The following is a 144,179-nucleotide window of genomic DNA, read 5'->3' on the forward strand; positions in this document are numbered from 1 at the left end:
AGAGGAGTAGAGAAAGTATTAGTGCCCCCATTTCAGGAGAGATTGTGCAGTAATCTGAATTCATTAGGATTGAAAACATAATGGAATTTATGGCATGAAGTGAATCCATGAAACCAGGGCTTGAGCCAACACATCTCCTGCAGGCGTGAATAAATGTATATTACAGCCATCAGCCACGCACAGCTTAGAGATATATCATGGCACGGGTGTAATGTTTTTTATGTAGTTTATCGCAATACTATTTGAAGTTAGTTGGTTTGATAAGAAACTGAAAAGTCAGGATAAAGGGAAACTCTGTTGTTATTGTACAGAAATTCACACTTGGCCTCACTGCACATTTAATGTTGTCGATAATAAAAGTGAAGTTTGGCCAGAAAGACTGGACCTGGTCTTGTAGGGACCATATGAGGACATTCAGCAGAACAGAAGGGAGAGAAGGTAGATTCATCCAATAAGATATCAGGGATCTAGGAAGCCAACAGCATCATTACCCTCCGCTTTCTCTTACAGGTCCATTATAAATTTTTCTTCAAGTGATTTTCTAACTTGTCAGCACAAGCAGGCTATCAGAAGGTAATTGTATATTTATGTTTTACCATTCTTTTACGGTCACACTATATAAATCCATGCCGGTTGCATGGATTTATATAGTGTGACCAAGTTGTCAAGCACTTTCCAAGTGATGCTAAAATAGCTTGATAACCCACATGCGGAAATGCATGTGAAGAACGCTTCACATCCGCATGTCCCTGGCAGGAAAAACGCATGTACAATCCGCATGTACAATCCGCATGCGTTTTTTCTGCCAGGGAGATGCAGAAACGCTCAAAAAAAATCCGGAGCATTTCTGCATCGTGGGCACATAGCCTTACATTAATTGTATGTCTCAATATTGAGCACACGTAGCCATCTATACACAGCAGGAGGCCGCACATAGCCATCTATACACGGCGGGAGGCCGCACGTACCCATCTATACACGGCGGGAGGCCACACGTAGCCATCTATACACGGCGGGAGGCCGCACGTAGCCATCTATACACGGCGGGAGGCCGCACGTAGCCATCTATACACGGCGGGAGGCCGCACGTAGCCATCTATACAAGGCGGGAGGCCGCACGTAGCCATCTATACACGGCGGGAGGCCGCACGTAGCCATCTATACACGGCAGGAGGCCGCAAAAAGCCATCTATACACGGCGGGAGGCCGCACGTAGCTATCTATACACGGCAGGAGGCCGCACGGCGCCATCTATACTCAGCAGGAGGCCGCACGCAGTCACGCACACACACACACAAACATATACATACACGCATAAACACATTTGAAACACAAAAATACATATAAACAGACATCACATAATGATATCTGCCTGCACACACACAGAGACAGAGACACACGCACACACAGACACACACAGACAGATACACATACACACACACAGACACACACACAGACAGACACACACACAGATACACATACACACACACAGACACACACACACAGACACACACACTCACAATCCCCCGGCTCGGCTCCAGCCCTCCTGGCTCCTGCTCCTCTCCGGTGGTAAGTAGCAGTGCAGGCCGGGCGCGCACTGCGTGACGTCACAGCTAGGAGACACGGCCGCGCACAGGGCTGTGTCTCCTAGCTGTGACGCGGCCAGGCCAGCACAGGGAAGTTAACTGCTGCAGTGCTGGCCCGGCCGAAGAGCCCGGATTGCCCTCATTATAATCCTCCTATGTATGAGAGCATTATATTGAGAGGTTTAATGACCGCAGTCGCTCCTGCGACCTGGCCCAGCCAACACCAACCCCTGCTTCAGCTGGATGTGTGTTCTCGGACTGACATTCCGCTGAAGTGCCACAATACATGCTGCTGACCTATCAGAGGCCAGCAGCTGACATCGGCATGTACGTCATTAGGGGCTGAAGTCAGCTGGCAGCTCCAAAAAAAAGACACCGTGAGGCGAGGGAGTGGAGAGAAGCTGAGTATAATGTTTTTTTCTGTTTTTTTTTAAATCAGTGAGTACACGGTGCCCTTGGCTATACTACTACATGTAAGAGGATGGGCTGTGCATTATACTACATGGATGACTGTGGGCTGTGCATTATACTACATGTATGACTATGGGCTGTGCATTATACTACATGGATGACTATGGGCTGTGCATTATACTACATGGATGACTATGGGCTGTGCATTATACTAGATGTGTGGACTATGGGCTGTGCATTATACTACATGTATGGGCTGTGCATTATGCTACATGTATGGGTTGTGCATTATACTACATGTATGGACTATGGGCTGTGCATTACACTACATGTATGGACTATGGGCTGTGCATTACACTACATGTACGGACTATGGGCTGTGCATTATACTACATGTACGGACTATGGGTTGTGCATTATACTACATGTACGGACTATGGGCTGTGCATTATACTACATGTATGGACTATGGGCTGTGCATTACACTACATGTATGGACCATGGGCTGTGCATTACACTACATGTACGGACCATGGGCTGTGCATTATACTACATGTACAGACACTGGGCTGTGCATTATACTACATGTATGGACTGTGGGCTGTGCATTATACTACATGTACGGACTATGGGCTGTGCATTATACTACATGGATGACTATGGGCTGTGCATTATACTACATGGATGACTATAGGTTGTGCATTATACTGTATGGAGGATTATGGGGAGTGCATTATACTTCTGTTATGGGGCCCCATCACTTCTATGTTCGCCCCTGGTGAGTGTAATAGTTTATTTTTTTCTGTACACTAAAGAACAGAGGCAGAACGGAGGACATATACCAGGTTGGGGTCAAGGATAAGGGACATACATATACAGAGGGTACGGAAAGTATTCAGACCCCTTTAAATTTTTCACTCTTTGTTTCATTGCAGCCATTTGATAAATTCAAAAAAGTTCTTTTTTTTTTTCTCATTAACACCTTTACAACCCAAAGTGGTTTGCACGTTAATGACCAGGCCAATTTTTACAATTCTGACCACTGTCACTTTATGATGTAATAACTCTGGAATGCTTCAACGGATCCCCCTGATTCTTAGACTGTTTTTTCGTGACATATTGTAATTCATGATTGTGGTAAAATTTCTTCGATATCACTTGCGATTATTTGTGAAACAAACAGAAATTTGGCAAAAATTTTGAAAATTTTTCAATTTTCAAAATTTAAATTTTTATGCCCTTAAATCAGAGATATATGTCACACAAAATAGTTAATAAATAACATTTCCCACATGTCTACTTTACATCAGCACAATTTTGGAACCAAAATTTTTTTTGAATTAGGGAGTTATAAGGGTTAAAAGTTGACCAGCGATTTCTCATTTTTCCAACAAAATTTACAAAACCATTTTTTTAGGGACCACAACACATTTGAAGTCACTTTAAGGGGCCATTAAAACCAATGGCAGGCAAACAAAAAGACATAGAAACACATAGAAAACACCTTCAAAGGTGTCCAAAAGCTGACAAACTGCTCAGAAGACACAACTAACACATGAAAAAGTGACAAGTACATATAGTCATGCGAAAAGAAAAGAGGTGGAGGAGTAAAAGGAGGAGGAGACACAGATATAGGCATGTCATGCCCTTCTAAAATCAAGAAAGGCTGGAGTAAAAATCTAAAATCAGCCAACCAACACCCAAACGTCGTGACAAGAAAATTAAAAAAATAAATATCTTTAGGTAGAATGGCGGCTCCATTCAGAACACTTTCCTTACAAGACGTAGTGGTATCCCCGTTGAGAGTCGTGCCAAAAACGGAACCCAATACATTCGGACTAATCCACCATTTGTCATATCCAAGGGGCAGGTCAGTAAATGACAACATCGACGCAGAACCAAGTACAGTAGTATATACTGTACATCCTTTGACAAGGCAATCAGGTGGGTCAAGAAGTTGGGAAGGGGCACCCTAATGGCCAAAACAGACATTGAGGGGGCGTTCTGGTTACTTACTACCTGTGCCTATGAATAGTGTACGCCTATTGGGCTGCTTCTGGGAAGGAGCATACTATATAGATCGCTGTTTGCCCATGGGGTGCTCCAGATCCTGCTCACTATTTGAGGCGCTTAGTTGCTTCCTCGAATGGGTCGTCATGGACGTTTCTAAGGGGGCATATATTATCCATTAGCTCAACGACTTCTTGTGCCTGGGCCCAAAAGATTTGCCACAGTGTAAATACACGTGGTAGTCCACCTGTGAGATGGAGAGAGCTGGAGGGAAAGCGGACACCACAGAGCCGAGGGGTTAGATGGAGAGCGGAAGAAGGAAAGAGGGCAAAGGATGTAAGGGAGTACGGTAGAAGGCCGACCTGAGCTCCCCCACGTTCCTCCTGCTGTGCGGGGAACAGCCCTGGGAAGAAAAGCCGCTTGCGCATCCCTTTGAGGTTACGGGCACGAGCGGGCAGAGGGACTACGCTGGAGTGCGAAGCCGACACGCCTGCCCGTGCGACCTCCGTGTCGCTGGGTTTGTGCCAGAGCCGCGGTGGACCCTGACGGCCAGTCCCACTCTCCTAATACTGGTGCCTGTCCACTGGTGGGTAGAGACCCCCTGCGGTGGAGGCAGGTCTAAGCTCTGTAATATGAATGAGTACACTTTAAATCCTTTTACAAGGATCTATTGGCGGGCAAGTCTGGTGCCAGCAGCCGCGATAATTCCAGCTCCAGTAGCGTCCACTGAAGCTGCTGCAATTAAAAAGCTTTTATAAGGATCGAGCTTGGCGGTCCGCCGCAAGGCGTGCTACCGCCAGTCCCAGCCCCTTTTCCTTGGGGCGCCTCCCCGATGCACTTCACTGAGGTGTCCCGGGGCCCGAAGTGTTTCCTTTGAGAAAATTAAGTGTCCAAACCACAGGTGGTGTAGCTTGCTTAACAGCTGGGCTACTCCGCTGACTAGCAGACACTGCTACTAGGCCCAAAGTATTGCCTGGGCTAGATGCAGTTAAAAATTGTTATTAGATACAAAGGCGGTGTAGCTTGCTTCAGATGAGCTACTCCGCTGACTACGAGACACTGCTACTATCCCAAAATGATTGGCTGGGTTAGATGCAGTAAAAAATTGTTATTAGATACACAGGCGGTGTAGCTTGCTTCACAGCTAGGCTACTACGCTGACTAGCAGACACTGAAGCTTTGGAGCAGACCTCTGATTCCCAGGCTATAGTATGAGTAAATTGCTCTTCAGACTTCAGACTCAACCATCTGTGTTACCCCAAGCCATAGTGTATGTAGTTTCTTACGGTTAAAAGGTGGGGGAGAGCGACCCGACCCACCTGGAATTGACGATGCCAACGTCATGTAAAACACAGCAAGGGGACTCCAAAAAGAGTCTCCATTTTTTCCAAAAATTGTGGCACAGACACCACTTAAGTGGCATCAATTGCCCCAGAGTTGCTTAAAATGGTTGGTGAGGTGATTTTCCCAAATCCTCAAGCTTTTAGTCTCCACAGGATGACACAGGGGTAGAAAAGTCCTTGCGGATCCATGATTTGTTCATCTTTATGAACGTGAGTCTGTCTACATTGTCAGTGGACAGCCGCGTGCGCTTATCTGTCAGCACACCACCAGCAGCGCTGAACACACGTTCAGAGAGAACGCTGGCTGCGGGGCATGACAAGATCTCCAAGGCGTGAGTGGCGAGTTCAGGCCATTTTTCCAGATTGGAAGCCCAAAATGAGCAAGGGTCCAGTGACACAGTCATGGCTTCGATGTTCACTTGGAGATACTCCTATACCATCCTCTCTAGGCGTTGACTATGTGTCAGACTTCTTGTCTCCTGTGGCCTTGCAAAGAATGGTCTAAAATAATTGGTGAAACGATTCCACAAAATTGCTGTTACCAGCAGATACGGTGTTACTGTTACGGTTTGAGTGATGAAGACTCGACAGTCCCACGGTTGGCAAATTAGAACTGTGAGATTCACTACGTGCACCACTGGTGTTTTGTGGAAAAGGGCATGTAAGATTTTGTAACAGCCTCTGCTGATACTCCTGCATGCGTGAATCCCTCTCTATGGCAGGAATTATTTTGGCAAATTTACTTTTGTACCGTGGATCTAAGAGTGTGGCAACCCAGTAGTCGGGATTACTTCGAATTCTGACAATCCGAGGGTCATGTTGCAGGTACTGCAGCAAGAAAGCACTCATGTGTCTTGCGCATCCAGGAGGACCAAGTCCTTGTGGTGTTGGTGGCGAGGTAAGAATCATGCTTCTCCTCCTCTACTTCCTCCCCCTCCTCTTATCCCACCACCTGACTCCGAATTCTGTTTAATGTGTGCTCCAGCATGTAAATGACCAGAATAGTCATGTTGATAATGGCATCCTCAGCACTAAACATCTTCATCGCCAGTGCTGCCAGAATCGCTGCAACATGTGCAGAGTTGAATTCCACCGTGTCGGCACGTTGCATTTCAGCCGGTGAACTGGCAGGCCCAACGACTTCTGTAGAGATGTAAGTCGTTGAGCTGCGAGATGCGAACGGCGGAAGTGAGCACACAGCGACCGTGCTCTCTGCAGAAGGCCATCTAGTCCGGGATAGTGGGCTAAAAATTGCTGGACAACCAGGTTCAACACATGAGCCATACAAGGCACGTGTGTGACATTGCCCCGGTGAAGGGCCGCACCCAGGTTTGCAGCATTGTCGCACATGGCCTTCCCTGGCTGCAGGTCCAGTGGAGCCAACCATTCATAAAACTCGGTCTCCAGAGCTGACCACAACTCCTCAGCTGTGTGACTCACACTTCCCAGACATTTCAAAGTAAACACCGCCTGATGCCGTTGAGCCCTGCTGCCAGCATAGTAAGGAGGTGTTCAGGATTCCTTCTGCGCAGTTAGGACATGGGCAGCATTACCAGACAGGCTTTGGGTGCAGGTGGAGGACCGAGAGGAGGCTGAGGAGGCAGAAGCAGTGGAGGAACTTCTAGATAAAAAGGATTGACGCACAACTCGTGGGGATGGCAAGACTTGGACAGAAGCCCCTTGTCCTGCTGTCACCATAGTTACCCAGTGCCCAGTCAGCGACATGTAACGCCTCTGTCCATGCCTACTCATCCAAGTGTGTGGTGAAATGCACCCTGTCACACACAGAGTTTCTCAAAGAAGCCGTGATGTTGTGTGCGACATGCTGGTGTAGCGCAGGCACACCTTTCTTTGAGAAGTAGTGGCGACTGGGCATCTGGTACTGGGGCACTGCAACGGACATAAGGTCTCGAAAATCCTCTGTGTCCACCAGGCGGAAAGGCAGTATTTCTGTAGCCAACAGCTTGCAGATGGTAAAATTCAACCTCTTAGCTTTGTCATGGCTAGGAGGAAATGGTCTTTTACTTGTCCACATCTGAGGGACCGAGGGCTGGCTGCTGTGATTAGACGGGGTTGAGTAGGGTGTCCCCGGCAAACTGCCGGTCTGTGAGGAAGATGCAGACGGACATGTTAGGTTGCCTTGATCCAAAGATGGTGCTCTTGATGTCGGAGAGGGCTCAACACCAGCTGGTGTTTCCACTTCCAAATGAACTGATGACCTGCCAATCACACTGGCTGTTGCGGGTAAAGAGGTGGCAGGTCTGCATCCAAACACATGTGTGACTGTTGTCCCCCCAGTCACAGAGGATGAAGAGGCCACGGATGCACCAGATGGGGCAGACGGTGGTTGGCCCGGCCCGCTAGACCGCATTGTAGCACAGTGAGCTTCCCACTGCAACTTATGCTTCATATCCATGTGACGGTTCATGCATGAAGTACTCAAACTATGGATTTTTTGGCCTCTACTTAGCTTTTGGTGACAACTGTTACAGATAACATGAGTTGGGTCATCCTTATCGATCTGAAAAAATGCCCAGGCTATGCAAGGCTTAGAGCCCATGCGACCTGAAGAGCCACCACGACTTGAGGTCAGAGGCAGAGTTGTGGTTGAGGATGCAGTTGTTGACGTGCTTCCAGTACTTCGTCTCTGTCCAGGAAGGTGCAACCTAACCTCGTCGTCAATAGCATCCTCCTCCACCTCCTCTCCTCATCGACTGGCTGACTGTGGGTTGACAGTAAGTGGGATCTCCAACCTCGTCATCATCACCCTGTGTGTTCTCACACCCGTCTTCCTCAGAGCCAACCTCTTCCTGCCCTGACCGAAAAGTCAAGTTGTCGCTCCAATCAGGTATCTGAGTCTCATCATCGTCTTCCTCATTGTCTCCACCAACAGGAGTTACAGTTTGGGAACGAGGGTCTACATTATGCTCAGAACCTTATTCATCTGGGCCTGGATCCGACTCATAAACATTCTGGGCATCAGTGCAGATCATTTCCTCGTCTGGATTCACAGAAGCTCTGAAACAGACCTCTGATTCCCAGGCTATAGTATGAGTAAATAGCTCTGCAGACTCAACCATCTGTGTTACCCCATACTCAGATGGGCAGCTGTAGACTTGGGAGCTGTGAGGAAGCAAGTTCGATTGGGGTGACACCTCTGAGGACTGGAGTATTTGTGATGTTGAAGTTGAGGTGGAGGAGAGCCCACTTGAAGGAGCACTTGATATCCGTTGAAGCACCTGCTGTTTTTGTGCCTCATCTGGAATTTGTAGCGATGGGCGTGTTCGTAAGAAAGGGATCGTATCACATTGTCCACGAAAAGAAGTAGACATCTTAGTTTGGCTGGAAGATGGTCTTTCTTCTGCAGATGTTACTGTTGCTTTAACACCTACCCCACGGACACAAGTTTTTTTTCACTTTCCAACATGCCTATTCCCCTTTCCACCAGCAGCAGGCCTTTTGCCACTCATTTTGGTGGTTAACTAATTGGCAACTCTGTAGTTGTTTGCACAAAAAACGATGGATGGAAACCGAGCAGAGCTGAGTGGCCAAACTGTGGTACTAGCCCAAAAGGATTGGCTGGGTTAGATGCAGTAAAACAATTTCATTAGATACACAGGAGGTGTAGCTTGCTTCACAGGTGGGCTACTCCGCTGACTACGAGACACTGCTACTATGTCCAAAAGGATTTACTGGGCTAGATGCAGTAAAAATTGTTATTTGATACACAGGTTTTGTAGCTTGGTTCAGATGGACTACTCCAATGAATGACAGACACTGCTACAGGTCCAAAAGGATTTACTTGGCAAGATACAGTAAAAAATTGTTATTAGATACACAGGTGGTGTAGCTTGGTTCAGATGGGCTACTCCAATGACTAACAGACACTGCTACAGGCCCAAAAAGATTTACTGGGCTAGATGCAGTAAAAAATTGTTATTTGATACACAGGTTTTGTAGCTTGGTTCAGATGGACTACTCCAATGACTAACAGACACTGCTACAGGTCCAAAAGGATTTACTTGGCAAGATGCAGTAAAAAATTGTTATTAGATACACAGGTGGTGTAGCTTGGTTCAGATGGGCTACTCCCATGACTAATAGACACTGCTACAGGCCCAAAAAGATTTACTGGGCTAGATGCCGTAAAAAATTGTTATTAGATACACAGGTGGTGTAGCTTGGTTCAGATGGGCTACTCCAATGACTAATAGACACTGCTACAGGCCCAAAAGGATTGGCTTAGCTACATTTAGCCAAATGCTGTGAAAAACGCTAGCACAGACCTGCCTGGCAAAAAGTGCTAGGAACTGCTGTAACCTAGCCCTCAAAAGGGCTGCAATTACAACTAGTCCCTACTCCCTAAACCTCTCTCTCTATTTAACAGCAAATTCGCTCCCAATTCACACAGTTATACTGTATAGCTCCCACTGCAGCAGTGGTGCCGTCTAACACTCAGCTGCAACAGTGAGAAAATGGTGGCGACGGGGAAAATGGCTGGGTCTTACAGGGCAAGGACATGTGACATACACAGCCAATGACACATGCCCTTGCTTGTGTGAAAAAAAAGCACTTCGCTGCGTGTGTGCGCTGCTGATAGGCTGACAGACTGCACCGCGCCACTGTAAATGTGGGAAAGAAAAAAAAATGGAGATCGGCTTTATTTCTGCAGAGATCCATCCCCTGCCCCTCCCCCCGCCCACTCTACACTGAAACTGTCTATTAACATTGATTAACAGTATTACTATGAAAAAATCCAGTTACGCTTTTGGTGCACGAACAGTTATCAAACATAACCTTGAACAGCCGAATTTTTTGCAAATCATTCGGGTTCGTCGAACGGCTCGAAGACTGCCCAAAACAGCTCGAATTTGAGATTGGCAAACAGTTCGAGTCGAACACCGCTCATCTCTAGTCTTTATGACAAAAAATACCCAAAAGTGACACCATTCTAAAAACTGCACCCCTCAAGGTGCTCAAAACCACATTCAAGAAGTTTATTAACCCTTCAGGTGCTTCACAGGAATTTTTGGAATGTGGAAAAAAAAAATTAACATTTAACTTTTTTCACAAAAATGTTACTTTCGACCCAATTTTTTTTTTATTTTCGCAGTGATAACAGGAAAAAATGGACCCCAAAATTTGTTGTGCAATTTCCCCTGAGCATCGGGTCGTCATAGCAACATCCTGGAAGCCGCGGCAGACAACGTTGGACGCCGGCAGGAGAGGTGAGTATCGGCGATCACCTCCACTTGCCCCCACAATGCTGCGATCGACTTTGATCGCCGCATTGCGGGGGTTAATGTACCGGGAGCACCCAGCACATAACATCGGGTGTCAGCTGTGACAATCAGCTGACACCCGGCGGCGATCGCGCCTGCACAGCCTGTGTGCGGGCGAAATCCACAGGACGTACTAATACATACCTGGCTCTTAAAGCCCAGGGTGCAGGTACGTATTAGTACGCCCTGGGCTTTTAAAGGGTTAAAGTACACTCTGCACCCCACTTGACTGAAAAAAAACAGAAATGTAGAAATTTTTGCAAATTTCTTAAAAAAGAAAAACTGAAATATCACATGGTCATAAGTATTCAGACCTTTTGCTCAGTATTGAGTAGAAGCCCCTTTTTGAGCTAGTACAGCCATGGGTCTTCTTGGGAATGATGCAACAAGTTTTTCAAACCTGGACTTGGGGATCCTCTGCCATTCTTCCTTGCAGAACCTCTCCAGGTTGGATGGTGAACGTTGGTGGACAGACATTTTCAGGTCTCTCCAGAGATGCTCAATTAGGTTTAGGTCAGGGCTGTGGCTGGGCCAGTCAAGAATGGTCACAGAGTTGTTCTAAAGCCACTCCTTTTTTATTTTAGCTGTGTTCTTAGGGTCATTGTCTTGTTGGAAGGTGAACCTTTTGCCAAGTCTGAGGTCCAGAGCACTCTGGAAGAGGTTTTTATCCAGGATATCTCTGTACTTGGCCGCATTCATGTTTCTTTCAATTGCAACCAGTCGTCCTGTCCCTGCAGTTGATAAACACCCCCATAGCATGATGCTGCCACCACCATGTTTCACTGTTGGGATTGTATTGGGCAGGTGATGAGCAGTGCCTGGTTTTCTGCACACATACCGCTTAGAATTATCACCAAAAAGTTCTATCTTCATCTCATCAGACCAGAGTATCTTATTTCTCATAGTCTGGGAGAACTTCATGTGTTTTGAGCAAACTCTATGCGGGCTTTCATATGTCTTGCACTGAGGAGAGGCTTCCGTTGGGCCACTCTGCCATAAAGGCCCGACTGGTGGAGGGCTGCAGTGATAGTTGACTTTGTGGAACTTTCTCCCATCTCCCTACTGCATCTCTGGAGTTCAGCCACAGTGATCTTGGGGTTCTTCTTTACCTCTCTCACCAAGGCTCTTCTCCCACGATTGCTCAGTTTGGCAGGACGGCCAGGTCTAGGAAGACTTCTGGTGGTCCCAAACTTCTTCCATTTAAGGATTATGGAGGCCACTGTGCTCTTAGGAACCTTGAGTAATGCAGAAATTCTTTTGTAACCTTGGCTAGATCTGTGCCTTGCCACAATTCTGTCTCTGGGCTCCTTGGGCAGTTCCTTTGAGCTCATGATTCTCATTTGGTCTGACATGCACTGTGAGCTGTGAGGTCTTATATAGACAGGTGTGTGCCTTTCCAAATCAAGTCCTATCAGTTTAATTAAACACAGCTGGACCCAATGAAGTAGTAGAACCATGTCAAGGAGGATCACAAGGAAATGGACAGCATGTGACTTAAATATGAGAGTCTGAGCAAAGGGTCTGAATACTTATGACCATGTGATATTTCAGTTTTTCTTTTTTAATAAATTTGCAAAAATTTCTACATTTTTTTCAGTCAAGATGGGGTGCAGAGTGTACATTAATGAGAAAAAAATTAACGTTATAGAATTTACCAAATGGCTGCAATGAGCAAAGAGTGAAAAATGTAAAGGGGTCTGAATACTTTCCGTACCCACTGTATATATCAGGATGGGGGGTGGTCGAAATCTCACAACGTGTCCCATCAGACCTTAGCTGTACCTCTGATTATACTGTGTGGGGGGATGGCGGTACTATGGGAACATTACACTACCTGGGGCAAGAAAGAGGCCCTGTACTATGAGAACAATACGTTTCCTCCCTTCCTGTCTCCATAGTTGGGTCGTATGTATTTATTACAGGAAACAGAACAAAAACCTTATGATTCTTATAAAGGGGCAACACAAGACCCGAAAAGAGGCTCCGTGCTGAAGGGGTTAATGCCCCCTGCGCCCAGTAATGGGGGTCTCCACATACCTCCACCTGCAGAGCCGCCACCACATATATGGCTGCTCTGTGCGCACAGGAGCTGTGATGAGGTCACAGGAGGGGAGGAGTCAGGGGTCACATGATCAGGGGCCTCAGTGGATGCAGGACTCTGCTGTGCTGGTTGTCATGGTGCTGGATGAGCTGAAGTTTATGTGTGGGGTCAGGAGGGGTTTACAGTGTGTACGAAGCGGAGCCGCGTGTGTACAAGGTGTACGGAGCGAAGCCACGTGTGTACGAGGCGTACGGAGCGGAGCCGCGTGTGCACGAGGCGTACGGGGCGGAGCCGCGTGTGCACGAGGCGTACGGGGCGGAGCCGCGTGTGCACGAGGCGTACGGGGCGGAGCCGCGCGTGCACGAGGCGTACGGGGCGGAGCCGCGCGTGCACGAGGCGTACGGGGCGGAGCCGCGCGTGCACGAGGCGTACGGGGCGGAGCCGCGCGTGCACGAGGCGTGCGGGGCGGAGCCGAGCGTGCACGAGGCGTGCGGGGCGGAGCCGAGCGTGCACGAGGCGTGCGGGGCGGAGCCGCGCGTGCTCGAGGCGTGCGGGGCGGAGCCGCGCGTGTACGAGGCGTGCGGGGCGGAGCCGAGCGTGTACGAGGCGTGCGGTGTACGAGGCGTACGGAGCGGAGCCGCGCCTGTACGAGGCGTACGGAGCGGAGCCGCGCCTGTACGAGGCGTACGGAGAGGAGCTGCGCGTGTGTACCAGGTGTACGGAGCGGAGCCGCACGTGTACGAGGTGTACTTAGTGGTTTTATTCGATACTCTCGTCCTCCCATTTGGATTCTCCAATGCACCAACAGGATTTCACAACTCTCTGAATGATATTTCTCTGATTACATTGGGAGATTTCTTGTGATTTACCTTGATGATATAGAATCTTCTCTCCTGATTTGGATTCTCACCAGGAACATGTCCGTGTTGTATTAGAAAGGTTGAGGGAGAATTCTTTGTTTGTTACAATTGAGAAATGTTTTTTTTTCTATTCAGGAAGTTTCATTCCCGGGTCATTTTATTGGCTGATGGGTTTACGATGGATCCTGGGAAGGTGAAAGCCATAATAGATTGGGTCCAACCTAGTGACCTGAAAGTGTTGCAACATTTTGTAGGATTCGCCAACTATTATAGGGAATTCTTTAGGTTTTTTTTTCTCAGATTACTGGCCTCACACGTAAGGGGGCAGATCTCAAGGTTTGGCCACCGGATGCTATGAGGGCTTTTGAAAAATTGAAGGAGTGTTTTATGTCTGCTCCTGTTCTAATCCAACCCCATCTCCAAGAACCATTCATTGTGGAGGTGGATGTTTCGGAGGTCCGGGTAGGGGCCGTTTTATGTCAGTGTTCCAATTTGCGGCCACATGGTTTTTGATCAAGAAAATTTTCATCTGCTGAAAGAAATTCTGCTGTTGGGAATTGTGAGTTACCTGCTGTTAAATTAGCCTTTAAGGTTTGAAAACAAAGGGAGGGAGAAGTTCATGAAATCACTGTGGTCACTGACCAGAAGAATTTAGCGTATATTGAATGAGCTAAATGGCTAACTCCTAGACAGGCCAGAGGGTGCTTTTTTTTCTCTAGATTCAATTTCTCTATCACTTTCCAAGCAGTTTTAGTTCTGTTTCTCCTCCAAAACCTCCATTCTCCAAGGGCATTGTGGTTTCTGTGATAACCTTGGAGGTTGAAGCTGAGATCCGTAAAGTCCAATCGTTTGCTCCTTTCGCCACACCTAGGCCCGAATTATTTGTAGTTGTATACCTAAGATTGCGTCTGTTTCAGGAGTTTCATGATTTAATCATGAGTGGTCATCCGTGGTTCACAGCTATGCAGAAAGCTATTACTAGGCTTTCTTGGTGGCCATCTATGAATAATTATATTAAAGATTTTGTATCTGCTTGTGAAGTTTGCGTACACGCTAAAGTCTGTCATAACAGTCCGGTTGGAGTATTGGCTCCATTGCAATTCCAGAAAGACAGTGAACTCATCTGTCCATGGATTTCATCACGGATTTGCCTCTGTCTGGTGGGAAGACTGTCTTTGGGTGGTCGTTGACTGATTCAGTAAACGGGCTCATTTTGTTCCTTTGTCAGAGATATTCTCCAGGTTTTTTATTTCTCATAAAATAAGGCTACATGGGATTCCCTCTTAACATTGTGTTTGATAGGGGAGTGCAATTTGTCTCCAAATTCTGCAGAGCGTTTTGTAATAAACTGGGAATTCATTTATTTTCCTGTGCCTACCACCCTGAAAACAATGGTCAGACAGAAAGGACTAATCAATCTCAAATTTTAAGGTGTTTTGTTGCAGCTCAGTGTTTTGTTGCGACTTCATTCTTACTTCTTGCTGAGTTTGTCTTTAAGGCCACCGCCCCACTATTAGTATTTGGTCAGTATTTTTTCTCAGGAGTGGGAGCCAAAACCAGAGGTGGGTGATAAATGCAGAATTGGTGACTTGTTTCTATTAGACCGTTTCTCTGATTGTTCCTCACCTGGTTTTGGCTCCCACTCCCGAGGAAAAATACTGACCAAATACTGACAGTGAAGCCATGGCCTAACAGTCGGATCAGTCAGTCTGCTGGAACCTTGCCGTTTTATTGTAATTATGGTGATCATCCCCATTTTTTTTAAATTTTCCTTCCTTTTCCTGTTTGCCCGAATGGCCATTTCTCCACCCATAATAAGTGCTCCCTAGTCCTTAGTATCGTCTTTGGAAGGAATAAGTCAGCTAAAGATAGTCATCATCATGCTCTCCAGAGACCCCCGAGCATCCCCAAGGAATAATCGTAAATCATCGGCAAACAATGCCACCTTCTTTTCCTTGGTCCCATATTTAAATCCATTTATCTCAGACATTTTACTAATTGCTGCCACAAGAGGTTCAGTTGCTATTGAAAACAATAAGAGAGACAGGGGGCACCCTTGTCTTGTACCTCTGTGCAACAAAAATCGATTAGCCTTAGAGCCATTCACTCTTATTTTGGCCTTTGAGTCTGAATAAAGCAATTGCACCCATTATATAAATTTGTCACCAAAGCCAATCTGCTGCAATGTAGCTCACAAATATCGCCATTCTACACTGTCAAAGGCCTTAGCTGCATCCAAAGACAGGATCCCCCTATGACCAATATTATCAGTCCTTGCTTGTATATCAATATAAAGCCTTCTGAGATCGCTGTGGACTTATTTGACATAAACCCAGATTGATCGGGGTGTATTATTGAAATTACTTTTGAAAGTCTGTTAGCAAGAAGTTAAAGGAGAGATGAGTCTATAGGATGCCAGCAAGCTGGGGGCCTTGCCTTCTTTAGGTAACACTTTAATTATGGCTTTGTGCATGGGCGTGGCAATGATCCCCCTTCGAATTGTATACCTCCAATAATATTGGTAGTAATACTTCCTTATATCTCTTATCTACTTCCACTGGAAGACCGTCCATTCCCGGTGCTTTATCGTTGGTCATTGAGCTCAGTGCACATTCTAGCTCTTCTACATCAAAGCGATTCATCTAATAAATTGCGAGAGTCTTAAGGAAAGGACGGGGAGCTGAGCCTTTATCTAGGAAGGTCTGGGTCTGTTCTTCTGAGGGTTGAAACTGAGAAGTATACAGCTTTGCAAAGTATTCCTCCAACACTTTCAATATGTCCACTGTGGACTCTACCACATTACCCTCCCTAGTCTGCAGACTGGATATAAAGGCGGAGTCCCTCTGGGTGACAGCTATCACAGATATAAGTGACCTGCTTTATCCCCCTCTTCACAATATTGCATCTTGTGAAACATCTTCTTCCTTCCTGCAGCTGCAATGTTCCCTGATCCAGCAGGTCCTGAGCTGCTTTCAGCCTGTTTTGCGCAGCCGGCGTTGGATCTGTAATCATCGCACTCTCTGCATCTCCCAATTCCTGAAACACCAATGGATCCTGCTGCTTAGTCCAGGATTCAGCTGCTGAGATTTCTGTTATAAATATTCCTCTAAGGTCGGCCTTCATGGCTTCCCATACATAGAAAATAGAAGTTGTATTTTTAATAACACAAGATTCTCCTTTAGTTCCCTTCAATTTTCCCCTCAAGATCCATAACTTGCAACTAAAAGGGGTTAATTTCCCTGTGGGTCTGTACTGCATTGGGGGATTAAGCTTAGGGAGACACAGAGGAGAATGATGGGATAGCGCTCTGGGCAGGAGCTGATGTCAGATATAAGACCCTGCAACCGTTCATTTACAAGAGCCAAATCCATTCTCCACAAAGAGGAGAATGTGGACGAGAAGGAGGAGTATTGGTATACATTAGGATGACGGGATCTCCAAAGAGCAATTACGGATGTCTCCTTAAAGGGGTGATGCCAACATTGAACATATAGGTAATCCTGTGGACATCATGTAAAGAAAAGCTTTTGTAAATTAAACCTATTATAAATGATGCCACATTCAAAATATATGTCCCTCTGATGGTCAGTATGGCGCCCCCTAGTGATAGCATTACTGGTATCTATATCCGTCCTTATAGCCATCTCTAGAGGCCGAGCATGCATGGTGCCCTTTCCCATGCAGGTTGGATCCCTCCACCCGTCAGCCTGCCGGATCTCATCCAGCTGATTAACAGCCGCTGTGAAGTGTGAAGTCCCTGCGCTGCTGGAAGTCCCTGCGCTGCTGGAAGTCCCTGCGCCTCTGCTGTCCTCACTCAGGTGTTTTCTATCGATGGCAGCAGCTGGAAAACAGCTGAGTGTTGGCGCTGATCCTGATAATACATAGAGGAAGGCACAGACTCTAGAACTAGATGGACTTAGTCTTCCTTCAACCTTAAAAACCATGTTACTATTGTCCTCCCACAGACATACAGGACAGGTCACCAGCAATTCTGGCTCCAGCACAGCGATGTCTCAGACCTTCCCTGCAGTCAATGAGTGACGTGAATATTGATAAGCCACATGTAAAGCCAGGGCCGGGCAAAGTGCAGAATGTGAACACAGGCAGAGGACAGCACCTCTCTCAGGGACACAGATAACAATAGGAAACAACTTTACATCACATCTACGTCCCCTAAACTGTCTCATTCAGTAATAGTGACTGCGGACACGGGATTACAAAGTCTGTGATGGCAATAGAGAGGACCAGTATACGAGGAGTCCTACACTGCCATTTATGAAGACGGAATCCATATCACCTAATCAATCATATAGTGAGTTTCATTCAAATAGCGTTTACTGTCATTTGCCTGTGGATGAAGAAAGCGATAATTCTGAAGACACTTCCTCAGATCCTGATAAGAAAATAAAGGATGAAATCCTTAAATTTGTATCAAAAAGTCCCAGTGAATACACCGATGTCTCATCTTATGCAAAACACGTACTAGATAACCAGACCGCACGTGTACTTATGTATATTTTATTCTTTAGGATTCTTTATTCTCCCTCCCCCCCCTTTCCCCTATTTTCTTTAGGCTTTTAGTATGGTATATACAGGTGCATCTCACTAAATTAAAATAACATCAAAAAGTTTATTTCAGTTCTTCAATACAAAAAGTGGAACTCATATATTATATAGAGTCATTACACACAGAGGGATCTATTATATAGTCATTACACACAGAGTGATCTATTATATAGAGTCATTACACACAGAGGGATCTATTATATAGTCAGTACACACAGAGTGATCTATTATATAGAGTCATTACACACAGAGGGATCTATTATATAGAGTCATTACACACAGAGGGATCTATTATATAGAGTCATTACACACAGAGGGATCTATTATATAGAGTCATTACACACAGAGAGATCTATTTCAAGTGTTTATTTCTGTTAAGGTTGATGATTATGGCTTACAGCCAATGAAAACACTAAAGTCATTATCTCAGTAAATTAGAATACTCTATAACAACAGCCTGAAAAATGTTTTTAAAATCCGAAATGTTGTCCTACTGAAATGTATGTTCAGTAAATGCCCTCAATACTTGGTCAGGGCTCCTTTTGCATCAATTACTGCATCAATGCGGCAATGTGGCATGGAGGCGATCAGCCTGTGGCACTGCTGAGGGGTTATGGAAGCCCAGGTTGCTCTGATAGCAGCCTTGAGCTCGTCTGCATTTTTGGGTCTGGTGTCTCTTATCTTCCTCTTGACAATATCCCATAGATTCTCTATGGGGTTAAGGTCAGGTGAGTTTGCTGGCCCATCAAGCACAGTGATACTGTTGTGTGTAAACCAGGTATTGGTACTTTTGGCCGTGTGGACAGGTGCCAAGTCCTGCTGGAGAATGAAATTTCCATCTCCAAAAAGCTTGTCGGAAGCATAAATTAGGAGCTTTTCTATATAGTATATAAACACCACCATAGGTCACAGGCACCTATATAAACATTGCCATAGGTAACAGGCACCTACACATGTTGTCAAAATTGTTGGTACCCCTCGTTTAATGAAAGAAAAACCCACAATGGTCACAGAAATAACTTGAATCTGACAAAAGTAATAAATACATTAAAAATCTTTGAAAATGAACAAATGAAAGCCAGTCATTGCTTTTCTGCTTCCACAGAATTTAAAAAAAAATTAAACTCATGAAATAGGCCTGGAAAGAAATGATGGTACCCCTGAAAATAATGTGACAAAAGGGACATGTTAAATCAAGTTGTGTCCACTAATTAGCATCACAGGTGTCTACAATCTTGTAATCAGTCAGTGGGGCTGTATATAGGGCTACAGATACTCACTGTGCTGTTTGGTGACATGGTGTGTAACACACTCAACATGGACCAGAGGAAGCAAAGGAAAGAGTTGTCTCAGGAGATTAGAAAGAAAATTATAGACAAGCATGTTAAAAGTTAAAGGTAAAGGTTATCAGACCATCTCCAAGCAGCTTGATGTTTCTGTGACTACAGTTGCACATATTATTCAGAAATTTAAGATCCATGGGACTGTAGCCAACCTCCCTGGATGTGGCCGCAGGAGGAAAATTGATGACAAATCAAAGAGACGGATAATAGGAATGGTAAAAAAAAGCCCAGGATTAATCTCTTTAGAAGTTAAGGTGAACTTCAAGCTCAAGGAACATCAGTGTCAGATCGCCCCATCCGTCGTTATTTTATCCAAAGTGGACTTCATGGGAGACGACCAAGGAGAACACCATTGTTGGAAAAAAATCATAAAAAAGCCAGACTGGAATTTGCCAAACTACATGTAGACAAGTCACAAAGCTTTTGGGAGAATGTCCTATGGACAGATGAGACAAAAATGGAAGTTTTTGGCAAGGCATATCAGCTCTATGTTCACAGACCGAAAGATTAGGCATATCAAGAAAAGAACACTCCCTACTGTGAAACATAGTTGAGGCTCGATTATGTTCTGGGGCTGCTTTGCTACATCTGGCACAGGGTGTCTTGAATCTGTGCAGGGTACAATGAAATCTCAAGACTATCAAGGGATTCTATATAGAAATGTGCTGCCCAGTGTCAGAAAGCTTGGTCTCAGTCGCAGGTCATCGGTCGTGCAACAGGATAATGACCAAAAACACACAGCTAAAAACACCCAAGAATGGCTAAGAGGAAAACATTGGACTATTCTGAAGTGGCCTTCTATGAGCCCTGACCTAAATCCTATTGAGCATCTTTGGAAAGAGCTGAAACATGCCGTCTGGAAAAGGCAACCTTCAAACACGAGACAACTGGAGAGGTTTTCTCATGAGGAGTGGGCCAAAATACCTGTCGAGAGGTGCAGAAGTCTCCTTGACAGTTACAGGAATCGTTTGATTGCAGTGATTGCCTCAAAAGGTTGTTCAACAAAATATTAAGTTAAGAGTACCATCATTTCTGTCCAGGCCTATTTCATAAGTTACATTTTTTTAAAATTGTGTGGAAGCAGGGTTGATAAGCAATGTCTGACTTTCATTTGTTCATTTTCATAGATTTTTAATTTATTACTACTTTTGTCAGATTCAAGTTATTTCTGTGACAATTGTGGGATTTTCTTTCATTAAACAAGGTTTACCAACAATTTTGACCACATGTGTATATAAACACCGCCATAGGTAACAGGCACCTATATAAACACTGCCATAGGTAACAGGCACGGTCAGGGATCACCCACAGGGACGACAACGGGGAGATCACGCAATATCACACCGTGCCGTCACGCTATCAGTGTTTCATCCGGAATCGCGAGCACACGATCCAAACTACTCACTCCTTGGGCATCGGCGAGCACACAGAGAGCGTATGGCGTCACACCTCCGAATTCCAGCTCCAGGATTATGGGTGTACGCCCCGCACGGTTGCTGCTGGCTGCATGATAGACTGATTATTAACATCAAAATCACACAAAAATCATCAATGGAAATCAAATTTATTAATCAATGGAGGCCTGGATTTGGAGTCACCCCCAAAATTAAAGTGGAAAAACACACTACAGGCTGATCCAACTTTGATGTTATGTCCTTAAAACAAGTCAAAATGAGGCTCAGTATTGTGTGTGGCCTCCATGTGCCTGTATGACCTCCCTACAATACCTGGGCATGCTCCTGATGAGGCTGCGGATGGTCTCCTGTGGGATCACCTCCCAGACCTGGACTAAAGCATCCGCTAACTCCTTGACAGTCTGTAGTGCAACGTGACGTTGGTGGATGGAGCGAGACATGATGTCCCAGATGTGCTCAATCGGATTCAGGTCTGGGGAACGGGCGGGCCAGTCCATAGCTTCAATGCCTTCATCTTGCAGGAACTGCTGACACACTCCAGCCACATGAGGTCTGGCATTGTCCTGCATTAAGAGGAACGCAGGGCCAACCGCACCAGTATATGGTCTCACAAGGGGTCTGAGGATCTCATCTCGGTACCAAATGGCAGTCAGGCTACCTCTGGCGAGCACATGGAGGGCTGTGTGGCCCTCCAAAGAAATGCCGCCTCACACCATTACTGACCCACTGCCAAACCGGTCATGCTGAAGGATGTTGCAAGCAGCAGATCGCTCTCCACGGAATCTCCAGACTCTGTCACGTCTGTCACATGTGCTCAGTGTGAACCTGCTTTCACCTGCGAAGAGCACAGGGCACCAGTGGCGACTTTGCCAATCCTGGTGTTCTGTGGCAAATGCCAAGCGTCCTGCACGGTGTTGGGCTGTGAGCACAACCCCCATCTGTGGACGTCAGGCCCTCATACCACCTTCCTGGAGTCGGTTTCTAACCATTTGTGCAGACACATGCACATTTGTGGCCTGCTGGAGGTCATTTTGCAGGGCTCTGGCAGTGCTCCTTCTGTTCCTCCTTGCACAAAGGCGGAGGTAGCGGTCTTGCTGCTGGGTTGTTGCCCTCCTTGGGCCTCCTCCACATCTCCTGGTGTACTGGCCTGTCTCCTGGTAGCGCCTCCAGCCTCTGGACACTACGCTGACAGACACAGCAAACCTTCTAGCCACAGCTCGCATTGATGTGCCATTCTGGATGAGCTGCACTATCTGAGCAACTTCTGGTTGTAGAGTCCATCTCATGCTACCACGAGTGTGAAAGCACAACCAACATTCAAAAGTGACCAAAACATCAGCCAGAAAGCATCGGTACTGAGAGGTGGTCTGTGTTCCCCACCTGCAGTACCACTCCTTTATTGAGGGTGTCTTGATAATTGCTAATAATTTCCATCTATTGTCTATTCCATTTGCACAGCAGCATGTGAAATTGATTGTCAATCAGTGTTGCTTCCTAAGTGGACAGTTTGATTTCACAGAAGTTTGATTTATTTGGAGTTATATTCTGTTGTTTAAGTGTTCCCTTTATTTTTTTGAGCAGTGTATAATGCAGGCCTGGGCGGACGCCTGCGTTTTGGTAGCGTATGTGGCTTTGGGGGAGGGAACGATTACAGGACAAAAGAAACAGAACACTGCGACGATTCAATATAGGTGGAGAAGGGGCTCCTCAGCTTGATTTGAGCATTATCGAACACGACCAGGTGTTTATAATCCTTATACCACCCTGGCAATGAGTGCTCTTGTATTGTCCATGTGTTCTCTTATACCTAAGGGGAGATATGTCCACACGCCCCCTTTGGTGACATCATGTGGGCCGGTCTCCAGCCTGTACATTTTTATTAAAAATGCTAACTTCTGCAATAACTCATCGCTCGTTGATCCCAGAAGCCCAAAAGTGATATCATATTTTCTATTATGATTTTACATTCATTTACAGACTACACATCGCATAGCTGCAGTCTGCTATTCTGGTGTTTTTGCGCTACATCGCCCTGATTTTGCTTACAGCCATGGAAAACTATGGATACATTCCTGGGCTGTTGCTATCAATAAAAATATGGGTCCCGCTAGAATTATGGAACATACAATATTTCATATCGGAGACAAAGTGGCTGGAGGTTTCTTTTTTAAGTTGGGGGAAAGCAAACCTTCCCCATCACACACAAATTACTGTGATCTTGACACTAATTGCATCCTAAGTAGCTTGGTGGCACCTCTTGGCTGCCAGTTGTTTGTATAAGCTATTTTGGCTGTGGGTGATAATTTGCAGGAATACATTGTAGATTGTCATCTCTGGACTGTGTTAATTGGGGCTTTTGTGCTGAGAAAAAGGGGAATAAGGGAGGGGGTGAACATCTATGTCAGGCAAATATGGAAGAAAATTTTCCTGACAATATTTCCCCGACAGGCACCTATATAAACACCGCCATAGGTAACAGGCACCATCTCTGATGAAGGCGGTCGTAACCGCTGCAACGCGTAAGAACTGTACTCACTCCGGAATTCATTGCCTGAGTGATGTCACTTACCTGCAAAGGCGGCAGCGCGATATACGGTGGCCAGACGGCACCGCATTCATATCGCTCAGCTCCTTCTCCACCACGTGGATTGTAGATACATACACCACACGAGTGCACCTAAGATTGGGACACACAATCCAGTACCCGGCATAACGGGATGTACTTTTTCTGGCATTTTGCCAGGATCTTGATTGAGCATAGTGCAACACTCTGCAGAATATTTGCCAGGATCTCTATTGAGCAGAATGTAACGCTCTGCAGGGCAGTTAATTTAGGAGAGAACAAAAGGATCATCATTCGGATATATCCATAATTTTCATATGGCACAGATCATTAGTGTCAGAAGATAACAAAAGGTAGGAAACACTGTTTTTGGAACCTTTACCTATATATTATATTGGTTTATATTCATATGAAATACTGCAATTATTTCTATATTTTTCAGTTTTGCATTTACTTCTTACCGCATCTCTAACTTTTTACATTGAAATCACAGATATATTCCTTTAATAATTTTTATTCCCACTTATCAGTTTTTAATTAATCCTTGGATCAACCCCTCCCCCCTTTTTTATTTATTCCTTTTTTATCTAGATTTATGAACTAATTAATTGAGATTTTAACATGATTAATAATATTCCAGGATCAACAAATGACAGATGATCTCTTTTAATCAATTTTAATCAATTATCTATTTATTTTAAAATAGTTTTTGCAATGAGCAGTTATTCATTTATTTTTGAGATATTCAGCGCGTTTTTCACAATTCATATATACAAAAAGCTCATATTCGATTGGCTGCATATACAACACATTTTTTTGGTATCATTGGATATATTTTAAGTATAGATTAAAGCTTGGCACTTAGCCCTTCACTTAGTATAGTTTATCACAAAGATGTGACAATAATCTATTTATTCCTAACAGCTCAGTACACATGAAATGCTTTCCAATACACATTGTAAGCGTTTGATCCATTCTCCTTAGTTTAATGCATCTTATTATATGATGCCGCTCACCCATTTTACCTTAATTTCTTCTTGTTTTCTCACATCCACCATCCTGTTTTACCTGACAACCTTCTTTGTATTGCTGCTTGCCTCTGACTCGGAACGCTTGTCGACCGGAATCCTCTGGTGCGGCTTGGAAGATCAGCCGACGTTCCTGTGTGTTATACTATTCATCTTATTTAAACCGAAGTGTGTATCGACTTACTTTAGAGTCCACCTTCTCCCCCTCACTCATCTAATCATCAGGCGTATCTGACATTTCCTTTTCTCGAATATGCCATTCAGCTCCCACACTAGAAGCTCTCCTTTGGTAATGATCACAAGCTCTATTTGGAGCACCAGAAAAGCCGCGCTCTAAAACCACTAAGCACACACTCATTATTTCTCCCCACCTACTGGTTAACATTATATTCTCTTTTTTAATAATTATTTTTCTAATGTCATATAGAATAATTGTGCCAAATATTGTTAGAGACTAAGTATAAACCATTGGGATATCATGCCCCCTTTTTCCCCCTTTCATAATGAACCAATTTTGCAGCTCTATTCTGCTCATTGAAACTCTTGGGTGGCCTTCAGCACTGTTAAACCACATTCATACTCCAATAAATCAATCGAGCACCAGTTCGCATCTCATTTATAACATATAACAAATTATTTTTTTTACTCAAATGGTATGAACATTTCTTTTTCAGTTGTTTTTATTAATATACTATATTATGTTTTAATGCAATAAATATATGCAATATTTTTCTGTCTTTAACACTTCAACCGACCTCTTTTTAATGTATTTACATATGAAATTGACACATCATGTGTCCCCCCTGTTTGGTGTTTTTTTTCAAAAAGCATATAAAACTCAAGTTACACATGGTACCTATTAGGTTATGTCCTGAGGTTGTGTATGACTTCGAAACGCGTTAACTTTTAACCTGTACATATACAGTACAGCCCAAAAGTTTGGACACACCTCATTTAAAGAAGACTACCGCTTGAAGCTCATCAAGAAAATGCCAAGAGTGTGCAAAGCAGTCATCAAAGCAAAAGGTGGCTACTTTGAAGAACCTAGAATATAAGACATATTTTCAGTTGTTTCACACTTTTTTGTTAAGTATATAATTCCACATGTGTTAATTCATAGTTTTGATGCCTTCAGTGTGAATGTACAATTTTCATAGTCATGAAAATACAGAAAAATCTTTAAATATGAAGTTGTGTCCAAACTTTTGGTCTGTACTGTACAACTGTTTGCAGTTTGTCAATAACATATATAGTTTCTCTCCCCATCGGAGTTGTTTTTGATGGTCAACAAAATACGATTTTCCAGAAAATCACTTTTCACACTCTAGGTATGATAATGACTAGTCTCTATGTGGGATTTTTGATGTTTAAAGGGGTTGTCCACTACTTTCACAATCCCTTTTCATTCTTAATGTTTGATCCTGTTAAAATAAAAACATTTACACAAACTTCCCAATCCAGCGCTGTCAGCATTCTCATTTCCGAGGCTCAAGTGAGGTTGTTGAGAGTCTGGCGCCCAATCAGTGCTGGCGTAACTGTCCCCACCTTCGAACAAATTGAACATTAAGAGGAAGTCGGAGAGCAGCTGCAGCCCTGGCTTCCTGTTGGTGTTCAACACATCCGAAAGCGGCGACAGTGAAGCCGATTGAATGCAGGGCTTGTGTGATGTAATGACCTCACATGAGCCCCGGGAATGCGAATCTCATCTCAACACTACTAGAACGGTGCTGACACGGAAAGTTATTATGAGTGTTTTTATTTTAACGAGGTCAAACATGAGGAATGACAAGAGACTGTCCTAGTAGTGGACAACTCCTTTAAGAAGGTACAATTTTCAGTTAAAACAATTCCAACATTCTGAACACGAAAGGGGCTTCTGACCTGTGTGACTTCTCTGACGTTTATTAAGAGTTTATTTCTGTGTAAAACATTTCACACATTAAGAACATGAAAAAGGCTTCTCCCCTGTGTGAATTCTTTGGTGACTAAAAAGAGATGATTTCTTCACAAAACATTTTCCACATTCTGAACAGGAAAAAGGCTTCTCCCCTGTGTGGGTTCTCTTGTGAATTACAAAATTTGATTTGTGGCTAAAACATTTCCCACATTCTGAACAGGAAAAAAGCTTCTGCCCTGTGTGAGTTCGCTGGTGCCTAATAAAACATGAATTATCGTTAAAACGTTTCCCACATTCTGAACAGGAAAAAGGCTTCTCCCCTGTGTGAGTTCTCTGGTGCTTAACCAAATCTGATTTACGGCTAAAACATTTTCCACATTCTGAACAGGAAAAAGGCTTCTCCTCTGTGTGAATTCTCTGGTGCTTTACCAAATCTGATTTCTGGCTAAAACATTTTCCACATTCTGAACAGGAAAAAGGCTTCTCTGTGTGAATTCTCTGGTGCTTAACCAAATTTGACTTCTGGCTAAAACATTTTCCACATTCTGAACAGGAAAAAGGCTTCTCCCCTGTGTGAGTTCTTTGGTGCTTAACCAAATCTGTTTTCTGGTTAAAACATTTTCCACATTCTGAACACAAAAAAGGTTTCTCCCCTGTGTGAGTTCTCTGGTGCTTAACAAGATCTGATTTATCTTTAAAACATTTCCCACATTCTGAACATGAAAAAGGCTTCTGCCCTGTGTGAGTTCGCTGGTGCTTAACAAAATATGAATTATCGTTAAAACGTTTCCCACATTCTGAACAGAAAAAAGGCTTCTCTCCTGTGTGGGTTCTCTGGTGAGTTACAAAACTTGATTTCTGGCTAAAACATTTCCCACATTCTGAACATGAATAAGGCTTTTCCCCTGTGTGAGTTAGCTTGTGCTTAACAAAATCTGATTTCTGGCTAAAACATTTTCCACATTCTGAACATAAAAAAGGCTTCTCCCTTGTGTGAATTCTCTCATGTCTAACAAGATTTGATTTCTGGCTAAAACATTTCCCACATTCTGAACAGGAAAAAGGCCGCTGCCCTGTGTGAGTTCTCTGGTGCTTAACAAAATTTGATTTGTGGCTGAAACACTTCGAACATTCTGAACATGAATAAGTCGTCTCACCTGTGTGAATTCTCTCATGCCTAACAAGATATGATATCTGGTTAAAATATTTCCCACATTTGCAGCAAGAAAATCCCTTTTTTGCTTTATGAATTTTTTGAAGTTTAAGAAAACACTTTTCCAGGGGAAAATTATTCCCGTGTTCTGAATGTGAAAATGGCGTCTTTGCTTTAGGAGCAATTAGTTTTTTAATGCTTTTTTTGTGACTTTGATTTTCCTTAGTAGTTGGTAATGAATCAGAAGACAGGACTCGTTTCAAAGGATCAGATGACAGATCTTTGCTGTGAAGGATTGATGGTATATCTGGAGTAATGCCATTCACTTCAATTGTATCCTGTGGGATCTCAAAAACATCTGATTGAAAAATTGAAGATACCAGCTGTCGCTCTGATCTCCTGGTACAGTCATCTGCCAAGAATAAAACCAATTATTTTTGAACAAAATATATCCTTGAATTTTAGATTTTTTTGAACATTTCTACTTAAACTCTCCGTAAAAATAGTAAGTTATGTAAAAATATGGAATGATTCACCAAGACAATGACAGTTCATAGTCTAATAAGAAACTGTGAAGATACTACTCAGTCTGGCAGTCAAAAACTGTGACTATAGACAAAAACACATTTACTGAAATGATCAAACTCAACAGTCTTCATTAGTGATGGGTGAGCACTAAAATGCTCGGGTGCACGATGCTCGGGTCGAGCACTTTGGAATACTCGGGTGCTCGACCCGAGCGACGAGCCCAATGTAAGTCTATGGGAAACTCGAGTATTTTACCGGCGGCATCCCCAGCGGTCAGCAGAGGGCCTAAAAATTGCCCAAATCGATGGGAACAGTGCTCAAATGACATGGGAACAGCATGCGGAAGACCCCTGGAAGCATTTCTGATTTCCAGGCCACTTCTGTCAACAACGTTGTCAGAAATATTACGCCACTTTTACGAACTCGCAATAAAACATACAAAAACGAAACCAAAATGGATTTTTCTGAGAAATATGTTAAGGAACATCCTTTCCAGGGTAATGACTTGCATATAAAGCAAAATAAATAACCAAAAACAAAAATACTCCTCCACACCTTGGGCTATGTTCACACTTAGCGTTTTTAATGCGTTTTTGCACTTTTGCATTGCTTTCAACCGTGACAAATGTATTCACCAGGAAATGTAATTTTAACATTTTACAACCTTATCTGGCCATGTGGTGTGTGAGATATCATCAGACACATCGTGTTTCATTTATGAAGGAGGGACTCTGAAAGTCACAAAGCCTATTTTTATAGGGCCATCAGGCGGTCTTTACTATTCTTAAAGGGCAGCAGTCGGCCCTCACTATTCTTAGAGAGCCATCAGCAGGCTATGTTTTATTGTTCCCATTAATAAAGAGTGGGTCTCCTATACTGTTATGGCGTATGCAGTGAGTGGCAGGGCTGCCCAAAATTTGGACACACCCCAACACCCCTTTGAACAGACTTAGAGGAGGGCCTCCTTAAAACAATATTCCCAATGTTAATAGGAAGTAGGTCTCCCATTGTGTGTGACTATGCACTGAATGCAAGGGTTGCCAAAAATTTGGAGGCATTCCAATGCCCCTTGGAAGAGACGTGGAGGAGGGACTCATAAAAAATGTTATCATTAGAAAGGAGCGGATCTCCTATACTTGTAATGCCCATGCACTAAGTGTATGGGCTGACAAACATTTACCCATGGGGTGTATACATGAACATACTGTATAAAAAAATTTTTTGTGCGTGCATCATAAACAGCCTTTAAAAAAATTATGTGGGTGTTGCATCACGGACCACGGTCACCCTGGTGATATGGTGGTGGAGGATGAGGATGAGGAGAAGGAGGAAGACAAGAGCAAAAAGCCAAAATCAAGAAGTGTATACCCATGTGTGGGTGTGAAGAGGTGCATGGGAATACACCTCCCAAAAAAAGACACTGGATTTGAGTTTATGTTACGCTGCTATCATTCAGTGGTGTTGAGAAGTCTGGCCCAATCCAGCCTGTCACCATTTTCAGTTGACAGGCGGATGCGCTTATCAGTTATGATTCCACCAGAGGCACTAAAAACCCGCTCTGATAAAACTATGCGGCAGGGCAGGCCAGGACCTCCAAGGTGTAGAAAGCCAGTTCATTCCATGTATCCAGCTTGGAAACCTAATAATTATAAGTCACAGAGGAATCACAGAGGACGTTGGTATGGTCAGCAAGGTACTCCCTCAGCATCTTCCCAAACTTTGCACTCCTTGTGAGAGTACCCTGCGCCTCAGGACCTGTGCGATGGGAGGGGCTGAGAAAACTGTCCCAGAACATTGACAAGTGTTCCCCTGACTCTGCTGGATTGAAGTTGTGTCTCTCACGCCTGTACTCCTTGGTTGTCCAACGAACTGTGACCTCTGCCGCCAGTGTTTTCAGATGGGAATTTTTTTAATAGTTCCCCAACAAGGGACTTCAGGTACTGCCCCATTTTTGTAGACCTGCCCGCCTCAGTAATAAGAGATATAAAGTTCTCCTTGTAGCATGGGTCTAGAAGTGTCACCAACGAGTAATGACAATCACCCTAAATTTTGAGAACACAAGGGGCATGGGTAAGGCAGAGTAAAATAAACTCAGCCATGCGTACCAGACTGCTAACAGGCAAGACTTCCGTGTCCTTACCAAGAGGAAGGCTGACCATGCTTTCCTCCTCCTCAGGCCATCCACGCTGAACAGACGGTATGACAGTTGTGCAGGTATTACCATCTATAGCGCGTGAAACTAGCTCGTGTTCTTCCTCCTCCTCCTCATTGTCACCCAATCCACGTTGGGATGAGATGAAGCTGGGCTGTGTGTAATCACCCTGTATGGTTTCTTGCTCCATCTCATCGTGCTCCGCCAGCAATGCATCCTCTTTGATTGTGAGCAGAGAGAGTTTCAGAAGACAGAGAAGCGGGATGGTGACGCTAATTATGGCGTCATTGCCGCTCACCATCTTGGTGGAGTCCTCAAAGTTTTGGAGAATGGTACATATGTCTGACATCCATGTCCATGTTCACTCCTGAGGGCTTATGTGTGGAGTCTGAACGGAATACCGATGGCCTTGTTGATGCTGGTACTCAACAACTGCTCTCTTCTGCTCACAAATCCTTCCCAACATCTGCAGTGTAGAGTTTCAACGAGTGGGGACATCACACACCAATTTGTGAGCCGGAAGCTGCAAACGCTGATGAAGCACGGCAAGGGCAGAGGAAGCTGTAGGCGACTTTTTAAAATGGGCACACAGCCGGCGTACTTTAACAAGCAGTTCCGGGTAGGATTTGAAAAACCGCTGAACCACGAGGTTAAGCATGTGGGCCAGGCTTAGTACGTGCGTGAGCTTGCCTTACTTCAGAGCCGCCACCAGGTTCCGGCCTTTGTCACACAGGACCATGCCTGGCTGTAGATTCAGCGGTGTGAGCCACAGATCTGCCTGTTCTTTCAGATCAGTCCACAACTCTTCAGCATTGTGCGGTTTGTCACCTAAGCATATTAGTTTCAGGACAGCCTGTTGCCGCTTGGCCGAGGCAGTGCTGCAGTGCTTCCAACTTGTGAATGATGTGGTCATTTCGGAGATGGAGGCTGAAGAGAAGGAGGCTGAGGAGGATGAGGTGCAGGAGCTGCAGACTCTGGGGGCAACCCTGATTGACCTATGGCCTGCAATCCTTGGCGTCGGGAGGACGTGTTCCGTCCCAAGGTCCGACTGGGTCCCGGCTTCCACTATGTTAACCCAGTGTGCCGTCAGCGAGATGTACCATCCATGCCCACAAGTACTTGTCCACGTGTCCATGGTTAGGTGGACTTTCCCGGTAACTACATTGTTGAGGGCACGGCTAATGTTTTGGGACACGTGCTTGTGTAATGCGGAGACGGCACACTGGAAGAAATAGTGGCAGCTGGGGACCGAGTACCGAGGACGGCCGCCGCCATCAGGTTGCGGAATGCTTCCGTCTCCACGAGCCTAAAAGGCAACATTTCGAGCGCAAGCAGTCGTGAAATGTGGGAATTTAGTAGTGTGGCCTGTGGGGCGTTGGATGCTTATTTGCACTTGCATTCCAAGGACTGGGGTATGGACAACTGAACGCTGCGCTGGGACAAGGACGTGGACATGCTTCCTGATGCTGCTACTTGAGAGTGTGCAATGACAGGTGTAGGGCAGGAGGCATCTTCGCATGCACCATGGAAAGGGGATTGGCTTGCATGCACAACAGCAGAAGAAGCAGTGATACCAGACACTGTTCCTGGACCCTGGGGTTCAGCCCACAAAGTCGGGTGCTTTGCTGCCATGTGCCTGATCATGCTGGTGGTGGTCAGGATGCTAGTTTTGCCACCCCTGCTGATGCTGGCCTGGCAGATGGTCAAATGGCCTTTTGGGGGTTATCGGCAGTCTTTAAAAAACAACCAGACTCGGGAAGACCTAACAGTTGTACTGGCAACTTCCTTTGTGTTGGTGTTACGGGGAACGGTTGACTGCCTTCTGTCTGCGACCACCAGACTGCTTCTTCCTGCCTGTTGGGGTGCTCTGCCTCCCTCCCCCTGTGTGCTGCTGTCCTTGCTCTGCATGTCCTCCTGCCAGGTTGGGTCAGTTACTATATCATCCACCACCTCGTCTTCCACTTCCGCACTCTGGTCCTCCTTCTGCCTTTCTGGCAATTGTGTCTCATCATCGTCCACCTGTTGTGACACTTTCCCACCATCGCCTTCGCGTGACCGTGGCTGCTCAAATATTTGCGCATTGCTACATGCGATCTTCCCTTGCCCCGCTTCAAGTGGACCGGGCGAGAGGCCCGAATCTATAAATGGAAAAGTGAACAGCTCTTTGAACTGTACAAGTGTGGGATCAGTTGTCTCCGGGCACTCGGCATGGTGGGAGGAAGGAGGATCAGGGTGAGGAATATGCAGTCCAGACTCACGGCTACTGAGACTTGACCGTGTGGAAGACAGGGTGGTAGTGGCAATGTGACTGGAAGCATTATCCGCTATCCAACCAAGAACCTTTTGACACTGCTCTGGGTTCAATAGTGGTGTGCTGCAGTCCCCTAGGAATTGGGACAGGAAGGTCGGGCAAGAAGATGTGGGTGTTTGTTGTGGCACAATTTCAGCTTGCCCACGGCCTCGGCCTCCGCATGCACCCTCACCATCACGTCCAGTTACCCATCCCTTGCCACGCGCCTTGCCCATTTTAAATGGAGGATAGTATCTTCCACGCTCACTACAAATGGCTGAATTTGGAGCGAAGTTATATGTAATCCGTGTGACAGAGAAATCACAGTTTTAAATACCTGGCCTGTAGGTAACTATTTCGAACAGCAAACCGGTGTCAAAAACTTTGCTGACACACGAAAGAAAAATTTGAATGGAGGCCAAAAATGGCAGTATTTTCAGCGCAATTATATGTGATCCGTGTGACGGACAAACCACAGTTTTAAATAGCTGGATTTTTAGCGCTGTAATATGGAAAGGACCTGGCTGTATTCTGCAGTGCCAACAAGCAAATGGCGCAGAAAAATGGTGTTCTCTGGATTGCTTTTTAAGCAAATAATGAGGATTAAGACCCCCAAAAAATTATTCCTGGCCCCTGAGACCTGGGCCTATTTCTAGAAATATCCAACACATCCAGCAGAAGGCAGAACTGGAATGGAGCCTCTTGTGCTATATGCACTGCAGTCTGCTATATACCCTGCCTGCCTGATATCTCTGCAAATGGATTAGTCCTCAGGAGAACTGTTTGTTGAGATGGATATGTGTAATGTACTTGTTTTCTCCCTACACTACCTAATACACAACCAAATCTCTCCCTAGGTCAGCAGCACCTCTCCCTATACTGCCTGATTGCAGAGTAGACTGACGAGCACGGCGGCACCAGGTCTGATATAGCCCTGATGACGCTGTGCGGCCAGTCAATCACTGTAATGCCACAACCAACATGGCTGCGGCATTACAGTGAGTGGCAGGCAATCCCTGCATGTTGACTGGCGCTCTAAAGAGCGCCAAACATGCAGGGAGGGGACCTGAGCATCCGGGCGAGTACCGAATACTTGAGAGTATGCTCGCTCATCACTAGTCTTCATCAGTAAAAAATAAGTAATTAGTGGTGAACCCTCTCTGGGGTAATTAGAGTATGGGGCTCGGTGGCTCTTGGCAATCTAAACTATTGTAAGGGACAATATTCTATCAGATGAGTTTCAAGAAGAATATTAGACATTTAAAGAGAACTTTTTATAATCATGCAAAGCTGAAGTGTCTTAAATTTAGCTTAGAGATATATCATGGCACAGGTGTAATATTTTTTTTATGTAGTTTATAGCAATCCTGTTTGAAGTTAGTTGGTTTTAAAAGAAATTGAAAAGTCAGAATAAAGGGAAACTCTGTTGTTATTGTACAGAAATTCACACTTGGCCCTCACTGCACATTTAATGTTGTCGATCATAAAAGTGAAGTTTGGCCAGAAAGACTGGACCTGGTCTTGTAAGGACCATATGAGAACATTCAGCAGCACAGAAGGGAGAGAAGGAAGATTCATCCTATAAGATAGCAGGATTCTAGAAAGCCAACAGCATCATTACCCTCCGCTTTCTCTAAGAGGCCTATCATCATTTTTCTTCAAGTGATTTTCTAACTTTTGTCAGCACATTCTACGTACGCTGTCATTTGGCTTTGTAGTTTACAGATCTGGGCAGGTAACGGTCAGCGTCTCCTAATCCCAGGGGGTAGGTGGATCCTCCAGGTTGTAAGTTCTATAGAAGAGGGCTTCAATACCAAAAGTCATTTGAAAATTTTTGGGTGGAGGAGAATGTTGTGGTGTAGAGGCAAATTGGTGAACAGACGATTGTGATACAGCAGACCCTACACCAATGATAAAGCAGCCACAGCCGGTGACTGAGAATAATCGGTGACTTCTCTACATTTAGTGGTCAGTACTCACCTGGGTAGTCATATGTAGGAATCTCCTCTTTACACCGCTCATCACCCCTCACATATGTCTCTGTAATATTATGGGTCAGATCTTCACCCTGAAAGAAAAAGTAGTCACAGAGAGAAGGATAAGTCACATCTATGATCAGCTCTAATCCTGCCATGTCCACCGTTCTCATTACACAAGTATAAAACATATAATACTGGTGGATAAAACAAGACTGAGCACAAGACCTTCACAGCTGTCTACACATCATAGGGGAGATCTCATGACACCTTCTCTCCATCTACCTGATGATCCTGAGGAACATTGGGGTCTCCTTGTTTAAAGTCCTGTGGAAGAAGAGGACGGGGACATCTCTCTGGTGTTGTCCTCTTACTGGATAGATCTGGAGGAAACACATACAGGGACTGAATTCATTCTTTACATACAGATAATTATAGGCCGTGTGTATTTAGTCCTGTCTATTACCTGGTGATGTGAGGGGCTGGGGAACCTCCATCATGACGTCCTTGTACACATCTTTGTGTCCTTCTAAATACTCCCACTCCTCCATGGAGAAATAGACAGCGACATCCTGACACCTTATAGGAACCTGACACATACAATGATACAGTCATCCCCCCGATCCCTTCATAGCGTTACTGTATAATGTCCCAGCATTCACAGCAGTGTCACCTCTCCAGTCAGCAGCTCAATCATCTTGTAGGTGAGTTCTACGATCTTCTGGTCATTGATGTCCTCATGTATCAGGGGGTGAGATGGAGGCCCTGTGATTGGGCTCAGGGGTCTTCCCCATCCCTCAGACACAGGGTCCTGACAGCGCTCACTAGAGGTCTTCTTCACTACTGTGTAATCCTAGTTATGGAAAGCCACATTAAAAAATCTCACTACATACATTTCCAGAGTCCTCACCTCTCCAGTTCTGTCCATCTGTTATTCCCATAGATAAGAATGATGTAATGTGACGTCATCAGAATCTCTCACCTCTCCAGTAAGCCGGAAGAGGATCTCTAGGGTGAGGTGTAATATCCTCTCCGCCATCTTGTCTCTGTCCATATCCATCCTTGATAGGTTATTCAGAAAAATTCTCTTAATATAGAAGATCTTCACTGAGAGTATCTGATATTGTAGAGACCTGAATGAGAAGATGAGCCGATGTAACATCATAAAAATCCTGTGTAATAATACAATTACTGGAGATAATAAGGGAAACATATGAGGAGATTTATTATTTTACAATATTTTGTTTTCTTCTTTACATCTACTAATAAAACCTATATATTTTAGGCCACATACAACAAGCAGTTTCTTCCTTGGAGTCTGCAGCTGAATATGTTTCTCATAGACTCATCTTCCTTATTGCTAATTCTCGTCTCATTTACCAACACTGGAATCGGCATTAGTAATACTGCAGGAGATATTCATTACACGTGACATGAGAAATAACTACTTCATCATGAGGACGAAATCTTCATCTTCTACTACGGCTCTAAAAACATATTTGGCCAGAGTCCGTCACTGACTACATCTCCACAGGCCGTCTATATCAGGGGTCCTCAAACGTTTTAAACAGGGGGCCAGTTCACGGTCCCTCAGACCATTGGAGGGCCGGAATATAGTTTTAAAAAAAAAAACTATGAACAAATTCCTATGCACACTGCACATATCTTATTTTGTAGTAAAAAAAAACAATACAGGAACAAATACAATATTTAAAATGAAGAACAAGTAAAGTTAGATAAACCGGTATTTCAATAGGCAGGTAACTGTACCCAATAGGCAGCATCGGTCCTCAATAGGCAGGTAAATGTCCCCAATAGGCAGGTAAATGACCCCAATAGGCAGGTAAATGTACCCAATAGGCAGGTAAATGTACCCAATAGGCAGGTAAATATCCCCAATAGGCAGGTAAATATCCCCAATAGGCAGCATAGGTCCCCAATAGGCAGGTAAATGTCCCCAATAGGCAGGTAAATGACCCCAATAGGCAGGTAAATGTACCCAATAGGCAGGTAAATGTACCCAATAGGCAGGTAAATGTACCCAATAGGCAGGTAAATATCCCCAATAGGCAGGTAAATATCCCCAATAGGCAGGTAAATATCCCCAATAGGCAGCATAGGTCCTCAATAGGCAGGTAAATGTTCCCAATAGGCAGGTTGTTCCACCTCTTATAATGCCCCATGCAGGCTGTTCCCCCCTTATAATGCCCCATGCCGGATGCCACCCCCCATATAATGCCCCATGCAGCATGTCACCCCCCCCATATAATGCCTCATGCAGCATGTCACCCCCCCATATTATGCCCTATGCAGCATTTCACCACCCCCATATTATGCCCCATGCAGCATGTCACCCCCCCATATTATGCCCCATGCAGGATATCACTCCCCTGTCTTTATAATGCCCCATGCAGCATGTCACCCCGCCCCCCATATAATGCCCCATGCAGCATGTCACCCCCCATATAATGCCCCATGCAGCATGTCACCCCCCATATAATGCCCCATGCAGCATGTCACCCTCCCATATAATGCCACATGCAGCATGTCACCCCCCATATAATGCCACATGCAGCATGTCACCCCCCATATGCCACATGCAGCATGTCACCCCCCCCCCCATATAATGCCCCATGCAGGATGTCACCCCCCCATATTATACCCCTTGCAGGATGTCACCCCCCCATATAATGACCTATGCCTCCATACATTAAAAAAAAAAAAAAATCCAATACTCACCTCACTTCTCACTTGCTGCCGCTGCTCTGGTCTGGACTCCAGCGTCGCGGCGGCGTCTTCCCGCTCTGTGCTGCCTGTGACGGCACTCGGGAGGGCGCGGTGTAAAGACGTCACCGCGCCCTCTGACCTGAGACGTCACAGGAAGTGCAGAGCAGGAAGACAGCGGATCTGCGGAGGCACGAGGAGAGGTAAGTATCCGCCTGCCGGGGCCCTGAGCAAGCGGGGGGGAAGGGAGGGCAATGGCACCGCTCTCCTCTCCTCCGCCCATAGCCCGGCGGGCCGGATAAAAGTCCTCCGCGGGCCGCATGTGGCCCGCGGGCCGTAGTTTGAGGACCCCTGGTCTATATGAATGTTTCCCATCTTCCCCAGACTGTCCTCTTCTAACAAGTTAGAGCTCAGGTCTGATTCACACACAGAAGTTTGAGGCTTTTATAAAAGCTTTTTTGTTTGCACAAACACCACAGAAATTATTTGACACCAAAGTCTCCATGTACAGTGTTTTATGGGGTTTATTTATGGCCTTAGAAGAAAAACACCAGAAAAAAAGAAGAAATAAAAAAGTTTCAAAATAAAACTGGCACTAAAATTCTTGCAAAAAGAAAAAAAGCATAAGACACATTTTCTTATTTTTGAAAACATTAAACATTTGTTTAATGAGAAATTGGGCACCGAACACAGATGTGCATCGCAGGGATGGCACAGGTGCAGCTGCAACAACATAAACCCTGCCAGTTTAACCACTTGTTGCCGTCAAAAGCAAACATGGCATCTCAGAAAGTTTGACAGAGTTCGGCTCAATGCCCCTCTTCCCCTAAATACTCGAAAGTATGGGGCTGCCTAGTTATTCCGATACTTAAATGCCTAATAATGGTGTCTGGGCCTGCAATGTACGAAAGTCTATTAGGCCAGGCCAGAGGTAACGTCCAATAAGTTACCTTTTAACATCCCCATACATATTATGGGGATGTTAAAAGACCATTCCCTCTTACTACAGACTCTCTCTTCTCTTGGCATCACAGACTTGGCCCTATTTTGGATCTCTTCATACCTAACAGAATGGACATTCAACGTCTCCCACTCACACACCACCTCCTCATCTCACCCCCTATCTGTCGGTGACCCCCAAGGTTCAGTCCTAGGATCCCTGCTCTTCTCCATCTACACCTTTGGCCTGGGACAGCTCATAGAGTCTCACCGCTTTCAGTATCACCTCTATGCTGATGACATGCAGATCTACCTCTCTGGACCCGATATCTCCTCCTTGCTAACCAAAATCCCACAATGTCTGTCTGCTATTTCATCCTTCTTCTCTGCCAGATTTCTAAAGCTTAACATCGAGAAACTGAATTCATCATCTTTCCCCCACCTCACTCAACCCCCCCATCTGACCTATCCATCAAAGTGAATGACTGCCCACTCGCCCCAGTAACACAATCTCGCTACCTCGGTGTAACCCAGGACTCTGATCTCTCCTTCAAACCACATATCCAAGCCCTCTCGACTTTCTGCCGACTCCAACTCAGAAATATCTCCCGGATCCGCACATTCCACAGCAAAGACTCTACAAAAACAATAGTGCATACCCTCATCATCTCCCACCTCGACTACTGCAACCTCCTGCTCTGTGGCCTCCCTTCCAACACTCTCGCACCCCTCCAATCTATCCTAAACTCTGCTGCTCGACTAATCCACCTGTCCCCCCGCTATTCCCTGCCTCTCCTTTCTGTCAATCTCTTCACTGGCTCCCCATTACTCAGAGACTCAAGTTCAAGACCCTAACCTTGGCATACAAAGCCATCCACAACCTGTCTCCTCCATACATCTGTGACCTAGTCTCCCGGTACTTACCTAGCCGCAACCTCTGATCATCACAAGATCTCCTTCTCTACTCCCCTCTTATCTCCTCCTCCCACAATCATATACAAGATTGCTCCAGTGCATCTCACCTACTCTGGAACTCTCTACCCCAACATATCAGACTGTCGCCTACCGTGGAAACCTTCAAAAGGAACCTGAAGAACCACCTCTTCCGACAAGCGTACAATCTGCAGTAACCACCGCTCCCACCATACCGCTGCACGACCAGCTCTACCCCCACCTACTGTATCCTCACCCATCCCTTGTAGATTGTGAGCCCTCGCAGGCAGGATCCTCTCTCCTCCTGTACCAGTCGCTGATTCGCTTTGTTCAAGATTATTTTAAGTGTATTTGCTATGTATACCCCTTTTCACATGTAAACCGCCATGGAATAAATGGTGCTATAATAATAAATAATAATAATTAGGTTAAAGTTGCATGTAAGCACTGATTTTGGGGGTTTGGTCGACTATATAATGTATTTGGGGTCCTCCTGACAAATCATGTCAGGGCAGAGAAGAATCTGGCATCCTGAATTTCAGAGGCTATTCTGTTTGTTATTCCTGTAGATAATCCTAGAAGAGTCTGGAGTTGACTCTCTCATATAGACCGCAGAAAAATTGGAATAATTGTGTGTATGGGGGAGTCGGGAGAGATAGCCACCTGCCAAATGACCGTTCAGCCAACACTTATCTCATGTGTATGGGACTGTTAGTATTACACGGACAGGCAGTGATAATACACGGCACTACAGTAGTACAGTGCATCACCGGAGCAATCAGAGGCTTGTATGTTGTATGATCGCACTAATGAAAATTGTTTCAAAAAGTTTAAAGAAAGGTTTAACGTGAAAAATAATATCATTGTGTTTGCAACAAGAAATATCCGTCACTATGAGGAAAACAGACTCACTGCACAATGTTAGTTAAGTCACGTCCTTAACCACTTTATTATACTTTATTACCCTATACAGTAAACAATGATGTTGCTGAATAATTGATACAGTCTGTAACATTTCTGGCGGCGTGCTTGCATGGCTTACCACCTCCCATCATGCAGGACCGCAATCTTACCTATCAGTCCAGGCTGCACACTTTGCTCCAGTACATGCTGTTTGTATGTCTCTTGTCTGCTGGCTTAGGGCGGCGGCGCTGTTACTTCCTGATTCTTAAAGCTACAGTGTGGGCAGTCCTAATGTGTTCCCAGCCTATTGCTGCGAGTCACTGGATACTTCTGTTTCCGCCACCCTGGGGGCTGAATACCCAGGGCCGTTACCTGTGACTTCTAGTCTGTTTCCGCCACCCTGGGGGCTGAGTACCCAGGCTCGTTCCTGTATCTTGTTCCTGTATCAGTTCCTGTCTGAACTGTCTCCTAGCCCGTTACCTGTTTGTCTCTATGTCCGATCCTTTCCTTTTCCTGCAGTGTCTGAACCAGTACCTAACTCCTACTCGTTGTCTCTGTACTTCTGTTTGTGAGTTTAGTGTCCACTCGCTACTTCATTGTAAGTACCTTGTGTGTATCTGGTTCTGCTTTTCCCATTTCCCTGCCTCTGTATCTACCTCCTGTGTTCTAACTATCTTCCTGTATTTTCAAGTCTGTTCCATGTGAACAGAGCCCTGTCCTGCCTGCCTGCACCTTCTGCTTTGTTCTGCTCTGCTGCTCACCGCACCTGCGGTTTCGCTCTGCTCTGCTTGCCCACCGCACCTGCGGTTTCTCTCTGCTCTGCTTGCTCACCGCACCTGCGGTTTCGCTCTGCTCTGCTTGCTCACCGCACCTGTGGTTTCGCTCTGCTCTGCTTGCTCACCGCACCTGTGGTTTCGCTCTGCTCTGCTTGCTCACTGCACCTGTGGTTTCGCTCTGCTCTGCTTGCTCACCGCACCTGTGGTTTCGCTCTGCTTGCTCACCGCACCTGTGATTTCGCTCTGCTTGCTCACCGCACCTGTGGTTTTGCTCTGCTTGCTCACCGCACCTGCGGTTTCGCTCTGCTCCGCTTGCTCATTACACCTGCGGTTTTGCTCTGCTCAGCTTGCTCACTGCACCTGCAGTTCTGCTCTGCTTGTCCACCGCACCTGCGGCTCGGTTCCTGTATCCCAGTCTGTACTGGTCCCTATCCAGCCTGCGCTCCTACCTGCTAGTATCTGCCTGTCTGCACACCAGCCGTGCCTGCCAGTACCCCCCTGTCTGCACACCAGCCATGCCTGCCAGTACCCCCCGTCTGCACACCAGCCGTGCTTGCCAGTACCCACCTGTCTGCATACCAGCCATGCCTGCCAATACCCACCTGTCTGCATACCAGCCTAACCTGCCTGTTCTTGCATTCCCCGGTGTGGGTCAACAGCTGTGACCGGGGTCTGACCTGGAGTAGCACCTGGTCCCTCAGCTCGGTTCCTACCTGGTTCACGGAGTCGATTGAGCCGCCGTGCGACTTTGGTCGGACCGGGATGATACTTAGTTACGCCCCTCCAGGCACTCCTCAGTTTATGGTCCAGTGGGATCACTAATCACGCTCACGCCAGTCAGTCCGGGCGTGTGCGTAACACAGTCACTATCGTACTCTATCCCGCACCTAAACAAAGGTGATACTGTCTAGCCGCGGAGGTTAGCACACTAAGGAATGTCAATGGCGTCCCCGCTTACTGGTGGCTGTCCCTGAAAAACCCTAGTTAACCCTGATATATAGATAAAAAATACACTGATACATTAAATAGGACCAGATAATGCCTCATGGTATATACAAGTTCTTTTCACTAAATTAGAATATCATCAAAAAGTTTATTTCAGTTTTTCAATACAAAAAGTGAAACTCATTATATAGAGTCATTACAAACGGAAATGATCTATTTCCAGTGTTTATTTCTGTTAATGTTGATGATTATGGCTTACAGCCAATGACAACACAAAAGTCATTATCTCAGTAAATTAAAATAATTAACAAAAAACATCTGCAAAGGCTTCCTAAGCGTTTAAAAAGGTCCCTTAGTCTATTTCAGTAGGCTCCACAATCATGGGGAGGACTGCTGACTTGACAGATGTCCAGAAGGCAGTCATTGACACACTCCACAAGTAGGGTAAGCCACAAAAGGTCATTGCTAAAGAAGCTGGCTGTTCACAGAGTGCTGTATCCAAGCATATTAATGGAAAGTTGAGTGGAAGGAAAGAGTGTGGTAGAAAAAGGTGCACAAGCAACAGGGATAACCGCAACCATAAAAGTATTGTTAAGAATAGGCCATTCAAAAATTTGGGGGGAGAGTCACAGGGAGTAGACTGCTGCTGGAGTCATTGCTTTAAGAGCCACCACACACAGACGTATCCAGGACATGGGCTACAAGTGTCGCATTGCTTGTGTCAAGCCCCTCATGACCAATAGACAACGCCAGAAGCGTCTTACCTGGGCCAAGGAGTAAAAGACCTGGACTGTTGCTCAGTGGTCCATGCTGTTGAATTTTGCATTTCATTTGGAAATCAAGGTCCCATAGTCTAAGGGAAGAGTGGAGAGGCCAAATACCAGAAAATAACCAACATACGTTGGAGAGAGGGTAAATAAAGATTATCTACCGGAAGAGACAATTACCCATTAAAAATTAACTTTTAATCTAAACACACTAAAATAATGTACTAAATAGTACCGTTGGGACAAACTAACATATAAGAAAAAAGACATAGAGGGATATAAAAGGTGAAAAGGACTAGAGATAGTGTCAATGTAATTGATACGATACAAGGGATAATAAACTAATCCCTTCCTGGCAGTGGAGTGTATCAACCCCCAAAATTCAAATAATGCCCCCGCTGCGCCAAGGCTATCCTTAACCTAGTCCCCAAAGAACCTTAATAATGCAATTCAAAAAGTACACATATAAATTTGACAAACAGCGTCCTAAGTAGCGTGTTCAGCAAATATCCAATAATAACGTCAATGGCATATAGAAAACTAAATGTCCACAGTAGTAGTAACGCCCCAATAAGTCAGCAAAAATTGAGGTGTATGAAAATGTAGTCCACCAGCATGCAGAGTCATATAAGACTCAAAAAGTAGTCCAATTAGATCTTGAAATAAATATAAAGTCCAGAAAATTTTTTTCAAAAAGCCACATCAAATGACCAATATAAAGCAAAATAGTAGTCCAGTGATCAAAAAATGTAGAAAATAAGTAGTAAATAGCAGTGTCCCAGAGAAAAAAATAAATAAAAATCTCCAATTAGAACCACAGAGTATTTCATAGTAATTGTAGTTCACCAAAAACAGTTAAGGGAAATATACACGATATTAGAGGTGCTGATGGATACAAAAATGACAATGTCCCAAATGAAAAAAAAGCTGCTAGTCAGAAAAACATGTATACATGTAATAACAATAAAAAAATCAATGGACTTATCTTGTTGCATCCAAGAAATGTTCGGGCTGGTGTAAAGGCAAGTTCCACTTGTTGATCCAAAGATATTCAGTTTGTAGAGATCAAATTCAGCCATGCGATCACCAACGGAAAGAGTTAACATATATCAATCCAGAGAAAAAAAGACACCAGGTACCCCTGAAGATAGTACTCCATCAGGTGAGTATAAAGTAAGCTAAATGGTATTTCTTCCTGAGTAAAAAAGACATCAGTGCAGCAGGTTTTCCTTCAATATGAAAATACACCAGTGGATCAAATGTCCAAAAAAAATAGTCCCATAATTCCTACGCGTTTCGCCCCCCCCTCCTTGAATGTGGGGCTCATCAGGGGAAAAAAAGAAGAAAGTGGCTGTATTCCAGTGTGGTAGCATCTATTATCGATGCACCCTATCCCTCATTTAAACTTTCTTCTTTGTCTTTTTTCTTATATGTTAGTTTGTCCCAACTGTACTATTGAGTACACTATTTTAGTGTGTTTAGATTAAAAGTTAATTTTTAATGGGTAATTGTCTCTTCTGGAAGAGTGGAGAGGCCACAATCCAAGCTGCTTGAGGTCTAGTGTGAAGTCTCCACGATCCGTGATGGTTTGGGGAGCAATGTCATCTGCTGGTGTAGGTCCACTGTGTTTTATCAAGACCAAAGTCAGCGCAGAAGTCTACCAGGAAATTTTGGAGTACTTCATGCTTCCCTCTGTTGACAAGCTTTTTGGAGATGGAAATTTCATTCTCCAGCAGGACTTGGCACCTGTCCACACGGCCAAAAGTACCAATACCTGGTTTAAAAACAACAGCATCACTGTGCTTGATTGGCTGCAAACTCACCTGACCTTAACACCATAGAGAATTTAATATGAGATAATCACTTTTTGATGGTATCTTAAATTTAGTTAGAAGCACTTGTACAGTGGGGAAAATAAGTATTTGATACACTGCCGATTTTGCAAGTTTTCCCACCTACAAAGAATGGATGGGTCTGTAATTTTCATCTTAGCTACACTTCAACTGTAAGAGACAGAATTTAAAAATAAAAACCAGAAAATCGCATTGTATGATTTTTTAAATTGCATTTTATTGCATGAAATAAGTATTTGATCACCTACCAACCAGCAAGCATTCTGGCTCTCACAGACCTGTTAGTTTTTCTTTAAGAAGCCCTCCTACTCTGCCCTCATTACCTATATTAATTGCACATGTTTAAAGTCATTACCTGTATAAAAGACAAATGTCCACATACTCAATCAATCACACTCCAACCTCTCCAACATGGTCAAGACCAAAGAGCTAAGGGACAAAATTGTAGAACTGCACAACGCTGGGATGGTCTACAGGACAATAGGCAAACAGCCTAGTGAGAAGGCAACAACTACTGGCACAATTATTAGAGAATGGAATAAACACAAGATGACTGTCAATCTTCCTCGGTCTGGGTCTCCATGCAAGATCTCGCCTCGTGGGGTAAGGATGATTTTGAGAAAGGTAAGGAATCATCTTATAACCACATGGGAGGACCTGGTCATTGACCGGAATAGAGCTGGGACCACAGTCTCAAACATTACTGTTAGTAACACACTATGTCGTCATGGATTAAAACCCTGTAGGGCAAGCAAGGTCCTCCTGCTCACACCAGCACATGTCCAGGGCAGTTTGAAGTTTATCAATGACCATCTGCATGATCCAGAGGAGGCCTGGGAGGTCAGGTGGTCAGATGAGACCTAAATAGAATTTTTTGGTATCAACTACACTCGCCGTGTTTGGAGGAAGAAGAAGGATGAATACAACTCCAAGAACACCATCCCAACTATGAAGCAGGGTGAGAGAAACATCATACTTTAAGGGTGCTTTTTCTGCAAAGGGTACAGGACGATGGCACCATATAGAAGTGAGGGTGGACGGGATCACATATCAAGAAATTTTGGCCAACAACTTCCTTCCCTCGGTAAGAGAATTGATGACGGGTCGTGGCTGGGTCTTCCAGCATGACAATGTGTCGAAGCACACAGCCAAGGAAACTAAGGAGTGGCTCTGTAAGCATTTCAAGGTCCTGCAGTGGCCTAGCGAGTCGCCAGACCTGAACCCAATAGAAAATCTTTGGAGGGAACTGAAACTCAACGTTGCCCAGCGACAGCCCTGAAACCTGAAAGATCTGGAGAAAATCTGTATGGAGCAGTAGGCCAAAATCCCTGCTGCAGTGTGTGCAAACTTGGTCAAGAACTACAGGAAACGTCTGACCTCTGTAATTGCACACAAAGGTTTCTGTACCAAATATTAAGATCTGTTTTTCTATTGTATTAAATCAGTATTGCATGCAATAAAATGCAAATTATGTAAAAAGCATAATGTGATTTTCTGGATTTTATGTTTTAGATTCTGTCTCACAGTTGAAATGTACCTACAATAGAAATTGCAGACCTCTCAATTCTTTGTAGGTGGGAAAACTTGAAAAATCGGCAGTATATAAAATATTTATTTTCCCCACTGTATAAAGGAAGGTGTATGGTATTCATCAGAGAATGTTTCAGAAATCTGCCTCAACGCTTTTCCCCAACAGGTTCATCAGGAGGCTTGATACAAGGATGATAATTCATGAAGTTCAGCATAGTTTGCCTAATAGCCAGGTGTCCATGTTTAAATATTCCACTTCATCCTAAACCGCGACCCAGACGAGGAAAATCATTCCAATTCCTAGAGCTGAATTGTCAAAAGATATTTTCCTGGGTTTTATTTCCTAGGTTCCAGCTGGTGTTGGCACTTCTGCCGGCCGCCGTGCAGGCTCTTATCTCATGTCCTGGCACTCATTTCCTCGGAAAACATCTAGACAAAAGACACAGGCGCCTTCTGTCACCATTGCCATTTGGGGACACCGCATGGTTTCACATCTTGCTGGGAACCCCGCAGGCAGCCTCCTGTGGTCATTTCACCTTTTCAGATTGGGGGGGTAGCTCTCCCTTCAGGGAGATCTGGATGGCTCATGTGGACATCAACTCTCTGACCCTGGTATATCTCGGGGTCATAATATGGAATGCCCACTATTGGCCGGGCATATACTTGCGCTCTTTTGTCCTTCATTTATTCAACGAGAAAGGAATTTTATGGTAAATACAGAAGTCAAAATTTTCACAACTAAAGCACTGGGAACTCGGGTCAAAACGTTTTTGCTTTCATTAGCCCTAATGTCCAACGTGGCTTAATTCTATATATTGATTTGTAAAGTTACAATTTGTATGTATAAATATATTTATAGCTTTCTCCTTTTTGTTAGCATTATTTATATACAGTATGTGTTTTAATAAAACTGTGAGAACTATGGGCTGAATTTTCATTTCTATAATTATAAATCTTGGTGTAAAATTAGTGAAGAGTAACTGCAGGTGGATCTGTATCAGTGCGTGTTCACACATTGGGATTTGTGGGAGAAATAATCTGCATCAAAGTCCTCACATGTAGACCTGCAATAAGTCCTTCAGATGTCATCGACAATTTATTTTATGTCTTCAGCAGCAACCTTTAAAAAACACCATGATACTCGCTTACCATGTTGCCCATACAGCCTGATTAGTCGTCCAGGTTATAGTTGGCGAAAACATTTTTTGGACAGATTTCTTTTTGTAAAGAGGCATCATTTGCTTTTCGCTGAGGGTCTGACTGCTGGTGCCGCTGTTCCATTGGACAGAACCTGGCAGAGGTCATATTACATCGGCCACTTTCGGAAGTAGACTGGGGAACCGGGTTTTCTCTGCAGGCTTTATTGTATGGCATTAAACCCTGTAGCTCCAGCAAAATAAACACAGCCTTACTGGCAAAGCTACAAAACAAAAGATAAATGATAGGACAGGTTCGCCCACACAGGTTGTAGCCAAGCCTTTAGCTCCTTCCTGAGCTATGGCATTCCAGTCTGGACACCTTGCCTCTCCAAACTCAACAGAAAAAAAATAGTGACTGAGCATTTAAGCTTGCTCAGCAACACCCTGAGGGGAGGTAGGGTGAATGACTTCCCACCCTCTTTGCCATTCACATAAAACCACACCCTTTAGGTGAGTTAACCCCTAATATATAACATGCTGGAGGAAATAACACCAGTGACTGTCACATATTCCCCCCCTCTGCCCAAAGCTGGGGGTTTGGGCACCTTCAGACACCAGACAGGGAATTCTAGACAGGGCATCAGCATTCCCGTGCAACTTCCCGGGCTTATTCTCCAGATGAAAATTAAAGTCTTGAAGACCTAAGAACCATCTAGTTACCCTAGTATTTTTACTCCTCTTTTTCCTCAACCATCTCAAAGGGGCATGGTTTGAAACCAATTTAAACTTCCGGCCTAGTAGGTAATATCGCAGTGTATCTAAGGCCCATTTTATGGCTAAACACTCTTTTTCTACTATTGCGTAGTTCTTCTCGCAGGACAAGAGCTTCCGGCTCAGATAGAGAATGGGATGTTCTTCCCCATTTATCTCTTGAGAGAGTACGGCTCCTAGGTCAACCTCTGAAGCATCTGTCTGGACCAAAAATTATTTTTTTAAAGTCTGATGCGACCAGGACCGGCTGCTTACACAGTGCTAGCTGCAACTGTTGAAACGCGGTCACTGTTTCCTCCATCCACTTCACCATGGTTGATCTGGTGCCTTTTTAGAGGTCCGTAAGTGGCGCAGCCATCATGGCAAAACTTGGGATAAACCGCCGGTAATATCCCACCATTCCCAGGAACGATCTCACTTGCTTCTTGGAGAGTGGTTGCTGACAGGTCTGGATTGACTCCACTTTATTGACTTGTGGGTTTATTTTGCCTCTCCTGATGACATAGCCCAAGTACTTGGCTTCCTCTTTTCCAATGGCACATTTTCTTGGATTTTAGTAAATCCTGCCTTCCTCAGAGCATCCAGAACGGCCTGTAGTTTAGGTAGATGACTAGCTCAGTCTGAGTTAAAGACTACAGTGTCACCAAGGTAGACTGCGGCATACTCCTTATGTGGGGCTATGATCTGATCCATAGCCCTCTGGAAGGTGGCTGGGGCCCCCTGTAGTCCAAACGGCATCCGTGTGTATTGAAAGCACCCATGAGTTGTCGAGAAAGCTGTCTTCTCCTTGGCCATCTGGGACATAAGGATCTTCCAATAGCCCTTCGTCAGGTTGAGGGTGGTAATATACCTCGCTGGTCCCAGCCTCTTGATGAGCTCGTTGACGTGAGGCATCGGGTATGCGTCACACTTGGACACCTCATTCAGTCGGCGGTAGTCATCACAAAACCTACATTCTCCGTTGGGTTTTGGCACAAGGACGATGGGGCTCAACCATCCACTTGGACTTCTCTATCACGCCGAGGTCTAACATCCTCTTCACCTCGGCCGTGATCACCTCCTGGCGTGTTCAGGAATCCTTTACGGCTTCAGGTTCACCATTACATGTGGCTCATTTAGCACATTATGTTCTACCACCTGGGTATACCCCAGCAGCTCTGAGAACAGGTCCCAATTCTGCTGGAGCAGTTCTCGACACTTTGCTTCTGGGCTGGCAAAAGGGTCTCCGCTATAGTGACATCTTCAATCTGGCCTTTGGGAGTGGCTGCCAGGCAAGGAGTTCTCACGGGTTCCCAATCTCGCCACGACTTGAGCAGGTTTACATGGTACACCTGGTCTGGTTTTCTTCAGCCAGGCTGATGGACTCTGTAGTTCACGTCACTGAGTTTCTCCACCACCTCATACGGGCCTTGCCACTTGGCCAGGAGCTTCGTTTTAACGGTGGGAATGAGAACCAGAACACGATCCCCAGGCTGGAACTGTCCCAGTCTTGCCGACCAGTTAAAGACCCTCGCCTGGGCTTCCTGCTCCTGAAGGAGATGTTCCTTCCTGATGGGCATCACCTTCGCCATTCTCTCCTGTAACTGGGCGATATGTTCAATGATTCTCCGGTGGGGTGTGAACTCGGCCTCCCAGGTTTCCTTGGCAGTATCAAGGAGACCTCCTGGATGAAGTCCATACAGGAGCTCAAATGGAGAGAAGCCAGTGGAGGCTTGAGGAACTTCTCTGATGGAGAAAAGTAGAAATCGGAGCAGGTAGTCCCAGTCTCGCCCCATCCTTTACAACGACCTTCTTGAGCATCGCCTTTAAAGGTCTTGTTGAAGTGTTCCACTAGGCCGTCCGTCTGCGGATGGTAAACTGAGGTCCGAATCTGGGCAATCTGAAGGGCTCTGCATAGCTACTTCATCGCTTTTCTCATGAAGGGGGTTCCTTGGTCTGTCAAAATCTCTTTTGGCAGACCTGTCCGTGCAAAAATATGGACCAGCTCTCGGGCTATTCTTTTACTGGATGAGTTCCTTAGGGGTACCGGGTCGCATAGGCCATGACCACCAGGATATATTGGTGGCCCCAAGCCAGTTTAACTAAGGGACCCACGAGGTCCATGGTAATCCTCTGAAATGGGTCCTCTATCATAGGTAGTGGAACTAAGGGACTACGGAAGTGGGAGGTTGGCACGGTTATCTGGCTGGTGGGGCAGGACCTACAATAGTTTAAGATTTCCCGGTAACATCCTGGCCAATAGAACCTCCTCAATATTCTCTCCTGGGTTTTCTCAACTGTAGCTGTCCCGCTAGAATATGTGAGTGGGCCATTTCTAATACCCTCCGACGGTATGACCCTGGAACTAACAGCTGTTCCACTACCTCTTCACCTTTTAGTTAGTCACCCAGTATAAAAGCTCCCCCTGAACTGGAAAGTGTGGGTACCTGGTTTCCACCCCCGGCACTTAAGCAATACCATTACAAACAGTAACATTGTCTCACGCCCCTTTCAAAGTCACTTCCTGAACTTGAGCTGACTCAAAGTTCTCTCCGGGCACCTCCAATTCCGAGAGGTCGGCCACCTTGGTCACAGTCTGGTCCTCGTTGCCAGAAAGGACACAGTGGGAACTCATCCACTTCCGATGTCGACTGGGATATTTCTCTCGGGTCCTGGCTTTTGTCCACGTAACTCAGTCTCGATCCCTTCCCCCACAAGTCCCAGAACAAGAGAAAATCGCGCCCCAATATGACGGGATGCATCAGGTCCTTGACCACCCTGACCTCATGGGATTGGGCGCCACAGTCTGTTCCAGCTGTCACTCTGGCCACCGGGTAGTTCTTGGCGTCCCCATGTATGCAGCAGACGCCCACAGATTTAGTAGGGGTCCAGACTCCCATAGTCCAACAACCCCAGGACCATCACCCCATTAACAGAAATGGCACACGCCTGCGGCCCCTCGCTGGGTTGACAGTCCACACTGCAGGCTGGGTAAGCATTATAATGCAGCGGCTTGTGGCATTACGGTAGTTGTCCAGGATGTGTTTTGGCTGACCATGTACCTCTCCCTCAGGTGACTGGTCACATGACTGTGACATAGCACAGGTCCTGTGCACAACTAGAGGATGATAAGGCGGATGCAGAGCACATGCGCCAAGTGGTTGAGACCACTCTGCAGGACACCCGTGATGAAAATGGTGACCTCCGCAGAAAGACCCTAGGTCTGGAAGCTCAGGTGAAGGAGTTGCAGACGTTCTGTGATAATCTCCAGAGGGCAGAGACATGCCTTAAGGAAAGAATCAGCAAGGTGGAAGCTGAGCGGAAAAAGATGGAGGAGTCTATCGGAGAAGCCACAGACCAGGGCCAGGAGTTGGCCATTGGAGATGGGAGGTATGAAACAGATACCTACTCGAATAATGCGAGCTCGGATGATTCGGTGGAAGTAGGAGCCGAGATCAAGGAGCTCAAGGAGTCGCTACAAGCCCATTTGAAGCAAGAGAAGCTTGAAAGACTGGCTGTTGAGAGCCGAGTGGGCGCATTGGAGACAGAGAAGTCTGAGAGAACTCTACTGTTAAAAGAGCAGTTGAAGCAGGAAGAGCTTCAGATATGGGCTGCTGAGAGGCGAGTAGCTGAGCTAGAGGAAGAAGTTTTCGAGCTCAAAGGTCGCCTAGCAAAGTATCACTCAGTGAACGAGGCCTCCTTGGAGAAGGAAAAGGGCAAACCAGTTGCACTCACTCCCTTATACCATGAGAAGGTGGACCTGAGGAGAGCCAAGAGAGTGTTAACAGAAGATAAATATGAAATGGAAGTGGTAAAGACGAAAATTTGTGAATTTGTAGCTGTGAGTCAGCTCAGGGGAAGTATACAGGGTGAAGAAGCTGAAAGTCAGTTGCCCCTGAAACCTGAGCTAGATGATCTTTTGGAAACCACTGGTGAGACAGAAACCTCTCGGTACAAGTGCCTCATAGATGTACCCGAGGATTTGAGAGAATGCACCAGTGAGTCTGTGCATGAAGAGTTTAAGAAGGCCGTGGGAGCCTGTGAGGTGTACTCGACCTCAGAAGCTAAACAGCTGGTGGTCCTGTCCACGACTGAAGTCACAGTGAAGAGGGTGGCGATCCTAAGTGACATACACGGCGATATATTCACACGAAGCGGTTTCTCCGGTTGAAGACGGAACAAGCCGTTAGACAACTGGAGCTTATGAGAAAAGCTCACAGTCTGCGGGAAGAGGTCATCCGGGTGCCTCATGTTCTGGTGAGAAAGCTCATTGGGAGAAATGGCCGAGCCATGCAGATGATGGTAAAGAAGTCGGGTGTGATGAGAGTAAGCAGTCCACGTGATCGACAGGACTGGATACCAGATGAAGACGGCATGGTGTCATTCTCCGCTGTAGGAACGGAAGAAAGTCTTGCATATATACGCATGCTGATGGAGTACCGAGTGACCTACCTGCGAGAGGTAGAACATTTGAATCTCGCTAGACTGCGAGTGGAAAGACAGAATCGCCTGAGCGGCAGAAGGTGGCAGCTGTCTAGAAATTGTGAGACCAGACAGAGAAAGGGCCCCCTAAATAACAGAACAGCTACAGCTGAAGTTAGGGACCTATCAAGATGTCCTGAGAGTAGTGGGCATGGGTTTAGAGGTAGTGAGACCTCCAGTAACTCAGGTTTGAGAGGCCCATACAAACGACCCAATAGAGTATGGGACAGTACGGAGTCTAACCGGACCTTAGATACCAGGGCGTGTGAGTCATCCTGCGGTATTGACCGCTGGGAGCGGGGGAGGTCTGACAAGGTTACGACTGACCGCTGGGAGCGGGGGAGGTCTGACAAGGTTACGACCGACCGCTGGGAGAAGGGGAGGTCTGACAAGGTTACGACCCGGAAATGTGACTTGACGAAGTCAGTGACAATGACAGATGGTAGGTCCCTAAAGGAATGGGCTAATGTCGTTGGCTAATGTTCCAGGGGCTGAGCAGCGCAATTGTCAAGTACATGGTCTCTGTGTGAACTGGGGGTTATAATGTGATTGTGTATATTGTGTGTTCAACGCCACAAGTTTGAACAGAGGGGGGATATGTAATGCAGCAGCTTGTGGCATTATGGTAGTGGTCCAGGATGTGTTTTGGCTGACCATGTACCTCCCCCTCAGGTGACTGGTCACATGACTGTGACATAGCACAGGTCCTGTGCACACAGAATGTCTAATCACATGACTGTGACATCAGCACAGGTCCTGTGTGTGTTGGAATATATAAAAACCCTGGTAGTTTTGAGACAGGGGGGGGGGTAAGGCGTGAGGCCTGTTCCCGTGTGGGGCACCATCAGCCTGGAGAGGCTTAGTGAGGCCTAGAGAGGCCTGGTGAAGCCTGAAAGGCAGAGGCTGGATGTTGGCTGTGTAAACATACCAGTAGCCTTGGATGGTACGAGGGCTGGAGACCCCCATCTGGGAAGCCGTAAAGCCACAGCGGTGGCCGAACAAACCTGAAGCAGCTAAAACCCGGCGAAGGTAAAAACACTGATTGATGTGGACATTTATGTTGTTGCCTAGCTGAGGGCTGTATCTGGAGCTAAGTGGACGTGTCTGTCGCTGGAAAGGCTCTTGGACATTATGTGTATGATATGTCGGCGAGCCACTGAGATGGACTCGGTTATGAGCGGTTTATGATAAATAATAAACTGCTGGACTGTGAAATACCGGAAGGTGTTGCCTGGTGTGCCTTAATTTACCCGATGCAGCGAGTATCCCCCAGCATGATGACTAGCGCTGCCTTACAGCATAATGTGTACCTTGTCTGCCTAGGCTGCAGTCCATTGACTCAACAGATGTATGACACTGGGCGGCCACGTGTCCTGGATTGTGACACGGCCAACAGATTACATCCTTAACAACAGTCCTTGCGGCACCTTCAGTGGAAGTGGGACGCCCCCCCAGTTGTGGCTCTGAACCCCTTCCGTAGTAAACCCACCCCCTTTTGGGCACTCCAGTACAGGGAGGGATTTTTCAACCATTTGGTAGCTCTCTACCAGACCCACAAGGTCGTCGGTGTTCCAAGGGTTGCCCTGGGCAACCCTGATCTGCACTGGCCTGGGTAGGGAATGGATGAACCTGTCCATCACCACATGCTCAACCATCTGGGCAGGAGAGGAAGACTGTGGCTGCAACCACATCTGGACTAGATGTAGCAAGTCAAACATCTGTGAGCGTGGAGGTCTGTCGCCAGCATACGCCCAGTGGTGGACCCTTTGCGCTTTGACAGACAGTCACTCCTGAGAGTGCCAATATCTCGGTTTCAATTTGGCGTATTCCTTTGCGTCTTGTAAAGTCAGATCATAATAGGCCTTCTGCGGCTCCACGGGCAAATATGGAACCAAAACCTCCGCCCACTGCCCCAGCGGCAATCTCTCCCATTCCGCCACCCTCTCAAAAACAGTCAGGAACGCCTCAACATCATCCCCCGGGGTCATCTTCTATAATGCTCTCCTTACTCTCTCCAGTAGGTAACTAATTAAAAATAGTTACATACAGGCCAGCTATTTAAAACTGTGGTTGTCCGTCACACGTATCACATATTACTGCGGTTCAAATCCAGCCATTTGTACTGAACGTGGAAAATATATAAAATGGGCAAGGCGCGGGTCAAGAGACGGGGAAGTGGACGTGATGGTGATGATGGTGCATGCAGAGGACAAGGACAAGGCCATGGGCTAGCTGAAATTGTGCCACAACAAACACCCACATCTTCTCGCTCGACCTTCCTGTGGCAATTAATAGGGGACCGCAGAACAGCACTATCGAACAAAGATCAGTGTGAAAAGGTTATTGGTTGGATAGCAGATTCCATGCTTCCAGTCACTTAGCCACCACCACCCTGTCTTCCACACAGTCAAGTCTCAGTAACCGTGAGTCTGGACCGCATATTCCTCACCCTGATCCTCCTTCCTCCCACCATTCCGAGTGCCTGGAGACAACTGATCCCACACTTGGACAGTCTGAAGAGATGTTCACTATTCCATTTATAGAAATCGGGCCTCTCACCCGGTCCACTTGAAGCGGGGCAAGAGGAGATCGCATGTAGCAATGCCCAAATATTTGAGCAGCCACGGTCACACGAAGGCGACGGTGGGAAAGTGTCACAAGAGGTGGACGATGATGAGACACAATTGCCAGAAAGTGAGGAGGAGGACCAGGGTGCGGAATTGGAAGAAGAGGTGGTGGATGATATAGTAACTGACCCAACTTGGCAAGAGAACATACAGAGCGAGGACAGCAGCACACGGGGGGGGGGGGGGGGGGGGAGGCATAGCACCACAAAAGGCAGGAAGAAGCAGTGTGGTGGCCGCAGACAGAAGGCGGGCAACCGTTCCCCGTAACATCAACATGACGGACGTTGCCAGTACAACTGTTAGGTCTTTCCGAGTCTGGTTGTTTTTTAACCCCTTAACAACATGTGACGTACTAATACGCGTCTGTGCCCTGGGCTTTAAGAGCCAGACCCGTATTAGTACGTCATGGCGATCGCGTGCGCACACAGGCTGTGAGAGTGCGATCGCCGCCAGGTGTCAGCTGATTGTCACAGCTGAAACCCGGTACTATGTGCAGGGAGCGGTCAAGCACCGCTCCCAGCACATTAACCCCCGCGATGCTGCGATTGAAGTCGATCGCAGCATTGCGGTGGCAAGGGGAGGTGATCGCAGATACTCACCTCCTCTTCCGGCTTCCAGCGCTGTCTGCCATGGCTTCCAGGATGTTGCCATGACGACCCAATGTCGTCATGACAACATCCGGGTCACCAGACAGCAGGAAGATTTTTTGGACATGCGCAGTGCATCTCCAAACTATCTTCTCCCTGTCCAGCACTGACAGCCTGCATGGCACAGGGATGGTGCTGCATTCCTGTGCCATGCAGGCGATCAGAGAAAAAAAAGTGAAAGTCCCATAGTGGGACAAAGTAATAAAGTATAAAAACTGTCTGAAAGTGAAAAAAAAAAAAAAAAATTGCAAAAATATTTTTTAAAAAATAATCCACCAAAAATAAAAATATAATGTACCCATCAATAAATATTATTATACAAAAAAAAAACAATAAAAGTACACATATTTGGTATCGCCGCGTCCGAAACAACCTGACCTATAAAACTGTCCCACTAGTTAACCCCTTCAGTGAACACTGTAAAAAAAAAAAAAAAAAAACGAAGCAAAAAACAAATGCTTTATCACCATACCGCCAAACAAAAAATGGAATAACACGCGATCAAAAAGGCAACTATAAATAAAAATGGTACCACTGAAAATGTCATCTCGTCCCGCAAAAAACAAGCCACCATACAGCTCCATCAGCCGAAAAATAAAAAAGTTATAGCTCTCAGAATAAAGCGATGCTAAAAAATAATTTTTTCTATAAAATTGCTTTTATTATGTAAAAGTGCAAAACATAGAAAAACGATATAAATGTGGTACCGCTGTACACGTACTGACCCGAAGAATAAAGCTACCATATCAATTTTACCACACGCGGAACAGAATAAAAAAAAAAAAAAAAAAAACAATTCCTGAATTGTTGGTTTTTGTTTATTCTGCCTCCCAAAAATCGGAATAGAAAGCGATCAAAAAATGTCACGTGCCTGAAAATGGCTCCAATAACGTCAACTCATCCCGCAAAAAACGAGCCGTCACATGACAGTCTGCCAAAATCTGGAAAAATTATAGCTCTCAAAATATGGCGATGCAAAAACTAGATTTTACAAAAAATGCGTATTTTAGTGTGTGACAGCTGTCAATCATAAAAACCCCATATGATTCTGGTATCGCTGTAATCACACCGACCCGAAGAATAAAGTCGTCTAATCACTTATACCGCACGAGGAACGGCGTAAAAAATAAACTCTTGGGTTAGGGTTGGGCTAGGGTTAGGGCTGGGTTTGGGGTTAGGTTTGTGATAGGGTTGGGATTTTTTTCAAAAGTAAGAAAAAAAGATGACGATATGGCGACTAGTGTTGAGCGCAAGTGCTCGCTACTTGAGTTTGCATCGGGTGTTCTGGTATGCATGGAGTATCGTGGGTATTTGAGTGACATGCTCGAGTCTCCGCCCCATATGCTTCGCGGCTAAAAAAACTTTGCGGGGATTGCCTGCCATGCACGAGCGATCCCCGCATGTTTTTTTTGGGGTGTCTAATAACCATGAAACATGCAAAGCAGGGACTCGAGCATGTCACTCAAGCACACGCTGTACATGGTGCATACCTGAGTACCCGATGCAAACTCAAGTAGCGAGCACTTGCGCTGAAGACTAATGATAACTTATTCAATATGAAGACCTAATGTTATCAAATTCTGTGTTGTACCTCTGGGTTCAAAATGTTCACTATACACCTTAATAAAATCCTTGAGGGGTATAGTTTCCAAAATGGGGTCACTTGTGGGGGAGCTCCAATGTTTGGGCACACAGGGACTCTCCAAATGCAACATGGTATCCGCTAACAAATTGTCGGCTCAAATTGTTAGCGGACACCATGTTGCGTTTGGAGAGCCCCTGTGTGCCCAAACATTGGAGCTCCCCCACAAGTGACCCCATTTTGGAAACTAGACCCCCCAAGGCACCTATCTAGATGCATAGTGAGCACTTGGAACCCCTAGGTGCTTCACAAATTGATTCATAAAAATGAAAAAGTGTTTTTTTTTTTCACTTTTTCATTTTTACGAATCAATTTGTGAAGCACCTGGGGGTTCCAAGTGCTCACTATGCATCTAGATAGGTGCCTTGGGGGTCTAGTTTCCAAAATGGGGTCACTTGTGGGGGAGCTCCAATATTTGGGCACACAGGGGCTCTCCAAACGCAACATGGCGTCCGCTAATTATTCAAGCAAATTTTACAATCAAAAAGTCAAATGGCGCTCCTTCCCTTCCGAGCCCTGCCGTGCGCCCAAACAGTGTTTTTTCCCCACATATGGGGTATCTGTGTGCCCAGGGGAAATTGCACAACAAATTTTGGGGTCCATTTTTTCTTGTTACCCCTGTGAAAATAAAAAAAATTGGGTATAAAGTAACATTTTTGTGAAAAAAGCTAAATGTTCATTTTTTTCTTCCACATTCCAAAAATTCCTGTGAAGCACCTGAAGGGTTAATAAAGTTCTTGAATGTGATTTTGAGCACCTTGAGGGGTGCAGTTTTTAGAATGGTGTCACTTTTGTGTATTTTCTGTCATAAAGACCTCTCAAAGTGACTTCAAATGTGATGTGGTCCCTAAAAAATGGTTTTGTAAATTTTGTTGGAAAAATGAGAAATCGCTGGTCAACTTTTAACCCTTATAGCTCCCTAACAAAAAAAAAATTTGGTTCCAAAATTGTGCTGATGTAAAGTAAACATGTGGGAAATGTTATTTATTAACTCTTTTGTGTGACATATCTCTCTGATTTAAGGGCATAAAAATTCAAATTTTGAAAATTGCAAAATTTTCAAAATGTTCGCCAAATTTCCGTTTTTTTTCACAAATAAACGCAAGTGATATCGAAGAAATTTTACTACAATCATGAAGTACAATATGTCACGAAAAAACAGTCTCAGAATCAGGGGGATCCGTTGAAGCGTTCCAGAGTAATTACCTCATAAAGTGACAGTGGTCAGAATTGTAAAAATTGGCCTGGTCATTAACGTGCAAACCACCCTCGGGGGTTAAGGGGTTAAAGACTCTGCCGATAACCCCAAAAAGGCCATTTGCACCACCTGCCAGGCCAGCATCAGTAGAGGTAGCAAAACTACCAGTCTGACCACCACAAGCATGATCAGGAAGATGGCAGCAAAGCATCTGACTAAGTGGCCCAAATCCAAGGGTCCAGGAACAGTGTCTGCGGGTGGCATCACTGCTTCTTCCGCTGTTGTGCATGCAAACCAATCCTCTGTCCATGGCGCATGTGAAGATGCCTTACACCGGTCATTGCACACTCAACTAGCACCATCAGCAAGCACGTCCACGTCCTTGTCCCAGCGTAGCGTTCAGTTGTCAATACCCCAGTCCTTGGAACGCAAACGCAAATAAGGAGCCAACGTCTCACAGGCCACACTATTAAATTCACATATTTTGCGACTGCTTGCGCTCAAAATGTTGCCCTTTAGGCTCGTGGAGACGGAAGCTTTCTGCCACCTGATGAAGGCGGCCGTCCCTCGGTACTCGGTCCCCAGCCGCCACTATTTCTCCCCGTGTGTTGTCACCGCATTACACAAGCACGTGTCCATCGTGAGCCATGCCCTCAACAATGTAGTTACGGGGAAAGTCCACCTAACCACGGACAAGTGCTTCTGGGCAGGGACGGTACATCTCGCTGACGGCACACTGGGTTAATATAGTGGAATCCTGGACACAGTCGGACCTTGGGACGGAACACGTCCAAACAATATTTTTGCTTTAGGAGCAGTTTGTTTTTTAATGCTTATTTTGTGACTTTGATTTTCCTTATTAGTCAGTAATGAATGAAAAGACAGGACCTGTTTCAAAGGATCTTTGCTGTGAAGTGATGATGGTATATCTGGAGTAATGGCATTCGCTTCAATTGTATCCTGTGGGATCTCAAGATCATCAGATTTAAAAATTGCAGATGTCAGCTGTCCCTCTGATCTCCTGGTACAGTCATCTGCCGAAAAATAAAACCAATTGTTATTTTTCAATAAAAATATCCTTGAATTTTATATTTTTGAACATTTCTACTTAACGTGATTGTAGAAATGGCAAGTTATTTAAAAATGTTAAATTATTCTCCAAGACAATGACAGTTCACAGTCTAATAGAAAACCTCATAGGATGAACCAGTAGAGCGTGGTGTCCAACTGATTGTTCATTCTGCCTCCCAAATATGGAATAAAAAGCCACCAAACAATGTTATGTAGGTGAAATAATACCAATAAAAACTTCTACTCATCTCACAAAAAACAAGTCCCCACTCAGGTTCATCATCTGTCAGTGGAAAACCAGAGGTTTCCACATTATTAGTGGCTCAAAGGCTTTTGAAAAGCAACATGGCTTGAATAACCCAATCCAGCAATATCCGCTCTCCCAAAGTCAAAACCCCCCCACACTACTGAGCCTTGCAGTGCGCCCAAACCACATTCAGCATCCATGTATTTGGCATTACTATAGTGAGAAGAACCCACTTATTTTATGTTGTGTGTCTCCTGGAGCACAATCTGGACACTATGTGTTGGACAATAAAATGGTCTATTTGCAATTTTCACTCTCCAACATCCCCATATCAAAGTTTAAATCATGCCCCTTTCACCTCATTTAAACTAAATCAATAAAAAAAACCACACACATATTTGGTGTCGCCGTGTTCAGAATCGCCCGACCAATATAAAGAAATAATTAATTCGATCGGTAAACGGCGTAACGAGAAAAAAATGCCAGAATTATGTTTTTTTGGTCGCCGCAACATTGCAATAAAATGCAATAATGGGCGATCAAAACATCGGATCTACCCCTAAAATTGAATCAATAAAAACATCAGCTCGGAGCCCAAAAAAATAATCCCTCACTCGACCCCAGATAACGAAAAATGGAGACGCAACTGTGAAATTGCATTTTATTTTGCAATTTAACCGCACTTGGATTTTTTTCTCCCCACTTTCTAGTACATGATATGGTAAAAGCGAAAAATAAAAAAAGTTATGGCTCTGGGAACAAGGGGAGCAAAAAACGAAAACGCAAAATGCTTTGGTCATGAAGGGGTTAAAGACTACCAGGGAGTTACACACTTATAGTGAGGCCGGCCGATCCCACCACAATCAAACTATCAAATCAGAATGAATGTGTATTTATCGCAATGTAATGCTATCGCAATCCTGTTTGAAGTTAGTTGGTTTTAAAAGAGATTGAAAAGTCAGGATAAAGGGAAACTCTGCTGTTATTGTACAGAAATTCACACTTGGCCTCACTGCACATTTAATGTTGTAGATCATAAAAGTGAAGTTTGGCCAGAAAGACTGGACCTGGTCTTGTAGGGACCATATGAGGACATTCAGCAGCACAGAAGGGAGAGAAGGTAGATTCATCCAATAAGATATCAGGGATCTAGGAAGCCAACACCATCATTACCCTCCACTTTCTCTACAGGCACATCACAATATTTTTCTTCAAGTGATTTTCTAGCTTGTCAGCACATTCTACGTACGCTGTCATTCGGCTTTATAGTTTACAGATCTGGGCAGGTAACGGTCAGCGTCTCCTAATCCCAGGGGGTAGGTGGATCCTCCAGGTTGTAAGTTCTATAGAAAAGGGCTTTCAATGTCCACAGTCATTTGAACAGTTTTGGGTGGAGGAGAATGTTGTGATCTAGAGGCAAAATGGTGATCACACGATTGTGATACGGCCGAACTACACCACTGATAAAGCAGCCACAGCCGGTGACTGAGAAGAATCTGTGACTTCTCATTATTTAGTGGTCACTACTCACCTGGGTAATCATATGTAGGAATCTCCTCTTTACACCGCTCATCACCCCTCACATATGTCTCTGTAGTATTAATATGGGTCAGATCTTCACCCTGAAACAAATATTGTAAAAGTCACAGACAGATGGATAAGTCCCATCTGTGATCAGCTCTAATCCTGCCATCTCCACCGTTCTCATTACAGTATAAAACATATAATACTGGTGGATAAAACAAGACTGAGCACAAGACCTTCACAGCCGTCTACACATCATAGGGGAGATCTCATGACACCTTCTCTCCATCTACCTGATGATCCTGAGGAACATTGGGGTCTCCTTTTTTAAAGTCCTGTGGAAGAAGAGGACGGGGACATCTCTCTGGTGTTGTCCTCTTACTGGATAGATCTGGAGGAAACACATACAGGGACTGAATTCATTCTTTACATACAGATAATTATAGGCCGTGTGTATTTAGTCCTGTCTATTACCTGGTGATGTGAGGGGCTGGGGAACCTCCATCATGATGTCCTTGTACAGATCTTTGTGTCCTTCTAAATACTCCCACTCCTCCATGGACAAATAGACAGTGACATCCTGACACCTTATAGGAACCTGACACATACAATGATACCATCATCCCCCCCGATCCCTCCATAGTGTTAATGTATAAAGTCCCAGCATTCCCAGCAGTGTCACCTCTCCAGTCAGCAGCTCAATCATCTTGTAGGTGAGTTCTACGATCTTCTGGGCATTGATGTCCTCATGTATCAGGGGGTGAGGTGGAGGCCATGTGATTGTGCTCAGGGGTCTTCCCCATCCCTCAGACACAGGGTCCTGACAGCGCTCACTAGAGGTCTTCTTCACTAATGTGTAATCCTGGTTATGGAGAGACACATTAATAAATCTCACTCCAGACATTTCCAGAGTCCTCACCTCTCCAGTTCTGTCCATCTGTTATTCCCATAGATAAGAATGATGTAATGTGAAGTCATCAGAATCTCTCACCTCTCCAGTAAGCCGGAAGAGGATCTCTAGGGTGAGGTGTAAAATCCTCTCTGCCATCTTGTCTCTGTCCATATCCATCTTTGATGGATAAATCAGGAAAATTCTCTTATATAGAAGATCTTCACAGAGAGGATCCAATATTGTAGAGACCTGAATGAGAAGAAGATGAGCCGATGTAACAAGTAGATGTAAAAAAGATTAATAAATACTGTAAATTAAAGAGATATTCATTACATGTGACATGAGAAATGAAATACCTACAATCGCAATCTTAAGGCTTATATTCATCATATCAACCCAAATATAACAAGTAGAACAAAAAATAACATATGATAGTAATAAGACAACACAGGTAGGAAAACGGGGGCACACCCAGTATACATACAGGTGCATCTCACTAAATTAGAACATCAGCAAAAAGTTACTTTATTTCAGTTCTTCAATACAAAAAGTGAAACTCCTATATTATATAGAGTCATTACACACAGAGTGATTTATTATATAGAGTCATTACACACAGAGTGATTTATTATATAGAGTCATTACACACAGAGGGATCTATTATATAGAGTCATTACACACAGAGTGATCTATTTCAAGTGTTTATTTCTGTTAATGTTGATGGTTATGGCTTACAGCCAATGAAAACACAAAAGTCATTATCTCAGTAAATTAGAATACTTTATAACATCAGCTTGAAAAATGCTTTTAAAATCCGAACTGTTGTCCTACTGAAATGTATGTTCAGTAAATGCCCTCAATACTTGGTCAGGCTCCTTTTGCATCAATTACTGCATCAATGCGGCAATGTGGCATGGAGGGATCAGCCTGTGGCTCTGCTGAGGTGTTATGGAAGCCCAGGTGGCTTTGATAGCAGCCTTCAGCTCATCTGCATTGTTGGGTCTGATGTCTCATCTTCCTCTTGACAATATCCCATAGATTCTCTATAATAGATTCTCTATGGGGTTAAGGTCAGGCGAGTTTGCAGCCAATCAAGCACAGTGATACTGTTGTGTGTAAACCAGGTATTGGTACTTTTGGTAGTGTGGACAGGGGCCAAGTCCCGCTGGAGAATGACATTTCCATCTCCATAAAGCTTGTTGGCAGAGGGAAGCATGAAGTGCTCTAAAATTTCCTGGTAGACGGCTGCGCTGACTTTGGTCTTGATAACTCACAGTGGACCTACACCAGCAGATGACATGGCTCCCCAAACCATCACTGATTGTGGAAACTTCACATTAGACCTCAAGCAGCTTGGATTGTGGCCTCTCCACTCTTCCTCCAGACTCTGGGACCTTGATTTCCAAACGAAATGCAAAATTTTCTTTCATCTGAAAACAACACCTTGGACCACTGAGCATCAGTCCAGGTCTTTTTCTCCTTGGCCCAGGTAAGACGCTTCTGGCGGTGTCTATTGGTCATGAGTGGCTTGACACAAGGAATGAGACACTTGTAGCCCATGTCCTGGATACGTCTGTGTGTGGTGGCTCTTGAAGCAATGACTCCAGCAGCAATCCACTCCTTGTGAATCTCTCACAAATTTTTTGACTGGCCTTTTCTTAACAATCCTTTCAAGGCTGTGGTTATCCCGGTTGCTTGTGCACCTTTTCCTACCACACTTTTTCCTTTCAGTCAACTTTCCATTAATATGCTTGGATACAGCACTCTGTGAACAGCCAGCTTCTTCAGCAATTTTGTGGCTTACCCTCATTGTGGAGTGTGTCAATGTCTGCCTTCTGGACATCTGTCATGTCAGCAGTCTTCCCCATGATTGTGGAGCCTACTGAAACAGACTAAGGGACCTTTATAAATGCTTTAGGAAGCCTTTGCAGGTGTTTTTTGTTAATTATTCTAATTTACAGAAATAAAGACTTTTGTGTTTTCATTGGCTGTAAGCCATAATCATCAACATTAACAGAAATAAATCACTCTGTAATGACTCTATATAATATATGAGCTTCACTTTTTGTATTGAAGAACTGAAATAAATTAACTTTTTGATGATATTCTAATTTTGTGAGAAGCACCTGTATATGATAAAGAGCTAAAAAGAAAGAGCCAGTAGGCGCAAATAGATAATCAAATATAGGTGCAGGCCCCTGAACATATACTCTGTATAGACAAGACCCCAAAGGGAGAGAAGGCAAAAGGAGAGAAGACGTTCCAAGGGGTGCACCTACTAGCTGTTTCTATTTTCTTCTATTTAGCTCTGTCATATATCAGGACTGTGTAAGTAGCAGCCCACAGAAAGGGACAGACAGAGACCATAACCTATGGGAGCTAATGCAGGGGCCATTATACAGTGTGGGAGCTAATTTGGGGGCCATTATACAGCGTGAGAACTAATGTGGGGGCCATTATACAGTGTGGGAGCTAATGCGGGGGCCATTATACAGCATGGGAGCTAATGTGGGTGCCATTATACAGCATGAGAACTAATGTGGGGGCCATTATACTGTGTGGGAGCTAATGCAGGGGCCATTATACAGCATGGGAGCTAATGTGGGGGCCATTATACAGCGTGGGCACTAATGCGGGGGCCATTATACAGTGTGATAGCTATTGCGGGTGCTATTATACAGTGTGGGCACTTATGCGGGGGTCATTATACAGCGTGAGAGCTAATGCGGGTGTCATTATACAGCATGGGCACTAATGCTGGGGCCATTATACCGCGTAAGAGCTAATGCAGGGGCCATTATACAGTGTGATAGCTATTGCGGGTGCTATTATACAGTGTGGGCACTTATGCGGGGGTCATTATACCGCGTGAGAGCTAATGCGGGTGCCATCATAAAGTGTGGGAGCCAATGCGGGGGCCATTATACAGCGTGGGAGTCAATGTGGATGCCATTAGACAGCGTGGGAGCTAATGTGGGGGTCATTATATAGCATGGGAGCCAATGCGGGGGCCATTATACAGCGTGAGAGCTAATGTGGGGGCCATTATACAGCATGAGCGCAAATGTGGGGGCCATTGTACAGCATCAGATCTATTGCGGGGACCATAATAGTGTTGGAGCTAATGCGAGGGCCATTATACAGTTTGAAGGCTACTGGGGGACGATCATACAGTATGGGGTCCTATACACAGTGTGGGAGTTACTGTGGGGGGCTTTATGCAATGTGAGAGCTACTGGTGGAACCATTAAAGAGTGTGGAGGCTACTGTGAAGACATTTTACTATGTAAGGAGCACAGCAGTGGCCTTATTATGTGGGGCAGTGAGAGGATCACTGCTTTTATACCACACAGCACGTGCAGTAATAGGGACACATACGGCAGCCGCGGCTCAGCATTGGGGTATCGTCAGGATGAGGGGATTGTTCAGGTTGGGAATAGATGGGAATGGTGGTGAGGAGTCAGATGTGTCTGTGCTGTAAGCTCTTCAGATCAGTCCTGTCTGGAGAAATCGCAATGTCTTTCTGAGAAAGATGGAAAAGTGAACGACTCCATCAGAAAGAACATCAGCTGTGATTATCTGTAACTGTGCTGTACAGTCTATAAGTCCTGCAGGACCGGTATCTACCACTAGATGTCACTGTATGGCGGGAATAGTGTTGGGCTTTGTGGAGATTTTTCTTTTAGTTACACTGCGGTCATCTGCGGAGGTTCTCCTATACCCATTAATAGGCCACGGCCCCACTATCAGTATTCGGTCAGTATTTTTTCTCAGGAGTGGGAGCCAAAACCAGGTGAGGAACAATTGGAGAAAAGGTATAATAGAAACAAGTCACCAATTCTGCATTTATCACCCATTCCTGATTTTGACTCCCACTGCTGAGAAAAAACACTGACTAAATACTGATAGTGGGGCCGGGGCCTTAGTCTGCACCAGCATAGCTGTAATCAGGGTTACCAGTAAGGGCCCACTCAGACACTGCGCCCCCTGGAGCTGAACACCTAGATATGCCTCTGCAAGTGTTACGTAAGAGGCATAATGGGGGCATTACACTGTGTGGGGGCATCATACATACTACATAAGGGACATAATGGGACATAACACTGTGTGGGCATCATACATCCTGCATAAGGGGCATAATGGGGGCATTACACTGTGTGGGGCCATCATACATACTACATAAGGGGCATAATGGGGCATAACACTATGTGGGGGCATCATACGCACTGCATAAGGGTGGCATTACACTGTGTGGGGCCATCATACATACTGCATAAGGGGCATAATGGGGGCATTACACTGTGTGGGGCATCATACATCCTGCATAAGGGGCATTACACTGTGGGGGGGCATCATACATACTGCATAAGCGGCATAAAGGGGGCATTACACTGTGTGGGGGCATCATACATACTGCATAAGGGCATTACACTGTTTGGGGGCATCATATATACTGCATAAGGGGCATAATGGGGGCATTACACTGTGTGGGGGCATCATACATCCTGCATAAGGGGCATAATGGGGGCATTACACTGTGTGGGGGCATCATACATACTGCATAAGGGGCATAATGGGGGCATTACACTGTGAGGAGCATCATACATCCTGCATAAGGGGCATAATGGGGGCATTACACTATGTGGGGGCATCATACATACTGCATAAGGGGCATAATGGGGGCATTACACTGTGAGGGGCATCATACATCCTGCATAAGGGGCATAATAGGGACATTACACTGTGTGGGGGCATCATACATACTGCATAAGAGGCATAATTTTGGCATTACACTGTGGGGGCATCATACATACAGCATAAGGGGCATAATGGGGGCATCATACATAATGCATAAGAGGCATAATGGGGGCATTACACTGTGAGGGCATCATACATACTGCATAAGGGGCATAATGGGGCATTACACTGTGTGGGGGCATCATACATACTGCATAAGGGGCATAATGGGGGCATCATACATACTGCATAAGGGGCATAATGGGGGCATTACACTGTGTGGGGGCATCATACATACTGCATAAGGGGCATAATGGGGGCATTACACTGTGTGGGGGCATCATACATACTGTATAAGGGGCATAATGGGGGCATAACACTGTGTGGGGGCGTCATACATACTGCATAAGGGGCATAATGGGGGCATTACACTGTGGGGCATCATACATACTGTATAAAGGGCATAATGGGGGCATTACACTGTGTGGGGGCATCATACATCCTGCATAAGGGGCATAATGGGGGCATTACACTGTGTGGGGGCATCATACATCCTGCATAAGGGGCATAATGGGGGCATTACACTGTGGGGGCATCATACATACTGCATGAGGGGAATAATAGGGGCATTACACTGTGGGGCATCATACATACTGTATAAGGGGCATAATGCGGGCATCATACATCCTGCATAAGGGGCATAATGGGGGCATTACACTGTGGGGGCATCATACATCCTGCATAAGGGGCATAATGGGGGCATTACACTGTGTGGGGGCATCATACATCCTGCATAAGGGGCATAATGGGGGCATTACACTGTGGGGGGCGTCATACATCCTGCATAAGGGGCATAATGGGGGCATTACATTGTGTGGGGGCATCATACATACTGCATAAGGGGCTTATGGGGGCATTACACTGTGGGGGGCATCATACATCCTGCATAAGGGGTATAATGGGGGCATTACACTGTGGGGGTCATCATACATACTGCATAAGGGGCATAATGGGGGCACTACACTGTGTGGGGGGCATCATACATCCTGCATAAGGGGCATAATGGGGGCATTACACTGTGTGGGGGCATCATACATCCTGCATAAGGGGCATAATGGGGGCATCATACATACTGCATGAGGGGAATAATAGGGGCATTACACTGTGGGGCATCATACATACTGTATAAGGGGCATAATGCGGGCATCATACATCCTGCATAAGGGGCATAATGGGGGCATTACACTGTGGGGGCATCATACATCCTGCATAAGGGGCATAATGGGGGCATTACACTGTGTGGGGGCATCATACATCCTGCATAAGGGGCATAATGGGGGCATTACACTGTGGGGGGCGTCATACATCCTGCATAAGGGGAATAATGGGGACATTACACTGTGGGGGTCATCATACATACTGCATAAGGGGCATAATGGGGGCACTACACTATGTGGGGGGCATCATACATACTGCATAAGGGGCATAATGGGGGCATTACACTGTGTGGGGGCATCATACGCACCGCATAAAGGGGGCATTACACTGTGTGGGGCCATCATACATACTGCATAAGGGGCATAATGGGGGCTTTACACTGTGTGGGGCATCATACATCCTGCATAAGGGGCATAATGGGGGCATTACACTGTGGGGGGGCATCATACATACTGCATAAGGGGCATAAAGGGGGCATTACACTGTGTGGGGGCATCATACATACTGCATAAGGGCATTACACTGTTTGGGGGCATCATATATACTGCATAAGGGGCATAATGGGGGCATTACACTGTGAGGAGCATCATACATCCTGCATAAGGGGCATAATGGGGGCATTACACTATGTGGGGGCATCATACATACTGCATAAGGGGCATAATGGGGGCATTACACTGTGAGGGGCATCATACATCCTGCATAAGGGGCATAATAGGGACATTACACTGTGTGGGGGCATCATACATACTGCATAAGAGGCATAATTTCGGCATTACACTGTGGGGGCATCATACATATTACATAAGGGGCATCATACATACAGCATAAGGGGCATAATGGGGGCATCATACATAATGCATAAGAGGCATAATGGGGGCATTTCACTGTGTGGGGGCATCATACATCCTGCATAAGGGGCATAATGGGGGCATTACACTGTGTGGGGGCATCATAGATCCTGCATAAGGGGCATAATGGGGGCATTACACTGTGTGGGGGCATCATACATACTGCATAAGGGGCATAAAGGGGGCATTACACTGTGGGGGGCATCATACATCCTGCATAAGGGGCATAATGGGGGCATTACACTGTGGGGGGCATCATACATCCTGCATAAGGGGCATAATGGGGGCATTACACTGTGGGGCAGTAAAGGGGTCCTGTACTATGAGAACAATACGTTTCCTCCCTTCCTGTCTCCATAGTTGGGTCGTATGCATCTATTATAGGAAACAGAACAAAAACCTTATGATTCTTATAAAGGGGCAACACAAGACCCCAAAAGAGTCTCGGTGCTGAAGGGGTTAATGCCCCCTGCGCCCAGTAATGGGGTCTCCACATACCTCCACCTGCAGAGCCGCCACCACATATATGGCTGCTCTGTGCGCACAGGAGCTGTGATGAGGTCACAGGAGGGGAGGAGTCAAGGGTCACATGATCAGGGGCCTCAGTGGATGCAGGACTCTGCTGTGCTGGTTGTCATGGTGCTGGATGAGCTGAAGTTTATGTGTGGGGTCAGGAGGGGTTTACAGTGTGGATGTAGCAGAGCCGTGTGTGTACGAGGTGTACGGAGCGGAGCCGTGTGTGTACGAGGTGTACGGAGCGGAGCCGTGTGTACGAGGTGTACGGAGCGGAGCCGCGCGTGTACGAGGTGTATGGTGCAGAGCCGTGTGTGTACGAGGTGTACGGAGCAGAGCCGTGTGTACGAGGTGTATGGAGCGGAGCCACGTGTGTACGAGGTGTACGGAGCGGAGCCGGGTGTGTACGAGGCGCACGGAGCGGAGCCGCGTGTGTACGAGGTGTACGGAGCGGAGCCGCGCGTGTACGAGGTGTACGGAGCGGAGCCGCGTGTGTACGAGGTGTACGGAGCGGAGCCGGGTGTGTACGAGGCGCACGGAGCGGAGCCGCGCGTGTACGAGGTGTACGGAGCGGAGCCGCGCGTGTACGAGGTGTACGGAGCGGAGCCGCGCGTGTACGAGGTGTACGGAGCAGAGCCGCGCGTGTACGGAGCAGAGCCGCGCGTGTACGAGGTGTACGGAGTGGAGCCGTGCTTGTACGAGGTGTACTGAGCGGAGCCATGCGTGTACGAGGTGTACGGAGCAGAGCCGCGCGTGTACGAGGTGTACGGAGTGGAGCCGCGCTTGTACGAGGTGTACTGAACGGAGCCGCGCGTGTACGAGGTGTACGGAGCGGAGCCGCGTGTGTACGAGGTGTATGGAGCGGAGCCGCGTGTGTACGAGGTGTACTGAGCGGAGCCGCGTGTGTACGAGGTGTACGGAGCGGAGCCGCGTGTGTACGAGGTGTACGGAGCGGAGCCGCGTGTGTACGAGGTGTACGGAGCGGAGCCGCGTGTGTACGAGGTGTACGGAGCGGAGCCGCGTGTGTACGAGGTGTACGGAGCGGAGCCGTGTGTGTACGAGGTGTACTCGAGCTGTGTGTGTACGAGGTGTACGGAGCGGAGCCGCGTGTGTACGAGGTGTACGGAGCGGAGCCGTGTGTACGAGGTGTACTCGAGCTTTGTGTGTATGAGGTGGACGGAGAGGAGCCGCGTATGTACAGAGCGGAGCCGTTTGTGTACGACGTGTACGGAGCGGAGCCGCGTGTATACGAGGTGTACGCAGCGGAGCCGTGTGTGTATGAGGGCTACCTCTTGAAGCTCATCAAGAGAATGCCAAGAGTGTACAAAGCAGTCATCAAAGCAAAAGGTGGCTACTTTGAAGAACCTAGAATATAAGACATATTTTCAGTTGTTTCACACTTTTTTGTTAAGTATATAATTCCACATGTGTTAATTCATAGTTTTGATGCCTTCAGTGTGAATGTACAATTTTCATAGTCAAGAAAATGCAGAAAAATCTTTAACCCCTTAAGCCCCGCGGGTGGTTTGCACGTTAATGACCGGGCCAATTTTTACAATTCTGACCACTGTCACTTTATGAGGTAATTACTCTCGAACGCTTCAACGGATCCCCCTGATTCTGAGATTGTTTTTTCGTGACATATTGTACTTCATGATTGTGGAAAAATTTCTTCGATATCACTTGCGTTTATTTGTGAAAAAAACGGAAATTTGGCGAAAATTTTGAAAATTTTGCAATTTTCAAAATTTGAATTTTTAAGCCCTGAAATCAGAGCGATATGTCACACAAAAGAGTTAATAAATAACATTTCCCACATGTCTACTTTACATCAGCACAATTTTGGAACCAAAATTTTTTTTTGTTAGGGAGCTATAAGGGTTAAAAGTTGACCAGCGATTTCTCATTTTTCCAACAAAATTTACAAAACCATTTTTTTAGGGACCACATCACATTTGAAGTCACTTTGAGAGGTCTTTATGACAGAAAATACCCAAAAGTGACACCATTCTAAAAACTGCACCCCTCAAGGTGCTCAAAACCACATTCAAGAACTTTATTAACCCTTCAGGTGCTTCACAGGAATTTTTTGAATGTGGAAGAAAAAAATGAACATTTAACTTTTTTCACAAAAATGTTAATTTAGACCCAATTTTTTTTATTTTCACAGGGGTAACAAGAAAAAATGGACCCCAAAATTTGTTGTGCAATTTCCCCTGGGCACGCAGATACCCAATATTTGGGGAAAAAATACTGTTTGGGCGCACGGCAGGGCTCGGAAGGGAAGGAGCGCTATTTGACTTTTTGATTGTAAAATTTGCTTGAATAATTAGCGGACGCCATGTTGTGTTTGGAGAGCCCATGTGTGCCCAAACTTTGGAGCTCCCCCACAAGTGACCCCATTTTGGAAACTAGACCCCCCAAGGCACCTTTCTAGATGCATAGTGAGCACTTGGAACCCCCAGGTGCTTCACAAATTGATTCGTAACAATGAAAAAGTGAAAAAAAAAAACACTTTTTCATTTTTATGAATCAATTTGTGAAGCACCTGAGTGTTCCAAGTGCTCACAATGCATCTAGATAGGTGCCTTGGGGGGTCTAGTTTCCAAAATGGGGTAACTTGTGGGGGAGCTCCAATGTTTGGGCACACAGCGGCTCTCCAAACGCAACATGGTGTCGCTAACAATTTGAGCCGATTTTCCGTTAAATTTGTTAGAGGACACCATGTTGCATTTAGAGAGTCCCTGTGTGCCCAAACATTGGAGCTCCCCCACAAGTGACCCCATTTTGGAAACTAGACCCCCCAAGGCACCTATCTAGATGCATAGTGAGCACTTGGAACCCCCAGGTGCTTCACAAATTGATTCGTAACAATGAAAAAGTGAAAAAAAAAACACTTTTTCATTTGTATGAATCAATTTGTGAAGCACCTGAGGGTTCCAAGTGCTCAGTATGCATCTAGATAGGTGCCTTGGGTGGTCTAGTTTCCAAAATGGGGTCACTTGTGGGGGAGCTCCAATATTTGGGCACACAGCGGCTCTCTAAATGCAACATGGTGTCCGCTAACAAATTTAACGCAAAATTGGCTCAAATTGTTAGCGACACCATGTTGCGTTTGGAGAGCTGCTGTGTGCCCAAACATTGGAGCTCCCCCACAAGTGACCCCATTTTGGAAACTAGACCCCCCAAGGCACCTATCTAGATGCATAGTGAGCACTTGGAACCCCCAGGTGCTTCACAAATTGATTCGTAACAATGAAAAAGTGAAAAAAAAAACACTTTTTCATTTTTACGAATCAATTTGTGAAGCACCTAGGGGTTCCAAGTGCTCACTATGCATCTAGATAGGTGCCTTGGGGGGTCTAGTTTCCAAAATGGGGTCACTTGTGGGGGAGCTCCAATGTTTGGGCACACAGGGACTCTCTAAATGCAACATGGTATCCGCTAACAAATTGAATGGAAAATCGGCTCAAATTGTTAGCGGACGCCACATTGCGTTTGGAGAGCCCCTCTGTGCCCAAACTTTGGAGCTCCCCCACAAGTGACCCCATTTTGGAAACTAGACCCCCCAAGGCACCTTTCTAGATGCATAGTGAGCACTTGGAACCCCCAGGTGCTTCACAAATTGATTCGTAATAATGAAAAAGTGAAAAAAAAAACACTTTTTCATTTTTACGAATTAATTTGTGAAGCACCTAGGGGTTCCAAGTGCTCACTATGCATCTAGATAGGTGCCTTGGGGGGTCTAGTTTCCAAAATGGGGTCACTTGTGGAGGAGCTCCAATGTTTGGGCACACAGGGACTCTCCAAATGCAACATGATATCCGCTAACAATTTGAGCCGACAATTTGTTAGCGGATATCATGTTGCATTTGGAGAGTCCCTGTGTGCTCAAACATTGGAGCTCCCCCACAAGTGACCCCATTTTGGAAACTAGACCCCCCAAGGCACCTATCTAGATTCATAGTGAGCACTTGGAACCCCAGGTGCTTCACAAATTGATTCATAAAAATGAAAAAGTGTTTTTTTTTTCACTTTTTCATTTTTACGAATCAATTTGTGAAGCACCTGGGGGTTCCAAGTGCTCACTATGCATCTAGAAAGGTGCCTTGGGGGGTCTAGTTTCCAAAATGGGGTCACTTGTGGGGGAGCTCCAAAGTTTGGGCACAGAGGGGCTCTCCAAACGCAATGTGGTGTCCGCTAACAATTTGAGCCGATTTTCCATTCAATTTGTTAGCGGATACCATGTTGCATTTAGAGAGTCCCTGTGTGCCCAAACATTGGAGCTCCCCCACAAGTGACCCCATTTTGGAAACTAGACCCCCCAAGGCACCTATCTAGATTCATAGTGAGCACTTGGAACCCCAGGTGCTTCACAAATTGATTCATAAAAATGAAAAAGTGTTTTATTTTCACTTTTTCATTTTTACGAATCAATTTGTGAAGCACCTGGGGGTTCTAAGTGCTCACTATGCATCTAGATAGGTGCCTTGGGGGGTCTAGTTTCCAAAATGGGGTCACTTGTGGGGGAGCTCCAATGTTTGGACACACAGGGGCTCTCCAAACGCAACATGGCGTCCGCTAACAATTTGAGCCGATTTTCCATTCAATTTGTTAGCGGACACCATGTCGCGTTTGGAGAGCCCGTGATGTGCCTAAACAGTGGAGCTCCCCCACAAGTGTCCCCATTTTGGAAACTATACCCCTCAAAGATTTTATTAAGGTGTATAGTGAACATTTTGAACCCAGAGGTACGGCACATTATTTGTTTACATTAGGTCATCATATTGAATAAGTTTTCATTATTCTTGAGCGCAAGTGCTCGCTACTTGAGTTTGCATCGGGTACTCAGGTATGCACCATGTACAGCGTGTGCTCGAGTGACATGCTCGAGTCCCTGCTCCGCATGTTTCACGGTTATTAGACACCCAAAAAAAAACATGCGGGGATCGCTCGTGCATGGCAGGCAATCCCCGTAAAGTTTTTTGGCCGCGAAGCATATGGGGCAGAGACTCGAGCATGTCACTCAAATACCCACGATACTAAATGCATACCAGAGCACCCGATGCAAACTCAAGTAGCGAGCACTTGCTCTCAACACTAGTCGCCATATCGTCATCTTTTTTTCTTACTTTTGAAAAAAATCCCAACCCCAGCCCTAACCCTAGCACAACCCTAGCCCCAGCACAACCCTAGCCCCAGCACAACCCTAGCCCCAGCACAACCCTAGCCCCAGCACAACCCTAGCCCCAAACCCAGCCCTAACCCTAGCCCAATCCTAACTCAAGAGTTTATTTTTGACGCCGTTCCTTGTGCGGTATAAGTGATTAGACGACTTTATTCTTCGGGTCGGTGTGATTACAGCAATGCCAGAATCATATGGGGTTTTTATGACTGACAGCTGTCACACACTAAAAGACGCATTTTTTGTAAAATCTAGTTTTTGCATCGCCATATTTTGAGAGCTATAATTTTTCCAAATTTTGGCAGACAGTCATGTGACGGCTCGTTTTTTGCGGGATGACTTGACGTTGTTATTGGTGCCATTTTCAGGCACGTGACATTTTTTGATCGCTTTCTATTCCGATTTTTGGGAGGCAGAATAAACAAAAACCAACAATTCAGGAATTGTTTTTTTTTTTTTTTTTTTATTCTGTTCCGCGTGTGGTAAAATTGATGAGGCAGCTTTACTCTTCGGGTCAGTACGTTTACAGCGGTACCACATTTGTATAATTTTTCTATGTTTTGGCGCTTATACACAATAAAAGCTATTTTATAGAAAAAAATATTTTTTAGTATCGCTTTATTCTGAGAGCTATAACTTTTTTATTTTTCGGCTGATGGAGCTATATGGCGGCTTGTTTTTTGCGGGACGAGATGACGTTTTCAGCGGTATCATTTTTATTTATATGCGTCTTTTTGATCGCGTGTTATTCCACTTTTTGTTTGGCGGTATGGTGATAAAGCATTGTTTTTTGCTTGTTTTTTTTTTTTTTTTTTTTACCGTGTTCACTGAAGGGGTTAACTAGTGGGACAGTTTTATAGGTCAGGTTGTTCCGGACGCGGCGATACCAAATATGTGTACTTTTATTGTTTTTTTTTTATTTTTTTTATAATAATATTTATTGATGGGTACATTATATTTTTATTTTTGGTGTATTATTTTTTTTATTTTTTTATAATATTTTTGCACATTTTTTTTTTTTCCACTTTCACACAGTTTATACACTTTATTACTTTGTCCCACTCTGGGACTTTCACTTTTTTTTTTCTGATCGCCTGCATGGCACAGGAATGGAGCACCATCCCTATGCCATGAAGGCTGTCAGAAGTGCACAGTGTGAAGATTGCTTGGAGATGCACTGCGCATGTCCAAGCAATCTTCCTGCTCTCTGGTGACCCGGATGTTGTCATGACGACATCGGGTCGTCATGGCAACACCCGGGAAGCCTTTGCAGACTGCGCTGGAAGCCGGAAGAGGAGGTGAGTATCGGCGATCACCTCCCCTTGCCCCCGCAATGCCGCGATCGACTTCGATCGACTTCGATCGCAGCATCGCGGGGGTTAATGTGCTGGGAGCGGTGCGTGACCGCTCCCTGCACATAGTACCGGGTGTCAGCTGTGACAATCAGCTGACACCCGGCGGCGATCGCGCCCGCACAGCCTGTGTGCGCGCGCGATCGCCATGACGTACTAATACGGGTCTGGCTCTTAAGTCCCAGGGCACAGACGCGTATTAGTACGTCAGATGTTATTAAGGGGTTAAATGAGAAGGTGTGTCCATACTTTTGGTCTGTACTGTATATCACTTATTTTTCATGTAGTTTTACATATACACGTATATCTGAACCCTCTTTAACAACACATGGATAGAAATAAAGGCAGAAGGGATTGTAGGTCTGATCAACAAGCTTAATCTGAATGGATACACAGCAGGACTGGTATCCCATGATATACAATGGATTAGCCTTGTATTTTATGGAGTAGGGTTATCTTGCAGACCTAAGTGGCGGGTAGGGAAAGGAATGAGGGACAGATAGACAAGATGATAAAAGAGGGGAGTTGTTAAAGAAATGGTTAATCTCTTGTGATAAAATGGAGACAATATTCAGTTCTTGTTTTTCTAGAATATTCTAAGAGAATGACGTTTCTACATACTAAAGAATTTGCCTGTAATTATCATCTGTTTCCAAGTCTGTCCAAGTGACAAGAAATCATTCCTTTTCTCAGAAATACCAATTCTAGGAAAATACTCCATAAATGTACTAACAATGGCATTTCCTGGATTCATCCCAAGAGCAAGTGGTTAGCCGAGGTTGACAGTTTCACACAGTTTTTGACTCTGACAAAGGATATCGCCCACACCGTCCATCATAGTAAACTGATAATGGTTTGACAAGTAATTATTTTGACCCAAATGTCTGCCAAGTACCATATGTTGTTTTGCGTAATCTTACCTCTTACAAAAATACAATAAAAAATTAGCATGTCTAGTAATAATCAGAGATTCTTTTGAGACAAACCTGTGAGTTCTGTCTTATTCGAACCTTCACAGCTGAGATCTCTAGCTATCCAGAATCTACCTGAGAGAAGTAAGATCCCAGTCTCTGACAGTGCAGAGTAAAAAAAAAGCATTTTTTTTCAGTTGCTAACGTGATTCACCACGCCATATCTAACCTTGTTATTTTTTACCGCTGAATTGCAGCTGTGTGCTGAGCTGGTGCAGAGTAAAAAAATCGATTTTTTTTATTGCTAATAGCGTGCCACTACCACACTATTTGAGCAACATGAGTTGGAAAAAGTGAGGTCATGGTGGAAGGGGGAATAGGCTTGGTGTTCAAGGTATAAGTGGGGTAGGTGGTAATGTTAGTGAAAGCACTAGTGAACCAACACCATCACGTCTTATCCAAACACAACTGACAACTTCTGTTACTAGACAGGCTACTCCACTCCCTTTCTTTGGCAGCCGAACAGTGGTATGCCTTGTTGATGAGGGCCAAAAAGAGCATGTGCTCCAGTCGATGGCAAGCGCTGCTATAAGTGGCCTCTCCTCTTCTTCCTCTACCTCAACATCACACACAGTACAGTCCACGGAGGTGGCACCCCAATTACCCTTGCTTCCCCCTGCATCACAACTCTCCAGCCACCCAGCTGACTGTAGGGAACCACAGATGGGTGAGTCTGCAGAGCTGTTCACATATGCTATGCCATGGGCATCAGAACTGTACTCCAAAGATTCACAGAGTCAAGAGGAGGAAATCATCAACACCGATGCCCAAATTTTTTTAGGTTGGACCCGGGGCAGGATGAAGTGGGGTCAACAAGCATTCTGACCCTCGTCCCTAGACATTAACCCCTGGGGGGGGTGATCCTGTTGAGACTCAGATACCTGAGGCTCACGCGGACTGTACTGTGCTGTCCAGGGCAGGAAGAGGAAGAGGGTGACTCTCTGGGCGAGGAATGGGATAACACGGAGGATGATGATGAGGTCGTAGTTTCCACTTGGTGTGAACCCAGAGGTATACAGCTGAGTAGGTCATCTGAGGATTTGGAAGACAAGGAGGTTACGTTGCGTCCTACGGCGCAGACATGGAATGATGCAACCACGACGAGCACTGCATCCTTATGGGCCAACTCACGTTATCTGGCAACTTTGCAAAAAAAACTCAGTGGAGGGAAAAAGTGCAATAATTTGACTATTACATGCATGAACCTTCACATGCACAATCAACATGCATTACTCTGGCAATCTCACTGTGATAAAATGCAAACCAGCGGATCTCAACAACTATCAGCAACCCCATCAACCGCATTTGCTGCCTTCTTCCTTGTCCTCTGTTACCGTGCCAAGGATTGTCACGCAGGTCTCCGACCGCAGAACTTCCGGTTCTTTACCCCCTCCATTCAGGCTGAGTGAGAACCCGGCAGCAGTAACGGAAGCCTGCTGTTTTTGACTGATCTCAGAGAACGAGCACACCACAACTTTCTCAATCCACCATAACATCTCCACCTGCACCTCACTCACGGTCCAGTAGTTTGGTTCACCGTATTCCGCCCTCACTCAGCACTGCAGCCAGCTTTTGGTCCCGCAGTTGTGGTCACGCAAAAGATGGTTTCCTCCTACACATGACAAAGCTAAGAAGTTGAACTCCACCATCTCCAATCTGTTGGCCACGGAAATGCTACCTTTCCGCCTCGTAGATACAGATGGTTTCCGAAAGCTCATGGCTGTTGCAGTCCCAAAGAACAAGTTGCGCAGTCGCCATTACTTTTCTAAGAAAGCTGTGCCTGAGCTACACCAGCATGTCGCAGACAACATCACCCGTTCCTTGACTAAATCTATGTCTGACAGGGTGCATTTCACCACAGACACCTGGATGAGTAAGCATGGCCAGGGACGTTACATATTGCTGACTGGGCACTGGGTGTCTCTGGTGGCTGTGGGGGCAAGCAGTGAAGGGGCTACTTGGAATCCTCAAGGCTTGCATGACAAACCTGTGTATTTCACACTTCCTCCACTGCTTCTGCCTCCTCTAGGGCCTCCACCTGCGCACTCAACCTCTGCCTTAATGAGATACGCGTTTCAACTGTGCTGAGCGAATTACCACCAACTCCATAGTGTTCAGCCAGGGCTCATCGCAATTAGGCAGTGTTAAAATTATTATGCCTTAGAGATCGCAGTCACACAGCTGAAGAGTTGTGGACAGCTTTCCAGGCTGAGTTTGAGCAATGGCTGTCTCTGCTGAAGGCCGTGTGCGATAATGGTGCAAACCTGGTGGCGGCCATACGCCGAGGCATGCTCACATATATGCCTTACATCCTCAACCTGGTGGCACACAAATTTCTCAGGCAGTATATCGGCCTGGATGAGCTGCTGCAGAAAGCACGGAAGCTGTGCGCTCACTTCTGCTATTCGCACCTCTCAGGTCATTGACTTGCATCGATACAGAGGTCTTTGTCCATGCCAGTTAACAGGTTGATATGCGATATGCCGACACGGTGGAATTCCACTCTACACATGTTGCAGCGACTGTGGCAGAAGCAACGAGCCCTGACGCAGTATGACCTGGCAGTACGAACTGGGGAATATGACGTTTACGGAGTGGGCACAGATTAAGGATCTCTGCACCCTTCTGCACAGTTTCGAAATGGCTACTAAGATGGTTAGCTCTGACGATGCCATTAGCAGCATCAATATTCCAGTCATCTACATGATGGAGCAGACTTTGAATAGCCTGGGAGGTGGTGGTCCCAGATGAAGAGGAGGATGAGGAAGGGATAAGAATGTCTCAAAGGTCCAGACTGTTGTTACACAGGCGTGTGCTGAGGGAGGTTGGATTACTGCAATTGAGGGGGGCTGGTGATACCCGACAAACTGTTTGTGAAGGTGCAAGAGCCGAGGAACAAATGGAGGAGGAAGAGGTGATGGGTTAGCAACAGTCAGGAAATTAAAAGGATAATCATCCCTTCTCTGTTGTTTGTGGTTGCCAGGAGGGGACGGAGGAAACAAGCATCAGTGTTACCCAGCCACCAACAGAGCATTGGCTTGGACCTCATGGAAGCGCCCGACATATGAGTGCCTTCTTGCTGCACTATCTGCAACATGATCCTCGTATAGTTTGGATTCAAAATAGTGCTGACTATTGGGTTGCCACTCTGCCAGATCCACGGTATGAGAGTAAATTTTGCCACCCTGGAAAGGGACCCGCGAATGCTGGAGTATCGAAACAAGCTTTTACACAACCTTAAGAGAGGTTTTCCCCAAGACAGCAGTGATGCACGTCAATTCATCAATGCCAAAGCATTAGCAGCAGCCCAGTGTAAGTGGCAGAAGCAATTTCTGTGAGTCCGTTGACACATTTTTTACATCAGCTCGTGCACCAGCACAACAGAGTACAAGTCTAACACGTGATGAACAACTGCAGAGGATGGTGCATGCAAGAGTATATAGAGCTCCATATCAATACCATCAGGGAGGGTTTGGACCCTTTTACATCTTCAAAAATGGATGAGTGGCCTGAGCTCACCAATCACCACTTGGAGGTTTTATCATGTCCGGCAGCCAGCGTTCTCTCAGAACGTGTCTTTAGCACTGCTGGTGGTGTCCTGACGGATAAGAGCAACCGGCTGTCCCCTGAAAGTGTAGACAACCGAACTTTCATCAAGATGAACAAGTCATGGATCTCCAAGGACTTTTGCACACCAATCGCAGAATGTAGAGACTAGGTGATGTACTAGATTTTAGTATGCTGCATTGATCTCACTTAATTGCAATCTGTGAGATCTTTAGCATGGCTTCTGGGCCTGCTATTGCTGCAGATATTAATAATTAATAAGCATGAAGAGGGAGGGCGCACTCCGAGGGCGAGCTCGGGAATAAAGGCAGGAGGGATAAGAGGGAAAGCCCAATGGTATGTATCATATAGCTTTGCCTACTGATCAGATGTTAATCACAATGTCATAGATCTCGTATCATATATTATTCTGCTCATGGACTTTTATGACATATTAATGTCAACAATGACATCATAGATTTTATATGTCCCTTAGATTGTCATATGCTGTGAGGTAAAATTATTTACATCTATTTGTCCTTTATTTCTATATTTAGCTGCCATCATTCTAGGTCTTATATATCCCTGGCGCAGGGATGCTTTGTATAACTAGTTTTAGATGTTTTTACTGTGTGTGTTACTCTTTGCGCTATATAATAAAATATACATTTACTTATGTTTGATAATTACATGGTAGGTGTGCACATCCTTGTGTGGTGCTGTTCTCTTACCTCGTTGCTGCAGATATTAACACTAATTTTTGGAAATGTGAACACTCCTGGTTGGGTCTACATCTGCTGGGTTGGCTGTAGTGGAAGAGGTGTCGGTCCCAATTATGCTATATCTACTCTAGCGAAATTGATGCCACTTTAGTGATGTCTGCCCCTAATTTGATCGGTTTTGGTAGCTTTTGGGCCCGTTTGAAGGTGTTGTGTATTCGTTTAGTATTACCTCCCATTGAATCCAATGGGGTTTGGAAATGTTTGATGAATGTTCAACTATTTAAATCGGCGTCTATTGCAAATTCTACGATCATAAACCGAACATTGAAATGTTCACTCATCTCTACTCATGATGATTTTAATTTTTTCCTCCTGTGAGGGGTCGTAGTACCTAGGATCATATAGGGATAATCAGGGTGAAACGACTGTAAGCAGGGGTACCACAACTTGTGCGCTTGATTTAGGGTGCCAACCTCTGTGGCAAGGAAGAGTAAATAATGAGGGATAACTAACAGGGAAAGAATTGAGGCTCCATTCCCCTCCCCCTAACTGCCTTTAACCCCTGATTTAATTTATATGGCCTAGGAATTATATACATTTTTTTTTTCATTTCTAAAGTGACAATGTGTAAAATTTGCCTGATTGGGAAAATGAGTAGTAGTTCCTTTTTAATGAGGTATAAATATAGTATCTACATTTTAATGGATGAGATTTTTCTTCATGAAACATATTTAAATACACACACAGCTCGGCTACATATGCACACTTACATACACACAGCTCTACTACATATGCATTACCCCATTTTGCAGTTCCATCCAGGTCGTGTGATTAATTACATGATCTGAAACGTCCTTGAGCTAGTCAGGTGGTAGGTCCTTCATCTGCTAACTCAGGACATGCAACCTCTGCGCAGGTCCTGGTACCTTTCTCTCCTGCTCTTCACCATTAGTTACATAAGTGTCGGTTCTGGAGGAGAGAGCAGTTCTCTCAGTGTTCAGGAAGGACACTGTCTCATTGTTCTCCTCTGTCACAGGAAGCTGCCTCCAGTCTATAAGATGCACTCACTTATTAGCAAGATCTTTTCTTGCTAAAATTGTCTTATAGTCCAAATCATACAGTAAGTTCTCAAGTAGTTTTCCTTTCTCATTTAATTATACAACTGTCTGTTATGTTTTTGTACAATTTGTCAATAACATACATAGTTTCTTTTCATCTGAGTTATTTTTCATGGTGAACAAAAAACGATTTTCCGGTAATTTATTTTTCACACTCTAGGTGTGATAATGGCTTTTCTCTGTGTGGAATTTTTGACTTTTAAAGGGGGTTGTCCAGTACTAGGACAATCCCTTCTCATTCCTCATGTTTGATCCTGTTAAAATAATAACAATTATACAAACCTCCCATGCCAGCGTAGTTCCAGCTGTGTCGGTACTTGCGTTCCCAGGCCTTATGTGAGGTTGTTATGTCAAGTGAGCCCTGCTGGTCTCACTGTCCCCACCTTTAGACAACTCAAACAATAAGAGGAAGTCAAAGAGCAGCCGCAGCCCTGGCTTCCTGATGATGTTCAACACTCCCGAAGACAGGGACATCAAAGCCGGGGCCGATTGGGCACAGGGCTCGTGTGATGTACAACCTCATATGAGCACCGTGAACTCAACACACTGCTGAAACGGCATTGGCATGGAAGTAGGAGTGAGTATGAATGTTTTTATTAAAACATTTTCAACATTCTGAACATGAAAAAGGCTTTTCCCCTCTGTGAGTTCTCTGATGTTTATTAAGAGTTGATTTCTGTGTAAAACATTTCCCACATTAAGAACATGAAAAGGGCTTGTCCCCTGTGTGGGTTCTCTGATGTTTGTTTAGACTTGATTTCACTGAAAAACATTTCCCACATTCTGAACATGAAAAAGGCTTCTCTCCTGTGTGAGTCCTCTGATGTTTAAGAAAATCTGATTTATGGCTAAAATATTTCCCACATTCTGAACATGAAAAAAGCCTCTCACCTGTGTGGATTCTCTGGTGCTCAACAAAATCTGATCTATAGCTAAAACAGTTTCCACATTCTGAACAGGAAAATGGTCTCTCCCCTGTGTGGGTTCTCTGATGTCTGATAAAACTTGATTTCTCTGCAAAACATTTTTCACATTGTGAACAGGAAAAAGGCTTCGCCCCTGTGTGAGTTCTCTGATGTTTGATAAGACTTGATTTCACTGCAAAACATTTCCCACATTCTGAACATGAAAAAGGCTTCTCTCCTGTGTGAGTCCTCTGATGCTTAAGAAAGTCTGATTTATGGATAAAACATTTCCCACATTCTGAACATGAAAAAGGCCTCTCACCTGTGTGGATTCTCTGGTGCTCAACAAAATCTGATCTATGGCTAAAACATTTCCCACATTCTGAACAAGAAAACGGTCTCTCCCCTGTGTGAGTTCTCTGATGTCTGATAAAATTTGATTTCTCTGTAAAACATTTTCCACATTCTGAACATAAAAAAGGCTTCTCCCCTGTGTGAGTTCGCTGGTGCTTAACCAAATGCGATTTCTGGTTAAAACATTTTCCACATTCTGAACATGGAAACGGTTTCTCCCCTGTGTGAGTTCTCTGGTGCTCAACAAGAACCGATTTACGGTTAAAGCATTTCCCACATTCTGAACAGGAAAACTGTTTCTCCCCTGTGTGGGTTCTATGGTGTCTGATAAACTTTGATTTTTCTGTAAAACATTTCCCACATTCTGAACATGAAAAGGGCTTCTTCTCAGTGTGAGTTCTCTGGTGACTAACAAGGTATGATTTCTGGTTAAAACATTTCTCGCACTTGAAACAAGAAAATCTATTCTCTGCTGTTTGAATTTTTTGATGTTTAAGAAAATACTTTTTGAGGGGAAAACTATGTGCAACTGGCTTCTTTGCTTTAGGAGCAGTTCTTTTTTTAATGCTCATTTTGTGATTTTGATCTTCCTTAGTAGCCGGTAATGAATCAGAAGACAGGACCTGTTTCAAAGGATCAGATGACAGATCTGTGCTGTGAAGGGATGATGGTATATCTGGAGTAATGGCCTTCACTTCAGTTATATCCTGTGGAATCTCAAGATCATCTGATTTAAAAATTGAAGATGTCGGCCGTCCCTCTGATCTCCTGGTACAGTCATCTGCCAAGAATAAAACCAGTTATTATTTTTAAATAAAATATCTTTGAATTTATATATTTTTGTACATTTGTACTTAAAATGTCTGCAGAAATGGCCAGTTATGTAAGCTATTGAATTATTCACCAAGACAATGACAGTTAACAGTCTAATAGAAAACCTCATAGGATGAACCAGTAGAGTGTGGTGTTCAACTCTTTGTTTATTCTGCCTCCCAAATATGGAATAGAAACACCAAACAATGTTATGTAGGTGAAAATAATATCAATGAAAACTTCTACTCATCTCACAAAAAACAAGTCCCCATTAAGATCCATCATCTGTCAATGGAAAACAGAGTTTTCCTCATTATTAGTGGCTCCAAGGCTCTTGAGAATCAACATGGCTTCCATAAACCAATCCAGCAATATCCACTCTCCCAAAGTCATATCTCCCCTCGCTTCTGAGCCTTGTAGCGTGCCCAAACCACATTTAGCATCCATGTATTTGGAATTACGATGGTGAGAAGATCCCACTGAATTTACGGGGTGTGTCTCCTGGAGCACAATCTTGGCACTATGTGTTGGGTAATAAAACGGCAAATGTGTAATTTTCACTCTCAAACATCCAGTACGTGCTAATTTCAGGAAAGTGCCAGTGGAATCAAAATAGTCACTACTCCTATAGATTAATTCACTGAGGGTTATAATTTCCAAAATGGAGTCACTATTGGGATTTCTACTGCTCTGGTTTTTAGCAATTTTGTCATATTAGGGCTTCTGCAAATGGAGTGTCCCATCTCATCTGGGATCTGCTCCTGAGACGTCTGCTTCTCTCACCAGAAGCCGCATTATTTATTCTATCGGAGGCTCTGGTGATGGAGGAGACGTCAAAACCAAAAGCGTTGGGCATCACATGCTCTGTCCAGCCACTAAGATAAGGGTTGCTGGGACCAGTAGTATTGTCCAGTCCGGCAGAATGGGTGTATCCAGCTGGAGTAATCTGCTCCCTGCTTCATCCAACTGGAAAGCATCACACCCTACTGTGAGTATAGACAATAACACATCTACTGAAATTATCAAACTCAACAGTCTTCATCAGTAAAAAATGAGTAATTAGTGGTGAAACCTCTCTGGGGTAATTAGAGTATGGGGCTCGGTGGCTCTTGGAAATCGAAACTATCGTAAGGACCAATATTTTCTGTCAGATGAGTTTCAAGAAGAAATATTAAGCATTCAAAGAGAACTTTTTATAATACTGCAGACCAGAGGTGTCTTAAATTTAGATCTCGGGCATTGGGAAGTTATAGAATAAAAAAAATATGTTACATCCCAAACAACAACATATGTGTGAGGGGGGAACTCCATTACTAAACCAGAGTTGCACTCATTTATGGTGGACCATTGAAGCTACTATGAGTCCTGACCAGAAGAGTAGAGAAAGTATTAGTGCCCCCATTTCAGGAGAGATTGTGCAGTAATCTGAATTCCTGAGGATTGAAAACATAATGGAATTTATGACGTGGAGTGAATCCATGAAACCAGGACTCGAGCCATGCCAACACATCTCCTGCAGGCGTGAATAAATGTATATTACAGCCATCAGCCACGCACAGCTTAGAGATATATCATGGCACAAGTGTAATGTTTTTTGTAGTTTATCGCTATCCTGTTTGAAGTTAGTTGGTTTTAAAAGAAATTGAAAAGTTTAGATAAAGGGAAACTCTGTTATCGTACAGAAATTCACACTCGGCTCTCACTGCACATTTAATGCTGTCGATCGAAAAAGTGAAGTTAGGCCAGAAAGACTGGACCTGGTCTTGTAGGGACCATATACAGTGGGGAAAAAAAAGTATTTAGTCAGCCACCAATTGTGCAAGTTCTCCCACTTAAAAAGATGAGAGAGGCCTGTAATTGACATCATAGATAGACCTCAACTATGAGAGACAAAATGAGAAAACAAATCCTGAAAACACATTGTCTGATTTGGAAAGAAATTTATTTCAAATTTGGGTGGAAAATAAGTATTTGGTCAATTACAAACAAGCAAGATTTCTGGCTCTCACAGACCGGTAACTTCTTCCTTAAGAGCCTCCTCTGTCCTCCAATAATTACCTGTAGTATTGGCACCTGTTTGAACTTGTTATCAGTATAAAAGACACCTGTCTGCAACCTCAAACAGTCACACTCCAAACTCCACTATGGTGAAGACCAAAAAGCTGTCGAAGGACACCAGAAACAATATTGGAGCCCTGCACCAGGCTGGGAAGACTGAATCTGCAATAGACAAGCAGCTTGGTGTGAAGAAATCAACTGTGGGAGCAATATTTAGAAAATGGAAGACATACAAGACCACTGATAATCTCTCTCGATCTGGGGCTCAACACAAGAACTCACCCCGTGGGGTCAAAAAGATCTCAAGAACGGTGAGCAAAAATCCCAGAACCACACGGGGGGACCTAGTGAATGACCTGCAGAGAGCTGGGGCCAACGTTACACAGGCTACCATCAGTACCACACTATGCCACCAGGGACTCAGATCCTGCAGTGCTAGACGTGTCTCCCTGCTTAAGCCATTACATGTCCAGGCCCGTCTGACTTTCGCTAGAGAGCATTTGGATGATCCAGAAGAGTATTGGGAGAATGTCTTATGGTCAGATGAAACCAAAGTAGAACTCTTTGGTAGAAACACAACTTGTCGTGTTTGGAGGAGAAAGAATGCTGAGTTGCATCCAAAGAACACCATACCTACTATGAAGCATGTGGGTGGAAACATCATGCTTTGGGGCTGTTTCTCTGCCAAAGGACCAGGCCCAGTGATCAGTGTACATGAAAGAATGAATGGGGCCATGTATCGTGAGATTTTGAGTGCAAACCTCCTTCCATCAGCAAGGGCATTGAAGATGAAACGTCGCTGGGTCTTTCAGCATGACAATGATCCCAAGCACACCGCCAGGGCAACGAAGGAGTAGCTTCGTAAGAAGCATTTCAAGGTCCTGGAGTGGCCTAGCCAGTCTCCAGATCTAAACCCCATTGAAAACCTTTGGAGGGAGTTGAAAGTCCGTGTTGCCCAGCGACAGCCCCAAAACATCACTGCTCTAGAGGAGATCTGCATGGAGGAATGGGCCAACATACCAGCAACAGTGTGTGCCAACCTTGTGAAGACTTACAGAAAAAGTTTGACCTCTGTCATTGCCAACAAAGGATATATAACAAAGTATTGAGATGAACTTTTGTAATTGACCAAATACTTATTTTCCACCAAAATATGAAAAAAAATTCTTTCCAAATCAGACAATGTGATTTTCAGGATTTGTATTCTCATTTTGTCTCTCATAGTTGAGGTCGACTTATGATGTCAATTACAGGCATCTCTCATCTTTTTAAGTGGGAGAATTTGCATAATTGGTGGCTGACTAAATACTTTTGCCCCACTTTAAGAACATTTAGCGTGGCGCCCTAATGCGCAATGGGGCCACAGATCCCAGAGGGGTGCATGGTACGGATTTCTCCACAAGAGGCCCTCACAGCATACATACACCTCCACCCTACCACCTCAGACGACCAGAGGGAGCCCGGATAGGGATATATATATACGGAGGGTGGAGTTAGGCAGGCAGTTCCTCTGGAGAGTTCAGCAAGTACAGGTCTGAATACAGAGTCGAGCTCAGTCTAGAGAACAGAGTTCCTGCTCAGAGTCAGAGAGGGACAGAGTTCTCAGTGCAAGTTCCTCTAGTGCAAAAGCCTAGAGAACAGCTCAGGTTAGTGAGCTTAGGGCATACCGATGCCATAAGAGCGGTGAAGAAGCAGTGTGCCTGCTGCTGTGTGTAGCCTAGTGAGGGCCCGAGTGTGGCCGAAGGCGAGTGGAGTGAGTAACATAGGGGGCAGAGGAGCTTAACCAGCTCACCCCGAAAGCATATACCGGACACCGGGTCTGAGCTTACAGGGATCTCTATGACCCAGTAGGAAACAACCGGAATCCCTGGTGAACTGCTGTCTTCTAATGCTCTGCTGACCCGTCTCTCTGGTACATGCTCTGCATAATTCCCCTGCTCCTATGTATGCTGTCTTCTAATGCTCTGCTGACCCGTCTCTCTGGTACATGCTCTGCATAATTCCCCTGCTCCTATGTATGCTGTCTTCTAATGCTCTGCTGACCCGTCTCTCTGGTACATGCTCTGCATAATTCCCCTGCTTCATCTGTCCCACTCCAATCAATATTCACATATGTTTGTTCTTTACCCACTATATACCTTATCTGATTTTTAGAGGTGCTAAACTGCAGAGACTTGCGTCCTGGCTCTGTCTTTGATCACCCAGCCATCTCCTGCTGAAATGACCAGCTGTTAATTTATCCACAAGCCGTTCCCACAATGCCCTACACCTGATATAGTTTAATGTGGCCTATATATTTAGACTCTCTGTAAGGGGTGCACGCGTGCTGGGGTGTGCACGCGTCTTCTTGTGCAAAGTGGCTTCGGAGAGAAGTGGCAGTTATTTCAGAGGCAGTTAGTCAGGGCAAGAGTCAGGTAACAAACACTTTGACCACTTACTCTCCTTAAACTATGTTTCTGTTAGCTCTCACTTTTTCCTCTATAGTCCTCCACTTTCTAATAACCCCTCAAATCCCTACACCATGTAAGAAACTCATCATCTCTCCCTCTATCCTCCCCATTCATCTCACCTCCTCCTCCAAATTATTCCTCAACATTCAATCCTGGATCTCCAAACACAGACAGCCACCTCATGCTCTCTCTTGCTCCCACCTGCTAACACTTTCTCTGCTCCTCCTCACTGCTGGAGATATCTCTCCAAATCCTGGTCCTCCTCGCCATATCCCCACAGTTACTTCTACCTCCTATCCACGACCTTCCTCAAACTGTCGCAACCCTTCTAACCTCATACCCATCCAACTAATACCCACCTCCTCAGCTATACTAACAGGAGCTCTATGGAACACTCGCTCTGTCTGCAACAAACTTTCCTTCATCCACGATCTTTTCATTACAAACAAACTCTCCTTCCTCGCCATCACCGAAACCTGGCTCACCCCCTCTGACACAGCCTCCCCAGCTGCCCTTTCATATGGCGGATTCCACCTTTCCCACACCCCCCGCCCCAATGGCAAACATGGTGGAGGCGTAGGTTTCCTCCTATCAGAACTCTGCGCTTTCACCAAAATCCCACTGCCACCCTCTGTTACACTCCCCTCTTTTGAGGTGCACTGTGTGCGCATCTATTCCCCCTCCAACCTCCAACTGGCCGTCGTTTACCGACCCCCAGGGCAAGCCACCACCTTCTTAGACCATTTCACTACCTGGCTGCTTCACTTCCTTTCCACTGACATCCCCACTATCATAATGGGTGACTTCAACATCCCCATTGACACTCCCCACTCGTCTGTCTCTAAGCTCCTATCCCTCACTTCCTCCTTTGGACTCACTCAATGGTCTTCCACACCCACCCACAAAGATGGCCACACACTGGACCTCATCTTCACCCGCCTCTGTTCCCTATCTAACCTCTCTAACTCACCACTCCCTCTCTCTGACCATAACCTCCTCACATTCTCTACCCTCTCCTCTCCGGGTGCACAATCCCCACTCCACAAACTCACACACCCTCGCAGAAATCTCAAACACCTTGACCTACACTCTCTCTCTGAATCCCTCCTTCCTCTCACAGACATAAATTCCTTGCACGATGCAGACGTTGCTGCTGCTTCATATAACACCACAATAGCTGCAGCTCTAGACTCGATCGCCCCTCTCACACACACCACACCTCGCACATTCAACAGGCAACCCTGGCACACTAAACTTACCAAAGAACTGCGCCGGGCCTCCAGGGTTGCGGAGCGGAGATGGAAAAGGTCTCACTCCATCGAGCACTTCATCGCATTCAAGCAATCCCTCACTAATTTCAAGTCCGCACTCACTACAGCAAAACAAACCTACTTCTCATCTCTCATATCCTCCCTATCTCACAACCCTAAACAGCTATTTAACACTTTCAACTCTCTCCTTCGTCCCCCAGCACCTCCTCCCTCTTCTCTCATCTCAGCCGACGACTTTGCCTCATTCTTCAAACAGAAGATTGACACCATCAGACAAAACTTTGGCCTAAAGTCCACACAACCCCTCCTCATATGTACTCAACCCTCCTCCTCCAAACCCCACTTCTCCACCATTACAGAAGGTCAAGTCTCCTCTTTACTCTCCAAATCACACCTCACCACCTGCGAACTTGACCCAATCCCATCCCACCTCATCACTAACCTCACCTCAGTCTTCATCCCAACCCTAACCCACCTCTTCAATCTATCACTAACAACCGGAGTCTTCCCCTCATGTTTCAAACATGCCGTAATCACACCCATCCTCAAAAAGCCCTCCCTTGACCCTTCCTCTCTGACCAGCTACCGCCCCATATCACTCCTCCCCTTTGCCTCAAAACTTCTAGAACAACATGTCCACCTTGAATTGTCCTCCTACCTCTCCTCCTCCTCCCTCTTCGACCGCCTACAATCTGGCTTCCGACCGCATCACTCGACTGAAACTGCCCTGACCAAAGTCACCAACGACCTACTAAATGCCAAATCCAAGCGACACTACTCCATCCTCCTCCTTCTGGACCTGTCATCTGCCTTTGACACAGTGGACCATTCCCTCTTACTCCAGATTCTCTCATCTCTTGGCATCACGGACTTGGCTCTATCTTGGATCTCCTCATACTTAACAGACAGGACATTCAGCATCTCCCACTCACGCACCACCTCCTCATCTCGCCCCCTATCTGTCGGTGTCCCCCAAGGTTCAGTTCTAGGACCTCTGCTCTTCTCCATCTACACCTTCGGCCTGGGACAGCTCATAGAGTCTCACGGCTTTCAGTATCACCTCTATGCTGACGACACACAGATCTACCTCTCTGGACCCGATATCTCCTCCCTACTAACCAGAATCCCACAATGTCTGTCCGCCATCTCATCCTTCTTCTCCAACAGGTTTCTAAAACTCAACATGGATAAAACAGAGTTCATCATCTTTCCACCCTCTCATTCACATCCCCCATCCGACCTATCCATCAACGTCAATGGCTGTTCACTCTCCCCAGTCCCACAAGCTCGCTGCCTTGGGGTAACCCTGGACTCTGATCTCTCCTTCAAGCCACATATTCAAGCCCTTTCCACCTCCTGCCGACTCCAACTCAAAAACATCTCCCGGATCCGTGCATTCCTCAGCAAAGACTCTGCAAAAACACTAGTGCATGCCCTCATCATATCCCGCCTCGACTACTGCAACCTCCTGCTCCGTGGCCTCCCTTCCAACACTCTTGCACCTCTCCAATCTATCCTAAACTCTGCTGCTCGACTAATCCACCTGTCCCCCCGCTATTCCCCGGCCTCTCCTCTCTGTCAATCCCTTCACTGGCTCCCTATTGCCCAGAGAATTCAGTTCAAAACTCTAACCATGGCATACAAAGCCATCCACAACCTGTCTCCCCCATACATCTGTGACCTAGTCTCCCGGTACTTACCTGCACGCAACCTCCGATCCTCACAAGATCTCCTGCTCTACTCCCCTCTTATCTCCTCCTCCCACAATCGTATACAAGATTTCTCCCGTGCTTCCCCCCTACTCTGGAACTCTCTACCCCAACATATCAGACTCTCGCCGACCGTGGAAACCTTCAAAAGGAACCTGAAGACCCACCTCTTCCGACAAGCCTACAACCTGCAGTAAACACCACTGCACGACCAGCTCTACCCTCACCTACTGTATCCTCACCCATCCCTTGTAGACTGTGAGCCCTCGCGGGCAGGGTCCTCGCTCCTCCTGTACCAGTCGCTGACTCGTTTTGTTAAGATTATGTAAATGCTTTTGTTATGTATATCCCTATCACATGTAAAGCGCCATGGAATAAATGGCGCTATAATAATAAATAATAATAATAATAACTACAGGTCCCAGGTTCACCAGAAGCTGATACGTACCAGAGCCAGGATTCACGGAGGCCCTGCAAGCAGGGAGAGTGATCTCCAACAGAAGGCCCTACCACAAGGTCAGCAGGTGCAAGACAGAGACTAAGTTAGGCCTAGCTCCAAGCAGGTCAGAGACTTACCAAGAAAAGGCAAGGAACAGGGAGAGTCCTGATATGCACCCTTCACCCTAAAGCGCCCCGGATCGTGCCTTAAACACCACCAGTAAAGGTACTGAAGTGACTATCGTGTGTGTCCCTATTCTTGCTCTGACCCGGCTGGGTCCCCTCTGTCCTGCATCCCTACATCTACGCTGCCCTGAGGCCCAGCTCCACCTGTGGGGTGCTACACCATCTAAGCTGCCTAAACACCGGCCTCAGAGGACTGCTGCAGCGCTGGTGATCCTCACCAGATACCACAGGTGGCGTCACGAACATTTAAACCCCAAACTTAAATTACCATTTTTAAGAGATACCCCAGGGTACGGACCCGGGCGCCGACTACCGCGACACCAACCAAGATCAGGCATCAAGGCCCGGGTGCCGAGTACGTCCCCATCCCCTGGGCTCGTCATTAGCAGTTCAGAAGAGAGAGAAGGTAGATTCATCCAATAAGATATCAGGATTCTAGGAAGCCAACAGCATCATTACCCTCCGCTTTCTCTAGGAGGCCCATCATAATATTTTTCTTCAAGTGATTTTTGTAACTTGTCAGTATATTCTACGTGCGCCGTCATTTGGCTTTGAAGTTTACAGATCTGGGCAGGTAAGGGTCAGCGTCTACTAATCCCAGTGGGTAGGTGGATCCTCCAGGTTGTAAGATCTATAGAAAAGGGCTTTCAATTCCCAAAGTCATTTGAACAGTTTTGAGTGGAGATGAATGTTGTGGTCTAGTGCCAAAACGGTGATCTCACGATTGTGATACGGCCAGACTACACCTCCTATAAAGCAGCCACAGCCGGTGACTGAGAAGAATCTGTGACTTCTCTGCATTTAGTGGTTACTACTCACCTGGGCAGTTATCTGTAGAATTCTCCTCTTTACACCGCTCATCACCCCTCACATATGTCTCTGTAGTATTAATAAGGGTCAGATCTTCACCCTGAAACAAATATTGTAAAAGTCACAGACAGATGAGAAGTCACATCTATGATCAGCTCTAATCCTGCCATCTCCACCATTCTCATTACACAAGTATAAAACATATAATACTGGTGGATAAAACATATACGTCTACCTGATGATCCTGAGGAACATTGGGATCTTCTTGTTTACAGTCCTGTGGAGGAAGAAGACGGGGACATCTCTCTGGTGTTGTCCTCTTACTGGATAGATCTGGAGGAAACACATACAGGGACTGAATTCATTCTTTACATACAGATAATTATAGGCCGTGTATATTAAGTCATGTCTACTACCTGGTGATATGAGGGGCTGGGGAACCTCCACCATGATGTTCTTGTACAGATGTTTGTGTCCTTCTAAATACTCCCACTCCTCCATAGAGAAATAGACGGTGACATCCTGACATCTTATAGGAACCTGAGACATACAATGATACAGTCATCCTCCCGATCCCTTCATAGCGTTACTGTATAATGTCCCAGCATTCCCAGCAATGTCACCTCTCCAGTCAGCAGCTCAATCATCTTGTAGGCGAGTTCTAGGATCTTCTGGTCATTGATGAGCTCATGTATCAGGGGGTGAGGTGGAGGCCCCCTGATTGCGCTCAGGGGTCTTCCCCATCCCTCAGACACAGGGTCCGGACAGCGCTCACTAGAGGTCTTCTTCACTACTGTGTAATCCTAGTTATGGAAAGCCACATTAAAAAATCTCACTACATACATTTCCAGAGTCCTCACCTCTCCAGTTCTGTCCATCTGTTATTCCCATAGATAAGAATGATGTAATGTGACGTCATCAGAATCTCTCACCTCTCCAGTAAGCCGGAAGAGGATCTCTAGGGTGAGGTGTAATATCCTCTCCGCCATCTTGTCTCTGTTCATATCCATCTTTGATGGGTAATTCAGGAAAATTCTCTTAATATAGAAGATCTCCACTGCAAAGATCCGATATTGTAGGGACCTGAAAAGGAAGAAGATGAGTACATGTAACATCATAAAAATCATGGGTAATAATACAATTACAGGAAACAATAAGGGAAAACATATCAGGAAATAGCCAGTGATTGGGAGCATGGAGAAAATGTCTTAGTCAGCAATTCAACTTATGTTCCAGTCCATACAAGACTAGAGAATACAACATCTACACGTTCTAAGTTACTCACTGCTACGGCAACCTAATGAGATGTAGGAATCACAAGTTCGTTGGAACTGACCAGGAAATACAGAGACTGGCAGGGGACCTAAGCAGCAATGATATTTTTATTATTTTACAACATTCTGTTTTTTTCATTGACATCTACTAATAAAACTTATATATTTTAAGCCAAAGATAACAAGCAGTCTCTTCCTCGGAGTCTGCACCTGATTATGTTTCTCATAGACTTATCTTCCATAACGCTAATTCTTGTGTTATTTACTGACACTGCAATTGGCATTAGCAATACTGCAGGAGATATTCATTACATGTGACATGAGAAAAAACTACTTCATGATCAGGATGACATCTTCATCTTCTACTACGGTTGTACAAACATATTTGGCCAGAGTCTGTTGCTAACTACATTACCTCTGGCCGTCTACATGAATGTTTCCCGTCTTCCCCGGACTGTAATCTTCAATCACGTTGGATCTCATGTCTGATTCACACACAGAAGTTTGAGGCATTTATAAAAGCTTGTTTGTAAGAACACAAAGACAGGAGGTATTTGATGGCAATGTCTCCATGTAAAGTGTTTTTTTCCTCTGGATAGGATGGTTTTTAGGGGGGCATTTTCCCTTAGGCTTACATATACTGTATTCCATGGAAAAAGAACAAAAAAACACATGTTAAAATATTTCAAAATAAAATTGAGGATAAAGGTACTGTGGGAACATTATACTGTGTGTGGGGGGGGGGTGGCGGTACTGTGGAAACATTATACTGTGTGTGGGGCTGATGGCGGTACTGTGGGAACATTATACTGTGTGTGGGGGGGTGGCGGTACTGTGGGAACATTATACTGTGTGTGAGGCTGATGGCGGTACTGTGGGAACATTAAATTGTGTGTGGGGGGATGATGGCGATACTGTGAGAGCATTATAGTGTGTGTGGGGGAATGGCAGTACTGGGAGAACATTATACTGTGTGTGGGGGATTGTGGCGGTACTGTGGGAACATTATATTGTGTGTGGGGGAATGGCTGTACTGTGAGAACATTATATTGTGTGGGGTGATGGCGATACTGTGGTGAGAACATTATACTGTGTATGGGGAAATGGCAGTAATATGAGAACATTATACTGTGTGAGTGGGGGGTGGTAATAGTGTGGGAACATTATACTGTGCGTGGGGCTAATGGCGGTACTGGGGGAACATTAAATTGTGTGGGGGGTGGCGGTACTGTGGGAACATTATACTGTGTGTGTGGTAATGGCAGTACTGGGAGAACATTATACTGTGTGTGGGGGATTGTGGCGGTACTGTGGGAACATTATATTGTGTGTAGGGGAATGGCTGTACTGTGAGAACATTATAGTGTGTGGGGGTGATGGCGGTACTGTGGTGAGAGCATTATAATGTGTGTGGGGAAATGGCAGTAATATGAGAACATTATACTGTGTGTGGGGGGGTGGTAATAGTGTGGGAACATTATACTGTGCGTGGGGCTGATGGCGGTACTGTGAGAACATTATACTATGTGTGGGGGAATGGCAGTACTGTGAGAACATTATACTGTGGGTGGGGGTTGGTGGTAGTGAGAGAACATTGTACTGTGTGTGGAGGGATGGCGGTACCATGGGAACATTATACCATGTGTGGGAACCAAGAAAGAGACACTGCACAGCATTAAGAATGGGGATAAGTGAGGATTTATTATCTTGTGGTTTGGGTCATAACATATTGTGTGGGGCATCTTGTATTATCATAGTGTGTGTGGAGGATGGTGGTACTGTGGGAACATTATACTATGCGTGGGGGGATGGTGCAATCATTTTACGGTGTGTGGGGGTGATGCGGTACTGGGGGAACACAATACTGTGTGTGGAGGCCAAGAAAGGCACACTGTATTATGTGGGCAATACATGTTTCCTTGGGTATCGTCTTTCATAGTTGGGTCGAATGTATCGATCAGCGGAAAAGGAAGGAAATTATTGTGATCCTTATAAGGTGGCAACACAAAAACTCCCTAAATATAAAATGTTTACAACAACCCCACAATTTGTGTATCCATAGGGTTCATCACTATGTATCCATTTGATTAGAGCTGATACTATTAAACTATAAAGTATCTGTAAAGACTTTCTTTCAAATTCAAAAAGGGGCACTTTTCCGTGTTCGTCATGCCTGAATTGTTTGAAGATTATTAAAGGTGATAGTTTTCCCCACCAATTAATAGGGACACATGTGGATATTGTTTTTTATTTTACCTGACGGGAGCGACCTATGAAGCTTCTTCTTTGAACTTTATTCCTCTGTTTTTTCATATTTATATTACTCTCCGGAATCAGGAATGTATTAAGTCCTATAGAAACTGTTGAGAAATAATATCTAATTCTGTGCTTCCAGGATTATTCTTGTGGGAATTGGCTGTGATATCTCCTGTGTAATATATTTCTAGTATCAATAGGTTATAATCCTGTAACTCAAAGGACGTGCGGTGGTTGTTCGTTTCTTTCCCTTTTTTGTTTTCTTGTGTCATTTATTATCTTTATGTAACGTATGTGTATTGGTTCTGACATTTGGTATCCTCTTGTCAAGTGACAATCACTTTATAAGGTATAACTAAGGGATATGACACAGGCTTGAAAAAGGAATTCGACCCTGAATCATCACAACAGGTGCATATTCACACGCCAACTCCCTTTCCATGATGTCCCCATGAAAGGCTGCTTGTGCTGACAGCTGATGGATCTGCTGATGTATACCCAGCAAGTATTTACCACATATTCATGCAAATTCCCTGAAGTGTTATCAATTGTATCCAGTAGGAAAGAGAAAGCACTAAAATGCTCGAGTACTCATTATTCGAATCGAGCAGGTTGGACATGCAGATGGACTCGAGTCTATAATTTTTCCAGGAAACAGGAGGGCTGCGGGGGGCAGGAAAATTGCTGAAATGGATGGAAACAATGCTCAAATGGAGTGGGAACAGCATAGGGAAGATGCCTGGATGCATCTCTGACTCCTAGGTAGCTACTGGGAACTAAATAAAGATGTAATTTAAAAAAAAATGACATGGGGTCCCCCCTAATTTTGAAAAACAGCTAGGTAACCCAGACAACTGGGTGCTGACATTCACAGTTTGGGAAGGTCCATGGATATTGGCCCCTTCCCAGCTTTAAAATACCAACCCGCAGCAGCCCCAGAATTGGCACATCACATTAGGCGTCAATTCTGGCACTTTGCCTGGCTCTTCCCAATTGGAGTCATTTTTTTGGAGTTGATGTCAGATGTGTAGTGTCAGCTAGCATCAATCCCAGGGATTACTAATGGAGAGGCATCTATCAGACACCCCCATTACTAACCCAGTAAGTTAAAAGAAAAAAAAACACACAAAAAAATATTTTATTTTAAAATAAAAAAAACTCCCCAGTTTCCTCGTTCGCCAATTTATTAAAAAAAAATCCATACTGGACCAAAGTAGTCCAAGGATTCAAACGTAGTCTACAAATGACAACCTGAAAGACATAAAAAGAGAGAATTAAATAAAGACAAGAGACAGTCCCTCATTCACCAATTTATTAACCCCGCAGATCCAACGTAGTACATGGCATTCCCATGACGTCCAAAAATTCAGTAGTTCTTCCTATGGAGCCTTGTTCTGGGAATGAAGCTTCATAGGTCTCTCCTGATCAGGCTGCACTCAGCGAGACCTGGTGACAGCGGTGATGACAGCGGTGATGACATCAGTAAGGTTACTGAAATCATCGCTCTCGGGGAGCGCAGTCTGACCGGGAGACACCTATGAAGCTTCGAACTCAGAATTAGGATCCATAGGTTGTACTGCAGAATCGGTGGACATCGTGGGACCGCCATAGACTATGTTGGAGCTGCGGGGATGATAAATTGGTGAATGAGGGACTGTCTCTTGTCTTTATTCATTTAATTCTCTCTTTTTATGTCTTTCAGGTTGCCATTTGTGGACTACTTTGGAATCCTTGGACTATTTCGGACCAAAATGGCTTTTTTTTTTATTAATAAATTGGTGAAGTGTTTTCTCTGTGTTTTTTTTATTTTAGCTCACTGGGTTAGTAATGGGGGTGTCTGATGTCTCTCCAATACTAACTACTGGGATTGATGCCAGCTGCCAATACATCCCAATAAATATTACCCCAATTGCCAATGCACCAGGGCAATCAGGAAGAGCTAAGCAAAGTGCAAGAATTGGCGCATCTAATGTGGTGCGCCAATTCTGCGGCTGCTGTGGGCTCGTATTTTTAGCTGGGAAGGAGCCAATATCCATGGATCTTCCTAGTCGGATAATATCAGCCCCCAGTTATCTGCTTTATCTTGGCTGGTTATCAAAACCAGGACCCCAGGTCATTTTTTTAAATTCATTATTTATTTGATAGGTTTAGCACTAAAGGGTTTAACTTTATAATATTTAGGTGGGGGCGGACATTAATCTAAGCTTTCCCTCCAAAAACAACTCTCCCTGAACTACTTCCTGAGGATAGTGCGCCAATGACGCGATGCGGCTGGCCAATCACAGTAATGCCAGTAGAAAACATGGCTACAGCATTATTGTATATGGCAGGAAAAACCCTTTATTGGCTGCCTAACAGCCGCAAAACATGCTGGCCGGAAACCCAAGCACCCCGATGATTGATAGAGTAGTAGCGAGCTCATCACTAGTATCTACATTATTGTCCACAGCTGTTACGTCACTGTTCACACCACACAGAGACCCCAAAAGAGTCTCCCTGCTGAAGGGGTTAATGCCCCCTGCGCCCAGTAATGGGGGATCTCCACATACCTCCACCTGCAGAGCCGCCACCACTTATATGGCTGTTCTGTGCGCACAGGACCTGTGATGAGGTCACAGGAGGGGCGGAGTCAGGGGTCACATGATCAGGGGCCTCAGTGGATGCAAGACTCTGCTGTGCTGGTTGTCATGGTGCTGGATGAGCTGAAGTTTATGTGTGGGGTCAGGAGGGGTTTACAGTGTGGATGTAGCAGAGCCGTGTGTGTACGAGGTGTACGGAGCGGAGCCGTGTGTGTACGAGGTGTATGGAGCAGAGCCGCGTGTGTATGAGGTGTATGGAGCGGAGCCGCCATGTGTACGAGGTGTACGGAGCAGAGCCGCGCGTGTACGAGGTGTACGGAGCAGAGCCGCGTGTGTACGAGGTGTACGGAGCAGAGCCGAGTGTGTACGAGGTGTACGGAGCAGAGCCGCGCGTGTACGAGATGTACGGAGCGGAGCCGTGTGTACGAGGTGTATGGAGCGGAGCCGCGTGTGTACGAGGTGTAGGAGCGGAGCAGCGTGTGTACGGAGCGGAACCGCATGTGTACGAAGTGTGCGGAGCGGAACCGCGTGTGTACGAAGTGTACGAAGCGGAACCGTGTGTACGAGGTTGATGTGGAAACCTGTAGAGAAAGTTTTAGGAGAAACTCAAAGGGGTTTCACACGTTTGCCAGTTTTGATCAAATCAGGGAGTCGATCGATCGGAGACAAGAGAAACACAACCAAATCTGTCTGTGTCCCAGACTCATCTGAGTCTCAGACTCCTGGTCACAAGTTTTTATTACTAACCATAAAGAGAAGGAAAGTGGGAGTGGCTTACATTATGTTGCTGTCGTCACTGAATTTTGGGTCTTCTATCCTTTGGATTACGAGCTCGGAGAGAATGAAGACACAGGACAGGATGTTTGTGTCTAAACATACTCTAAAAACTTTATTACAAAACACAGGGCTAATATACACCCTAAAGGCAGGAAACGGATTTGCCATATATGGTTCGATTATACAGTTTAGCTGAACAAGCGAAAAAAGCTAGTTTCTGTATGCTTTAAAATATTTAATTAGACTTATCTAGTTAGCAAGGTCATTTCATCTTTCTGCAAGAACACATTATTGCTACAAGAAGAAACATCTGGCCAGGGAGTATACTTTATCTTCTCCCAAGGACACGCTATTGATACAAGAAGGAACATTCATAGCTGTTGTTTTCACCTAAAATAACTGTCAGACTTATATAGCATAGATGGGGCCTTTAAACTTGAGGGACTCCATCTTCTGCTATAACATTACCTAAAAAGGAGGATAAGTTGGAAAAAAACAAAGTCATAAATCATGCCTTCTGCTGCATTCCCAAGGAGGCTGGTTATATCAGTTTAATATATGTTCAGAAACAAAGGAAGACTTTAATACATCTCTATATCAGAGACAACACCCTGCTTTTATGAAGAACACTTATAAAGCTAACATTAAAATACAAAATTATCAAAGATATATGAATTGTCTAAATTATAAAGCAAAGTATAAATATTTACCATAACAATTCCTCCCTTTTTATTATTTACAGACAATTTATCTATCAGCTACTTCCCCATGCTATGTGAGCCTGGAGGGGACAGATCCCGTTCACTGACGGATATCTTGTTTGTGAATCTCGTCATATATGTTTACTGGAGGAGCACTGTGATATTTTGCAGATGCGATAACTAATGGTCTATATGTCTGGTCTTACGCATCTATTTACATAGAGTCGTCATAACAAATATACCAGTTCTAGCGGTTACATACACTAGTAATACCAACATTTATGTAATGAAAGGGTAAATGCATATACTCTTATTCCCTATCCCCATTTCCACTATATAAGGTCTACCATTCGGTTGGATTGTCTGCAGCTCATGTATATATGGAATGTTTGGGGACAGCATTTATATCTAGATCACTAGGCGGAAGTATGAAGGTAGCAGGTGTAAGGCATGCTAAGGTGCAGGTTCCCTCTGCACCAGGGAGAAGCCATTTATAGGCCTGATGACCACATATTTATTATAAATCCTTGGATTTATAGGGTATGCAGGGTATGATGTCAGTGAGTCTCCCAAGACAACGTTTATAAGTCATCGTATACAACCCCTGGCAAAAATTATGGAACCACCGGGCTCGGAGGATGTTCATTCAGTTGTTTAATGTTGTTGAAAAAAAGCAGATCACAGACATGGCACAAAACTATAGTCATTTCAAATGGCAACTTTAGGGCTTTAAGAAACACTAAAATAAATCAAGATTAAAAATGTAATACTCAGTAAGGGTATTTTTTTTTCAGGCCAAGCAGAGGGAAAAAATTATGGAATCACTCAATTCTGAGGAAAAAAATATGGAATCACCCTGTAAATTTTCATTTCCAAAACTAACACCTGCATCAAATTTGATCTGCTCGTTAGTCTGCATCTAAAAAGGAGTGATAACACCTTGGAGAACTGTTGCACCAAGTGGACTGACATGAATCATGGCTCCAACAAGGGAGAGATGTCAACTCAAACAAAGGAGAGGATTATCAAACTCTTAAAAGAAGGTAAATCATCACGCCATGTTGCAAAAGATGTTGGTTGTTCACAGTCAGCTGTGTCTAAAATCTGGACCAAATACAAACAGCATGGGAAAGTTGTTAAAGGCAAACATACTGGTAGACAAAGGAAGACATCAAAGCATCAAGACCAGAAACTTAAAGCAATATGTCTCCAAAACAGGAAATGCACAACTAAACAAATGAGGAACGAATGGGAGGAAACTGGAGTTAATGTCTGTGACCGAACTGTAAGAAACCGCCTAAAGGAAATGGGATTTACATACAGAAAAGCTAAACATAAGCCATCATTAACACCTAAACAGAAAAAAACAAGGTTACAATGGGCTAAGGAAAAGCAATTGTGGACTGTGGATGACTGGATGAAAGTCATATTCTGTGATGAATCGCGAATCTGCATTGGGCAAGGTGATGATGCTGGAACTTTTGTTTGGTGCCGTTCCAATGAGATTTATAAAGATGACTGCATGAAGAGAACATGCAAATTTCCACAGTCATTGATGATATGGGACTGCATGTCAGGTAAAGGCACTGGGGAGATGGCTGTCATTACATCTTTAATAAATGCCCAAGTTTACATTGATATTTTGGACAGTTTTCTTATCCCGTAAATTGAAAGGATGTTTGGGGATGATGACATCATTTTTGAAGATGATAATTCATCCTGTCATAGAGCAAAAACTGTTAAAACATTCCTTGAAAGAAGACACATAAGGTCAATGTCATGGCCTGCAAATAGTCCGGATCTCAATCCAATTGAAAATCTTTGGTGGAAGTCGAAGAAAATGGTCCATGACAAGGCTCCAACCTAACCTCAGAGAAAGTTGGAGCCAGATTGATGAAGAGTACTGTTTGTCACTCATTAAGTCCATGCCCCAGAGACTGCAAGCTGTTATTAAAGCCAGAGGTAATGCAACAAAATACTAGTGATGTATTGGAGTGTTCTTTTGTGTGTTTGTTTTTCATGATTCCATATTTTTTTCCTCAGAATTGAGTGATTCCATAATTTTTTTTCCCTCTGATTGGTCTGAAAAAAATTACCCTTACTGAGTACCACATTTTTAATCTTGATTTCTTTTAGTGTTTCTTAAAGCCCTAAAGTTGCCATTTGAAATTACTTTAGTTTTGTGCCATATCTGTGATCTGCTTTTTTTCAACAACATTAAACAACTGAATGAACATCCTCCGAGCCCAGTGATTCCATAATTTTTGCCAGGGGTTGTATAAGTCATCATATATAAATCATAAGTCCTTGCATCAGAGGTTTCCTCCGTCGTAACGGGCAGTACCAAAAGTCTCTTTGTGGAAACAGCTATAGGTGAAAGCCTCATATGGGGTTAGGGGCACTGCGAGATATGGCATAGTATCAGAGAATATTGGGCTATGGGTGCATATCCAGCAGTTCTTAGTTCAGTCTTTAGAAACTGCCTCGCAGCAGGACTTGGTGATACTTATCAGTTGGTTGTCCCAGTCCTCTCCTCCTTTAGTACCTCATTGAGAGTTAGGGAGAAGGATGCAATTGCCATCATCATGGTACAAAGGTGCAGGGTCATCATCTTTGCTGCTGCTGGGGATCAGGACCTTTTTCAGTGGCTGACGATGATCCAAGTGTCTTTGCCTTGGAGGCTGACAGAAATAGCAGTGGTCAGTACTTAAAATGACTCACTGTATCTGGGCTCAGTGGTCTCCCTATATGTCTCTTGACCATGACCCAGTCTCCTGGTACCAGTGTGTGTGCCGCTTATACAATTGGGGTCTAGAGGTAAGAACATGGTTATGAGTAACAGTCAGATATTTGTGCAACTCCAAGACATATTCAGTGAAGGAACTGTAGGAGGCTGCAGCTGCTGTGGGAAATACTACCCTGTCTTAGGGACACAACCAAACAGTATTTAATAGGTATAAGGTGGCTGCCGGAGAGGTTGTAAACGGGAGGTATGTGTCTCCGAAGTGCCAAGCTTCGGTGATGTAGGACCCGGAGAAGCAGGCTCCAGCACATATAGTGCTGAGAGGAATTTATTGGGCCCGGATTACATGGCCGGGTTTTACGAGCAGCTGAAAGAGCTGGGGGGGGGGAACAGCTGCTCACTTACCTCAAGTCCAGTTCTTGGAAGGCTAATTTAAGACAGCTGCACCTGTCTCTGTCTGTCTGTGTTTGTTGGGCAAGGTGAGCAGACCTTGCAGGTGCTTCTTAGGCTCTGCAGGAGGCATAGAAAAGCACCTTGTTTAAACGGCTGAAGCTGTGCTGCATGGACTTGTTATATTGAGCTTTCTTCTGTTATTCCTTTTTGTGCCAGGAAAAGGCTGTTACTTTTGTTTCTTAACTGGTGTATGGACACTAAATAAACCACCAGTTTGTTTGAACCCGTGCCTACCTCCAACGCGGCTCAGTGATTACAAATCCCTACAATTGGTGCTAGAAGCACGGGCACAGATCCCAAGCGGCAGTGTGACTGCTACAAGAAGACGTACATGTTCTGGGTGAAGTCGGCCATAAGCTAATAAGTGTCGTCGGACAAAATGGAGGACCTGCTTAAACATCTGTTGCAGGCACAGCAGGCGCAACAAGCGCAGCTGCAACTTCAGCAACAGCAGGCTCAGCAGGCGCAGTTCCAGCAGCAGTACCTGCAGAGCCAGCAGAGCATGCAGCAGATCATGCAGCAGAGCAGGAAGCAGCAACAGGAGCAGCAGCAGGAAACAAATAAACTTCTGATGCAGCAGTTCCAACAGCAGCAAAGACAAATGGAGATCTTGGAAGAGCAGATCCGTGACAGGACGACCTCCACATCCTCAGATCCAGGTGATGGCTCCCACGTCAGGAAAACAGTAAGAAGAGTATTACAAAAGATGACCCCGGGTGATGACGTTGAGGCGTTCCTGACGGACTTTGAGAGGGTGGCAGAGCGGGAGAAATTGCCTTGAGAGCAGGGGGCGGAGGTACTGGTGCCATATTTAACAGGTGAGCCGCAGAAGACCTATTATGACTTGGCCTTGCAGGACGCGAAAGAGTATGCTAAGTTGAAAACTGAGATTTTGGCACGCTTGGGAGTGACTCTGACTGTCAGGGCGCAACGGGTGCACCACAGGGCCTATTGCAGTGACAAACCTCCCCGGTCCCAGATGTTCGACCTCTTACACCTGGTCCAAAAGTGGTTGCAACCTGAATCTTCCTCCCCAGCACAGATGGTGGAGAAGGTAGTTATAGACAGGTTTATACACTCTCTCCCGAAGTCGGTGAAATCCTGGGTTGCCCAGGGAGATCCCCATAATGCCGATGACTTGGTGGGGTTGGTGGAAAGATACCAGGCGGTTGAGAGTCCGTTGGGAAAACAAGTGGTCGTAGCCTCTCAATACTGGGGTTCCCAAAAGGCGGCGGACACCCAAAAGAAGGGAATTAGCGCCACACCTGGGGGGCGTCCTAGAGTTTGGGAGGGGTCTAAGTTGCTGCCCAAGGTCCCACCCCATAATATAGTGTGTTGGAGATGTCATACCCCTGGCCATATTGCCGCCCGGTGTCCCATAAACTCTGAGCCAATGAACTGCAACATGGGCCGGCGTTGTTCTTATTTTGCCTACCCCGCCTGCAGCGCGGTTCATCAACATGGCGAGGGCCCTCAGGCATGCTCAGTGACAGTAAACGGGGCACAAGTCTCTGGACTATTGGACTCAGGAAGTTTGGGGACCCTGACAAGGGCCACGCTCTCTCATCGGCTGGTTCCTGGGAAGGTGGTGGGTGTCCGGTGTATCCATGGGGACACTAAGAACTATCCTGTGGCCGAGGTGGATGTAAACACGGACTGTGGCACCACATCTCATGAAGTGGCGGTCGTTAAGGACCTATTGCATCCCATAATAATTGGACGTGACTTTGCATTATTCTGGGAAATGTGGGGGAAAGCGGGGACACCTGGTTGCTCAGACGACAGCCAGATCGTCCCTAAGGAAACTTACCCGCAGAACATAGTAGATGAGTTTCCCATGTGTGTGCTGGTGGGCAATGAGGATGAGACAACATCCACTGAGGCCAATATCCCTGAGCTGGAGGTGTCCGAGGGAAACTTTTGAACTGCCCAACTCAGGGATTTAACTCTGAAAGGGGCCTTTGAAAATGTTACTGTGTTAAATGGTGTGCCTCAGGATCCGGGGGCTGACACTCGGTTCCCTCATTTTGCTGTAAATGAGGATTTGCTGTACAGAGTAACCAAGCCAAGGGGTGAGGTAATAGAACAGTTGCTGGCGCCAGGGCCCTATAGACGCAGGGTGTTAGACATGGCTCATTCTCATGTGTTGGGTGTTCACCTGGGTGCAGACAAGACTCAAGAACGGATCCTCCAAAGATTCTACTGGCCAGGTTGCTATAGAGAAATAAAGAGTTATTGTCGTTCCTGCCCCACATGCCAGATAACCTCCCCAGTGGCCCACTTCTGCAGTCCCCTACTGCCCCTACCCGTCATCGAAGTTCCATTTGAACGCATAGCAATGGATCTAGTGGGGCCTCTGGTCAAGTCCGCCCGAGGGCATCAGTATATCCTGGTGGTATTAGATTATGCTACACGGTATCCGGAGGCAGTACCACTACGAAACTCCTCCGCCAGGTGTATAGCCCGGGAGCTAGTCCACATGTTTTCAAGAATGGGGTTGCCTAAGGAGATCCTAACAGACCAAAGAACTCCATTTATGTCGTAGGTCATGAGGGAATTGTGCAAGGCACTGCAGATTGCACAACTGAGAACCTCCGTGTACCATCCCCAGACGGACGGACTGGTCGAGAGGTTTAACAAAACCTTGAAAGCAATGTTGAGGAAAGCAGTGGAAAAGGATGGCTGAGACTGGGACTATCTGCTTCCCTATCTGTAGTTCGCCATCAGGGAAGTTCCCCAAGCTTCCACAGGTTTCTCCCCGTTTGAACCAGTCTATGGACGACACCCTCGAGGACTCCTGGATGTGGTGAAAGAGTCCTGGGAAGCTGAGACCACTCCCTATAGGAGCATGGTGGTGCACGTTGCCCAGATGCAAGAGAGAATTGCCCACGTGATGCCCATTGTGAGGGAGCACCTCCTCAAGGCACAAGAGGCACAGTCTAGGGTGTATAATAGGTCGGCCAGGGTGAGATCGTTCAATCCAGGAGATCGAGTGCTTGTGCTAGTGCCCACAGTGGAGAACAAGTTCATGGCCAAGTGGCTGGGCCGCTATGAGGTGGTAGAGAAAGTGGGGGAAGTCAACTATAAAATCCACCAACCAGGGAAGAGGAAGCCCTTCCAAATTTACCATGTTAACTTGATTAAGCCATGGCAAGATAGAGAGCCCACGGAAGCTCCCTGTTTAGTGGCTGAGGCTGATGTGAAAGAGGTCAAGGTGGCAGAGTCACTGTCACGTGCCCAAAAGCAACAGTGCAAAGAGTTGTTACAGCGAAATAAAGACCTGTTTTCGGAGGACTCACTCAGGTCATAGAGCATGAGGTTCTCACAGAGCCTCATGTTCGCGTCAATCTAAAACCATACCGGATCCCCGAAGCCCGCAGAGAGGTGATCTCAAAAGAAGTAAGGCGGATTCTTAACCTGGGAGTCTTTGAAGAGTCCAAAAGTGGATGGTCCAGTCCTATACACTGTGTGCCGAATTATTAGGCAAATGAGTATTTTGATCACATGATACTTTTTATACATGTTGTCCTACTCCAAGCTGCATAGGCTTGAGAGCCAATTACCAATTAAGTAAATCTGGTGATGTGCATCTCTGTAATGAGGAGGGGTGTTGTCTAATGACATAAACACCCTATATAAGGTGTGCTTAATTATTAGGCAACTTCCTTTCCTTTGGCAAAATGGGTCAGAAGAGAGATTTGACTGGCTCTGAAAAGACCAAAATTGTGAGATGTCTTGCAGAGGGATGCAGCAGTCTTAAAATTTCCAAACTTTTGAAGCGTGATCACCGAACAATCAAGCATTTCATGGCAAATAGCCAATAGGGTCGCAAGAAGCGTGTTGGCCAAAAAAGGCGCAAAATAACTGCCCATGAATTGAGGAAAATCAAGCGTGAAGCTGCCAAGATGCCATTCGCCACCAGTTTTGCCATATTTCAGAGCAGCAACATTACTGGAGTATCAAAAAGCACAAGGTGTGCGATACTCAGGGACATGGCCAAGGTAAGGAAGGCTGAAAAACGACCACCTTTGAACAAGAAACATAGGATAAACGTCAAGAATGGGCCAAGAAATATCTTAAGACTGATTTTTCAAAGGTTTTATGGACTGATGAAATGAGAGTGACTCTTGATGGGCCAGATGGATGGGCCAGAGGCTGGATCAGTAAAGGGCAGAGAGCTCCACTCTGACTCAGACGCAAGCAAGGTGGAGGTGGGGTACTGGTATGGGCTGGTATCATCAAAGATGAACTTGTGGGACCTTTTCGGGTTGAGGATGGAGTGAAGCTCAACTCCCAGACCTACTGCCAGTTTCTGGAAGACAACTTCTTCAAGCAGTGGTACAGGAAAAAGTCGGTATCGTTCAAGAAAAACATGATTTTCATGCAGGACAATGCTCCATCACATGCATCCAACTACTCCACAGCATGGCTGGCCAGTAAAGGTCTAAAAGAAGAAAAAATAATGACATGGCCCCCTTGTTCACCTGATCTGAACCCCATAGAGAACCTGTGGTCCATCATAAAATGTGAGATCTACAGGGATGGAAAACAGTACACCTCTCGGAACAGTGTCTGGGAGGCTGTGGTGGCTGCTGCATGCAATGTTGATGGAAAACAGATCAAGCAACTGACAGAATCTATGGATGGAAGGCTGTTGAGTGTCATCATAAAGAAAGGTGGCTATATTGATCACTAATTTTTTTGGTTTTGTTTTTTACGTGTTAGAAATGTTTATTTCTAAATTTTGTGCACTGCTTGGATATTTATGAGTCTTTTGGGTTGATTGAGAACATAGTTGTTGATCAATAATAAAAATAATCCTCTAAAATACAACTTGCCTAATAATTCTGCACACAGTGTAGTCTTAGTGCCGAAACCAGATGGGGAATGGCGGTTTTGCAACGACGATAGGAAGCTAAAGAGGTCTCAAAGTTCGACGCCTACCCAATACCTAGGGTAGATGAGCTTCTCGAAAGGCTAGGACCCGCTCGGTACATCACCACTCTGGACCTCACCAAAGGATATTGGCAAATTCCCCTGTCCAAAGAGAAGATAGCCTTCTCGAGCTAGACGGATGTTATCAATATGTCAGGATGCCGTTTGGGTTGCAGGGAGCTCCGGCCACCTTTCAGAGAGCCATGGACCGGATCTTAACACCTCACAAAAAGTATGCAGCGGCCTACCTAGATGACATCATCATATTTAGCCAGGACTGGGAAAGTCATCTGGACAAAGTTCAAGCCATACTTGATGCCCTAAGGAAGGCGGGCTTTACTATCAACCCGAAGAAATGTGCCCTGGGGATGGAGGAAGCCAAGTACCTAGGGTACGTGGTTGGTAGAGGGGAAATAAAACCACAAATAAATAAGGTCGAGGCGATTTTGAACTGGCCACAGCCCCTCTCGAAGAAACAGGTCAGGGCGTTTCTAGGCATTGTGGGCTACTATCGAAGATTTGTCCCTAACTTTGCCCTGATAGCAGCCCCGTTGACGGATCTTCTGAAAGGGACGAAGTCAGCTATGGCCAAGTGGTCCCCGGAAGCTGAAGCGGCCTTCCAGGGACTGAAACTGGTCCTCTGTAAACAACCAGTCTTGGTGGCGCCCAACTTCTGCAAGGAGTTTGTGGTCCAGACGGATGCATCGGATGTCAGGCTGGGAGCAGTCTTGTCCCAGGAGATTAACGGAGCAAGAACACCCTGTAATATACCTCAGTCGGAAGCTCTCTGATTGTGAGAAGAACTACTCCATTGTAGAAAAAGAATGTTTGGCCATTAAGTGGGCGTTAACACTCTGAGGTATTACCTGTTAGGTCACTTACCTCCAGTCCAGGTCTTGGAAGGCTAATTTAAGACAGCTGCACCTGTCTCTGTCTGTCTGTGTTTGTTGGACAAGGTGAGCAGACCTTGCAGGTGCTTCTTAGGCTCTGCAGGAGGCATAGAAAAGCACCTTGTTTAAACAGCTGAAGCCGTGCTGCATGGACTTGTTATATTGAGCTTTCTTCTGTTATTCCTTTTTGTGCCAGGAAAAGGCTGTTACTTTTGTTTCTTAACTGGTATATGGACATTAAATAAACCACCAGTTTGTTTGAACCCGTGGACTGCATCACTGTGTGAACCCGTGCCTACCTCCAACGCGGCTCAGTGAGTACAAATCCCTACATAGGGGACAGCTTCTCTCTACCTCTTGGGGCGATCCACACTGTATACGTATAATGCAATGGATAAGCAATCTACCCAGGACAAGTGTGTTTCCTCCATGCACTTCTGGATTTTTAATTTCAGAGTACCATTAACGTTCCACTTTCACACTACTTTGTGAGTGATAGGGAACATAGAAAACCTGTTTGATCCCCAGACTGGCCATGATCTGTTTCATCAGTTCTCTGATGAAGTGTGTGTCTCTGTCACTCTCTATGGTTTTGTGTACCCCATATCTACAAACCACCTCACTTATCAATTTTTGTTTTTAGATTTGGTCACGGCCCAAGCTTCAGGCAACCAAGGGAAGAGTTCGATGCATACCAAGACGTACTCATAAGTACCCACCTTAGGTAGCTGTATGTAGTCCTCCTGCAGTCTCTGAAACAGGTAATCTGGTTTGGGCGTGTATTTTGTGGGACTCGAATAGGTCTATCGGGGTTATGTTTCACACAAACTAGACATACTTTGTAGCCGTGTTCGGAAACCCAGAGGCGCATCAGTTTTGTAGCACCACTACACAAATAACACCCTTTGCGTTGTGCACCGGGGAAATGTGCAAGGGCAACCATCATGGGGAACAGGCAGCGTGGGAGCAAAAACCTGGTGTTTACCTGCCATACCCCTGACCATACAGCACCCGCGTTGGCCCATGCGTTGTTTGTGTGGGGGAGCCTGGGTCTGGAAGACCTGCAGTAGTTCACGATCAACGGCCACTGGGGCAGGTGCGGTGGCAGTGTCCTCTGTGAAAAGGGGCTTCCTGCACTCTCGGTCACTGAGTCCCCTAGAGGGCCGTGTCTGCTATGGCCAGTATTCTAGTCAGAGGTAGTCGTGCTGCTTCCTTAGCCGCCTGGTCGGCCAAGGCAATCCCTACAGCAAGGGGAGTTTGTTCTCATGTGTGTGCCAATAGCTGTTCTTCGGGGAAGGGTGAGTGCTGTGAGTAGCTGCTCTACCGTCTCATAGGTTTGCCAGCAGAGGTCAGAAACTTACAGCTCTGCCAAATGGCGCCAAAGTCATGTGCGCCCCTTTAAAACATATCTCGAGTCCGAAAATACATGAATCTCTTTACCTTTTCCCAGATTGCACGCTGCAGCAATTGCCTTTAGCTCAGCCTCTGGCATAGAGCCGCTGGAGGAGAGTGGTTCATGTATACTGCCTTACCATTTTGGACTACTACATACCTGGTGATGAACCGTCCTTGATCACTATCCCGAGCTCTAGAACCATCTACAAAATACTCATCCGAAGTGTTAGTGAGGGGACATCAGTGATATCTAACAAGCCCTATGTGTCTGCATCCATCAATGCCTGACTGTCATGTTCATGTGTAATGTCACATTGAGCTTCCTCATCTGCTAGTCTGAAAAACAGGGGCAGGTTTTGGCTCACAGTTTCTCTGTCTTCCCCACCCTGATATTCTCCTCCCTTTTCTAAATCCACTGGTAATAACGTAGTTGGATTTAGAACATTACAGCATTTGATTGTTATATGGAGATGTAATAAACGGGGAGATTATAGGGACAATAAGATCTCCTCTCTGGAACTCTCAGACGTTATCATGTATCACCGCATTCTGGACAGTACTTATAGGGCACTACTTGTGGATCGATATCGGGATTAAGTTTTACTGTCACCGAAGAATGGGTAGTTTTCCCAAATCAAGTTTGTAACATGCCCACAGCTGGCTGGTTATGTTCTCGAACTAAGTATTTTCTCGAGAAAAAAGCATATGACCGCAAATTGGTCAGAGTTTTGGAACCCTAAGATAAAACGGCCCTACCTCAACCTCCAAAGCATCCACCTCCACAATGAATGGTTCTTGACGATCAGGTTGGATTAGAATATGAGCAGACATAAAACACTCTTTCAATTATACAAAAGCCCCAATAGCATCAAGTGGCCAAACCTTGAGATCTGCCCTCTTACATTTGAGGTAAGTAAGAGGTTCAGCAATCTGAGAAAACCCCCTAACGAATTTTCAATAATAATAATTTTTATTTCTATAGCCCCAACATATTCCGCAGCACTTTACCTTTTAGAGGGGACTTGTACCGACAATAAAAGACATTACAGAATAACAATAATCACATAAATCAACAGATGCCAGGAGGAGAGAGGGCCCTGCTCGCAAGCTTACAATCTATGAGGAAATAGGGGAGACACGAAAGGTGGATGGTATCAATTATAACATTACACTATATATACTGCTCAAAAAAATAAAGGGAGCACTCAAATAACACATGCTCCTGATGAGGTTGCGGATGGTCTCCTGTGGGGTTTCCTTCCAGACCTGGACTAAAGCATCCGCCAACTCCTGGACAGTCTGTGGTGCAACATGATGTTGGTGGATGGAGCGAAACATGATGTCCCAGATGTGCTCAATCGGATTCAGGTCTGGGGAACCGGTGGGCCAGTCGATAGCTTCAATGCCTTCATTTTGCAGGAACTGCTGACACACTCCAGCCACATGAGGTCTGGCATTGTCCTTTATTAGGAGGAACCCAGGGCCAACCGCACCAGCATATGGTCTCACAAGGGGTCTGAGGATCTCATCTCGGTATCTAATGGCAGTCAGGCAACCTCTGGTGAGCACATGGAGGGCTGTGCGGCCCTCCAAAGAAATGCCACCCCACACCATTACTGACCCACTGCCAAACCGGTCATGCTGAAGGATGTTGCAGGCAGCAGATCGCTCTCCACGGCATCTCCAGACTCTGTCACATGTGATCAGTATGAACCTGCTTTCATCTGTAGAGAGCACAGGGCGCCAGTGGTGACTTTACCAATCCTGGTGTTCTGTGGCAAATGCCAAGCGTCCTGCACGGTGATGGGCTGTGAGCACAACCCTCATCTGTGGACGTCGGGCCCTCATACCACCCTCATGGACTCGGTTTCTAACTGTTTGTGCAGACACATGCACATTTGTGGCCTGCAGGAGGTCATTTTGCAGGGCTCTGGCAGTGCTCCTCCTGTTCCTCCTTGTACAAAGGCAGGGGTAGCAGTCCTGCTGCTGGGTTGTTGCCCTCCCCTGGCAGCGCCTCCAGCCCCTTGACACTACGCTGACAGACACAGCAAACCTTCTTGCCACAGCTCGCATTGATGTGCCATCCTGGATGAGCTGCACTACCTGAGCAACTTCTGTGGGTTGTAGAGTCCGTCTCATGCTACCACGAGTGTGAAAGCACAACCAACATTCAAAAGTGACCAAAACATCAGCCAGAAAGCATTGGTACTGAGATGTGGTCTGTGGTCCCCGCCTGCGGAACCACTCCTTTATTGAATGTGTCTTGATACTTGCCAATAATTTCCATCTATTGTCTATTTCATTTGCACAACAGCATGTGAAATTGATTGTCAATCAGTGTTGTTTCCTAAGTGGACAGTTTGATTTCACAGAAGTTTGATTTACTTGGAGTTATATTCTGTTGTTTAAGTGTTCCCTTTATTTTTTTGAGCAGTATATATATAATAGTTGCAAATCCTACAAAACATTGCAGTTTCAGGTCACTAGGTTGGACCCAATCTATTATGGCCTGCATCTTCTCAGAATCCATTGTAAACCCATCAGCCGATAAAATTAACCCCAGGAATGAAATTTCCTGAACAGAAAAAAACATTTCTCAATTTTTTCAACAAAGAATTCTCCCTAAACCTTTCTAATACAACACGGACATGTTCCTGGTGAGAATCCAAATCAGGAGAGAAAATTCTATATCATCAAGATAAATCACAAGAAATCTCCCAATGTAATCAGAGAAACGTCATTCAGAAAGTTGTGAAATCCTGTTGGTGCATTGGAGAATCCAAAAGGCAGAACAAGATTATAGAATAAACCCTCAGACGTTAAAGACGCCGATTTCCACTCATCACCCTTCAACATGCGGATCACATTGTAATAAGCCCCTCTAAGGTCAAAGTTAGAAAACTATTCATCCCCCAAAGGCTGATTATAGTCACGGCTCCACTCCGTACACCTTGTACACACGCGGCTCTGCTCCGTACACCTTGTACACACACGGCTCCGCTCCGTGCACCTCGTACACACGCGGCTCCGCTCCGTGCACCTCGTACACACGCGGCTCAGCTCCGTACACCTCGTACACACGCGGTTCCGCTCCGTACACCTCGTACACACGCGGCTCCGCTCCGTACACACGCGGCTCCGCTCCGTACACCTCGTACACACGCGGCTCCTCTCCGTACACCTCGTACACACGCGGCTCCTCTCCGTACACCTCGTACACACGCGGCTCCTCTCCGTACACCTCGTACACACGCGGCTCCTCTCCGTACACCTCGTACACACGCGGATCCGCTCCGTACACCTCGTACACACGCGGCTCCGCTCCATACACCTCGTACACACGCGGCTCCGCTCCGTACACCTCGTACACACACACGGCTTCGCTCCTTACACCTCGTACACACGCACAGCACCGCTCCGTACTCCTCGTACACATGTAGCTCCGCTCCCTACACCTCGTACACACACACGGCTCCGCTCCGTACACCTTGTACACACGCGGCTCCGCTCCGTACACCTCGTACACACGCGGCTCCGCTCCGTACACCTCGTACACACGCGGCTCCGCTCCGTACACCTCGTACACACGCGGCTCCGCTCCGTATACCTCGTACACACGCGGCTCCGCTCCGTACACCTCGTACACACGCGGCTCCGCTCCGTACACCTCGTACACATGCGGCTCCGCTCCGTACACCTCGTACACACGCGGCTCCGCTCCGTACACCTCGTACACGCGGCTCCGCTCCGTACACCTCGTACACACGCGGCTCCGCTCCGTACACCTCGTACACGCGCGGCTCTGCTCCGTACACCTCGTACACACGCCCTACTCCGTACACCTCGTACACACGCCGCTCTGCTCCGTACACCTCGTACACACGCCGCTCTGCTCCGTACACCTCATACACACACGGCTCTGCTACATCCACACTGTAAACCCCTCCTGACCCCACACATAAACTTCAGCTCATCCAGCACCATGACAACCAGCACAGCAGAGTCCTGCATCCACTGAGGCCCTGATCATGTGACCCCTGACTCCTCCCCTCCTGTGACCTCATCACAGGTCCTGTGCGCACAGAGCAGCCATATATGTGGTGGCGGCTCTGCAGGTGGAGGTATGTGGAGACCCCATTACTGGGCGCAGGGGGCATAAACCCCTTCAGCACGGAGACTCTTTTGGGGTCTTGTGTTGCCCCTTTATAAGAATCATAAGGTTTTTGTTCTGTTTCCTGTACTAGATACATACGACCCAACTATGGAGACAGGAAGGGAGGAAACCTATTGTTCTCATAGTACAGGACCCCTTTACTGGCCCCACAGTGTAATGCCCCCATTATGCCCCTTATGCAGGATGTATGATGCCCCACACACAGTGTAATGCCCCCATTATGCCTCTTATGCAGTATGTATGATCCCCCCACAGTGTAATGCCCCCATTATGCCCCTTATGCAGGATGTATGATGCCCCCACACAGTGTAATGCCCCCATTATGCACCTTATGCAGGATGTATGATGCCCCCACACAGTGTAATGTCCCCATTATGCCCCTTATGCAGTATGTATGATGCCCCCCACAGTGTAATGCCCCCATTATGCCCGATGTATGATGCCCCCATTATGCCCCTTATGCAGTATGTATGATACCCCACAGTGTAATGCCCCTTTATGCCCCTTATGCAGGATGTATGATGCCCCCACACAGTGTAATGCCCCTTATGTAGTATGTATGATGCCCGCCACAGTGTAATGCCCCCATTATGCCCCTTATGCAGTATGTATGATGCCCCCACACAGTGTAATGCCCCCATTATGCCCCTTATGCAGTCTGTATGATGCCCCCACTGTGTAATGCCCCCATTATGCCTCTTATGCAGGATGTATGATGCCCCCACACAGTGTAATGCCCCCATTATGCCTCTTATGCAGGATATATGATGCCCCCACACAGTGTAATGCCTCCATTATGCCTCTTATGCAGTATGTGTGATGCCCCCACACAGCGTTATGCCCCTTATGCAGGATGTATGATGCCCCCACACAGTGTAATGCCCCCATTATGCCCCTTATGCAGGATGTATGATGCCCCCATTATGCCTCTTATGCAGTATGTATGATGCCCCCACACAGTGTTATGCCCCTTATGCAGGATGTATGATGCCCCCACACAGTGTTATGCCCCTTATGCAGGATGTATGATGCCCCCACACAGTGTAATGCCCCCATTATGCCCCTTATGCAGGATGTATGATGCCCCACACAGTGTGATGCCCCTTATGCAGGATGTATGATGCCCCCACACAGTGTAATGCCCCCATTATGCCCCTTATGCAGGATGTATGATGCCCCCACACAGTGTAATGCCCCCATTATTCCCCTTATGCAGTATGTATGATGCCCCCACTGTGTAATGCCCCCATTATGCCCCTTATGCCGTATGTATGATGCCCCCACACAGTGTAATGCCTCCATTATGCCTCTTATGCAGTATGTATGATGCCCCCACACAGTGTAATGCCCCCATTATGCCTCTTATGCAGTATGTATGATGCCCCCACACAGTGTTATGCCCCTTATGCAGGATGTATGATGCCCCCACACAGTGTAATGCCCCCATTATGCCCCTTATGCAGGATGTATGATGCCCCCACTCAGTGTAATGCCCCCATTATGCCTCTTATGCAGTATGTATGATGCCCCCACACAGTGTTATGCCCCTTATGCTGGATGTATGATGCCCCCACACAGTGTAATGCCCCCATTATGCCCCTTATGCAGGATGTATGATGCCCCCACACAGTGTAATGCCCCCATTATGCCCCTCATGCAGGATGTATGATGCTCCCACACAGTGTAATGCCCCCATTATGCCCCTTATGCAGGATGTATGATGCCCCCCCACAGTGTAATGCCCCCATTATGCCCCTTATGCAGGATGTATGATGCCCCCACACAGTGTAATGCCCCCATTATGCACCTTATGCAGGATGTATGATGCCCCCACACAGTGTAATGTCCCCATTATGCCCCTTATGCAGTATGTATGATGCCCCCCACAGTGTAATGCCCCCATTATGCCCGATGTATGATGCCCCCACACAGTGCAATGCCCCCATTATGCCCCTTATGCAGTATGTATGATGCCCCACAGTGTAATGCCCCTTATGCAGGATGTATGATGCCCCCACACAGTGTAATGCCCCTTATGTAGTATGTATGATGCCCGCCACAGTGTAATGCCCCCATTATGCCCCTTATGCAGTATGTATGATGCCCCCACACAGTGTTATGCCCCTTATGCAGGATGTATGATGCCCCCACACAGTGTTATGCCCCTTATGCAGGATGTATGATGCCCCCACACAGTGTAATGCCCCCATTATGCCCCTTATGCAGAATGTATGATGCCCCACACAGTGTGATGCCCCTTATGCAGGATGTATGATGCCCCCACACAGTGTAATGCCCCCATTATGCCCCTTATGCAGGATGTATGATGCCCCCACACAGTGTAATGCCCCCATTATTCCCCTTATGCAGTATGTATGATGCCCCCACTGTGTAATGCCCCCATTATGCCCCTTATGCAGTGTGTATGATGCCCCCACACAGTGTAATGCCTCCATTATGCCTCTTATGCAGTATGTATGATGCCCCCACACAGTGTAATGCCCCCATTATGCCTCTTATGCAGTATGTATGATGCCCCCACACAGTGTTATGCCCCTTATGCAGGATGTATGATGCCCCCACACAGTGTAATGCCCCCATTATGCCCCTTATGCCGGATGTATGATGCCCCCACTCAGTGTAATGCCCCCATTATGCCTCTTATGCAGTATGTATGATGCCCCCACACAGTGTTATGCCCCTTATGCTGGATGTATGATGCCCCCACACAGTGTAATGCCCCCATTATGCCCCTTATGCAGGATGTATGATGCCCTCACGCAGTGTAATGCCCCCATTATGCCTCTTATGCAGTATGTTTGATGACCCCACACAGTGTAATGCCCCCATTATGCCCCTTATGCAGGATGTATGATGCCCCCCCACACAGTTTAATGTTCTGGGACATACTAAAAAGAATGAAGATAAGGAATAAATAAAAAGAATGAACATAAAAACTTACAGGTCCAAACATATGTAGAGATATTATGGATTTCTTGTGTATCTTGCACATGGGATGAACATGAAATATATATTCCATATAAACAGGTGTATATTATATTCCTACCGTACCAACTTCCCCCACACACAGTATAATATTTCCACAGTGCCGCCAGAGGTCCTGCAGTTAGAATAAGTCCTGAGGTTTTACAGTTGAAATAATCCCTCTGGAGTTGGTTTTCCCTTTCCCTGCTCCCCTCCATGTAGACCCTTGAGCATGTATACGGGCATGTAGGGGAGCAGGCCTTACTAGATATTTAGGCTTTGTACAGTAATATTCCGCATGAGGATGGTATCAGAGGAGTAAGACATTTCTTGAAATCGAGATCAATAGAGTGTAGCAGACATAATGACTTCATGGAGGATCTTCTAAAATTCACTCTTAATCACAACATCTTTCTTTTTGACAGGAAGTACTTCTACCAGCTCAGGGGTACTGCGATGGGGAGCCCCTTTGCCCCCTCGTATGCTAACCTATTCCTGAGTTGATGGGAGGAAACCTGTTAAATGGTTAATTATGGAAATTCATTTGGAATGTTAATTAATAATGGATATTCATTTTATCCTTAAATTTAAGTTCTATACAAGGATTGCCTCAGCCATCGTGTCTAGTTGACATGCGCTATTTGTGTGTGTATTTTTGGTTCACTACCATATGTAGAACAGGTGTGCCATACGACTGGCTATAAAAGCCATGGTACAGAAAGGGGGGGCTCTCTTGCTCTTCCCACACCACAAGAAGAATCTTCATGCTGAGAAGTATCTGACATGTAGGCCTGGACACGTGCTGGACAAAGACATGATTTACCAGCCAGGATCCAAGGAAAGATGGGTGAATCTCAACAATTAAGCTAATTATGGACAAATGGACAATTACTTTATAACTAATTATTGTATGTACCTGCTGCAATCTGATTCTTTTTAATGGACAATCCAAGAATAAATCGATACATTTTTTTAATAAGAATATCGTGATATTGATACTTTGCGAAGTCCTCAGTAGAGAAAAATAATACAGGAAGAGTATTATTTTACAATGGTGAGCCAGCCAGTCCTGTTTTTTCATTTTTTTTTAAATTAAGTAAGTGAATTTCTTCCGTGAACAAGGGGGGGAAGTCCTGACGAGCTGAACAGCTGTTGTTCACGTGTCAGTAAATTCACTAATTTGTCACGAGAAGCAGAAAGAATCTACAGACTGAAGACTAACAGGAAGCAGAGGTACTAACAAGGAACAGAATCACACAGGGAAAGAATCAGACCAACTGAAGACAGGACGTGCTGATAAAGAGAAGCCAAGGAATCTTAAGGTAAGCAAAATATGGATATAATTTCTTCTTTTGCTAAACAAAGTAATATTAATTTCAAAGTTAATGTAGGAGATGACATAGAAGTTTTTTGGCTCAGTTTATACAAAGAATGTGAATTGCAGAATTTACAGTTAACTTCTAAATTGGTAAATAGAGACAAACAGAAATTGAGAAATATTCTACATTTGGTAGATTTTTTTCATAGTCTTGTGTTAGAGATTTCTAAGCAGGAAAATAGTGTAGAAGTGTCAGACGGTGATACTGATTCTGACTGTAATGTGGAAAATGAACAAGACGTAAGACACGTGTCTGTAACTGAAGGTGACCTTGGGTCTGACCAAGAGACGGACATACAGAAACCTGACATGGGAGGAGACATGACTGACATACGAGAAACTGACATATTAGGTGATGTGGGAGGAGACGTGAGTGACGTAGGAGGAACGAACGTACAAGAGCCACTAAAAATATCAGAGAATTCAGGAATTACCCAGGCTCAACTACAAATTAAAATGAGGAAAAATTTGCTGAAATTATACAAAATCATGCCAAAATATGATGTCAAAATCCATGCCTGTAGAAATTCAGAGACATTTTAGAGCTTCTCTGATAAGTTTGATTTATCCAATGAGGAGAGGAATCAATTATTTAAAATATGGATTCCTGTGACATTGTCCAGACGTTTACATTTAATGCCCTGTGAAAATGACTCTCCTAATGGATGGGAAAATGATTCGGACAGGTTAAAATATTTGATTTATTGTGTCACAAAGGATTTTCCCAACATAGAAGATCTGCAGAAACTAAGGATTGGTAGGAAGGAATGTACATATACATTCATGTCCATATTTGAACGGTTGTACAAAGCTCTCATCAAAAATGGAAAAGTACAACAAATGATAACAACTTTTGTACAAAAATTCAAATTCCTAGATCCAGTTTCCCAAGTTATGGCATCACAAAAAAATTCATTATTTGAATGTGCTCAGTTGCTGGATTTTGTTAGAAAACATGAAAATCGTGAAAAGAAAATAAATCAAGTTAAATTTATAAAACCAGAAAAGGTAAATTCTTACCAAAAGCCAATATCAAACTCTCCTAGACTGAGTCATCCCCAAAGTGAACTCTATCGAATACGCAGGAGATTTCATATCTGTTATAAGCCATATCAGCCAGTGCAAAGGTCCATCTCCACAGAAAGAGTTAAAAATGCAAAGCTATGACTTTTCCCTAAGAAAGAAAATGGCCGAAATAGACGGACAGAGTCAGGTGAGACGACCAGCTCACAGTGACATCATGGAATGTGGACAGAAGAACAGGCAGTTCTCTGAGGTTTTGAAGGATAGAAAAATGTCTTTCCTAAATAGGGCGTTCCTGGAGATATTTGAGAGAGACAGAAGATTTGGTTTAGGGTGTGGCTAAGAAAAAACTGTAATTATAATGTAGCATAGAAGTGTTACAATGTCTTAATATTTATTTATAATCTTATACAGTAAAATTGTAGTTACATAGTTTCTAATAGTTCATATATATATATATATACACTTGTCTAAGTAGAGATTGTGTATAATTGTATATATATATATATTTATAAAAAAATATATATATATATATATATTAATTAATAAATTAGAACTTCATATATAAATTTAAGTAACAATATTTTGAATTACATTAGAACCAACCAATATATGTATAAGATATTTAAATAATTCTGTTTCTGTATAAATTTGATATTTAATTTTATTTTCTTATATTTCCTTAGAGGTTTCATTCCAAAGCAGGATTTGATCAAACAACTCTAAAATGGATTTATTTCTTTATTCACACAGGAAGTGGAAAAATTGCATGATTTATGTGTATAACATTTTAAAATAATAACTAGTTAATTATTATGTGTAACATTAATTAATATTTTCTGTGCATGAAGTGTTCGTTATAACAAGTAGCTTTACAGCATGACGTGTGACAGCTGCAGCCTTTGAACTTTGAGCTAATAGTATAGATCCCATTCATTCTATTTTCAGCTGATGTAACTTAAGACCGGGCAGCCAGTGAAAAAAGAATCTAAGTCAAGAGTTTTTTCAAGTGTCTGAAATTCCAGTGACTTACTCTCATATTATATAATATGTACTTGCGGAATATTCAAAGAAATATAAAGATATTCAATTTAACTAATAGTTTACAATGCGCATTGAAAAATTGGGATACAACAATTTTGGGTTAAATATATATATATATATATATATATATATATATATATATATATATATATATAAAACTTCATATGTGGAATGTTTAAGTTGAACAGATCTGTGAATGTGACAGATGAGTAAATCAGCAGCTGCTAAGTGTGATTGATGTGACAGAGGCCTCGTACGTTTGTATGTTTGAAAAAAAATGTTTCTTTATGTGAAGGTACAAAAATATATTTAATTCTGAGAAAAATTATAATACATAATTAGGTATTATCTACATATATATATACTTCTATATTTCTTTAATAATTATTATTTCTTGATTTAACTAATAGTGGATAAGGGCAACCACACATCAAAATGGTTTACAAAGCAAATTTACATTTAGAATAATTTTCCACATGATAATATTCTTGAATAACTATGATATTATTTTTAATGGTTACCTAAATAGGTACACACCTCTCTTTAGACAAATCTATGCTACTCATCGATATGAAATTTATGCAAAATATTTCTAGAAGAATAATTATTTTTAATTTGGTTCTGATATATAAATTATTTTATAAAATAATATTTTTTGGTATTAAGGGGGAAAATGTGTTTTTGATCCTGATTACATAATCACTTTTCATCAATACTTATTTTCCACACATTTTAATAAAGAAGAAACAATAATAAGGTACAATGATATAATTAAGAAGGGTGTTACATGCAAAGTTGCATAGTTTAATAATTTTTTGGTGATACAAGGTTATGACAAATATGAAATCATCCCGATAATGGAGATATAAGGGTATTTTTTATGGAGAATAAAATTACTCTGCATTTGTCATTAAAATTTAAAGGCCTTATTTTTATTTTTATTCTTATTTTTATTTTTAATTTTATTTTTCATTTTTAAAATTTTATTTTTACTTATTTTCTTATTTTTCCATTTTTCATTCTCAATTTTTGATTTTAATTCAGTTCAATATTTCAATTGAGAAAACACATTAATATTTAATGGGGTAATGTCAAGTACAAGAATATTGCTTCATTAAATATAATGATGATATGAATTAATATAAGAAAAATGTTTCAATTTTTTGAGTAAACACAACAATTCATTCATTCATTCATTCATTCATACATTCATATATTTATTCATTTTAGTTCAGGAGTATACATTCTTTGATATTATTGGTTTAATAAAGATATAACCAGGCAAACCAGGGGAGGAGTCCTAAGGAGATAATTTGCATATTCCCACTGCATTTTGGGGTAAGTGAAGAGTCTCCGTGAGCTCAAAGAACACTGGATTTTGGCTGTTGGAGCTGAAAAGAGGACATCGGTAAACCGCTTTGAAGCTTTTTTTTGAAGCTTTTTTCACTGTTTTCAGAACATTAACAGTAAGAACATGGAAGAGTCCAGGAGCCATTTGGTGAGCTGCATATCCTGCTACATGTTCACAGACTTGCCAGTGGAAAAGCCAAACTTCACATGCCAGAAATGCAAGCTTGTGTCCCTGTTGGAGGAAAAGTTGCGAAATCTAGAAGAGAGGTTAACTACCTTGAAAATCATTAAGGAAGGTGAAGAGTTCTTAGACAGAGCAGAATTATCTCTTCATGATTCAGAAAGAGAAGAAATTCGAACTGCACCTGAGGAAACAGAGGAATGGAAGCATGTGACCCAGAGAAGCAGGAGGATAGAGAGGCAGTCAGCACCTATACTGCTCAGGAACCAGTACCAGGCTCTCTCGCAGGAGAACCATGAAGAAATACAGCAAGATAAGACTTTGCCAGCAATGAATAACCTTGTAAGCCCTCAGAATCCTCCTGGATGGAGAAAGAAGAATGTTGTGAAGAAAAAACGGAGAGTGGTGGTCATGGGGGATTCCCTGTTAAGAGGAACAGAGGCTGCTATCTGCAGACCAGACATAACCTCAAGAGAAATGTGCTGTCTTCCAGGAGCAAAAATTAAAGATGTGTCTGACAGGATATCAAGACTCTTCAGACCTACAGATCACTACCCATTCCTGCTAATACATGTGGGGACAAATGACACCGCAAGAAAGGACCTGGAAACCATCTGCAGTGACTTTGAAGACTTGGGCAAGAAAGTGAAAGAATTGGGAGCGCAGGTGGTCTTCTCATCCATCCTCCCAGTGGATGGCCATGGAACAATGAGGTGGAATAAGATTCTACAGGTGAACAACTGGCTACGTCGATGGTGCCGTCAACAAGGATTTGGATTTCTGGATCACGGAATGAATTACCTATACGATGGACTACTTGCTAGAGATGGGGTGCACCTTACGAAGACTGGAAAACATGTATTTGGAAATTGCCTTGCTGCACTCATGAGGAGAGCTTTAAACTAGAACAATGTGGGAAGGGAAGCAAAAGGCCAGAAAAAGCCATACAGCTGACAAATACTATTGAGATCTCTGCTACTGGAAGTGGAAAGGAAGAACAAAGACAAAACAATTTTAAATAATAAAAATATGGGAAGAAGAGAAACCAATCACAAACTAAAATGTTTTTATACAAATGCACAAAGCATGGGCAACAAACAAGGAGAATTAGAACTACTAACGCAGGAAAAGAAATATGATGTCATTGGAATCACTGAAACTTGGTGGGACGATACACATGATTGGAATAAAAGGCTAAAAGGATACAACTTATTTGCAAGAAACAGACTTGATAAACGAGGAGGAGGTGTCGCATTGTATGTTAGAAAAGCGTATATCTGCACAGAGATTGAAGCTTCAGAGACTGGGAGTTCTGTGGAAACTGTTTGGGTAAGAATACAAGGAGAGAACAACGGAAAGGACACCATTGTAGGCATTTACTACAGGCCACCTGGGCAAGCTGAAGATATGGATGAACTCTTTATGTATCAAATGACCAAGTTCTCAAAAAAATATGACGTAGTGGTCATGGGAGATTTCAACTATCCAGACATTTGTTGGGAATCTCTCTCAAGTAAAACTAACAGGTCAAGCAAATTCTTATCCTCTCTTGCTGACAACTTTATCTTCCAAAAGGTAGGGGAGAAAACAAGGGGATCTGCTACTTTGGATCTAATCCTTATAAACAAGGAGGAAATGGTTGAGGAGGTAAAAGTGGCTGGGACCCTAGGAGGCAGCGATCATGCTATTATAGAATTTTGGATAACTAGAGGAGGAAGACATGTGAAGACTCAAACTTCAAGGTTAGATTTTAGAAAGGCAGATTTTAAGAGACTCAGAAAGAGAATAGGAGGGATCCAATGGCTGGATGTCCTTAAGGACAAAAATGTCCAGGAAGGATGGGAAATTTTTAAAAATGAGATTCTCAAAGCACAATCGTTAACAATCCCGAAAAGTAGGAAGAATGGGAAGCATTTAAGGAAACCAGGATGGATGAACACAGAACTTAAACACATGCTAAAAAGAAAGAAAGAAATGTTTATTAAATGGAAAGAGGGAGGCATATCTAAAGAAGATTATAATGCAGTCTGCAGATCCTGCAGGGCATGTATCAGGTTAGCTAAAGCTGACAATGAATTAAGGCTTGCAAGAGATGTCAAAAGCAATAAAAAAGGATTTTGGGGGTATGTCAAAAGTAAAAGAAAAGTCAAAGATGCTATAGGATTTTTACAGGATGAAAATGGAGAAATGGTAAGAGAGGATGTTGAGAAGGCCAAACTTTTTAATTCCTATTTTGCATCTGTTTTCTCTCAGAAAGAAAATGTAACATCAACTGATCTTCACTGTCCTTTTAAAGGAATAGAAGAATCCAAGTTATCTGTAAACAGAAAGATTGTGAGGGAATATTTAGCTAACATAAATGAGTTCAAGTCTCCAGGTCCAGATGAATTACACCCCAGAGTACTGAAGGAGATCGTAGAAGAAATTTTAGAACCACTCTCCATAATCTTTGAAAATTCTTGGAGAACAGGAGAAGTCCCAGAAGACTGGAGAAGAGCAAATGTTGTTCCTATCTTCAAAAAGGGGAAGAAGGTGGACCCAGGGAACTATAGGCCGGTGAGTCTGACTTCTATACCAGGAAAGATCTTTGAACAAATTATTAAACAACATGTATGTAAGTACCTGGATAAGAATGAAGTGATTAACCAGAGTCAGCATGGGTTTATAACTAACAAGTCATGTCAGACTAACTTAATTTCCTTCTATGACAGAATCACTGACTGGGTGGATCAGGGAAATGCTGTAGATATAGTATATCTTGACTTCAGCAAAGCATTTGACAAAGTATCTCACACCATCCTTATTGAAAAAATGACCAAGTATGCAATGGACCAGGCAACTGTTAGGTGGATTCATAACTGGCTTAGTGATCGGACTCAAAGGGTGATTGTAAATGGCTTCACATCCAGCTGGATGAATGTCTCAAGTGGGGTACCACAGGGCTCCGTCCTGGGACCTGTATTGTTCAACATCTTTATCAATGATTTAGATGAAGGAATTGAGGGTAAACTGATTAAATTTGCTGATGACACAAAGCTAGGAGGGATAGCTAATACTAGAGAAGAGAGAGAGAGGATTCAAAAAGACCTAAATAAACTGGAGCAGTGGGCAGCAACCAACAGAATGGTTTTTAACAGGGAAAAATGCAAAGTACTACATCTGGGCAATAAAAATGAAAAAAGCATATACAGAATGGGAGGAATAGAGCTAAGCAACAGTACATGTGAAAAAGATTTAGGTATACTAATAGATCATAGACTGAACATGAGTCAACAGTGTGATGCAGCAGCAAAAAAGGCAAATACAATTCTGGGATGTATTAACAGAAGCATACAGTCTAGATCACGTGAAGTCATTATTGGTCTTTACTCCTCTTTGGTCAGACCTCATCTGGAATACTGTGTACAGTTTTGGGCCCCACATTTTAAAAAAGACATAGACAAACTGGAGCAAGTTCAGAGAAGAGCGACCAGAATGGTGACTGGTCTGCAAACCATGTCCTATGAGGAACGGTTGCAGGATTTGGGAATGTTTAGCTTGCAAAAAAGAAGACTGAGAGGAGACTTAATAGCTGTCTACAAATATGTCAAGGGCTGTCACATTGTAGAAGGATCATCTTTATTCTCATTTGCACAGGGAAAGACTAGAAGCAACGGGATGAAACTAAATGGGAGGAGACACAGATTAGATATTAGAAAAAACTTTTTGACAGTTAGGGTGATTAATGAGTGGAACAGGCTGCCACGAGAGGTGGTGAGTTCCCCTTCAATGGACGTCTTCAAACAGAGGCTGGACAGACATCTGTCTGAGATGATTTAGTGAATCCTGCTTTGAGCAGGGGGTTGGACCAGATGACCCAGGAGGTCCCTTCCAACTCTACCATTCTATGATTCTATGATTCTATGATAAACACTTGTTGTTTCAAAACACACTGACACCTATGGGTTGGAAAAGGTAATTACACCTATGACATAAAAATATTTTATCACATGGAGAACTTGATTGAATTACTATCTATTATTGTTTATTATTCCAAACATAATTTATTTAAATATTTTGATAATAATTAGATGGATATTATTGATTACTATGGTACGCTGTGATATTATAGGTTAGGAAAGTTGCCAGATTTGGTATCAGATTAGGGAATGAAGACTTCAATCAAGACATCGCAATTATGAATTCTATCTTAATAAAGACTTTTCATATTTATAAATCAAAGAGACTCTCAAAAGTTATAAGAAGAAACAACCGATATCTGGAAGTCTCAGAAGCTAACAGGTGTGAATGCTGAGTGATCATAGACTGTGTCCATTACATACAATACAATTCACACCACTGATCACCAGGACGGCAGAGGACGATGATCCTATATGAACTGGGTTGTGCTCAAGTTTCATCACGTTCCAGTGGTTTCTTATCACCTGCAACGCTTCAATGAAAGCTGGTGAACAGGTAATTGTCAGAAAGCTGCCAGCCTGACATATGTGTCCTGTACATAAAGGACTGAGTACTGGTTATGGTTCTATATAAAGCTGGGAAGTGTCAAGTTAACCCTTGCTTTACTGACCAAAGACGTCACATCTGTTCCAAAAGTGACACGAGACCAGTGCGGACGACGCAGAGGATTCCAGAAAGACAACGTAAGTCCAGGTGACATCGCACAGATATTAAAGCTACATTTCATCCATGTACTTTGTTTTCTTATAAATTGACACACATGATCTTTCTAATAAAGAGTACAGTTTATAGACTGCACAATGATGAATACAATTATGGACTGTACAATATCTACACGCTGTCATTTATTTCAAAGGAGTTTATAAAAGAACCAAGAAGAAGATGAGACGACGACCCGATGACATCAGATGATGACGATGGGACCCGCGATTGCTTCAATTTAGATATAGGGAAGTATAATTATACATATTAAATGAATATTAGTCACGGCTTACCATAACATGAATTCACATCATTATATAACAACAATCTGATACTATTATTGATATTATTATTATTATTATTATTATGGAAATGTAATGATATTGCCAAGGAAGAAGGAAAGGAAAAAATGATTGATGAATGTATCTTCTTTTGAGAATTTTCAGTTTAAATCCTTTTATTCTCAAAAAAGGGGGAAATGTTAAATGGTTAATTATGGAAATTCATTTGGAATGTTAATTAATAATCGATAATCATTTTTCTTAAATCTGAGTTCTATGCCTCAGCCATCGTGTCTAGTTGACATGCGCTATTTGTGTGTGTATTTTTAGTTCACTACCATATGTAGAACAGGTGTCCATACGACCGGCTATAAAAGCCCATGGTACAGAAAGGGGGGGCTCTTGCTCTGCCCACCCCACAAGACACAGAAGAAGAATCTTCATGCTGAGACATATCTGACATGTAGGCCTGGACACGTGCTGGACAAAGACATGATTTACCAGCCAGGATCCAAGGAAAGATGGGTGAATCTTAACAATTAAGCTAATTATGGACAAATGGACAATTACTTTATAACTAATTATTGTATGTACCTGCTGCAATCTGATTCTTTTTAATGGACACTCCAAGAATAAATAGATATATTTTTTTATAAGAATATCGTGATATTGATACTTTGCGAAGTCCTCAGTAGGAAAAAATAATACAAGAAGAGTATTATTTTACAGTGTCACAATAGGCTCTGAGCCTTTATATACCTGCGCACGGCAGCAGCCACCATCAGTTTGCTGCTGGACAGCCAGCAGCAGCAGCAGCAAGCCGAAAAGTGCAGGCATGTAAGGGATCTAGAGGTTGACAACATGTCTTTTTAACGGGAGTCCAGGTGCCAATCTCCACAAATGGACTTTTCAGGATCCGAGGGTGGCACCGTAGGCCGCAACCAATTGCCGCAACTTCTTTAATTTCATGCCTGCAGACTATAAAAAATAACCCAAAAAAGTTTGGTTGATTGGTCTGTGGTGTTCTTTTAAAGTGTTGCTTATAGCGGTCTCTGTGAGCTTCTCAATGCTGTTCAGCAAGCCAGGTATCCTGCCTGCAGTAGATGGAATGTGGAAATGGAACACTGCTGCGCGTGTCACAATAGGCTCTGAGCCTTTATATACCTGCGCACGGCAGCAGCCACCATCAGTTTGCTGATGGACAGCCAGCAGCAGCAGCAAGCCGAAAAGTGCAGGCATGTAAGGGATCTAGAGGTTGACAACATGTCTTTTTAACGGGAGTCCAGGTGCCAATCTCCACAAATGGACTTTTCTGGATCTGAGGGTGGCACCGTAGGCCGCAACCAATTGCCGCAACTTCTTTAATTTCATGCCTGCAGACTATAAAAAATAACCCAAAAAAGTTTGGTTGATTGGTCTGTGGTGTTCTTTTAAAGTGTTGCTTATAGCGGTCTCTGTGAGCTTCTCAATGCTGTTCAGCAAGCCAGGTATCCTGCCTGCAGTAGATGGAATGTGGCAATGGAACACTGCTGCGCGTGTCACAATAGGCTCTGAGCCTTTATATATCTGCGCACGGCAGCAGCCACCATCAGTTTGCTGATGGACAGCCAGCAGCAGCAGCAGCAAGCCGAAAAGTGCAGGCATGTAAGGGATCTAGGGGTTGACAACATGTCTTTTTAACGGGAGTCCAGGTGCCAATCTCCACAAATGGACTTTTCAGGATCCGTGGGTGGCACTGTAGGCCGCAACCAATTGCCGCAACTTCTTTAATTTCATGCCTGCAGACTATAAAAAATAACCCAAAAAAGTTTGGTTGATTGGTCTGTGGCGTTCTTTTAAAGTGTTGCTTATGGCGGTCTCTGTGAGCTTCTCAATGCTGTTCAGCCAGCCAGGTATCCTGCCTGCAGTAGATGGAATGTGGCAATGGAACACTGGCTGCGCGTGTCATAATAGGCTCTGAGCCTTTATATACCAGCACACGGCAGCAGCCACCTTCAGTCTGCTGCTGGACAGCCAGCAGCAGCAGGAAAGGTAAGTAATCAGCAACACTCCTGCTAAGGGTAGACAGCTGCTCGTCCCCCCCTTAATTGGTTCTCCTCCCTTCCACCGGTGTTGAGGCGGGTGGGAACAGCAGGGGGTGAGGGTGCTGTGCTAAAATAGTTGGAGTCATGCAGATCTAAAACGCGTGGATTGCTGCAGCAGCAAGCCGAAAAGTGCAGGCATGTAAGGGATCTAGAGGTTGACAACATATCTTCTTAACGGGAGTCCAGGTGCCCATCTCCACAAATGGACTTTTCAGGATCCGAGGGTGGCACCGTAGGCCGCAACCAATTGCTGCAACTTCTTTAATTTCATGCCTGCAGACTATAAAAAATAACCCAAAAAAGTTTGGTTGATTGGTCTGTGGCGTTCTTTTAAAGTGTTGCTTATGGCGGTCTCTGTGAGCTTCTCAATGCTGTTCAGCCAGCCAGGTATCCTGCCTGCAGTAGATGGAATGTGGCAATGGAACACTGCTGCGCGTGTCACAATAGGCTCTGAGCCTTTATATACCTGCGCACGGCAGCAGCCACCTTCAGTCTGCTGCTGGACAGCCAGTTGCAGCAGCAAGCCGAAAAGTGAAGGCATGTAAGGGATCTAGAGGTTGACAACATGTCTTCTTAACGGGAGTCCAGGTGCCCATCTCCACAAATGGACTTTTCAGGATCCGAGGGTGGCACCGTAGGCCGCAACCAATTGCCACAACTTCTTTAATTTCATGCCTGCAGACTATAAAAAATAACCCAAAAAAGTTTAGTTGATTGGTCTGTGGCGTTCTTTTAAAGTGTTGCTTATAGCGGTCTCTGTGAGCTTCTCAATGCTGTTCAGCCAGCCAGGTATCCTGCCTGCAGTAGATGGAATGTGGCAATGGAACACTGCTGCACGTGTCACAATAGGCTCTGAGCCTTTATATACCTGCGCACGGCAGCAGCCACCTTAAGTCTGCTGCTGGACAGCCAGCAGCAGCAAGCCAAAAAGTGCAGGCATGTAAGGGATCTAGAGGTTGACAACATGTCTTCTTAACGGGAGTTCAGGTGCCCATCTCCACAAATGGACTTTTCAGGATCCGAGGGTGGCACCGTAGGCCGCAACCAATTGCCGCAAATTCTTTAATTTCATGCCTGCAGACTATAAAAAATAACCCAAAAAAGTTTGGTTGATTGGTCTGTGGTGTTCTTTTAAAGTGTTGCTTATAGCGGTCTCTGTGAGCTTCTCAATGCTGTTCAGCCAGCCAGGTATCCTGCCTGCAGTAGATGGAATGTGGCAATGGAACACTGCTGCGCGTGTCACAATAGGCTCTGAGCCTTTATATACCTGCGCACGGCAGCAGCCACCATCAGTTTGATGATGGACAGCCAGCAGCAGCAAGCCGAAAAGTGGAGGCATGTAAGGGATCTAGAGGCTGACATGTCTTTTTAACGGGAGTCCAGGTGCCCATCTCCACAAATGGACTTTTCTGGATCCGAGGGTGGCACCGTAGGCCGCAACCAATTGCCGCAACTTCTTTAATTTCATGCCTGCAGACTATAAAAAATAACCCAAAAAAGGTTGGTTGATTGGTCTGTGGCGTTCATTTAAAGTGTTGCTTATAGCGGTCTCTGTGAGCTTCTCAATGCTGTTCAGCTAGCCAGGTATCCTGCCTGCAGTAGATGGAATGTGGCAATGGAACACTGCTGCGCGTGTCACAATAGGCTCTGAGCCTTTATATACCTGCGCACGGCAGCAGCCACCTTCAGTCTGCTGCTGGACAGCCAGCAGCAGCAGCAAGCCGAAAAGTGCAGGCATGTAAAGGATCTAGAGGTTTACAACATGTCTTCTTAACGGGAGTCCAGGTGCCCATCTCCACAAATGGACTTTTCAGGATCCGAGGGTGGCACCGTAGGCCGCAACCAATTGCCGCAACTTCTTTAATTTCATGCCTGCAGACTATAAAAAATAACCCAAAAAAGTTTAGTTGATTGGTCTGTGGCGTTCTTTTAAAGTGTTACTTATAGCGGTCTCTGTGAGCTTCTCAATGCTGTTCAGCCAGCCAGGTATCCTGCCTGCAGTAGATGGAATGTGGCAATGGAACACTGCTGCGTGTGTCACAATAGGCTCTGAGCCTTTATATACCTGCGCACGGCAGCAGCCACCTTCAGTCTGCTGCAGAACAGCCAGCAGCAGTAAGCCGAAAAGTGCAGGCATGTAAGAGATCTAGAGGTTGACAACATGTCTTCTTAACGGGAGTCCAGGTGCCCATCTCCACAAATGGACTTTTCAGGATCCGAGGGTGGCACCGTAGGCCGCAACCAATTGCCGCAACTTCTTTAATTTCATGCCTGCAGACTATAAAATATAACCCAAAAAAGTTTGGTTGATTGGTCTGTGGCGTTCTTTTAAAGTGTTGCTTATAGCGGTCTCTGTGAGCTTCTCAATGCTGCTCAGCCAGCCAGGTATCCTGCCTGCAGTAGATGGAATGTGGCAATGGAACACTGCTGCGCGTGTCACAATAGGCTCTGAGCCTTTATATACCTGCGCACGGCAGCAGCCACCTTCAGTTTGCTGATGGACAGCCAGCAGCAGCAAGCCGAAAAGTGCAGGCATGTAAGGGATCAAGAGGTTGACAACATGTCTTCTTAACGGGAGTCCAGGTGCCTATCTCCACAAATGGACTTTTCAGGATCCGAGGGTGGCACCGTAGGCCACAACCAATTGCCGCAACTTCTTTAATTTCATGCCTGCAGACTATAAAAAATAACCCAAAAAAGTTTGGTTGATTGGTCTGCGGCTTTCTTTTAAAGTGTTGCTTATAGCGGTCTCTGTGAGCTTCTCAATGCTGTTCAGCCAGCCAGGTATCCTGCCTGCAGTAGATGGAAAGTGGCAATGGAACACTGCTGCGCGTGTCACAATAGGCTCTGAGCCTTTATATACCTGCGCACGGCTGCAGCCACCTTCAGTCTGCTGCTAGACAGCCTCCGCAGCAGCAAGCCGAAAAGTGCAGGCATGTAAGGGATCTAGAGGTTGACAACATGTCTTCTTGACGGGAGTCCAGGTGCCCATCTCCACAAATGGACTTTTCAGGATCCGAGGGTGGCAAAGTAGGTCGCAACCAATTCCCGCAACCTCTTTAATTTCATGCCTGCAGACTATAAAAAATAACCCAAAAAAGTTTGGTTGATTGGTCTGTGGCGTTCTTTTAAAGTGTTGCTTATAGCGGTCTCTGTGAGCTTCTCAATGCTGTTCAGCCAGCCAGGTATCCTGCCTGCAGTAGATGGAATGTGGCAATGGAACACTGCTGCGCGTGTCACAATAGGCTCTGAGCCTTTATATACCTGCGCACGGCAGCAGCCACCTTCAGTCTGCTGCTGGACAGCCAGCAGCAGCAGCAAGCCGAAAAGTGCAGGCATGTAAAGGATCTAGAGGTTGACAACATGTCTTCTTAACGGGAGTCCAGGTGCCCATCTCCACAAATGGACTTTTCAGGATCCGAGGGTGGCACCGTAGGCCGCAACCAATTGCCGCAACTTCTTTAATTTCATGCCTGCAGACTATAAAAAATAACCCAAAAAAGTTTAGTTGATTGGTCTGTGGCGTTCTTTTAAAGTGTTACTTATAGCGGTCTCTGTGAGCTTCTCAATGCTGTTCAGCCAGCCAGGTATCCTGCCTGCAGTAGATGGAATGTGGCAATGGAACACTGCTGCGTGTGTCACAATAGGCTCTGAGCCTTTATATACCTGCGCACGGCAGCAGCCACCTTCAGTCTGCTGCAGAACAGCCAGCAGCAGTAAGCCGAAAAGTGCAGGCATGTAAGGGATCTAGAGGTTGACAACATGTCTTCTTAACGGGAGTCCAGGTGCCCATCTCCACAAATGGACTTTTCAGGATCCGAGGGTGGCACCGTAGGCCGCAACCAATTGCCGCAACTTCTTTAATTTCATGCCTGCAGACTATAAAATATAACCCAAAAAAGTTTGGTTGATTGGTCTGTGGCGTTCTTTTAAAGTGTTGCTTATAGCGGTCTCTGTGAGCTTCTCAATGCTGCTCAGCCAGCCAGGTATCCTGCCTGCAGTAGATGGAATGTGGCAATGGAACACTGCTGCGCGTGTCACAATAGGCTCTGAGCCTTTATATACCTGCGCACGGCAGCAGCCACCTTCAGTTTGCTGATGGACAGCCAGCAGCAGCAAGCCGAAAAGTGCAGGCATGTAAGGGATCAAGAGGTTGACAACATGTCTTCTTAACGGGAGTCCAGGTGCCTATCTCCACAAATGGACTTTTCAGGATCCGAGGGTGGCACCGTAGGCCACAACCAATTGCCGCAACTTCTTTAATTTCATGCCTGCAGACTATAAAACATAACCCAAAAAAGTTTGGTTGATTGGTCTGCGGCTTTCTTTTAAAGTGTTGCTTATAGCGGTCTCTGTGAGCTTCTCAATGCTGTTCAGCCAGCCAGGTATCCTGCCTGCAGTAGATGGAAAGTGGCAATGGAACACTGCTGCGCGTGTCACAATAGGCTCTGAGCCTTTATATACCTGCGCATGGCTGCAGCCACCTTCAGTCTGCTGCTAGACAGCCTCCGCAGCAGCAAGCCGAAAAGTGCAGGCATGTAAGGGATCTAGAGGTTGACAACATGTCTTCTTGACGGGAGTCCAGGTGCCCATCTCCACAAATGGACTTTTCAGGATCCGAGGGTGGCAAAGTAGGTCGCAACCAATTCCCGCAACCTCTTTAATTTCATGCCTGCAGACTATAAAAAATAACCCAAAAAAGTTTGGTTGATTGGTCTGTGGCGTTCTTTTAAAGTGTTGCTTATAGCGGTCTCTGTGAGCTTCTCAATGCTGTTCAGCCAGCCAGGTATCCTGCCTGCAGTAGATGGAATGTGGCAATGGAACACTGCTGCGCGTGTCACAATAGGCTCTGAGCCTTTATATACCTGCGCACGGCAGCAGCCACCATCAGTTTGCTGATGGACAGCCAGCAGCAGCAGCAAGCCGAAAAGTGCAGGCATGTAAGGGATCTAGAGGTTGACAACATGTCTTTTTAACGGGAGTCCAGGTGCCAATCTCCACAAATGGACTTTTCTGGATCTGAGGGTGGCACCGTAGGCCGCAACCAATTGACGCAACTTCTTTAATTTCATGCCTGCAGACTATAAAAAATAACCCAAAAAAGTTTGGTTGTTTGGTCTGTGGTGTTCTTTTAAAGTGTTGCTTATAGCGGTCTCTGTGAGCTTCTCAATGCTGTTCAGCAAGCCAGGTATCCTGCCTGCAGTAGATGAAATGTGGCAATGGAACACTGCTGCGCGTGTCACAATAGGCTCTGAGCCTTTATATACCTGCGCACGGCAGCAGCCACCATCAGTTTGCCGATGGACAGCCAGCAGCAGCAGCAGCAGCAAGCCGAAAAGTGCAGGCATGTAAGGGATCTAGGGGTTGACAACATGTCTTTTTAACGGGAGTGGTGCCCATCTCCACAAATGGACTTTTCAGGATCCGAAGGTGGCACTGTAGGCCGCAACCAATTGCCGCAACTTCTTTAATTTCATGCCTGCAGACTATAAAAAATAACCCAAAAATGTTTGGTTGATTGGTCTGTGGCGTTCTTTTAAAGTGTTGCTTATAGCGGTCTCTGTGAGCTTCTCAATGCTGTTCAGCCAGCCAGGTATCCTGCCTGCAGTAGATGGAATGTGGCAATGGAACACTGCTGCGCGTGTCACAATAGGCTCTGAGCCTTTATATACCTGCGCACGGCAGCAGCCACCTTCAGTCTGCTGCTGGACAGCCAGTTGCAGCAGCAAGCCGAAAAGTGAAGGCATGTAAGGGATCTAGAGGTTGACAACATGTCTTCTTAACGGGAGTCCAGGTGCCCATCTCCACAAATGGACTTTTCAGGATCCGAGGGTGGCACCGTAGGCCGCAACCAATTGCCACAACTTCTTTAATTTCATGCCTGCAGACTATAAAAAATAACCCAAAAAAGTTTAGTTGATTGGTCTGTGGCGTTCTTTTAAAGTGTTGCTTATAGCGGTCTCTGTGAGCTTCTCAATGCTGTTCAGCCAGCCAGGTATCCTGCCTGCAGTAGATGGAATGTGGCAATGGAACACTGCTGCGCGTGTCACAATAGGCTCTGAGCCTTTATATACCTGCGCACGGCAGCAGCCACCATCAGTTTGCTGATGGACAGCCAGCAGCAGCAGCAGCAAGCCGAAAAGTGCAGGCATGTAAGGGATCTAGAGGTTGACAACATGTCTTTTTAACGGGAGTCCAGGTGCCCATCTCCACAAATGGACTTTTCTGGATCTGAGGGTGGCACCGTAGGCCGCAACCAATTGCCGCAACTTCTTTAATTTCATGCCTGCAGACTATAAAAAATAACCCAAAAAAGTTTGGTTGATTGGTCTGTGGCGTTCTTTTAAAGTGTTGCTTATGGCGGTCTCTGTGAGCTTCTCAATGCTGTTCAGCCAGCCAGGTATCCTGCCTGCAGTAGATGAAATGTGGCAATGGAACACTCGCTGCGCGTGTCATAATAGGCTCTGAGCCGTTATATACCAGCGCACGGCAGCAGCCACCTTCAGTCTGCTGCTGGACAGCCAGCAGCAGCAGGAAAGGTAAGTAATCAGCAACACTCCTGCTAAGGGTAGACAGCTGCTCGTCCCCCCCTTAATTGGTTCTCCTCCCTTCCACCGGTGTTGAGGCGGGTGGGAACAGCAGGGGGTGAGGGTGCTGTGCTAAAATAGTTGGAGTCATGCAGATCTAAAACGCGTGGATTGCTGCAACAGCAAGCCGAAAAGTGCAGGCATGTAAGGGATCTAGAGGTTGACAACATGTCTTCTTAACGGGAGTCCAGGTGCCCATCTCCACAAATGGACATTTCAGGATCCGAGGGTGGCACCGTAGGCCGCAACCAATTGCCGCAACTTCTTTAATTTCATGCCTGCAGACTATAAAAAATAACCCAAAAAAGTTTGGTTGATTGGTCTGTGGTGTTCTTTTAAAGTGTTGCTTTTAGCGGTCTCTGTGAGCTTCTCAATGCTGTTCAGCAAGCCAGGTATCCTGCCTGCAGTAGATGGAATGTGGCAATGGAACACTGCTGCGCGTGTCACAATAGGCTCTGAGCCTTTATATACCTGCGCACGGCAGCAGCCACCATCAGTTTGATGATGGACAGCCAGCAGCAGCAAGCCGAAAAGTGCAGGCATGTAAGGGATCTAGAGGTTGACAACATGTCTTCTTGACGGGAGTCCAGGTGCCCATCTCCACAAATGGACTTTTCAGGATCCGAGGGTGGCAAAGTAGGTCGCAACCAATTCCCGCAACCTCTTTAATTTTATGCCTGCAGACTATACAAAATAACCCAAAAAAGTTTGGTTGATTGGTCTGTGGCGTTCTTTTAAAGTGTTGCTTATAGCGGTCTCTGTGAGCTTCTCAATGCTGTTCAGCCAGCCAGGTATCCTGCCTGCAGTAGATGGAATGTGGCAATGGAACACTGCTGCCCGTGTCACAATAGGCTTTGAGCCATTATATACCTGCGCAGGGCAGCAGCCACCTTCAGTCTGCTGCTGGACAGCCAGCAGCAGCAGCTGCAAGCCGAAAAGTGCAGTCATGTAAAGGATCTAGAGGTTAACAACATGTCTTCTTAACGGGAGTCCAGGTGCCCATCTCCACAAATGGACTTTTCCGGATCCGAGGGTGGCACCGTAGGCCGCAACCAACTGCCGCAACTTCTTTAATTTCATGCCTGCAGACTATAAAAAATAACCCAAAAAAGTTTGGTTGATTGGTCTGTGGCTTTCTTTTAAAGTGTTGCTTATAGCGGTCTCTGTGAGCTTCTCATTGCTGTTCAGCCAGCCAGGTACGCTGCCTGCAGTAGATGGAATGTGGCAATGGAACACTGCTGCGCGTGTCACAATAGGCTCTGAGCCTTTATATACCTGCGCACGGCAGCAGCCACCTTCAATCTGCTGCTGGACAGCCAGCAGCAGCAGCAAGCCGAAAAGTGCAGGCATGTAAGGGATCTAGAGGTTGACAACATGTCTTCTTAACGGGAGTCCAGGTGCCCATCTCCACAAATGGACTTTTCAGGATCCGAGGGTGGCACCGTAGGCCGCAACCAATTGCCGCAATTTCTTTAATTTCATGCCTGCAGACTATAAAAAATAACCCAAAAAAGTTTGGTTGATTGGTCTGTGGTGTTCTTTTAAAGTGTTGCTTATAGCGGTCTCTGTGAGCTTCTCACTGCTGTTCAGCCAGCCAGGTATCCTGCCTGCAGTAGATGGAATGTGGCAATGGAACACTGCTGCGCGTGTCGCTATAGGCTCTGAGCCTTTATATACCTGCACACGGCAGCAGCCACCTTCAGTCTGCTGCTGGACAGCCAGCAGCAGCAGCAAGCCGAAAAGTGCAGGCATGTAAGGGATCTAGAGGTTGACAACATGTCTTCTTTACGGGAGTCCAGGTGCCCATCTCCACAAATGGACTTTTCAGGATCCGAGGGTGGCACCGTAGGCCGCAACCAATTGCCGCAACTTCTTTAATTTCATGCCTGCAGACTATAAAAAATAACCCAAAAAAGTTTGGTTGATTGGTCTTTGGCGTTCTTTTAAAGTGTTGCTGATAGCGGTCTCTGTGAGCTTCTCAATGCTGTTCAGCCAGCCAGGTATCCTGCCTGCAGTAGATGGAATGTGGCAATGGAACACTGCTGCGCGTGTCACAATAGGCTCTGAGCCTTTATATACCTGCGCACGGCAGCAGCCACCTTCAGTAGCCAGCAGCAGCAAGCCGAAAAGTGCAGGCATGTAACGCATCTAGAGGTTGACAACATGTCTTGTTAACGGGAGTCCAGGTGCCCATCTCCACAAATGGACTTTTCAGGATCCGAGGGTGGCACCGTAGGCCGCAACCAATTGCCGCAACTTCTTTAATTTCATGCCTGCAGACTATAAAAAATAACCCAAAAAAGTTTGGTTGATTGGTCTGTGGCGTTCTTTTAAAGTGTTGCTTATAGCGGTCTCTGTGAGCTTCTCAATGCTGTTCAGCCAGCCAGGTATCCTGCCTGCAGTAGATGGAATGTGGCAATGGAACACTGCTGCGCGTGTCACAATAGGCTCTGAGCCTTTATATACATGTGACTCGCCCCCTGGGCCGTGGGGCACGCGGATTCGGGCGATAGGGAAACGATGGGAGTAGTAGTGGCGGCCCGGTCCCGCGGCTCAGGGTGGTCAGTCCAATGATAGTCTGCTACATGCTTTAGATAGTGTCCGACTACGCCACCCGTGGATTGCGGTTATTAGGAATCGCCGCTGCAAGGCAGTCCGCTGGGGCTGATGATGTATGCAGCTGGGATGGTGTGGCTCCCCACGGGAAGAGTGCAGCCCCAGGGCAGTGTAGTGGATGGTGGGAGTGATGGTAGTGAGAGTCTCAGTACTGATAGTGCTGGAGGAGTGAAGGAGCACACGGACAACAAGTTACAGTCCAGGGTCTTTACTCACAGTTCATTTGTTCCGGGTCACTTCCGTCGGCAGTGACCGCCCGAGCCTTGCTGCGTCCACCAGGTGAGGGGCTCGGTCAACTCCCAGGCAGTTCAGGAGCATGGCTCAGGACCCCCTTTAATCCTTTCTCTAGCCTGCCTCACCAGTGACCCACTTTTGTCCAGCTGCCGTGAACTTGTGCATTTAAACGCGGGCCCCGTCCTCCGCTGTCCTATATGGCGCCTTCCTAGCAGGTTTGATGAGGTGTCGCACCAATAAATGATCACGACGACCGGTCTTTGGCTGAGGGTAGTTTCTCCTCCACCAACTTGGGATCCGGTACCCTTAGTCTGCCTGACCCTTCACCCTGGATTCTCGTGGGTTCTTAGGGTCCCTTCCACCTTCTTGTTCCTGAGCCCTTCTGTTTCTCTGTCTCTTCTTCTCTTTCTCTGTTCCTTTCTGTCCCTTTCTCGTGGAGCTGTGATGAGACTTAATCACAGCTCCCTTTCACCTCCTCTCTCTCTCTCCCTCGGCCTCTCTCTAGGCCCGCTCCTGAGTGGAGCTCCTACAGAGCCTCCGCTCCCGGTCTTCTCCTCTGGCTGAACGAACCTAGATCTAAGATGGTGCCCACCTTTTATACCTCCCTCTGACCATGAGCCCAGGTGACCAGCAACCAATGGGCTACTTCCTACGCTCAGGAACCAACTCCTATCTGCCCCTACAGCACTGGGTGCTCCAACCCCCTCCCCACTCCAGGCAGGGACATAGTCGGTCGTGCCTGCACTTCTGTCTAGTGGGAGCACCGTTGAGCAGTCCCTCGGAAATGGGGTGTGTGTGCTGTATGCAGCTAACTGAGCCCTGGTCCATACTCCATCCTTACCCGGTAGTGGAATATCACACCTCTGGTCTGAGGTGCAATACCCCTGTAGCGGCCGAACCCTCGGGGCGCTACACATGCGCATGGAAGCAGCCACCTTCAGTCTGCTGCGGGACAGCCAGCAGCAGCAAGCCGAAAAGTGCAGGCATGTAATGGATCTAGAGGTTGACAACATGTCTTCTTAACGGGAATACAGGTGCCCATCTCCACAAATGGACTTTTCAGGATACGAGGGTGGCACAGTAGGCCGCAACCAATTGCCGCAACTTTTTTAATTTCCTGCCTGCAGACTATATAAAATAACCCCAAAAAGTTTGGTTGATTGGTCTGTGGCTTTCTTTTAAAGTGTTGCTTATAGCGGTCTCTGTGAGCTTCTCAATGCTGTTCAGCCAGCCAGGTATCCTGCCTGCAGTAGATGGAATGTGGCAATAGAACACTGCTGCGCGTGTCATAATAGGCTCTGAGCCTTTATATACCTGCGCACGGCAGCAGCCACCTTCAGTCTGCTGCTGGACAGCCAGCAGCAGCGGCAAGCTGAAAAGTGCAGGCATGTAAGGGATATAGAGGTTGACAACATGTCTTCTTAACGGTAGTCCAGGTGTCCATCTCCACAAATGGACTTTTCAGTATCCGAGGGTGGCACCGTAGGCCGCAACCAATTGCCGCAACTTCTTTAATTTCATGCCTGCAGACTATAAAAAATAACCCAAAAAAGTTTGGTTGATTGGTCTGTGGCGTTCTTTTAAAGTGTTGCTTATAGCGGTCTCTGTGAGCTTCTCAATGCTGTTCAGCCAGCCAGGTATCCTGCCTGCAGTAGATGGAATGTGGCAATGGAACACTGCTGCGCGTGTCACAATAGGCTCTGAGCCTTTATATACCTGCGCACGGCAGCAGCCACCTTCAGTCTGCTGCTGGACAGCCAGCAGCAGCAGCAAGCCGAAAAGTGCAGGCATGTAAGGGATCTAGAGGTTGACAACATGTCTTCTTAATGGGAGTCCAGGTGCCCATCTCCACAAATGGACTTTTCAGGATCCGAGGGTGGCACCGTAGGCCGCAACCAATTGCCGCAACTTCTTTCATTTCATGCCTGCAGACTATAAAAAATAACCCAAAAAAGTTTGGTTGATTGGTCTGTGGCGTTCTTTTAAAGTGTTGCTTATAGCGGTCTCTGTGAGCTTCTCAATGCTGTTCAGCCAGCCAGGTATCCTGCCTGCAGTAGATGGAATGTGGCAATGGAACACTGCTGCGCGTGTCACAATAGGCTCTGAGCCTTTATATACCTGCGCACGGCAGCAGCCACCATCAGTTTGCTGATGGACAGCCAGCAGCAGCAGCAGCAAGCCGAAAAGTGCAGGCATGTAAGGGATCTAGAGGTTGACAACATGTCTTTTTAACGGGAGTCCAGGTGCCCATCTCCACAAATGGACTTTTCTGGATCTGAGGGTGGCACCGTAGGCCGCAACCAATTGCCGCAACTTCTTTAATTTCATGCCTGCAGACTATAAAAAATAACCCAAAAAAGTTTGGTTGATTGGTCTGTGGCGTTCTTTTAAAGTGTTGCTTATGGCGGTCTCTGTGAGCTTCTCAATGCTGTTCAGCCAGCCAGGTATCCTGCCTGCAGTAGATGAAATGTGGCAATGGAACACTCGCTGCGCGTGTCATAATAGGCTCTGAGCCGTTATATACCAGCGCACGGCAGCAGCCACCTTCAGTCTGCTGCTGGACAGCCAGCAGCAGCAGGAAAGGTAAGTAATCAGCAACACTCCTGCTAAGGGTAGACAGCTGCTCGTCCCCCCCTTAATTGGTTCTCCTCCCTTCCACCGGTGTTGAGGCGGGTGGGAACAGCAGGGGGTGAGGGTGCTGTGCTAAAATAGTTGGAGTCATGCAGATCTAAAACGCGTGGATTGCTGCAACAGCAAGCCGAAAAGTGCAGGCATGTAAGGGATCTAGAGGTTGACAACATGTCTTCTTAACGGGAGTCCAGGTGCCCATCTCCACAAATGGACATTTCAGGATCCGAGGGTGGCACCGTAGGCCGCAACCAATTGCCGCAACTTCTTTAATTTCATGCCTGCAGACTATAAAAAATAACCCAAAAAAGTTTGGTTGATTGGTCTGTGGTGTTCTTTTAAAGTGTTGCTTTTAGCGGTCTCTGTGAGCTTCTCAATGCTGTTCAGCAAGCCAGGTATCCTGCCTGCAGTAGATGGAATGTGGCAATGGAACACTGCTGCGCGTGTCACAATAGGCTCTGAGCCTTTATATACCTGCGCACGGCAGCAGCCACCATCAGTTTGATGATGGACAGCCAGCAGCAGCAAGCCGAAAAGTGCAGGCATGTAAGGGATCTAGAGGTTGACAACATGTCTTCTTGACGGGAGTCCAGGTGCCCATCTCCACAAATGGACTTTTCAGGATCCGAGGGTGGCAAAGTAGGTCGCAACCAATTCCCGCAACCTCTTTAATTTTATGCCTGCAGACTATACAAAATAACCCAAAAAAGTTTGGTTGATTGGTCTGTGGCGTTCTTTTAAAGTGTTGCTTATAGCGGTCTCTGTGAGCTTCTCAATGCTGTTCAGCCAGCCAGGTATCCTGCCTGCAGTAGATGGAATGTGGCAATGGAACACTGCTGCCCGTGTCACAATAGGCTTTGAGCCATTATATACCTGCGCAGGGCAGCAGCCACCTTCAGTCTGCTGCTGGACAGCCAGCAGCAGCAGCTGCAAGCCGAAAAGTGCAGTCATGTAAAGGATCTAGAGGTTAACAACATGTCTTCTTAACGGGAGTCCAGGTGCCCATCTCCACAAATGGACTTTTCCGGATCCGAGGGTGGCACCGTAGGCCGCAACCAACTGCCGCAACTTCTTTAATTTCATGCCTGCAGACTATAAAAAATAACCCAAAAAAGTTTGGTTGATTGGTCTGTGGCTTTCTTTTAAAGTGTTGCTTATAGCGGTCTCTGTGAGCTTCTCATTGCTGTTCAGCCAGCCAGGTACGCTGCCTGCAGTAGATGGAATGTGGCAATGGAACACTGCTGCGCGTGTCACAATAGGCTCTGAGCCTTTATATACCTGCGCACGGCAGCAGCCACCTTCAATCTGCTGCTGGACAGCCAGCAGCAGCAGCAAGCCGAAAAGTGCAGGCATGTAAGGGATCTAGAGGTTGACAACATGTCTTCTTAACGGGAGTCCAGGTGCCCATCTCCACAAATGGACTTTTCAGGATCCGAGGGTGGCACCGTAGGCCGCAACCAATTGCCGCAATTTCTTTAATTTCATGCCTGCAGACTATAAAAAATAACCCAAAAAAGTTTGGTTGATTGGTCTGTGGTGTTCTTTTAAAGTGTTGCTTATAGCGGTCTCTGTGAGCTTCTCACTGCTGTTCAGCCAGCCAGGTATCCTGCCTGCAGTAGATGGAATGTGGCAATGGAACACTGCTGCGCGTGTCGCTATAGGCTCTGAGCCTTTATATACCTGCACACGGCAGCAGCCACCTTCAGTCT

The 144,179-nt window shown here is 45.4% G+C and overlaps 3 protein-coding genes across 4 annotated transcripts in view; 1 reads left to right on the plus strand and 2 right to left on the minus strand.

Moving 5' to 3' along the window:
• Nucleotides 1-25,118: 25,118 nt before the first annotated feature.
• Nucleotides 25,119-99,376, minus strand: LOC141178637 (uncharacterized). Its single transcript, XM_073660525.1, has 9 exons — nucleotides 99,320-99,376; nucleotides 94,930-95,154; nucleotides 94,173-94,323; nucleotides 93,864-94,043; nucleotides 93,657-93,780; nucleotides 93,476-93,573; nucleotides 93,250-93,340; nucleotides 83,000-84,286; nucleotides 25,119-27,028 (listed from the first exon to the last, which is right to left on the minus strand). The coding sequence occupies exons 2-9, from the start codon at nucleotides 95,025-95,027 to the stop codon at nucleotides 26,388-26,390; spliced, it is 2,670 nt and encodes an 889-aa protein (XP_073516626.1). The 5' UTR covers nucleotides 95,028-95,154; nucleotides 99,320-99,376; the 3' UTR covers nucleotides 25,119-26,387.
• Nucleotides 35,373-69,426, minus strand: LOC141178636 (uncharacterized). 2 transcript variants are annotated; one of them, XM_073660524.1, is made up of 8 exons: nucleotides 69,338-69,426; nucleotides 62,133-62,282; nucleotides 61,824-62,003; nucleotides 61,616-61,739; nucleotides 61,435-61,532; nucleotides 61,149-61,239; nucleotides 59,188-59,333; nucleotides 35,373-35,577 (listed from the first exon to the last, which is right to left on the minus strand). In XM_073660524.1, the coding sequence occupies exons 2-8, from the start codon at nucleotides 62,208-62,210 to the stop codon at nucleotides 35,533-35,535; spliced, it is 762 nt and encodes a 253-aa protein (XP_073516625.1). In that variant the 5' UTR covers nucleotides 62,211-62,282; nucleotides 69,338-69,426; the 3' UTR covers nucleotides 35,373-35,532. The 2 variants fall into 2 exon arrangements, with proteins under 2 accessions (XP_073516625.1, XP_073516624.1); XM_073660523.1 differs by lacking the exon at nucleotides 35,373-35,577 and having other exon boundaries at nucleotides 58,269-59,333.
• A 15,927-nt stretch (nucleotides 99,377-115,303) lies between the features above and the next one.
• LOC141178644 (uncharacterized) overlaps nucleotides 115,304-144,179 on the plus strand; it is a 1,052,471-nt gene continuing 1,023,595 nt past the window's right edge. The window contains exon 1 of the mRNA XM_073660534.1: nucleotides 115,304-115,364. Within this exon, the coding sequence (XP_073516635.1) occupies nucleotides 115,339-115,364 (26 nt within the window). The 5' untranslated portion in view covers nucleotides 115,304-115,338. The remainder of the gene's footprint in view (nucleotides 115,365-144,179) is intronic.

The sequence above is a fragment of the Phyllobates terribilis genome, unplaced genomic scaffold (assembly GCF_046119375.1).
Source record: "Phyllobates terribilis strain yellow unplaced genomic scaffold, ASM4611937v1 Scaffold_29__1_contigs__length_15306474, whole genome shotgun sequence".
Taxonomy (NCBI): Eukaryota; Metazoa; Chordata; class Amphibia; order Anura; family Dendrobatidae; genus Phyllobates; species Phyllobates terribilis.

Excerpts from the sequence above, each read along its gene's own strand:
- LOC141178636 (XM_073660523.1), bottom strand. The coding sequence starts at position 62,210 with ATGGATATGGACAGAGACAAGATGGCAGAGAGGATTTTACACCTCACC. Across the intron at positions 61,240-61,434 it reads ATGTTCCTCAGGATCATCAG|GGTGAAGATCTGACCCATAT; the intron begins GTAGATGGAGAG and ends TATTTGTTTCAG. Across the intron at positions 59,334-61,148 it reads TCCTACATATGATTACCCAG|ATGACTGTACCAGGAGATCA; the intron begins GTGAGTAGTGAC and ends ATTTTTCGGCAG.
- LOC141178637 (XM_073660525.1), bottom strand. The coding sequence starts at position 95,027 with ATGCCTCAAACTTCTGTGTGTGAATCAGACATGAGATCCAACGTGATT. Across the intron at positions 94,044-94,172 it reads TCTTCCGGCTTACTGGAGAG|GATTACACAGTAGTGAAGAA; the intron begins GTGAGAGATTCT and ends TTCCATAACTAG. Across the intron at positions 27,029-82,999 it reads ATGTTTTTCAGTGAAATCAA|ATCTTGTTAAGCACCAGAGA; the intron begins GTCTAAACAAAC and ends AAGATAAATCAG.